Genomic DNA, 144,179 nt, shown 5'->3' with positions numbered 1-144,179 from the left:
CTAGATAACCTGAACAAGTATATGTATAGTACTAACAAAATATGATATCTCTACAAAACTACGCATAATGACAACAATAATACGATGTTTGCAGTAGAAATTAGAAGCAAAAATTTGCAGCGGGACACCACAGTAATAACACAGTAGAGTAAGCTGGACACAGTTTAAATCCGGTGAAAAACAAATAAGGAAAGACAAGTAACAACTTGATAAGAATAACCGCTTTCGCACCAGGTTTAATCAATAATCCCCGCGAGGTACCAAACCTCAAAACTCACATAATTCACGGGTCCCAATTCATGAACCCTAATCACTTGGCATTTTGTGTCCTCATTACAACTGATAACTGCACGGACGACTCACTTGCCACTAGAACAAATCTCACATATAAGACAAGTAGACGGAGTACGTACAAATGATCGGTAGCATCAATGTTCGTCTTCTTAAACCGATGGGGTGATAAAGTACGTGTATGCTTGTGCAAGTGTTCTATCACAGTTCGGGCCAACGAATAAGAGTAGAGAAAATGAACGACATATAAGGAACGATCCCTATAATTTGCACCAACTAAAACTCACACAGGTTAGGCACGCCACTACACAAATTTCAACAACAACAACAATGCCCCCAGGCCATGACAAGTCATCACAAATCAATCTCCGACATAGCCCACCTTCTCTCGCCACGTGCGTAATAATAAAGTAAATGCCCGCCTTGTCTCGCCGCATGCGCATAATAATATTCCCACCTTGTCTCACCATATGCACAAACCCACATATATAGCCCGCCTTGTCACGCTATATGTGCCAATATCAATAGTAACAATAGAATGTCAGAAACCTCGTGCAAACACCCGAACAAAACCTCCTAACAATATCACGTGCCAAAAACACAACATCACAATAAAATGACTTTCACAACATGTGCCCATATTCTACAACATTTCATCTAAACAGTGTCAATACCCCAACCGTGCATAGCCCTCAGCTCAACAAATTGAGTACAACAGAAACAACAACAACAATAGCGCGAGAATACGACAAGTAAATCAACTCAAGAGCTTTGGATCACTAAGAAGCGGTAGAACGAGCTTAAAAAGAGTAAACACAATAGGAATACTAGTCTCAATAAGAATGGCTTAACAAGGGAGAAATAATATGTAAAAAATGATTCCAAATAAGGATGAGGTAATTACGATAAAGGATAACTAAACTTCATTTAGGGTTGAGCAATTACGAAGAGATGCAACAAATTTAATTAAGGATAAGCAACGAAAAAGATAATCATAACCTCAAATACGGATAGACAATTATAAAAGAGATAATAATAATTTCAATTAAGGATAAGAAATTAGGAAAGGATAGCATAGAAATCGAAGAGGCAACAACTTCAATTAAGGCACACAATAGTCAAATAGGCAATAAGGGTTGAACATGAAGCAATTAATTCCAATTAAGACACGTAGAGGTGAAACTAGCAAATGGGGAACTTAACATAACAAAACAACATCATAGCTAATGAACATAAGAACCTAAGATCCCTAAAAGGTCAACTTTCCATGAATAAGCCCGAGCACGTACTCGTCACCTCGCGTACACAGACTTCACATGACACAATTAGCACCAAAGACTCAATTCCCAAGGGGTAGTTCCCCCCCCCTCCCCATAAATTTAGGCAAGATACTTACCTCAAACCACGCTCAATCAATCAATTAGTAGGCCTTAACTATCGATTTCCAACTCCGAACGACTTGAATCTAGCCAAAATAATTTCATACTATAATTATAACTATATAAAACTAATTTAAATAATGAAATAATGATCTTAATTAAGAATTGAAAAATTGTCCCAAAACGTCGACCTCAGTCTCGCGTCTTGAAACTCTACCAAATTTACAAAAATTGAATATTCATTCGATAGCGAGTTCAACCATACCAAAAATATCAATTTCCGACCTCAATTCGCTCTTCAAATCATCATTTTACATTTTGAAAGATTTTATAAATTTTTCCCAAATTTCCAACTTAATTCACTAATTAAATGATGAAAATAGAAATGGATTCATAAAATATAAGAAAATTTGGGTAAAGAACACTTACCCTAATGAGTTGCTTGAAAAACCCACGAACAATCTCTCAAAACCGAGGTCTAGAACTCAAAATATGTTAAAACTATCAAACCCTCGACATATAAGTGTTCTGCCCAATGCCCTTTGCATTTGCGTGCAGGAAAGTCGCACCTGCGGCCTCGCATTTGCGAGCAAACATTCACATCTGCGAACTCAACTTACCAGGCCTAGGTCCGCATCTGCGGACAATATAGCCGCACTAGCGACACCGCAGAAGAGCCAAAAAGTAGCGCCAAAGAGAACCACTTCGCGTGTGCGATCGCTGGACCATTAAAGCGGCCTACGCACCTGCGTGCCAGCCTCCGCAGAAGCAAGCGTGATCCCAGGCCACTATGATCGCAGAAGCGACCAGACTCACACAAAAGCGGAGTCGCACCTGCGCTCCAAAATGTCGCAGGTGCAAAGCACCAGAACCATACCTGATCTCAAGCATGAAAATCATCTGAAACGCGTCCGAAACACACCCGGGGCCCCGTCCAAGCATACCAACAAGTTCCATAACCTAATACGGACCCACTCGAGGTCTCAAATCAAATCAAATAATATTAGAACTACTAATCGCACCATGAATCGAACTTATAAAATTTTGAATATTCCAACTTCTAAAACCCATGCCGAAACACATCAAATCAACCCGGAACGATGTTAAATTTTGCATGCAAGTTCGAAATGACATAACAGAGCTGATCCAACTCTCGGAATCATATTCCGAACCCGATATCACCAAAGTCAACTTTTGGTCAAACTCCTAAACCTTTCAAAAACTTCAATTTTCAAATTTTCGCTGAAATGCTTCAAATTACCCTACATACCTCCAAATCCAAATCCGGACGCATGCCTAAGTCCAAAATCACTATACGAAACTATTGGAACCATAAAAATTCCATTCTAGAGTCATTTACACATAAGTCAAATTTCGGTCAACTCTTATCGCTTAAGCTTCTAAAACACGAATCCTTCATCCACATCAATCCCGAATCATCCGAAGTCCGAACTCCACTACGCACACACTTTATAACACATTATACGGAGCTGCTCCAGACCTTAAGCCACTGAACGAAGCGCTAATACTCAAAACGACCGGTCAGGTCGTTACATTCTCCCTCTCTTAAATAAATGTTCGTCTTCGAACATGCTAAGAACCGTCCAGAAGTCATCAAATCACTAAATGTATTCATCCTACTTACACCAGCGGGTGACCCCACATCACCCCCAATCCACATAAGCCCGACGACGCCACCTCGACTGAAATATACCCCTTTCCACCAATATCAATAAGCCTTAGAACCGAAATTCTCACCATCTGATCATCTCCAAAAGACCAACTCTTACATCCACACCCGGTATCAGCCTCTACCAGCTGCAGCAACTTATGCTTACACCCACAAGGTACAATCAATCGGCATAACACATCACACATATGCCCATAACAACACTGACAACGATGCAAATAAACATGAAGACCTCACAACTATTCACCCGAATCAACAAATTACATCTAACGCCACCTGGGCACACACCTCGCAAGCTGAAACCCAATAAGCATAATGCAAATATGACTGAATTTGCAAAAAGAATCACACGAGAGAACTATCAAACAAGCCCGACAGGCACAACCCCTTATCAGTACTATACTATGAATCAATTCCACATGGGAGAATCAAAGCATATGAATAAATTACAAGGACCTCATCCTAAAATCACTCCACCGCGGACCGCAACCCGGTTCAAACGTATCAAATCACATGGAGACGCGAGGATCCCATCCTCAACTCTGAATCGCAGGTAGCATACATATCATACCACTCGAAACCTTCCACTAATTCAATTCCGCCGATAAAATCACAACACATACTGAACTCTCACACCGGTAGAGCATCTAAATCATAAGTCATAACCCATCACCCATAAATCACATCAAAACTACCGAATGAGGAACAAAAGTCACTCAAAATCTCATAACTCTCAATAATGAATTAAAAAAAATGGTAAACAAGGGCTACCACAATAGAATCTCCCAATAAGGATAAACACACAAGAAAAATACTAAATACTGAAACTCACTCATATGTGAAGCAAAAATAGGACTCATCCCGATAAGCAGAACCGAAACAAAATATGAATGATGCTCCTCTATGGCAAATCAAAACCATACATGTACGACATCATTTGGTGCAGTGGGCTCAGGCCTACTGTAGAAAACACATCAATGGGTCGGGCCTCCCCCTCTTAGGCACCCTCTACTTGCCTGACCTGTACCCCAAGCTGGCGGTGCAGGGAAATCAACAGCTGAAACTGAACTCATAGCCTGAATACCCGCCTGTGACACATCTATCCGGAGTCTGGGACAATCCCTCACCATGTGGCTGGTATCTCCACACTCAAAGCAACCTCTCTACTGATGTGGCTGTAGAAACTGTTGAAAAGTCGTATTCTAAGAGCCATGGGTACCTGAAACACTGTGCGAAGCCTGAAGTACAAATTGAACTGGCTGACCTACAAAATCTCTACCATGCCATACCCTACCTCCAAAATAAGGACCAGTAGATCTTCCCAGCTAGCAAGGCCTCTTAGCCTGCATGTCCTCTCTCTCCTGACCCCGTATGCCCCCTCTCTCCTAGTCCTGCATGCCTCTAATAGGGACCAGTAGATCTCTACCACTTCCAAAAATAGAAAATCAGACTCCAACTCTCGAGCCATGCTGAACCGGATATCATGACTGAACCCCTCAATGAACCTGCGGACTCGCTCTCTAATTATAGAAACCAAAGCAGCTGCATGTCTGGACAAATCACTGAACCTAACGGCATACTCTAACACGGACATAGTGCTCTGGCGCAGCTGCTCAAACTCTGCACGCCATGCATCCCGAAGGGTCTGAGGAATAAACTCTCTCAGGAACATATCTGAAAACTAAACCCATGAAAGTGAAGCTGCATTGGCCGGGCTACCCAACTTATACGCTCGCCACCACTGATATGCTGCTCCCTTAAGCTGGATCTTAGTAAAAGTAACACCACTCGTCACCACAATACCCATAGTGCGAAGAATATATTGGCACTCCTCTAGAAAATCCGGTGCACCCTCTGAAGCCAAACCACTGAAAGTAGGAGGGTCATACTTCTTGAACCTTGCAAGTCTAAGCTGTTCTTCCTCAGATGCTGCGGCCCTAACCATGGGCTGAACTGGGACCACATGCTAAATTGCCATGACTCTTGGAACCTGACCAATATGGACTCGCTGCTCTGGAGTACGGCCGGTGGAAGTTTGAGTCCCTCCCCTGGTCTGTGAAGTAGGTAGTGCAATCGGAATCAACCCCGCCTGAGCCAATGTACCAAACATGCTCAGGAAATATACTAAGGTTATTGAAGTTCGGGGGCAACAAGAGGCGCCTCTGGTGCCCGACCCTCAACATGAGCTACTGGCAGCTCCTTAAATGCTGCTCTGACAGGTGCTCTAGCTGTAGCACGTGCTCTTCCTCGGCCCCTACCTCTGCCTCTGCCCCTAGCAACACCTGCTCCGGGGGTGGCATCATCAGTAACCGCAACTCGTGTCCTCACCATCTGTGAGAGAATAGACTGACAAAAACTCAAACTTCGGGATCAATAAACTCGCACGATAGGAATGAAGAAGTGAAACTGTCCATATAGTTCCGTAGCCTCTCTAAGATAAGTACAAACGTCTCTGTACCGATCAACAAGACTACTAAACTCGCTTATGACTCGTAGCACCTATGAACCTAGAGCTCTGATACTAACTTGTCACGACCCTAGTTTCTCTCCGTAGGATGTTGTGACGGCATCTAGTCTCTAAGACTAAGTAAGCCTAACACTTACTGAATTAATAGAATCATCAAACGAAGAATATGAGATAAAAATCTTATACACAATTTTAAATTCCCAAAACCGGTAGTACAAGTCATAAGCTCTACTGAGTTTGCTACAAAAACCTCTAAATACAACAATTTCAAAATAGATATAAACAGTGCAAGTACAATAACAGAAGGTGACTCCGAGGCCTGTGAACACAACAACAGGTTTTTCTTGAGTCTTCACAGCAAGATCCGTATAGCTAGTTAGCGATCGGCTGACTCCAAATCACCTCGATCTGCACAAAAATATGCAGAAGTATAGTATGAGTACACCACAGTGGTACCCAGTAAGTATCAAGACTAACCTCAGTGGAGTAGTGGCGAGGGACAATCAAGACACCTACTGGACTAGATAACCTGAACAAGTATATGCATAGGACTAACAGAGTATGATATCTCTACAAAACTACGCATAATGACAATAATAATACGGTGCTTGCAGCAGGAATTAGAAGCAAAAATTTGCAGCGGGACACCACAGTAATAACACAGTAGAGTAAGTTGGACACCGTTTAAATCCGGTGAAAAACAAATAAGGAAAGACAAGTTGCAACTTGATAAGAATAACCGCTTTCGCACCAGGTTTAATCAATAATCCCCATGAGGTACCAAACCTCAAAACTCACACAATTCACGAGTCCCAATTCATGAACCCTAATCACTTGGCATCCTGTGCCCTCATTACAACTGATAACTACACAGACGACTCACGTGCCAGTAGAACAAATCTCACATATAAGACAAGTAGACGGAGTACGTACAAATGATCGGTAGCAGCAATGTTCATCTTCTCAAACCGATAGGGTGATAAAGTACGTGTATGCTTGTGCAAGTGTTCTATCACAGTTCGGGCCAACGAATAAGAGTAGAGAAAATGAACGGCACATAAGGAACGATCCCCACAATTTGCACCAAGTAAAATTCATTTAGGTTAGGCACGCCACTACACAAATTTGAACAACAAAAATGCCCCCAGGCCATCACAAATCATCACAAATCAATCTCCGACATAGCCCACTTTGTCTCACCATGTGCGCAATAATAAAGTAAATGCCCACCTTGTCTCACCGCACGCGCATAATAATATTCCCACCTTGTCTCGCCACATGCGCAAACCCACATATATAGCTCGCCTTGTCACGCCGCATGTGCCAATATCAATAGTAATAATAGTACGGCAGAAATCTCATGCAAACACCCAAAAAAAACTCCCAACAATATCAAGTGCCAAAAATATAGCATCACAATAGAATGACTTTCACAACATGTGCTCATATTCACAACATTTCATCTAAACAGTGTCAATACCACAACCGCGCATAGCCCTTGGCTCAATAAATTGAGTACAACAGAAACAACATCAACAATAGCGCGAGAATATGACAAGTACATCAACTCAAGAGCTTTGTATCACAAAGAAGCGGTAGAATGAGCTCACAAAGAATAAACACAATAGGGAATACTAGTCTCAATAAGAATGGATCAACAAGGGAGAAATAATATGTAACAAATGATTCCAAATAAGGATGAGGTAACTACAATAAAGGATAACTGAACTTCATTTAGGGTTGAGCAATTACGAAGAGATGCAACAAATTCAATTAAGGATAAGCAACAGAAAAGATAATCATAACCTTAAATAAGGATAGACAATTACAAAAGAGATAATAATAATTTCAATTAAGGATAAGCAATTAGGAAAGGATAGCATGGCAATCGAAGAGGCAACAACTTCAGTTAAGGCACATAATAGTCAAATAGGCAATAAGGGTTGAACATGAAGCAATTAATTCCAATTAAAACACGTAGAGGTGAAAGTAGTAAATGGGAAACTTAACATAACAAAACAACTTTATAGATAATGAACATAAGAACTTAAGAGCCCTAAAAGGTCAAATTTCCATAAATAAGCCCGAGCACGTACTCGTCACCTCTTGTACACGGACTTCACATGACACAATTAGCACCAAAGACTCAATTCCTAAGGGGTAGTTTCCTCCAAATAAAGTTAGGAAAGATACTTACCTCAAACCACTTTCAATCAATCAATTAGTAGGCCTTAATCCTCGATTTCAAACTCCGAACAACTTAAATCTAGCCAAAACACTTTCATTCTATAATTATAACTATAGGAAACTAATTTAAATAATTAAATAATGATCTTAGCTAAGAATTGAAATATCACCCCAAAATGTCGACCCTGGGCCCGCGTCTCTGAACCTGACCAAATTTGCAAAAACTGAACACTAATTCGATATCGAGTTCAACCATACCAAAATTATCAATTTCCAACCTCAATTCGCCCTTCAAATCATCATTTCACATTTTGAAAGATTTTATAAATTTTTCCCAAATTTCCAACATAATTCACTAATTAAATGATAAAAATAGCAATGGATTCATAAAATATAACAAGCTTCGGGTGGGAAACACTTACCCCAATGAGTTGCATGAAAAACCCAAGAACAATCTCCCAAAACCGAGGTCTAGAACTCAAAATATGTTAAAACTATCAAACCCTCGACATATAAGTGTTCTGCCCAACGCCCTTCGCATTTGCGAGCAGGAAAGTCGCACCTGCGGCCTCACATTTGCGAGCAAACATTCACATCTGCGAACTCAACTTACCAGGCCTAGGTCCGCATCTGCGGACAATATAGCCGCACCAGCGACACCGCAGAAGCGCCAAAAAGGAGCGCCAAAGAGAACCACTTCGTGTGTGCGATCGCTGGACCGTTAAAGCGGCCTACGCACCTGCGTGCCAGCCTCCGCAGAAGCGAGCGAGATCCCAGGCCACTATGATCGCATAAGCGACCAGGCTCACGCAAAAGCGAAGTCGCACCTGCGCTCCAAAACGTCGCAGGTGCAAAGCACCAGAACCATATCCGATCACAAGCATGAAAATCATCTGAAACGCGTCCGAAACACACCCGGGGCCCCCGGGACCCCGTCCAAGCATACCAACAAGTTCCATAACCTAATACGGACCCGCTCGAGGTCTCAAATCACATCAAACAACGTTGGAACTACGAATCGCACCATGAATCGAACTTATGAAATTTCGAATATTCCAACTTCTAAAACCCATGCTTAAACACATCAAATCAAGCCGGAACTAATCCAACTCTTGAAATGGCATTCCGAACCCGTTATCACCAAAGTCAACTTTCGGTCAAACCCCTCAACCTTACAAAAACTTTAACTTTTCATTTTTCGCCGAAATGCTTCAAATTACCCTACGGACCTCCAAATTTAAATCCGGACACACGCCTATGTTCAAAATTACCATACGAAACTACTGGAACCATAAAAATTCCATTTCAGAGTCGTATACATAGAAGTTAGATTCCGGTAAACTCTTACCGCTTAAGCTTCTAAAACACTAATCCTTCTTCCACATCAATTCCGAATCATTCGAAGTCCGAACTCGACTACGCACGCATATCATAACACATAATACGGAGCTGTTCCAGACCTTAAGCCACCGAATGGAGTGCTAATACTCAAAACGACCGGTCGGGTCGTTACAAATTTGTTGTAGGTTATCTGACGCCTCAACCTTTTTGTTCAATCGAGCCTTCATGTCATGGATATCTTAGCCAAATTGGTCTATCTCTTGCCCGAACTCAGTTCTTTCTTCTATGAGCTGTTCTGCCATGTTTGAAAGACCATTACGTAGAAACCCATGAAATTTTATTAGCTGAGCTTGTTCCTCTAGCCAAGATTGGCTCACTATATCTGCTTCTTCAAAGTTATCTTCTTGTAGGAACTCGCTCTCGTCAGCCAATTCTTCTACCTTGGCCTTCATTCTCATGATTTTTGCACTAATAGCTTTTTGATTTTCACCTTGTTGCTCGGCTACTTGCCTCACCATGTCCATAATACGGGCAACACGTTCCACATCCTCCATTGCTCTTCATTGCTCCTATCAAACTCATAAACATTATTAGAAATATCATAATAAGGGCTCAGAGAAGGGTAAAATGAATTAGGACAACTATTCCAATGGCCGCATTCACAACCACACACATTATAAATATTCCACTCATAAGATTGAGATTCACAATTTTGTCACAAGTGTGGTCCTCCACGATATGGACATGGACCATCAAAATAAGAAGAACCAATATTCGACCAAAATTTATTAAAAGATTCCATCTAATACAAGGAACAACATACTAATTAAACTATACTAAAACTAGAAAATTCAAAAATAAAATTAAAACTTGACATGATAGGTAGTAAAATCTTGATCTAGTGAAACAATTAATATCGAAGTCCCCTGCAACGACGCCAAAAACTTGTTGCTCTAAATCGCACACGCAAGTATACGCGGTCAATCAAGTAATAAAGAGTGAGTAGAGTATCGTTCCCAAGATGACTTGTGATCAATTATAAACTAACTCTAGCAAATTCTAATTTATCGAGTCAAGAACAATGTCAAGGTGGTTTTTGTTTGATTAATTCTACTAACTAAAGTTGCGATTAAAAGAAAAACTAATTGAAATAACATACTTAGCACGAAGATTTTTAATTCAATGAGAAATAATATTTCAGGGTTATGGCTGGCTAACAATCCTGTTGAATTCTTCAATCGACTTGGCTTATTAATTTATCTGGGTTATTAACCTGCAAGGAGAATAATACTTATAGAAATTCGATAACTTTTACTCGCTTATTCAATTTATTCTAAACCCTATATTTCTATGAGATTAGAGATAAAAAGAACGCATTAATAATCTCTTACACAATTGGTTAAGCAAGGCAAATAAGTATATTTCTATCTGTATTCGCAAAAAATCAATTCCCTGATGTCTAGGTTCTAGATGGCGCTCTATTCAATCCTATTGCAATCAAGAAACACCTCTTTCAAGTTCAACTCAAGATTCATATACAGTATTTCACTGTTAGCTAGGCAGTAAAATAATTAGGCTCAGGATATGAATAAATAACCCAATATGATAAATTAAATCATCAAATCAATATTCAAATATTAACATTTATCTAAAATCATAATCCTAGAATAAATGAGTTTAGCCACCCATATTCATGGTAGCAATCTCAAATAATTCCAAAGAGTACATAAAAATCAAGAAAAGAAAGGAAAAAGAAGAACTCAAGATGAATTCCACAGTCTCCAAACTCTGTGATGGCTTTTCTCCGCTTCCAAGTGTGTTAGATGACCTAAAAGAGTCATTTTTGGCTTATATATTGCGTACAAAAGTCGTGGGCCAAAATTTTCCTCTTCCTTTTCTGAATCAGCTTCACTGATTGATACTAAGTTGGATGCTTCGCGTCCGCCACAATTTGAACTACTCAACATCGGATGCTGGGGTGGATGCTTCGTGTCCACCCTCTATTCCCTCAACTTGCTGCGCCCATGTGCAAATACTAAGGTGGATGCCTTCTTCCGACTTCACTGCTAAGGGTGCGCCAAGTAGCCTTTTTTTCAAGGTTGGATGTGACACATCCACTCTTTTTTCCTATATCTGGAGCATCTTTTCTTCATAGTTTTGCACTCTAAACATCCTAAATCATCACACACAACTTATTGAGCGTAATTTTCTGTATTTTAAGCTTTCTAGAGCGATGCACCTTTTGGCCAAGAAAATTGAGATCAGAAGCGAACGATAAATGATTTTCCTTATTCCTGTTTCCCCCAATATTCTCTTTCCATTGATATGATGCACCTATTTGTTGATAATCTGTGTTCAAAATCAGAAAATCATGTAAAGTAAAAGAGAAACAGAAATGCATAGGAAGAACAAAATTAAATCCGAGCCCATTGAATTCACAGTGTGTCCTTAACAAATTTAATCCCCTCACTATTGCCCAAGGTATACAGATTAATTCTTCCCAGGATAGAACATATTAACTATTCTGTGATAGCGGCACTTCAAATCACAGAACTTCAGCGAACTCAACAAACGGAGCAAATCACACTTGACACTTATGTTTATTTAGAAAATAATGCAATAATGTAGAAAAGAAGGGAGAAGATTTCAGATTTTCCATCTTTTAAAAATGAGGCTAAGCCTCTAAATTTATAAACAAAGGAAGGGTGATATAGAGAGGTGCAATCCAAAATGTGCCTCTTCCATTTCTCATTCACACCCTTTAAAGAAAAAACCCAACAATCCCCCACATGAATGGGTAATGGACATATGTGTAAAAATATGCATGAAAATACTGTGTGATTCGCAAGTAAGGATTAATCGCATCTGGATAAGTAGGTTTCCCTTTGAACTTTTCGTAGTGAACTTATGTCGGATATACTCGGTCAATCGGTAGATTTGATATCTTTGAACCGTCGAACTTTGGTGTATACCTAGACAACCATAAGTCACACAATCAAACCTTAACCGTCTTTGGTTCTCATTGTTATGTTCGTTTCAGCCATGAACACCACCTGGTTCATAAGTGCGTAGAGTACTGGCCTTACAGAATTCTCCTTGAAGCGGCTTATACTTCACACTTACATAGGTGATTCCTAAACGTGTTATCCCGTAGATACACCATTTGATATACCCCGTATCAACCTTAGAAACCATTAAAAAGCCTTAACGCTTTATCCTTGGTACTGAACATTGTCTCATCACGAGAATGGACCAAAAAGAAGTTTTATGTGATAATGTTGAACCGTCATCAATGACTTTGTTTGAGCTCCTTGAACCTAGATCTTGGAATCTCCAGTCTTCTAGGTAGAGTTACCACCACAATGACTTGTCCTCGGCCATAGTCTCATTCTCCTCGATGATCTCTCAACTACCTCTCTTGTTAGTCTTTTTATAAGTGGATCTGACACATTATCGCTTGACTTCGCGTAGTCAATTATGATAATTCCTCTAGAGAATAGTTGTCTAACGGTTTTATGCTTTCGTCGTATATGATGAGATTTCCCGTTATACATAATGCTCCTAGCCCTTCCTATTGCCGCTTGAATATCGCAATATATGCATATATGTGCCAACGATTTGGGCCAAAATAAAATATCTTTAAGAAAATTTTAGAAGCCATTCAACTTCTTCACCGTCCTTGTCTAAGGCTATAAACTCAGCCTCCATTGTAGAGCGGTCAATGCACGTTTGTTTGGACGATTTCCAAGACATCGCTCCTCCACCGACTATTTAGAATCGATTGAACCGGTGATCTAATTTGTATCACTATACCCCTCTATTATCGCGGGATAATTATTGTAGCACAAAGCATAATTTTGAGTATATTTCAAGACTCGTTTCATTGTCATGAAAGTTCAATGCGAACTTCCTTATGTCGTAGACTTATACGTCTCGACTTTCAATTGCATATCAGAGTATTGACTACACTTAATGTAGCAATAGTGTATTATAGCAACAACTAAAATGATCATCAGTTGTGGCTACAACCTTTTAATATATAACACATTTCGCAATCACTCCGCCATTTTCAAGCATTTGTATGCTATTTATTCATACGTCTATATGATATGCAAATTATAGCACCTTCATTCATGAAACTAATCCAACTTGCAATGGATTTTGGTCATGTTCATCGGTTGGTTCACCTCATTATAGACTAACGTATTAATACATTCGTTCATGAACGGTCATGTTTATACAAAACATACTAACACACCTTTCATGATAAGTTACAGCCTTCCAGGTGACACCTTTTCATAAGAGAGCTTAACATTATAAATGTTCAATAAAGAACAAATCATTTCTGGAAAGGTACGAAAACAACTTTCGAATTTGTAGTTTTATCACTAAGACTGAACAAGTAATGAATTCACTGACTATCATATCAATATCCACTAAGAACTGGTGGGTTTAAAAATTATATCATTTAGACATTACGTCTAACATTGGCTTTTGTCATGTATAAGCTAAAAGCCCCCATATTTTAAATATTTCATCAATATATCATCCACATATAATCAAATAATGACTATATAATTTGAAGTATTTTTAACATAAACATATTTGTTTACACTCATTAATTTTGAAATAATTTGACAATATTATTTGATCAAATCTCGCATGTCATTATTTGGGTGCTTGTTTTAGTCCGTAAAGTGACTTAACAAGTCGACACACCTTCATTTCTTTTCCAGGAGCCACGAACCCTTCAGGTTGTTTCATATAAATTTTTTCCTCCAAATCTCCATTTAAGAATGTTCTCTTCACATCCATCTGATGGATTTCAAGGCCATACACAGTGACTAACGTTATTAACACTCCAATAGATGTAATCCTCGTTACCAGTGAGTAAGTATCAAAGTAATCAATACTTTCTCGTTGTCTAAACCCTTTGATAACTAACATTTTCATATATTTGTCAATAGTACCATCGGCTTCATTTTTATTTTAAAAATCCATTTAGAATCCATAGGTTTATTTTTCGGAGGAAGATCAACCAATTCCTAAGTATGATTACTTATATAGATTCTATCTCACTATTGACTGCCTCTTTTCACAGCTGTGCTTCCGAGGAAGACATAACTTCTTTAAAGTTTGTTGCTCATTTTCTAAAAAGAATATTAGAAAATCTGATCCAATGGAAGTACTTATCCTTTGATATTTATTATGTCTTGAATTCGCCTCATTAGGTATACTTTCCTTTGCTCTTTCCCGAGGTCGCTTAGATATTTCACTAGACGACTCACATTCCTTTTTATACGGATAAATATTCTCAAAGAATTCAACATTATCTTATTGGATTACCGTATTAATATGAATGCCGGGATTTTCTAATTTATGAACCAGAAAATAATATGCCTTACTATTTATTGCATATCCTATGGAAACACAATCAATAATTTTCGGTCCGATCTTTACCCTTTTGAGTTTAGGAACTTGCACTTTAGCTAAGCACCCCCACATTTTAAAATATTTAAATTGGGCTTTCATCCTTCCATTTTTATATGGAATGGATTGCGTTTTGCTATGGGGAACTTGATTGAGTATTCGGTTAGCTGTAAGAATAGCTTCCCCCCACAAGTTCTAGTATAAATCAGAACTTATCAGCAAGGGATTCATCTCCTTTAACATTCTATTCTTTCTTTCTGCAATTTCATTACATTGCAGTGGCTGAGGGGCCGTCATTTGATGAATAATACCATATTCCAAACATATTTCTTCAAAAGGAGGTTCACATTCACCGCCTCTATTACTTTGTAGTGCCAACCACACAAACTCTTGTTTGTATCACGACAGAGCCAGAACAAATGGTGAAGTTTTTAATCTTCAAACCAATCTGACACAATCAAAATCAATAAACGGTAAAGTTTTTTAATCTTTCAACCGAGTAATGTCTGGTTCAACCAAATTTAATACACGGTGAAGTTTTTAATCTTTATATCGAGTAATAAAATTGGAATAGAAAATCACTAAGATTTTAATCTCCACAACGAGTAGAAAGTCGCTTAGACTTTAATTTCCGTCAAATGAATAGAAAGTCACAAAGACGTTAATCTCAATGAACTAATAGAAATCATGCAAATTTTAATCTGAAAGCAGGAGTAGAAAATCACAAAGATTTTATTCTCCATAACGGGTGTAGAAAATCACGAGAATTTTAATTCCCTTTCCAAATGATTTTCCAACTAAACCGTTATAACATTTTAAACAGTTTGATCTCTTTCTCTAATCAAACACATATATGTTCATCTTTACATATATTATATTCATGATCTCAAAAATATTTTCAAGTATTAGTGGAAGCATAATTCATATCTTACAATCTTGAAAATAATGTCACATAATTTCATGCATGCTATCAAATTTTATACCAATTAATATATTTTATGGCATGCAAATAAAATATACTTTGAGATCATCACATAATAAACATCTACCCTAACATTTACAAAATTAAATTTTATAAATTAGAAGGGTAGGAAATTTATAAAATTGAGTAAAGAAAGTAGAACCCGATTTTGAGGCCAACGTATAATGCCACCACGAGTAACAATCTTTACCATAAACTAATTCAGCGATGAATTTCCAAGCCAGCCATTCCCTTGGCCATTAAATATGTACTTATGTAATGACCGGAGAATTAAATCTTCATCCATTTTGCTTTTTACTGCGCTTTCGCAAATATTGATAATGCGCGAATTGTTGTATCACTGGGTGAAACAAAACACTGGCCGAAAATTGTTGGAAATCCACGTAACTGTTTGCAATGGGCAAAGGTTTTTCAAACCTCCCATTTGTTCCACACCAAGCCAACTAATTTCTGTTGAACTCCACGAAAAATTGATTGAAGTTCTGTGGATATTGATTTTATTAACCATGTTTTCCGTATAAATCTTTCAAAAACATCAATGACGGCCACTACAACACCTTTAACTTGTGGTCAAATCATGTCATCAATCAACTGAATGCCACGATTTGATTTAAAAAATGTCGGCTTCTTCATGCTAAATTAGAATGGCTAGTTCAACTTGCCATCTTGTTTGCTAAAATTTCTTTACAGGCAATGACCCATCAGATATTGTGAATGTTGTGGCTGTTCACGCCACCAAAAGATGCAACAATATTGTCACTGCTTTCTTTGTTGTATTCCGATATAATTCTCATATCCACTGCACGAAGAATACGAATCAGAAGAAATCTATAGAATTTCGTAAAACACGACACATAATTATAATTTCCTTTAGAAACAGTCTTCGTAACTTCATGGTACGTAATTTCTGTCCAACAAATGAAAAGATATTTTCGGGTGGAACCGCCGCGGATCCGTATGAGAAACCGGTGAAATCGGTGACTCACAAACATTCCTTTTCTTTCCCGGGGAATAGTTAGAGAAGATTTAAGAATTTCCCTCGTAATTCATACGGTATCGTCGTTGCAATATAAAGGCTTAGAAAAAATTAAATACCAATAAAGGTAGCCTTTTAAACTCAGTAGAGTATCTGAGAACTCCAAACATTGCCTTTACCTCTGTCGATCATCAGATATACTCCTATAATTCTATTAAATTCCTTAAGATTGTTGATAATCTGTGTTCAAAATCAGAAAATCATGTAAAGTAAAAGAGAAACAGAAATGCATAGGAAGAACAAAATTAAATTTGAGTCCACTCAATTCACAGTGTCCTTAAGGAATTTAATCCCCTCACTGTTGGCCAAGGTATACGGATTAATTTCTCCCAAGATAGAACGGAATAACTATTCTGTGATAGCGGCACTTCAAATTACAGAACTTCAGCGAACTCAACAAACGGAGCAAATCACACTTGACACTTATGTTTATTTAGAAAATAATACAACAATGTAGAAAAGAGGGGAGAAGATTTCAGATTTTCCATCTTTTAAAAATGCGGCCAAGCCTCTAAATTTATAGACAAAGGAAGGGTGATATGGAGAGGTGCAATCCAAAAGGTGCCTCTTTCATTTCCCATTCACACCCTTTAAAGAAAAAACGCAACATCTTTCTCCTTGCTCCTAGTTTATAGTAGGGAAAATTTACTTGACACAACAAGCGTATATATGGTATTTATCATTTTAGTATTACTTTCAGAAAATTATTATTTGTAGCTGTATTTGAATTCTATACCGAATTCATATGTAATACTGAAACAAAAGATCAATTGTTTTGAATTGAAACAAAAAAGCAACAAGCTCTCGTAACTCAATTGGTTAGACCACCCGCTTAGTAAGTGGAGGTCTTGAGTTTGACTCTCAACGAGTTTATTCTATTTTTCTATATTTCTGTATTTCGCTTTGGTTGTATTCGTTACGCGAACAAATACAATTGTTACAGGTTGTATCCTTTGTATATACCACTGTATTTCGCATTGGTCGTGTCTAAATATAAGTGATACAAGGTGGTAACAATTGAACAATAACTATAAATTAAATGATAGTTAAACAAACTATAATTATATATAGTAATTAGGCTCTAAACCATAATGTTTTATGAAAATTTCTGTTTATGTTACGTACGACAAGAATAAAAGAAGTCCACTAGCTACAATAATTTATAATGTCAGCATTATTCTCTCTTCCCCAACTTTTCTCCATAAGAGTGATTAAGAGGCGGATCCACGTGGAGGGGCATGGGGCACGTGAACCCATGTTCCCCTCCCTCTAACTATGTATCACAGTAATATTTTTCGGATAAACTACTTAATTTGCCATGTGGGAACCCATGGTCAAAAGAGCATTTGGTGTAGTGGTAGATTTGTACACCATTGGCCCTTACGTCTATAGTTTGATCCTAGTTCCCTATCTTTCATCTCTCAGCTTTTGTGTTCTTTTTTGTTCAAATATCATGTCCTATCTTTTTTTTTCTATTTCTTTTTTTCCTCTTTCATCTCTTAGCCGTTTTTCTATTTCTCTTTTTCTTTCTTTTCTATTTAAATCTCATGCCCTATCTTTCTTTTCTATTTCTTTTATTTCATCTTTCATCTCTCGGCTGTTTTTCTATTTCTCTTTTTCTTTCTTTTCTGTTCAAATCTCATGCCCTATCTTTCTTTTCTATTTTTTTTTTGTATGTATTCTTCTGTTTTTGGGTTCACCCTTTGATATATCCTTAAATTAAAATTTTATCTTTATTGGATTCTTTTCTGTATTTTCTTCATTCTCTTTTTTGGTTCAATCACTGAGTTTCAAAAACTCTAAAAAATGAAATTTAAATTAATTTGAATCTTTTCAATTTTAAGTTTTCTCTTTTTTCATTTACCACTCTTTCTGATTAGTTATTTAATTTTAATATATCGACCTTAGTATTTGTAACTATAAATGACTATGTTATCATTGATAGTTCTCCAAGGTAAGAAAACTATTTATTGATATTTGTCTATGGAATGATAAGTTTTTGTAATAATAATATTGATTGTTCTTTACTTGTCAAGTTGTTGTGAGCTCATGGTAAAATTTTAGAGGACCAAATAAAACAGTGGTCGGGTAGTGGTGCACCCATCTTCCTGAAATCTTGGATTCGCCTCTGCTCATAATTGTTTCTATTTCCTACTGCATATTGCATTGCATACTTGTGCTTAGTGCCTTTATATATATATATATGACCATTCAGAACATTGTAATGATATATATATTAGAATCTTGGACAGAATTTGGCAATGAAGCATACGCCAGATGAGTCGATAACAACCTAGGTGAGGTGAAGGATGAGAAATCAGGGACTTTTCCATCAACATAGAGTTTAAGTTCCAAGAATGGAACAAGATCATGAGGGTTACGTTCTTGACAAGTAAAGGATGATCTTGTCCTGAAAAAGGATATTCCCTTCGGTTCACTAGAGCGAACACGAGTGCTTTTAACCAGGTGGTTCCTGATTTAATTAGGAGTGGTAACAAGGATGATATCACTATCTTGAGCTTGAAATTGTTGCTGAAATGCAAGCACACCTTGGAGTGTCGTTGCTCGTCCTATCCAAAAACCTTGGTAGTTATAGATATGCGATGAAATCCATCCTCTTTCCTTGGGTAGGGTTAACAGCAATTTCTTACACTCTTCACTGAGTTAATTGATCTCCTCATGTAAATATTTGGGAGGAATTGGTTGAAAGGTTTGAGATTCTGACATTGATATGTATTGTGTTTCTTTTAGTTTGTAGGATGCGGCGTGACAAGGCAGGATATATATATATATATATATATATATATATATATATATATATATATATATAAGGGAAGCCTTGGCGTAATTGATAAAGTTACTATCATGTGATCAGGAGGTCACGGGTTCGAGCCGTGACAACAGCTTCTCACAGAAATGTAGTAGATAAATCCTGTGGCGGACTCTTCTCCGAGACCCACGCATAGCGAGAGCTTAGTGCTATATATATATATATATATAAAGTTGAAGAAGATTGTGATCCCATCAAAAAATCCACTAAAATTGTTAAACATTTGTAGATATACTGACCCCTTTAAAAATAAACATTATTAAGGATCATAATACAAAATTCTTGCTTGATTTTCCGTTTTATTTTATAAAGAAGTCCCATTGACAACCTCTAGCTGTCTTCCCAATTAAATTAACAAGGAATAATACAGAGCAGTCCCATTGACAACCTATATATATAGCTGTCTTGGCATATATAGAGTTTATTTAAGAAACAAATAAAAACAAAAATTCGTAAGTTGGATGATCATTTAAAAAATTCGAAAAGTTTAGTAGGTGATGTGGCATGTCACATCATCTTTCTGGAACCAGAAAGTTTATTCTCTGACTGAAATGACTTTCTTGGATAATTAGATTAAGTTGAATGATTTTATTGTTACAAAAGTTCAAAAGAGACTTTACTCAGTTGTTTCTATAACTTAAATGACCATTTGAATATTATCTCGTATTTGTATTGAACAACAAATCTTCTTGCATGACAAAAAAGCAATAAACCAACATCCACTTTGTTGTGAACTCAATAAGTAAATCGGTGAAAGACATATTTGGAGATTTGAAAAATTATGTGTGGGACCCATTTTGAGTAGGCAGGTGCTCATTGCGTGAAGTGCAATGTGAGAAAATTATTTATAAATACAGCAGACAGCGTAGTATATTTTATGCTGAAGTTGTCAAGTGTTAGCTCTGTTGGCCTAAATAAATTTGTTTTGATGATTGACAAAGGAACTCAAGCATGAACCAGGTTCATACACAGCGTACACAGACATAGGCAGATTCGAGCACAAGGCATGCACGTGAAGGAGATGAGCTTAAGTGGTTATATCTGATATCTCCTGAACGAAAATGTTGCATAAGTGATAAGGAGAAAGACTCCTTACTTGAAGAGAACTCTATCCTAGATAAGGGAGGAGTTACAAGTTGAATATAACTAGAACTCTTCCACCATGAAGAGTATAGCATTAGAACTCTAGTTATTTCCTATTCTACTAACTCTATATATTGCAGGATGTTCTTATTTTACAGGCACACACAAATGCTGAAGTTAAACGTGAGTTGAGAGCAAAATAACAAGGCATTTTGTAAGAAATTTCTGTGTGATTCAACTGTGCGAACCTGAAGCTACATGAACCAGATAGAAGAACTAGTTCCAAGTGTCTGTCTTTTATTCTAATTTTAATGTAGTAGGGCTTTTGAGTTGTACCTTTCAGCTTTATCTAGAAGCAATTGTACTAGGTACTTTGAGTGTAGTATTCAAGTTAGAGTTAACTTGAAGTCGTCGCAATAGCTAGAGGCTGGTTGCCACAAAGGGTTAGAGGTAATCTTTAGGTTTACAAAGAGTTTTGTAAATATTATTTTTGACTCAGTGAAGCGTTGTGAAAATCCTACTGGGTAGTAGGTCGTAGTTTTTTCACCTTTTGAGTCAGGTGTTTTCCACATAAAAATACTCGTGTTCTTTACTTTCTGCATTTATTATTCTGCAATAGTAGTATAAGGAACACATAGAAGAACCGAGTCCTTCTATAATCTGTGCACGCGATTAATTGGACATCACATAAATCACCCTCTCCCCCTCCCCCCCCCCCTTCTTGTGTAGCATTGAAGTATAAAACATCAATTGGTATCAGTGCGGGTTATCCTTGAAGAGGCTAGCACCTTAGGAGAAGATCAAGATGAGTGCACCACCTGAAAATTGAGAAGGGTAATCCACTGCTAGGCCACCACTCTTTAATGGCCAGTACTACTCTTGGTGGAAGAACAAAATGAGAGATCACATTCAAAGAGAGGACTATGAGCTATGGAACATTGTCACCGATGGTCCACTGGCTACATTGAAGAAAAATGCTGAAGGAGTAGATGTGCCAAAGACAAGAGCGGATTTCACTACTGAGGACTTTAAGAAGTTGGAGAAGAATGCTAAAGCCAAGAAATGGCTTGTTTGTGGACTTGGTCCAGATGAGTACAGCAGAATCCAAGGCTGTTCCACTGCTAAGCGAATTTGGGACACACTGCAAGTGGCCCATGAAGGAACAACTCAAGTGAAGAGATTTAGAGGAACTCTATTGTACTCTCAGTATGAGAACTTTGCTATGAAGGATGGAGAAACTATTCAAGAGATGTACACAAGGTTCACTACACTGATAAATAAACTAAAATATCTTGGAAGGGTTATTCCTGAAGAAGAGAGGATTGAGAAGATACTTACTAGGGTCTTGCCAATCACTTGGGAAAGCAAGATCACTGCCATCCAGGAGTCAAAGAACATTTTCACTCTCCCACTAGATGAATTGATTGGGAATCTCACTGCCTATGAACTTAGGAGACAAACCATGAAAATGGATGTATCTAAGAAGAAAAGGAGCTTGGCCCTTAGAATCACTGAAGGTTATGATCTGGAAGATGATGAAATGACTATGATCACCAAAGGCTTCAAGAAGTACCTGAGGAGAAGAAATGGTTCTTCAAGAAGTGGAAGCTACAGCAAGGCAAAAGCTCCTAAGAAGCAAACCAATGATGGCTGCTATAAGTATGGAAAGCCTGATCACCACATCAAAAACTATCGTTTGTGAGAAATTAAATGGAAGAAGGAAAAAGCTGAATGAATGAACAGGAACAAGGAACAGGTTCAACCCAAAAAAAGCAACAACAAAAGATCAGCCAAGGCTATGGTCGCTGCTTGGGGATAAATCTCATATGAAAGCTCAGATGATGATGATGATAATGAACGAACATTTATGGCCATTGGAGAATCTGATGAAGAAACTGAGATAAGTGTCTTTCATCTCAAAGACAAAATTAATTTTTTGTCTAAAGAAAGGTAATCTGAGCTGCTACTAGAGCTAATTGATGAATCTGAGGCTGTAAATAATGAAAAAGAACATCTGTCAAAAGAATGTGTGATTTCGAAAGCTAAGTGCAAAACCTGAAACTTAGGGATAGTGAAACTGAAAGTGAAAATACCATGTTGAAGAACCAGGTTCGTGCACTTGACACAACTGTCCTAAAGCTTAGATCTGAAAATCTAAAATTAAAATTAGGAACAGACAAAAAGACAGCTGATCACACACAACTCACTTTAGAAGAAAATATAGGTAAAATGAAAGATGATTTGTACAGGAGAGATTAACAGGTAAGAATCCTAGCGGAGGATCTAAGCAAGGTCAAGCACGAGCTAGACAGAACTTTTAAATGGAACAGGTCCTCTGATGCACTTTCATGGCTACAAGAACACTATAGTAGCAACAGAAGAGGACTTCTCTTTGAGAACAAGATTTTCACACACTGTGGTAACACTGGTCGTTATAAAAAAGAATGCACTGCAAAAGAAAAGTAAAGTCAAAAGAACAAAGATTTTGTTCAAGGGAAAAATAGGCTGCCAAGTTGGGTTAAAAAGAATTTGATTCACCCTTTTGCCTATAGAAAGGGACCCAAACTAGTTTGGGTCCCTAAGACTAACCCCTGATTTTCTTTTGCAGGTCCAAGTAAAGGGGAGCAGCCAAATATGGTACATGGAGAGTGGCTGCCCAAAACATATGACAGGAAGCAAGGACCAGTTTCTTTCACTTGAGGACCTTAAATGAGGTAATGTCTCCTTTGAAAATGGGAAGACATGTGAGATCATTGGGGTTGGAAAGGTAGGTAAGACAGATTCTCACTCTATTGAGAATGTCTAATTGATAGATGGATTGAAGTACAGTCTAATAAGTGTATCACAATTGTATGATAGAGCTAACACGGTTGTATTCACCTCTACAATATGCTTTATGATTAATCATACCACTGACAAGATAGTTTTGCAGGAAAAAAGAGTGAACAACATATATGTTATGGATCTATCCACACTTTCAGATAATGAACTCACTTGCTTAAGTATGTTGGATAATGTTCCTCCCCTTTGGTACAAAAGACTTGGACATGCCAGTCTAAGCCAACTCAACAAACTAGTCTCCAAGGACTTGGTGATAGGGCTGTCTAATATTAAGTTCAAGGAAGATAAAGTTTGTGAGGCTTGTGCAAGGGGGAAGCATGTAAGATCCTCTTTCAAAAGCAAGAAAATGGTAAGCACTACCAGGATGATGGAACTGGTCCATATGAATTTTTGTGGACCAATGAGAACATTGAGCAGAGGTGATAAGAAATATGTTATGGTGCTTGTTGATGATTACTATAGGTTTACTTGGACATTGTTTTTAACATCTAAATATGAAGCATTTGACATGTTCACTTCTTTTGTTAGAAAAACTCATAAACAACTAGGTAATCAACTTGTATCAATTAGGTCTTATCATGGTACTGAATTTGAGAATGCTAAATTTGCTGAATTTTGTTATTAGCATGGCATAAATCATAATTTTCTGCTCCTAGGACTCCACAACAAAATGGATTAGTTAAAAGAAAGAATAGGACAGAAATGGTTAGGACTATGCTTCTTTCTAGTAAACTGCCCTATAGTTTTTGGGCAGAAGCTGTGAACACTGCATGCTACATCATAAATAGGTGCATGACTAGAGCTCTTGTTAAGAAGACTCCCTATGAGTTACTTAAACGGAGAAAACCAAATATATCCCATCTTAGGGCATTTAGATGCAAGTGCGTTATGAATAATAATGGTAAAGACTCCCTAGGTAAGTTTAATCCCAGAAGTGATGAGGGAGTATTAGTAAAGCTTCTAAGATTTATAACAAAATAACTATGTGTGTAGAAGAAAGTGTACATGGGGTTTTTGACGAAACTAACCTTCTTTCTGAGAGGCAGGAACATGATGATGAAGCAATTGGGATGGTAAGAAACTCAAATGAAATCATAGCCCCGACTGAAGCTGCACCAGAGGAAGGAACAGGTCCTTCCATCCAAGGCAACCTGATAGAGGGAACTGAACAAATAGGAACTGATCCTCAAACCTCGAGGGAACCTGTCCATGAACCTGTTCCTCAGCAACAAAACATTGAAGGAACATCTAGGGGAAACCAACTGGTTGTGAAACCTTACAAGTACCAAAGTTCTCATCCCATTGAGAACATAATCACTGATCCAACCTCTGGAATCAAAACCAGATCTTCTTTGAAGAATCTTTGTGCTTTTGATACTTTTTTTATCTATTATTGAACCTAAAAATGTTGCTGAGGCTTTGCAGAATGCAGAACGGATGAATGCAATACAAGATGAACTCAACCAATTTGAGAGAAGTCAAGTTTGGCATCTGGTACCAAGACCCAAAGACAGATCAGTAATTAGCACAAAATGGGTCTTCAGAAACAAACTTGATGAAGATAGAACAGTTACAAGGAATAAGGCAAGATTGATAGTTAAAGGATATGGTCAAGAGGAGGGCATAGACTCTGATGAGACCTTTGCTCTAGTTGCAAGATTGGAAGAAATTGGACTTCTTATAGCCTTTGCTGCTTACATGGAATTCACTCTCCATCAGATGGATTTCAAGAGTGCCTTTCTCAATGGCTATTTAAAGGAAAAAGTGTTTGTCAAGCAACCTCCGGGCTTTGAAAGCAAGGAATGTCCTGATCATATGTACAAGATTGATAAGCTACTTTATAGGCTCAAGCAGGCTCCAAGAGCATGGTATAAAAGATTATCAAAGTTCTTACTTGAGCATGGCTACAAGAGAGGTAAAATTGACAATACCTTGTTCTTGAAAGAAAAAGATAAAGATCTCTTGGTAGTTCAGATATATGTTGATGATATAATCTTCAGAGAAACTACTAATAAGTTAAGTAAAGAATTTGCTAAACTAATGGGGATTGAATTTGAAATGACTATGATGGATGAGCTTCATTTGTTTTTAGGCTTACAAATTAAGCAAAATTCAAATGGAACTATGATCCATTAGGAGAAGTATGTGAAAGAGTTGCTTAAAAGTTTTAAAATGGAAGACTCCAAAGAAATTGACACACCTATAGCAACATCTACAAAATTGGATATAGATGAACCTAGTTCATTTGTTGATCAGAAGTTGTATAGGGGAATGATTGGCTCTTTGTTATATCTCACTGCTAGTAGACCTGACATTGTTTTCAGTGAAGGCCTTTATGCTAGATTTCAGGCGAATCCAAAGGAGTCTCACTTGACTGCTGTCAAGAGAATCTTGAGATACCTAAAAGGCACTACTGACCTTTGTCTAGAATATCCAAATGGTTATAATTTCAACTTAGTGGGATATGCTGATGCTGATTATGCAGGTATTATTATGGATAGAAAGAGCACCTCAGGTATGGCACACTCTCTTGGCTCATGTCTTGTGTCTTGGGCCACCAAAAAGCAAAATTCTCTGGCCTTATCTATTGTTGAAGTTGAGTATGTTGCCTCTGCCTCATGTTGTGCTCAATTGTTGTGGATCAAACATCAATTAATGGACTTTGAAATTGACGTAGGTTGTATCCCCATCTTTTGTAATAACACCAATGCAATTAGTATGACCAAGAACCCGGTTCATCGTAAAAGAACTAAGCACATAGATGTTAGGCATCACTTTTTGAGGGACAATTATGAAAAAGGTTTGATCACTGTGGAATTTTGTGCTACTGACAAGCAAATAGCTGACATCTTCACAAAAGCTCTTAGTAGAGATCACTTTGAAAGGAACAATTTAGAATTAGGGATGATTAATATCACTTAAAAGGAACCGGTTCTATCTCTAAAATTGGTTAGACAATTTGTGAATTTTTTACATAATTAGATTAGAATTTGCTCAGTCTCATACTTTCACTAGTATACTCTTGTGCCATGTGCTAAAATATCTCATTAATCTCTAACGATATTATCTTTATTTTCTTGGAAAATTCAGACTTACAAAAGAGATTTCTTAGTGAAGAACATGGTTCATCAAGATTACATAGTACGTACTCTCCACTCTGCATATTTTAAAATAATTATATTTGGATTATGATCAAAAAGAGAGTTCCATTTAATCCTAATATTCCTTGAGCTTATCCATTACAAAATAAACCAGTTTCACCGAAGGAGAGTCCCAAACGCAGTAAGTGCCTAGATTCTAGGGAGAGTCCATAACGTCTTTTCAAACTGACTCCCAGTTTGATTAGACTCTTGAGCTTCTGAAAAGCTGTCGTTACCCAATTCTAGCCGCCAAATATTTCTCTCAATCTTTTCTCATCCTATAAACACACACATATTTCTTACCATCATCAATGGCTAACCTCTCTGAAAAACCCTCATCACTATCCAAAGAATCCACACCCACACCTTCAACCAACCCTACACCTAGGAAAGGCCGATTAAAGGCTATTGCTCGTAAGACAGTGGCAAGGAGTGAATTATCCAAGAAGTTAGATGAACAATTTAAAGCAAGCAAGGCACAAGAACCCCAAAAATCTGAAGAATCATTTAAGTCTGTTACTGAGGGGGAAGTAAATGTTTCATCTGAAACATAGCATGTAACATCTGGTCCTAAAATTACATCTGAAATAATTTTTGAGGTTGCTAAAAATATGGAAAATAGGTTTGTTCTGGGTGGAACTGTAGCTGGGGTTGAAACCACTGAATCTGGGAAAATTGGTGGTAAAGATAAGAAGAGAAAAGAAAAAAAGAGTGAGGGTGCTCAATGTGATGTGAGGGGAATGGGAAAAGAAGGAGTGGCTGAATCTTCACACACTCTAGTTGGTTTGACTGAAGAAATAGGAGCTATGGTATTGTGGAGTGAGGAATCTGCTGAAGAGGAAGAAAGTTTAAGAGAAAAAGGGGGTAGTGGGTCTGGAGAAGCTGCTGAGGGGTTGGTTAGGTTGATGAAGAGGTTTCACGAACCTGTTCCATCTGTGCAGGAACCCCTCGAAGACCTACTGAAACGCGTGTCTGACAGCTATAATCAAAAAAGGAAGAAGAGTTTAGGAGTTAAAATTTCTGAAACTGCTAGGACAAACAAGAAGAGAAATAATGCCTCTTCTATCCCTGTAGAGACTCCTACCACAAGAGGAAGAGCTACAAGGAGTCAGAAGAAGTAGAGTGAGACTGAACTTGAAAAAGCTTTGGAGGAAAGTAAAAGGAAAGTTGCTGCAAAGGGAAAGAAGAAAGTGAGTGAGCCCGTTGAGGCATTGGAAATTAAGAAGATGGACCTGGTCCTTCATAATGAAGAGAAGGCAGAAGAGGTGGAGGTTGTGACTCCAAAGGCAAAGAAAATAAAGACTTCCAAAAAGAAGTCTCATTCAAAAACAAAGTCTGCAGAGCCTTATACCTTGGCAAAGAGAACCAGGTCTGCCATGAAGTCTAAAAAAGTGAAAGTAGTAGAGGAAGAAGAGAGTGAAGAAGAAGAGGAATCTGATGAAGAGCTAGACAAGACGATTAAGTTTGGAAAAATAACCATCTTGAAGGGTAGACTCCTTAGGGACTTGGAGGAGGAAGGCATGATGTTGCTGCTGGAAAAGCTACAACTGCAGGGTTGGAAGGACATGGTTTTTTAGATGGATGGAAAATTTGCCAGAACTGAGATTGTGGAGTTCATAGAAAATTGTGAGATAAAAAATAGCAGAGTCACCAGTGTGGTAAAGGGGGTGACTATGAGCTTTGATGACAAGAAATTGGGAGAAATTTTGGGAGTACTTGCTGAAGGGTACAATAGTGAGAAAAAGTTTAAATGTCCAAGCCTAGAAAACCTCCCCACCTCACTTGCCATTACAAGGAAGTTTGCTGATAATGAGGAAGAGCTTCATCCCAAGGCTATATATAAAAGTGAGATGAAACCACTCTATAAAGTATTGTTTGAATTTCTTAACAAGGTTGTGCTGCCGAGGCAGGAAAAAAGGCACATTGCCACATTCATGGACCTGGTCCTTATGGAATGCCTGGATAGTGGGAGGCAGATCAATTGGCCTGGGTTTATCATCCAGCTTCTTAATAGGGTTCTAACTAACACTAAAACTCATGCCATACCCTATGGTTTCATTCTCACGGCTGTACTTGCTCACTTCAAGGTACCCCTCAAGAAATGGGATGTTAGTACAAGCAAGGATCATTTTGGAGCAAACACCCTGACTGCTTGTGACTACGAAGTCCATGATCTGCCAAAGAACCTGGTTCATCTAAGAAGGTGCCCGTGAACAGCAAAGTGAGAGCCTTGGTGCAAGAGAGTAGGGTTAAGGATGCTGAGATTGAGAAGCTGAAGAAGAGGCTGACTGAAGTAGAAATTGAGAGGGATGCTCTCAGGGCTGAGCTTGAAAAAGAGAAGGAGAAGAATGAAGGCATTCTTCATGATATGTTAAAGCTACTTCAGGCCAGAAACCAAGAACCCGATCCTTCCCAGCCTTGAAATCTTCCTTGCCTAGTTAGACAAACCAGTGACCCGGATGAGATTTATTTTTGTTCTTTTTGCTCATGATCCAATATCTTTATTTTTCTTTCTGCTTTATGGATGACTAATATCAATGTTATTAAATTGTTTTATGCTCTAACTGTTTGTTTACGCTTCTTAAATAGCTAATACCATTAGATTGATATATGATGCTAGACTCCATGATTGCATTTAAACTACGCCTCAATCCCAAAAGTATTATAAAAGCCATATATACAAGATGTTAACAAAGGCTCAAAAGCATCAACATAACCATTAAGATGCCAACTTAGGCCAACAACAACATACTCAGTTCAATCTCATAGCAGATTTGAAAAGAGATGAAGTAACCACAGCCAGAAAAAATTAGATAATCTATGTTAATAGCACTCTTGGAAAAAATCAATAATTAGTGAATTAATAGTAACAGAAAGACATGAAAATTAAACGTGAAGTAGGGAGCTCACATCGAGTGTATGTGTAGGAATTGGGTCGTGGGTCACTCTAAGTGGACTGACCCAAGCTGACCAGACCCGATAAAAAGAAATAAAAGATTAGGTAATAATTATTTATTTTTTTAAATTTAAAATTTAAAAATATTAAATTATGCACAATTTGTTGTTAATAGTTAGTTACTTCGTTTACTAGTAAATTGAAGTTTAACGTGGGGCCATTTGTTTCGGTGGTGTGTTCAACAATTCTTCCGTTGCGTTAATAGGCATACACTTGTTGTTCTCGCCCCACAATTTGTCTAACACTGTGCTTGATGATGAGGTTAATCAATTTATGAGTGTATTAATGATCGTTTTCATTTACCAAACTTGCAAATTATATATTTACGAGAATTTTCCTCTTTATATTAGTAATTAATAATTATAGTTGTGAAAGAACGGATACTACACTTGATCTTAACCAAAAGGCCGAGAAACCAATAATATAGATACCCTGAATTATGATACTCATGTAAAGCATGCATCTGTCCAACTACATATGTTTTACTACTGTAAGATTTTAAAGTAATGAAGTGTGTAACAAACCAAATATTTCACCCAAACCAACTGATTGTATTAACTCAACATTAATTAGAATTACAATGCAAATGCTAATGATAGTAAGGATAGTGCAACAGAAAACTAAGAAGAAAGATGATGAGAAATAGACTGACTCAGAATTGGGAATGAGAAGTATAGAAGAACAGAGATGAGAAAATAGAGCTAGCACTTGACAACTTTAGCATAAAATGTACTACGCTTTCTGCTGTATTTATAACTAATTCTCTCACATTGAACTTCTCGCAGTGAGCACCTGCCTACGCTCAAAATGTGTCCCACACATAATTTTTCAAATCTCCAAATATGTCCTTCACCGAGTCACTTATTGAGTTCAAAACAATACCTCCAGCCTAAAAAAGAACCTTGTCCTCAAGGTTCGAGTAAAACAGAAATTGCAGCAATATCCGCTCAACATTGTCAATAGCAAACAAGCAATTCACAGCAACACCTTCGCATCTGGTACGAGGCGTAATAATATAGTAACGAAAATCAATATCTGCCATCAATGAAAGCAATCTTATGTCACACCTTAAGGTACCCAAAAAAGCATCAGAAATAAGCTTAACGTAGTGGCTCATTACTCTTGCATCAGTGCAAAGAAAGGCACAGAAATTGGCAACACAAATCAGTCTAATCTCAACGTGAACAACTCCTTTCCCATCCCTAGTGTTAACATTGGGTAAGGCATTTCACGAAATTTTAGCTTCCTCACTGAAATTATAGCCATGGAAAATAGATCTCGTCATCTGACACTAGGGATAAAATGATTGAAGGAATGTTGCACCCTTTTGTCCATGTAACGATGATCTGATGTCATCCAACCAGCATCTTAAGGGCCTCAACAATATTTGCAGCAGCTGCACTTAGTTCTTTGGGTCGAGGTAGAAACTTAACAGAATAATATGTACAAACACCATCAAGCAGAACATTGGCAACAACCTCTTTCCTACATACAGGACCGTAGGTGTTAGGTAGTAGAATCTGGATTCCTGGATCATAGGGGTAAAGGTCAAAGCGTTGGCTCGCAACAACCTGCTCAACTAGTCCTGCGTCCTTACATATTGCAATAGTAAAAACAACACATGATGCTGGCTTCCCCTCACTATAAATCCAATCATCCTATAGTATAGCTATTAGATCATAAGTAGAAAAAATATTACTATTTGTAAACATATTTAGGTTGATAGCATAGGTTATAGTGATATCATACATACCGGGATCAAAGAGAAGACTAGAAAACTTGAGATAAACAACCAAATTTGTTGTGGAAGATGAATAATGTTGCAAAGAATATATGACGGTTTGGAACCCCACCTTGGCAAGCCCTCTAAATGGCTTCATGTTAACCCCAACAACCAGTAAGTTCATATCCATGAATTCTACAACTTCATATATATTGTTTCCAGCATGAACTAATTGACTTGATCGACCGAGCATATACACAATGAGGACATATCGTGCATTTTCATGTTCAAGCTTAACCTCATCCATTAAGCTGAGACAATATAGTCCTTTGTCAAGTTTTAATAAATGTGTTGGCACTTTGCTCTTCCATCCTTCTTTATCAGCAAACAGAGCCACGACCTTACTAGGCAGATGCAACTTTAAAACTTTAGAATTAGGAACTATAACCCAACAGAAAAGCATCATTAAAATTTTGTATACGGGGCTGTAGCGAGTGATGTCTTCTTCATAATTAATGAGCTCCATTAGTAGCCAATACATCACAACAATTAGATAAGCAATCTCATAGTGACACCATATTATTCCACTCCTAAAATACCTCAACTGAGTAATTATGGACTGCTGCCACCCTGGAGAAAGGGCGCGGTGTTGAAATTGTTGATTTATAAAAAAAGTTGGTTTACAACGCTCCTCAAGGTGAGTTGGAGCACCATCAAAGGAATAGAGGAAGGAATGTGCTATAGACTCATCCAGTAGCTTGTATGATTTACAAAAATTTTGAAAATTACAACTGCATTCAACACCCATTTCGACTCCACCCACAGGCACCCAATCATACAACTTTGCAAATAAGCAGCTCATTCTGTTCTAATTTCTTCAAACAATGTATGTGCCTCCTCATTCTCTGTACAACCTGTTAGAGCTATGAACTCGGAACTAAGTTCTGGATCCCATACACAAAGATTCGCTGCAGTTAACGTTATGGTGACACATAAAAAATTAGCACCAGGATCAAATGGAATTGATTCAAAATATGGTGATCATTGAATCCCCCGGTAGATTTCCCATGCCTATCATCACATAGCATTTCATCCGAAGGCATGTAACTTGCTGGAATGTCATCCTCATTCTCCTTAAAAGAATTATCAAGATAGAGATCCTCAATAGTCTCAGGATCCAAGAGAAATTCAGCAATATAAATGTATTCAAAAGCCTCAACTTCAATTCGCCGTGTACTAGGGCCGTGATCAAAAGAAGGTGCAGTAACGTACCTCACTAGCATATCTCTTTGGGACTTTCAGCAAATAGTTGGACTTTGCTGCTTTCAGTACATGTAGCATCTTCATCGATCATTTTAATTGGGGCATCTGATTGCGCCTTCACAAATGCTGGTGCGCAACAACTATATAACATTTGATCGATCACCTCCTCAGATTTTCTATCCTCTAACTCATGTTGTATCTCAGATGGAAGGGCTGGTGCAGCCAAAAGTTTGTTAGATTTAACACATAAATTTTCAGTAAAAGGAAATTGAGCACTCTCACAGGGCACAAGCTGATCTATCCAACAAGAGGAACGAAGAGTGATTCATCATATGTAAAATAGCAGGGCAAATCAGGTTCGTCACGCTGGGAAATTCCGTCGAACACCTTGTCTTCGTCGGGTGCGCATTTCTCCCCATAAGTTAAACTAAAGATGGGAGTACGTATATCAGGTATTTGAAGGTTTGTGAATGAACCGAAGGAAAAAGAAGGACCCATTTTGGAGTTTGCTGCTATAACCGAAGGCCTATCAACCATTGCATTAGGTAAAACTCCACTAGACATTGCAAGAGATGCTTGTTTCGTCTTGTTGTCTGGTCTGGAAGCAGATTCAAGCTCATAGAAGTTGAACTGCGTTGTAAATCAGCAAAGGTTCATTTTGGAAAATGCAGAAGAAATTTCTCCTTGAAATGGTTCCAATCATAAGATTGATTATTGTAAAACAACCAATTGAACCATGCCAGGGCATCACCTGTAGAAGGAGGAAGAGGCAACCAATCCTTCTTGGAGAAGCCAAGGTATGTGATGTACAACTCGGCCCGAAAACTCCAGTTCTCCGAGTTGCCGCCGCCACTAAATTAGGTAAAAACATTATCGTCGTTGGAGTTCGATGGATGAAAGCACCAATGTAACAAACCAAATATTTCACCAAAACCAACTGATTGTATTAACCCAGCATTAATTGGAATTACAATGAAAATGCTAATGATAGTAAGGATAGTGTAACAGAAAACTAAGAAGAAAGGTGATGAGAAAAAGACTGACTCAGAATTGGGGATGAGAAGTATAGAAGAACAGAGATGAGAAAATAAAGCTTGATATTTTATAATTCAGTGCCACACAAGAGGGGGTGATTTGTGTGATGTCTAATTTTTCACGTGCACAGATTATAGAATGACCTGGTTCTTCTATGTGTTCCTTATACTAATGTTGCAGAATAATAAATGCGAAAAGTAAAGAATACGAGTATTTTTACGTGGAAAATACCTGGCTCAAAAGGTAAAAATCCTACGACATACTACCCAGTAGGAGTTTTCCCAATACTTCACTAAATTACTGAGCCAAAAACAACATTTACAAAATTCTTTGTTGCGACAACTTCAAGTTAACTCTAACTTGAATACTACACTCAAAGTACCTAGTACAATTTCTTCTAGATAAAGCTAAAAGGTACAACTCAAAAGCCCTCCTACAATAAAACTAGAATAAAAGACAGACACTTGGAACTGGTTCTTCTATCTGGTTCATGTAGCTTCAGGTTTGCACACGTGAATCACATAGGAACTGCTTGCAAAATGCCTTACTATTTTACTCTCAACTCACGTTTAAATTCAGCATTTATGCGTGCCTGTAAAATGAGGATATCCTGTAATATATAGAGTTAGTATAATAGAAAATAACTAGAGTTCTAATGCTATACTCTTCCATGGTGGAAGAGTTCTAGTTATCTTTAACTTCTAACTCCTCCCTTATCTAGGATAGAGTTCTCTTCGAGTAAGGAGTCCTTCTCCTTAACACTGATGCAACCTTTTCGTTCAAGAGATATCAGATATAACCACTTAATCTTATCACTTTCACGTGCATGTCTTGTGCTCGAATCTGCCCGTGTCTGTGTACACTGTGTATGAACTTGGTTCATGCTTGAGTTCCTTTGTCAATCATCAAAACAAACTTACTTAGGCCAACAAATTTCCCTTTTTTGATGATGACAAACTTTGTGCTTTTAATAAGCATAAGACCTGTTTCAACTCATCTCAATATCAACACAATGTTAGAACACTTTTTATTTTTAAAGTCACAAATCATCAAGGACCAGGTTACCCAAAGTAAAAAGCACAACCTATCTTCCCCCTTTTGGCATCATCCAAAAGTTGCATAATTATGTTAGATAACCAGATTGATAAATGTGTTGGATTTATGCATTTTGCAAATGTCGATATTTGTTTTGTTTCTAGAATAAATTAAGTTCCGTTTTTAAAGCTAAAACAGAAGCTAAAGTTCCATTTTAGAAGCAAAAACAACACTAAACCTGTGCACTAAATAGGGTAAGAAAGGATCTGTATTCTTTTATTTTGCCAAACAAGTAGTAAACACTTTTACAGTATACTGTGACAAACTTCTCACTTTCAAACATAAATTGACTAAAGGCTATTATTATTGGCAAAAAATCAAATGTAGCGAAACAATAATCCAGATCCTTGGAACTTTTGTTCAATGATGTGATCTAGTTTCTCAATTATCTCGGTCGTGAAGTAATTCTTCCAATCTCCAACTTACCATGTAAAGTTCACAGATATGGATCGAGCTCTGTATATCCTCCAATGGAGGATTTAGTAGCTTCTGGAAAGTGAAGCTTGTAGAGAGAGAGGACTGCTGAGAGTCTTTCTATTTGTGAAAAAATAAAAAAGTGCTGATATAATATATTTGGTAAAGATATATACATGTGACTTCCACTAACTAATTAAATTGTAAACTAATACTAACTAATGTCACCTAACTAATGCTGACTCAGCCTATTTACAAGAAAAGATAAATACATTATAGTCTTAATAGAAACCACGACGTTACTGCTACGGCAGAGTCACCAGAGCAGCCGTCGGGCAAGTAGAAGGCGCAGGGGGGTCGATGGAAAACCAAAGCTGCAAGCTGCTGCCCAATGCCAATGTGGTGCAAAGAGATGAGACCTTCCTGAAGCTTGGTACGCACGAAATGGCAATCTACTTAAATGTGCTTAGTTCTTTCGTGGAACACAGGGTTCCTAGCAATATGCAGAGCGGAGAGGCTATCACAGTGCACAGGTATTGGCAAACAAACTAGCACAATGAGTTCTTCAAGTAGTCTTGATAGCCAAACAAGTTCACCAACAACTTTTCTAAGGGCTCTGTATTCTGCTTCTGCTGAGGAGAGGGATATGGTTTTCTGTTTCTTGGACTTCCAGCTGATGGGGCTGCCACCTAAGAACACAACATAACCAGATACTAACCTTCTAGAATCAAGGCAGGCTGCCCAATCAGAGTCATAATAAGAAACCATTGAAAGATTATCTGCATTGCTGAAATATAGACCCAGAGTAGGATCTTTCTTCAGATACCTCAGCATATGATATGCTGCCTGTAAGTGGGGCTCCCTAGGATCTTGCATAAATTGGCTAAGATGTTGGAACCCATATGCTATATCTAGTCTAGTATTAGTAAGGAAATTCAATTTTCCAGTCAATTTTCTGTAGAATGTAGGATCAGACAATGAAGCCCCCTCTTTTACTTTCAGCTTTACTGTAGGATCAAGGGGAGAAGTCAAGGCTGGAGAATGGAGACACTCATATTCCTTCAACAAGTCTAAAATAAATTTTCTTTGTGAAATGATGATAGCATCTGATTTGTAAAGAATTTTCAGTCCCAGGAAGTAATGTAACTGCCCCAAATCCTTAATTTTGAACTTGTAATATAGGAAAGCCTTGAGCTAGTTAATTTCTTCAGAATCAGTCCCTGTGAGCAGCACATCATCTACATATACTGCAATAAAGACAATGGAGGAACCTTGTTTTCTATGGAATAAAGAGTAGTCATACATGGAATGTGTGTACCCCCTTGAGTACATGACTTCAGTCAACTAATCATACCATTGCCTGCTTGCCTGTTTCAGTCCATAAAGGGACTTGTTCAACCTGCAAACCAAACCCGGAGAGTGTATTTCAAGACCCGGAGGAGCTTGCATATACACCTCCTCATGCAAATATCCATGGAGAAATGCATTATTCATATCCAATTGTGAGATTTCCCATTTTTTCTTTGCTGCTATGGTAATGAGGGACCTGACAGTGGTCATCTTGACTACTAGGGAAAAGGTCTCTGTGTAATCTATACCAGCTTGTTGAGTATACCCCTTTACAACTAATCTTGCTTTGTATCTTTCTACACTTCCATCTGCTCTATGTTTTACTTTATACACCCATCTACACCGAATGGTCTGTTTTCCTTTAGGTAAGGGGACTAGATCCCATGTGTTATTAGCATACAAGGCTTCAAACTCCCTTGTCATGGTACTATGCCAAGCAGGATACATAGCTGCTTCTTCATATGAAGTTGGTTCTCTATCATTACAGATGTTCTTTATAGTGTGCTGACTATCAGGATGTAGGGCATCATAAGTAATATGATTATTATGGGAAAACATGGCATGTGGGGAGAAGTTAGAGTTAGATTTTAGGTTTGGTACATTGCAAACATAATCATTCAGATGTGAAGGGAGTTTGTGTTCCCTATGAGATTTTCTGAAACCTACTGGTTCCTCTATTAGTTATTGAGGTGAGGTCATATCCTGAAAATGTTCAACTGGAACCTGTGTCTCATATGAGGAAGATATAGATAAGGAGGTGACATGTGATGCATCAGAATTTGGGAAATTGGTGTTCTCATGATCACTAATGTTGTGAGATATACAAGTATCAGTGTGATCAGGTAGGATTATTAGTAAGTGGTGCATTGTGAAAGATAGGTGGAATGTTGTTTACAATAGGATTGAAAGTGAAAGAAAAAATTGACTCATAGAAGGAAACATCTCTGGAGATATGTATTTTCTTAGTGACCAGACTTAGCACCTTATACCCCTTTGTGCCAAAAGGATATCCTACAAATACATGTAGGGTAGTTCTTAGTTCAAGTTTATCTCTGAGAGGCTTTGGTACAGTGGGGTAACACAAACACCCAAAACTCCTCAAGTGTGAATAGTTGGGCTTCTTTTTATACAAGAGTTCAAAAGGGCATTTGTTCTTTAGAGGAGTAGTTGGGAGTCTATTAATGAGAAAAGTTGCTGTAAGTATACATTCTCCCCAATATATATCAATGGTAACTTAGATTGAAAAAGCAGTGCCTTGGCCACTTCAAGGAGATATTTTTGTTTTCTTTCCACCACTCCATTTTGTTGTGGTGTGTAAGGACATGTCTTATGGTAGTTTATTCCCTTTGATTGAAGAAAGGATGTTGCCTCATTGTTAGTAAATTCTAGACCATTGTCAGACCTTACACATTTAATAGTGGTTTGGAATTGATTTTCTACCATACTTACAAAAGCCTTTATGACTTGTAGGGCATTCCTTTTGCAACTCAAGAGATGTGTCCAAGTAGACCTATTATAATCATCTACCAGGGTAAGAAAATATTTGAAGTTATTATGTGTGACCACATGATAGTGACCCCACGATCCACATGGAGTATTTCAAAAATTTTAGTAGTGTCAGTTGTTCTCTAGGGAAAAGGAAGTCTAGATTGTCTGGCCATAGGGCAAATGTTGCACATAAAAGGTTGTTTGGCAGAAAAAATTACAGGTATAGTAGGAATCCCTTTCATTTTGTTGAAGGGTACATGACCAAGTCTGAAATGACACAACAGATCTACATTATCACTAAGAGATGAACTAGAAGACAACCCAGAAACACTGTCTTTATTATTGCAATTGGAATTATTTACATTAGGAAATGGACTGTAGGAATGGGATAGATAGTGCATAGTATTCACATTATCAGCATGAACAGAAAAACAAGGAAGATCACAATTTTGTTCTGGTGTAAGACTATCTTTCTTCAGGCACTCAGAATAGAGAAAGTACAGCCCATCATACAACTTACCAATCTCCAGAAGCCTCTTCAGTGAAGGGGCCTGCAGTAGACAGGAAGTGTCAGAGAAGGATGCAATACATTTGAGATGTACTGCTAGAGAACTGATAGACACTAGATTAAACTTGAAGGATGGAATGAACAAGACTTTGTATAGAATAATTTTAGGTGTTAGAGATACATCTCCAATTTCAGTTACTTTAACTTTGTAACCATTTGAAAGTTTAACTAACATGGGATATGGTAGGCTTACTATGTTTTGCAGATGAGTTTTGTTAAAAGCCATATGGTGTGATGCCCCAGAATCTAATATCTATAAGTCAGCTTTTGGAATAAAACATTTGCATGATGGATTATCAAAATCAATTAAAGAAGTGCAAGCAATCATACATGCAAAGTTGACAAATGCTCCACTAGACATGTTTGCACTGACTGAATTCTCTCTAGTGTTTCCCATCTGAAAATGCTGTAGTAAGCTGACAATTTGTCCATATTGCTCCTTCGAAAGGCTCATGTTTTGATTTTCTCCTTGGTGTTCTACCTCCTCTCCTCTTTCTATGTTTGTGACTGCATTTGCCATGGCATTTTTCCTTTGTTGAACCTTGTGTTGTTATTGTATCCTTGAGAACTCTGCTTGTACTGTTGTGGCCCTTGATTAAAACCCTGAGGATATCCATATAACTTGTAGCACTTGTCTTTGGTGTGACCTTGTCGTTTGCAGTAGTCACAAAAAGGTCGAGGTCTGCTATTTGCAATTTGATTTCCAGTTCCAGTTGAGTAGTTTGTCTTGAAGGTTCTTCCTCCTAGATTGACATTAAATGCTGTGGAGTCAACATTTAGTTGATTTCTTGGCCTAAACTCCCTCTGCTTTTCCTCCTGTATCAGAAGGGCAAATGCCTGTGCCATGGACGGCAAAGGATTCATCATAAGTATACTTCCTTGAACAACCGTATAGACTTCATTGAGTCCCATTATAAATTGTATCAACCTTCTATCTTGCTCTGCCTTATGCATGCTCTCCTTCGCTCCACAGGTACACACACAACTGCAATGAGTTTTGATGCTGAGAGTGTTCAATTCTTCCCAAAGCTTCTTCATTTTTGTGTAGTAGCCAGTGATATCAAGCACTCCCTGACTCAAATCATTAATTTTTTCTGAATTTGATACAGTTTAGCTCCATTTGTCTGATCATATCGATCCTCCAGTTCCTTCCACAGCTCAACAGAGTCATTTACATATTCAACGCTGTCGGCGATGTCCTTCGACAGAGAATTTAAGATCCACAATGTGACCATATCGTCACACCTTTCCCACTGACGAAAATGTGAAGACGTTACATCGGGTCTCTTACTATTGTTTTTCACTAAAAGGGATCTCAATACGCTTCTTCTCCAGGAACGATATTCAATTCCATCAAATGGAACCAGAACTAGTATGGAACCAGGACTATCAGAAGGATGTATGTAAAGAGGGCTACTTGCGTCGATCACCGTCTGTGTTGTCGCCGTTGTGGTTATCTCTTCAGTCTGTTCTGTGATTGCCATCGAAATTATATGAAGATAGTTGAATCGATCTTCGTGTGACTGAGATTTCTTCTATTTGTCGACAAATCGTCACTGCATATATTCGATTCAAGTTTTTCCCAAACTCTAATTGATGTAGGAAAAACCCTAGATTGTTAGGTGGCTAGAAACAACAGAATAAGAAAGATAGAAACAACAGAATAAGAAAGGGCGTGATCGATGATAGAACCTCCGCTCTGATACCATGTTAAGTTCACAGATATGGATCGAGCTCTGTATCTTCTCCAATGGAGGATTTAGTAGTTTCTGGAAAGTGAAGCTCGTAGAGAGAGAAAGAGGACTGCTGAGAGTCTTTCTATTTGTGAAAAGATGAAAAAGTATTGATACAATGTATTGGGTAAAGATATATACATGTGACTTTCGCTAACTAATTAAATTGTAAACTAATGCTAACTAATGTCACCTAACTAATGCTAACTCAGCCTATTTACAAGAAAAGATAAATACAGTAGTCTTAATATCCCCTCGACAAAAAAATACTTTATTTTCCACTCCAGTCGACAATTTCTCATTCTTGGTCACCTCCAAGTTGCTCAAATTCTCAAAGCTACACAATTTTACGATTTGATCCACCACTCCTGATGTTTCTTCCTTTGTAGAGAATGGACATTCCAAGAATTCAACTAAGCGTTTCAGCTAAATCTCGGGTTTCTCTTTAATTTCTTCATACATCAGAAAAAGTACTCTTGTTGGATTTTTTAAACTTTCTTTCCAGTAATCTAATACGTGATCCCAAAATGGACCCATATGGCTCACCCCCTTACAGAAAAGATCAAACATTTCTTCAACAGAATTGGTTTATATATAACTAAGTCCTAAATTGTTTGGGAAATGATACATAGAAATAAAAGTGTCCCTAGGATTCCTACACAGGTAAATAAGCTTGCTTTTCGAATCTTGGATAGATTTTGGTTATGATGCATATGGCATATGAGTTGACAACAACCTAGGTGAGGTAAAGGATGAGAAATCAGGGACTTTTCCATCAAAATAAAGCCTTAGTTCCAAGGATGGAACAAGATCATGAGGGTTCTTGAAAAGTAAAGGATGATCTTGTCCTGAAAAAGGATAGTGCATACGGTTCACTAGAGCAAACACCGGTGTTTTTAACCAGGTAGTTCCTAATTTAGGAGTTGTAATATGGCCATTATGTTGGCTAATGGAGTCCATATCACATAGCATAAACATCTTTGCAAAGTGTAAACTTTGTTGGCAATATTCTTTGGGACCCAAAAATATTGTATTGTGTGGTGGATATCATTTGCACAAGTTGTATCTCTTCTTTTACACCTAAGATGCCAAGACTTTTTTACCTATAAAAGGAAGGTCATTAGTTTATTTTTGACATACCAACAAGACTTAGAGTCTTCATTTCTTGTTTCTTTCTTTCTTCCTTTATTAAGAGTATTTTGTATGAGAGTTAAGTGTTGGGAAGCACTTGTGTGAACCATTTCTTTGGAGTGATCTTGTGAGGTTATTCTCTTAGGGTATTTGGGATTAATTAGAGTGTTTACTCTAATTTTGTACTCTCTTTTGTACTCTTATTATTATAGTAAATTGTTCCTCTCCGCTTGTGGACGTAGGTCACTTTGACCGAACCACGTTAAATTTGTGTCTTCTTTATCTACTTTAATTGTCGTTGTTATCAACTTTCATTGTCTTTGTTATTGTCATTATACCGTTGTTTGGCTAAATTCTGTACTACCCGGATTTTCGATCCTAACAAATTGGTATCAGAGCCGGATCTAACCGGGTTAGTTTTAATAGCCAAAATGACTCTAACAAAGACCTATGTTGAGTAATTTGACCGAAGTGCAAACTTCGGAATGTGGCAATTAAAGATGGAAGCTATCCTAATTCAGGATGGCTTAGACTTGGCATTGCAAGGAAAGGAGAAGAAGCGGGATAAAATGACGGATGAGGAGTTTACCGTCATAGACAAAAGGGCAAAAGCATGTATCATTTTAAATCTCTCAAATGAGGTTTTACGTGAAGTTTCTGTAGAAACCACAGCTAAAGGCATGTGGGAAAAATTGAAAACCTTATATATGAAGAGGACGGTAGAAAATAGACTTTACCTGAAGCAGAAGCTTTATACAATTCGTATGGGTGAAGGTACCTCTATTCTCTCTCATCTTGACACCTTTGATTCCATTCTTATGGATTTGAGTAATATAGATGCTGAAATTAAAGATGAGGATCAAGCCGTGTTACTGCTTTGTTCTCTACCCCCATCTTTTAAGCATATAAGAGATACTATGCTTTATGCAAAGGATAATATCTCTTATAAGGATATTAAATCTATCTTAAAATCAAAAGAACAGATAGATAGTGATATTACTGGGGAAGCTAGTGGAACTCAAGCGGAAGTTGGCTTGTTTGTTAGGGGCAAATCCGACTCCATATCCAGATACAATAATTTAGAGTGTCGCTATTGTCATAAGAAAGGTCACAATATCTCCGAATGCTATAAGCTGAAAAATAAAGAAAAGCATAAGGAAAGGTAAAATGAGCACAAAAATACTGACACTGCCGAAGCAAGTATAGCTGCTGATGAGACTGAGGGAACTATTTTTTTAGCAACTAATAATAGTTTCAAATCTAATAATGAGTAGATTTTAGATTCGGGTTGTTCTTATCATATGTGTCACAATCGGTATTTATTTACCACATATGAATCTATTGGAGGTGGAGTTGTCTTGATGGGCAACAATGCTGCCTGCAAAGTTTTTGAAAAAGGTACAGTCCGAATCAAAATGTACGATGGTGTGGTGAGAATTCTCACTAATGTTAGACATGTTCCTGACTTGAAGAAAAATCTCATCTCTTTGGGCACTCTAGAATCTCTTGGGTGCAAGTACACAGGTGAAGGTGGAGTTCTGAAAGTTTCTCATGGTGCTCTTGTGATCATGAAAGCACACAGATCTGGTTCGTTGTATACTTTATTGGGATCCACTGTTATAGGCCTTACTACAGTTTCGGTATCAGACAACTTGTCTGATTTTGATGGCATTAAATTTTGACATATGCCCATTGGGGCTTTTGCGGAGAAGGTGGAGAAAATTTACTATATCATCCAAAATTAGGCCAAGGTGGAGATTTATAACATGGTCATTATTTTGGCTAATGGAGTCCATATCACATAGCATAAACATCTTTGCAAAGTGTAAACTTTGTTGCCAATATTCTTTGGGACCCAAAAATATTGCATTGTGTGGTGGACATCATTTGCACAAGTTGTATCTCTTCTTTTACACCTAAGATGCCAAGACTTTTTTGCCTATAAAAGGGAAGGCCATTAGTTCATTTTTGACACACCAACAAGACTTGAGTCTTCATTTCTTGTTTCTTCCTTTCTTCCTTTATTAAGAGTGTTTTGTATGAGAGTTAAGTGTTGGGAAGCACTTGTGTGAACCCTTTCTTTGGAGTGATCTTGTGAGGTTATTTTCTTAGGGTATTTGAGATTAATTAGAGTGTTTACTCTAATTTTGTACTCTCTTTTGTACTCTTATTGTTATAGTAAATTGCTCCTCTCCGCTTGTGGACGTAGGTCACTTTGACCGAACCACGTTAAATTTGTGTCTTCTTTATCTACTTTAATTGTCGTTGTTATCAACTTTCATTGTCTTTGTTATTGGCATCATACCGTTGTTTGGCTAAATTCCGCACTACCCGAGTTCCCGATCCTAACAGGAGTGGTAACAAGAATGATATCACTATCTTGAGCTTGAAATTGTTGCTGAAATGCAAGCACACCTTGGAGTGTCGTCACTATCTCGGTTCATCCTCTCGTAAACATTTGGGACGAATTGGTGGAAAATTTTGAGATTCCGACATTGTATTGTTAGAGGATGAATGCATATGAGGTGTTTCTTTTACCAAGGAAAAATATAGAGAAGTCCCTAGAAATGAATAAACTAGGAGAGATATATGTCCCATATTGACAACCTATGGATATCTTCCAATTAATTTAAGAAGGAATCAAATCTTGCTTTAAGATCTTGTTGGTTGTTAAATTCATAACTCCCTCCGTTTCAAATTAGACGATATATTTTTCTTTTTAGTCTGTTCCAAAATAAATGACACATTTCTAAATTTGAAAATAATTCAACTTTAAACTCTTCATTTTACCCATTTTACCTTTAATGAGAAGCTTTTATAATCACACAAATGTCATGACCCCACAAAACTTTTACTCCTTAAGCTTTTAAGACCACAAGTTTTAAAAGTCTTCTTCTTTTTCTTAAACTCCGTGTCGAGTCAAACTACCTCATCTAAATTGAAACGGAGGAAGTATTTGTTATTAAAAAGTTCTACTTGCAGATATTGGATGCTGCAATCAGTTATTTTTATTGAACAAGGCGTATGTAGGCCAATAAAATCGGGTTCAATTGAACCCATAACTTTTGATACGGAGTACCAATTTATATGCAAAAAATCACTAAAATCGCAATAAATTATCGATATGAACCCATAACTTGAAGGATATAATGAGTTCAGTAATAAGAACCTTAAAGGTTGAACTCATAGAGTTTGAATCGTGGATCCGCCTGTCTTGCATGGCAAAAGGCAATAAACTAACAACAACTTCATTAGTTTAATATACTACTTCCGTTCACTTTTAGTTGTTCACTTTTAACTTTGTACTCCACTTTAAAAAAATAAATGAAGTGTGTATTTTACAGTTTTAGCCATAATAATGATAACATTTCAAAAAGTCTTAAGTAATGATCGAGGAATGAATAGTTAATGATAAAGGTAAAACAGAAAAAAAAAATTATCTTTCACTTGATTTGTTAAAATCGACAAATAAAAATAAAAATATATTTTTAATGTAATAGACAAGTAAAAATAAACGAATGAGTATTACCGTAAAACACGAGTAGTTGGACATATGCATGCTTTAGAGTATCATAATTGTGAGCCTCTATATTGTCTTTCTCAGCCTTTTGTGTAAGATCAAGGGTAGTATCACTAGTATCTGTTATTTGATAGGTATAGTTATATAAAGAGGAAACTCCCTATAAACTTAAAAATTTGCATAAAGATTCGGTCCAAAACCATGCAAGTTACTTGTTACAACAGTCAAAATATAATCCTGTTTGAATCGTAGTGTTATAAGTCCTTATAAAACTTTTTTGTTTTTGTTGTTATTGCTAAACATGGGAAATGGAAGTTTAAATTCATCAAAAAGAGGAAATGGAAGTTTAAATTCATCAAAAATAGGAAATGGAAGTTTAAAACTCCGTAGGCCTCGTAAACGGACACTAATTAGGCAAACATATATTGGAGAGCTTTTGACAAAGTTAGCCGCTTTACAAAAGAGAAAATGACTCTCTATTAACATAGGCGGATCCAGGATTTAAATCTTATGGGTTCAATTTTTAAAGTTTTTAGCCTTGAACCCATTATATTTTTAAAGTTATGGGTTCGTATCTACTATTTTTGTAATTTTAATGAATTTTTACATATAAATTTTTACTCCGAGTTGAAAATTATGGGTTCAGTTGAACCCCCGAGTATATGCTACATCCGCCCCTATTTCTATAGCCCCTCAAAATTTTAATAGCTCATGTTTTTCCCCATTGACACGAAATGTCCTTTCGGCCCAAATATATTTAATAGCCCGAAATGTCTATTTTGTATATGTTTTGTATAGTGATAGTCTATTTTGTATATATTTTGTATAGTGACAATCTATTTTGCATATATTTTGTATAGTGACAGTCTATTGTATATAAATTGTATAGTGACAGTCTATTTTGTATATAAATTGTATAGCGACAATCTATTTTGTATATATTTTGTATAGTGACAGTCTATTTTGTATATATTTTGTATAGTGACAGTCTATTTTATATATATTTTGTATAGTGATAGTCTATTTTGTATATTTTGTATAGTGACAGTCTATTGTATATTTTTTGTGTAGTAGCAGTCTATTTTGTATATATTTTGTATAGTGACAGTCTATTTTGTATCCCGGACACTTTTATCTATCCAACGTGTATAGACTGTTGTATGATGTATAAAAGTGTGTATGTGTGTGTATATATATATATATATATATATATATATATATATATATATATATATATATTATTCTTTTACCTTAATCTTATCTATCCAATGTGTATAGACTATTTTGTATAAAAATTTATAATTAAGAAGATGCTGACATTTCTATTAAAACAAAAATCAAAGAACGGTAATGAACAAAAATAATAGGTCCACCTCACAAAAAGATTAAAGTAATTATGTTGAATCACAACTCATAAAACTCATGTTACTCTAATTAGTTTTTTTATTTATTTAAATTTTTTGCTATTTTTTAGTTTCTATTAAACAAGCATAAATTTCTTTCTGCTAATTGTAAGTGTTAGTAAATTTAAGGAACTCAATATTCATAATATGAAAAACTGGGTAGCATTCTTACGAATATTTAAAGGGTATTTTACACCTTTTAATTTTATCCATAAAACAAGAGACTGATTCAAAATGGTCCAAAATGACCTTAAAAAGCAAAATGTGACACTTATTCAGATTAGAGAAATATAAAGACGAAGCCTTTAAAAGAAAAAAGAAGAGAGAGAGAGAGAGAGAGAGAAATTAAAACTTGCTCATTTCACCGTAAGTTGATCCTTTTGGTTTTAGTTATATGAAATTTTTATTTCATTTCTCCATTTCTTCAATTATTAAAAAAGAAGTGATATCGACTTTGAAATAACTTTCAGTTGTCTACTAAATCCTGCAAATCAAATGGAGTTAAATAAGAAAATTGATTTATTTTTAAAAATTTAACAATTTATTGTGGAGAAATAATGAAGAGTAGTAAATCGAAATAGATTAAAAACTCTACTTTGCAACCTGAAGGGTTGATCAAAGGGGTGAGCGCATTTTTATTTGTGTAGCCAATATAATAAGTTTTTGGCTATAACATACATTCAAATTTAATAGTCTAGCGATTGTCTTAATTTAGTGTCGAACGACCATAAATGAAGTTTGCTCTCTGCAAAAATATAAACAACCGCCTAGCTGCAACGATCCAACCGATCGTTTTGAGTATTTGCATCTCGTTCAGCTATTTGAAGTCTTGTGTAGCATCATATTATGTATTATGACTGGTGTGAATCGTCGGTTTTGGTTTTCAGGTTATTCAGAATCGATTTGGAAGAATGAATTTCATTGTTGAAGCTTTAAATTGGAAGAGTTGACCAAGTTTGACTATTTTGTATTTGATCTCGGATTGGAGTTTTGCCAGTTTTGTTAGGTACGGATGGTGATTTTGGACTCGGACATATGCCCGGATTTATATTTGGATATTCCTAGAAGGATTCGACACTATTGGCTGAAGTTAGAAATTTAAAAGTTTGGAAAGTTCATACGTTTGACTAGGAGTTGAGTCTTTAGATATCGGATTCAGATTGTGTTTCCGGGATTTGGAATAGATTCATTATGTCATTTGGGACTTGTATGCAAAATTTGAGTTCATTCCGGGTTGATTTGATATGTTTCGGAGCGAGTTTTGGAAGTTGAAAGTTCTAGAATTCATTAATTTCGATTTGAGGTGTGATTCATCATTTCGATGTTGTTATATGTAATTTGAGGCCTCGAGTTAGTTCGCGTTATATTATAGTACTTTTTGGTATATTCGGATGGGGTCCTGAATGGCCCGGGTGAGTTTCGAACGAGGTTCGGATCATTTTCGTTTCATGTTGCATTACTGTAGGTATGTTGGTTCTGGTGCTTCCGCATCTGCGGAAGAATGGGCACAGATGCGGACAGTTGGTCGCAGAAGCGCAAACAGTCTTGGTTGGAGAAGATCGTAGAAGCAGAAAAAGGGGCGCATCTACGGCCTCGTAGAAGCGATGGTCTTGGGCGCAGGTGCGAGTTTGAGCGCAGAAGCGCGTTTGTCTTCGCACCTGCGGTTGCGCAGATGCGGATGGAGATCCGCAGGTGCGAGGCATCAACTGACTAGTGGAGTCTGCAGAAACGGCTCATGTGTCCGCAAAAGCAGAAATGGCTGGGTGGAAGCTTTTAAATCGAGATTTTGGTTCTTTTATTATATTTTGAGATATGGGAATCGGATTGAGGCAATATTTTAGGCGAATTTCATCACAAGAATTGGGGTAAGTGTTCTACACTCGATTTTGATTATATTTCGTGATTTTATCTTCATTTTTGGTAATTGGATTATGAGTTTTAAAGAGAAAATTGCGTTTTTTGTCTAAAACGTCATAACTAGAATGTTTTAGTTTTGAACATCGATTCAGAGTTGGATTTGAGTGAAACTAGTATGGTTCGATTCGTAATTGAATGGGTTATCGGATTTTGTAAGTTTAATCGGGTTCCAAAGCGTGGACCCAGGTTTGACCTTTTGGTCGATTTCAGGACTTTGATTAAAGATTCGACCTTTATCGATTGAGTTTTTTCCCTTTGGCATTATTTGATGTATTTGAGTTGCTTTTGGCTAGTTTCGAGCCGTTCGAAGGTCGGTACGCACTGGATGGTATTTTGGAGCATCGTTTGGCTTGCTCAGTGTTAGATTTGGTTTGTTTGAGGTAAGTAACACTTCTAAACTTGGTGTTGAGGGTATGAAACCCTGAATTGCGTATTATGTGATTGATGTTGAGGTGACGCGCATGCTAGGTGACAGGTGTGTGGGCGTGTACCGTGTGAATTATGATTTAGTCGATTTCATGGAACTGTATAGTTACCTAATCTTATCTGTAACCATGAAATCTCTACATACTAGAGCTTTTGAGTTGTGATTCATGCTAGAAACCATATTTAGGCCACATGCTTATTCCGTTGGGACCCATCGAGGTCATTACTGCTTTTGAATTATTTGCTTACATTTTAATTACATACTCAGTCATACGTATTCATTTGCATATCATATCTCAGTCTCTGTCACCATTTATTGATACATCATACCATCATTTTGGGCTGATTTTCATGACATTATGAGACCGAGAAACTAGAGAGATTGATGACTGAGTGAGACCGAGGGCCTGATGGTGATGATATTTATGGGATCGGGTTGCATGCCGCAACATGTTATATTGATTTATGCCATGATTGGCTTGTTATAGCGCTTGGGCAGAATGAGCCCCTCCGGAGTCTGTACACACCCCCAGTGAGCGCAGGTACCTACTGAGTGCGAGTGCCGAGCGATTGGGAGGATTGAGTGACTATGACGACTGAGTGACTGGGAGGACTGAGTGAATTGATACTCTGAGAGTATGCATATGGTTTTATCATTGAGTTGCATCGCATTGACATGCACACTTGACATACATGTATAGAGATGCATTATTCTCATGTTGTATGATATTGCATCATTCATGACTTCAAATACTCATTGACATGTATGCATAGAGATGTATTTTCCTCATGCCATTTGAAAATGAAACATTTACCTGTTGAAAGATTTTGGAAAAAATCACAGTTTTACAAAACATATTGATATTTTGGTAATTTCGGTAAAAGATTTGGGTTTTCACTGATATACTTGAAAAGCAGGCCAATTTTTCTGGAACTGTGAACGAGCTGAACATTTTATCTCTGAGTTACTTCTTTTATTACTTCCATTATGTTGTTATGAACTGTAGTTGGCTATTGGTGTTGGACCCCGACCTATGTTCCAGCTCATCACTACTTTCAACCTAAAGTTAGGTTTGTTACTTATTAAGTACATGGGGTCGGTAGTACTCATACTACACTTTTGCACCTTGCGTGTAGATATTGGATGTTGATATTGTTGTGATCGGCGGGAGCTGGATTTGAAGACATACCTGCGTTCCGGTTGTAGCTGCCTCTTGTTAATGGTAACTTTAGATTTATAAAAATCTGTTTATGTACATTTCGAGCAGATGATGTATTTATTTCATACCAGCTTTGTAAATTCTAATCTTAGAAACTCATGATTTGTACTACCAGTTCTTGAAAAATTCTTGTATAAAAGCAGTTTTATTATTATTATTTTTCTTAATAAATCTTATTTAAATTGAATAGTTATTAATTGGCTTACCTGACGGGTTGGGTTAGGTGCCATCATGACTAGGTGGATTTTGGGTCGTGACACTAGCTCACAATTGCACATTATAACTTGTAGCCAAAAACAAATAAATTATGTTAACCACTGTGCCGCCCCCGAGCCTCGGCTATCTTATACAAAATTATAATTTACTGTTAGGATAATTTCATAGATTGACATCCCTTATACTAGTTTTTAATATTATGTTTACTTTATTTATTTTAATGTTTAGTGTAATAATTCTTTTAACTTATTTTTTTAGTAATGTAGATAAATAGGAGTATAAGATAAATGTACCCTTTTCTATATTAAACTCTTGCAATTGATAAATTCTATCAAACTAATGTATTTAACAAATTCTTTAAGGATAACAATCACACTAATTGTCTAATCTATCAATACTCAATATCTGCCATCTATCTACGACCACCCCGCCACCAAGAAAAGAGGAGAAAACAAAATCCAACAAACAAAAATATAAATTTATGAAACATAAAGATCTGAACTCTTGAATCTTTTTCTAGATAAGGGAGATAATTTATACGTATAATTATACAAAATAGACTGTCATTATATAATTTATATACAATAGATTATCACTATACAAAAATTATACAAAACAGATTGTCACTATATAATTTATATACAATAGACTTTCACTATACAATTTATATACAATAAACTGTCATTATACAAAATATATACAAATAGACTGTTACTATACAAAAAATATACAAAATAGACTGTCACTATATAAAATATATATATAATAGACTGTCACTATACCAAAATATACAAAATAGACTGTCACTATACAAAATATATAAAATAGACAACCACTATACAAAAAATATATAAAATAGATATTTCGAGCTATTAGATGTAATATGTTTGTGCCGGAGGGACATTTCGTGTCAATGGAGAAAAATATGGACTATTAAAATTTTAAGGGGCTATAGAGGGTCATTTTCTCTATATTGGAGTGAATAAATTGGGCTGCAACTTATGAGCCCATTTATACTGGGCCTCCCTAATACACAACTATGATAACCCACATTTGTATACAGAAAATGACCCTGTATAGCGGCTGTATGTGTGTGTGTGTGTGTGTGTGTGTGTGTGTGTGTGTGTGTATATATATATATATATATATATATATATATATATATATATATATATATATATATATATATATATATATATATTTGGTATGTTATATACAAAAATAATACAAATTTTATACACTTTTTCGGCTACCAAATGTAAATAATTTCTGGCGCGGGCTAAAAGTGATAATACCCCCATTTGTATATGGGTCGTTTTACCACACTTTAGGCCTTTAAGAATCGTATATTTTTAGCTATTTAAAAAAATAATATCCGGAAAAATATAATTTTTTAATATATATGTATGATATACATATTTTATATATATTTTGGCTATCGAATGCAGTTAGTTTCGGTCGACCGATCAATTTTATATTTTGCCCCAGGTAGCACTTATAGGGCTGCTAGCTAATTGGAATTGCCAGCATTTGCATAGTAGTTGAAAGATAGTCACAATTGGTTGTTATGTTTTCTGATTATTAAGAGTTAAACAATTGGCATTGACTTACTTTGTCTATTTTATATTTTATTTTCTGGTCTCTAGTTACTATATAACTCAATTTTGTGAGCATAAGAAAGATACTTTAATTAGGAAAATATTGTAAAATGTAAGACGGTGAAACTTTATAAGTATTTTTTGGTGTCATTATGCGACTGACCTAATTAGAAAGTATAGACTCAGCTGATTTGTGCATGTCATGATTAAATATAATCAATAGTAGTACGAAGTAAGACAGAAATTAAATCCCAATTTTGCTATCATTTAATCTTTTTCTCATAGTTTTACGATGAAGATTTACTCATGAGAGTATATCAATAATCAATCTAGATTAGTCATTGGCTCAGAGCTATTTTTGGCTCGGGTCTCAGACTCACGATACTTAATCAATCAAGTTACATGTTTAGTAATCATCAAAACTCAATTTTCGACAATTATTTCTTTGGTGTTTATTCTGGTTAATTGTCGTCATAATTATCACGTGTAGAAGCACAGTATTCGAATAGAACTTCAATTATATTCTCAAACATTAATTTTCCAACATTGATTTTCGAAACAAATAACTGCATGCAATAGACGCATTGTACATTAATGCTAAATTAAGTGTAGTAAAAACTGAATCCAGATCCTAGGAAATTTTGTTCAATAATGTGATCTAGTTTCTCCACCATCTCAGTCGTGAAGTAATTCTTCCAATCTCCAACTTCCCCTCGACGAAAGAACAATTTATGTTCCTCTCCAGTTGGCCATTTCTCATTCTTGTTTACTTCCAAGTTGCTCAAATTTTCAAAGCTACACAGTTTCAAGATTTCATTCACCACTCCTGATGTTTCTTCCTCTTCAGAAAATGGACATTCCAAGAATTCAGCTAAGCGTTTCAGTTGAATCTCGGGTTTCTCTTTAATTTCTTCATACATCAAGAAAAGTACTCTTTTTGGTTTTTCTAAACTTTTTTTCCAGTAATCTAACACGTGATCCCAAAACGGACCAAAAAGGCTCACTCCCTTACAGAAAAGATCAAACATTTCTTCAATCGAATTGGTATCTATGTAATGAGATCTTAACTTGTTTGTGAAATGCCACATTGAAATAAAAGTGTCCCTCGGATTCCTACACAGGTAAATGAGCTTGCTTTCCGAATCTTGGACAGATTTTGGCAATGAAGCAAATGGCAAATGTGTTGCCAATAACCTATGAGTTGTGAAGGATGAGAAATCAGGGACTTGTCCATCAACATAAAGCTTAAGTTCCAAGAACGGAACAAGAGAATGAGGGTTTTTGACCAGCAAAGGATGATTTTGTGCTGAAAGAGGAAAGCGAATTCGGTTCACTAGAGCGAACACGAGCGCTTTTAACCAGGTAGTTCCTGATTTAGGAGTAGTAACAAGAATGATATCACTATCTTGAGCTTGAAATTGTTTTTGGCATGCAATCACACCTTGGATTATTCTTGGTGATACCCAAAAACCTTGGTAGTTGTAGATATATGATCCAATCAATCCTTTTTCTTTGGGTAGGGTTGAGAGCAATTTCTTACACTCTTCACTTAAGCCATCCTCTTGTAAATATTTGGGAGTAAGCGGTTTGGAATTGTGAGATGTTGTCATTGGTTTTGAGGATTGAGTGTTTTCTCTTAGTAGCTTGTGTGATGAACATTTAGTCATGAATGGTATATAGAGAGAGATTACTCACCAATTCCCTAATGATAAATGGTGTAATCAGATTCTCTTATGTTTTTTAAGTTAGTTAATGATTTTTTTTTTTTTGACTTTATCTTTGGAAAGAAACAAAAGAAATGAAAAAGATAAACATATATCAAAAGTTGTCATTTGGCAATATTCATCCTTATCCTTTCCCTAACTAATTACACATAAAACACACACTAACACCTCACCATCCACACAAGGGCTCACGTTTTTTTACACACTCTTAAAAATAAAAAAGGCTTTCACACGAGGTCTACCTGTTTTCTTGAATTTCTACCTCATAGTTTAAAGTCTGTCATAAGGGCTACGAATTGCGAGAATATGGCAATTGCGAGCCCATTATGTTGGGTGTCTCTAATACTAAAAATTGCATAGAGCGCTCTATTTGATCGCTCTTTTTTAATTTGTACCTATTTTATTTTTTCGTTTGCATTTATATCCGTTTTTATGTTAAAAGCATTTTAAAAAGACGATTTTATCCTTCTTTAAAAAATACTATTGAAAAAATTATAGACTGTAGGACAAAACTTCAGCATGTTTTGGTATGAAATTTTAGTCAATGAACTAAGTAACTTTAACATGCATTAACAAAAACTCATTAGAAAATTACATAGTACAGGACAAAAACTTAAGCATGTTTAGTCTGAAATTTTAGCAAATGAACTACTCTAAAAAAACTTCAACTTGTTTAGACTGAAGTTTCGGATAAAACTCATGACAAAACTGTAGACTACAGGACAAAACTTCAGCATGTTTTGGTATGAAAGTTTTAGTAAATGAACTAATAACTTCAGCATATATTAGCAAAAACTCATTTGAAAATTACATACTGCAGGACAAAAACTTATGCATGTTTAGTCTGAAGTTTTAACAAATGAACTAAAAAATTTCAGCATGTTTAGACTAAAGTTTCGGATAAAACTCATGACAAAACTGTAGACTGCATGATAAATATCTTCAGCATGCATTGGCATGAAGTTTTAGCTTCAATGTGAAATTTTTCACGAATGAGGTTGCAGATCACGCGATTAATATGTGATGCATGTTTTATATCTTTTGTCAGGGGTATAATTGTCATATTATTGCGAATTTTTGACAACTGGCTACCAAATCCCCCTGCTCAAGCTACAGTCAATACCCGGTCTCAAGTCCTCCAGACTGGCCCATCATAAGCACACAGAAATCGCGTCTCGCACCTCGTCCATGAAATCGCAAGTCGTCGATGCACAGCTGATACCAACGCTCATGTGCACATGCAAATGCATGGAAGAAATTCAAAGAGTTATGTTTCAAGCTGAATTAATTCCGCACGATAAGGAAAGAAAGATGAAAAATTATCCTAAATGCCTTGTAGCATCTCGAAGATAGGTATGGACGTCAACATACCGATCCGCAAGACTCTACTACACACTTTCTCATGACCTGTAGAACCTATGAACCTAGAGCTCTGATACTACCTTGTCACGACCCAAAATCTAACTAGTCGTGATGGCATCTAACCCAACCCGCTAGGTAAGCTAACTAATAACTATCCAATTCCAATAATATTTAATAAGACAATTAAGTAAAAGAATCTATCTGAATCTTATACATTTTCCAAGGATTGGTAGTGCAAATCATGAGCTTCTAAGATTAGAATTTACAAGCTGGTATGAAATAAATACATCATCTGTTCGAAATGTACATAAATAAATTGTTATGAATCTAAGGCTACCATGAACAAGAGGCAGCTACAACCGGAACACATGTACATCTTCAATTCTAACTCCCGTCGATCACAGCAATATCAGCAACCAATATCTGCATGCAAGGTACAGAAGTGTAGTATGAGTACAACCGACCCCATGTACTCAATAAGTAACAAACCTAACATAAAGTTGAAAGTAGTGACGAGCTGGAACAAAGGTCGGGTCCAACACCAACAGCCAACAATAGTCCATAACAACGTAAAGCAAGAAATAAAAGAAGTAATTCAGAGATAGAATGCTCAGCTTAATCATGATTTCAGAAAATAGTTCTGCCTTTAAAGTATATCAATGAAAACCCAAGTCGTTTATCGAAGTTGCCAAAAATATGAGTAAGTTTGAAAATAATAATTTTTCCCAAAAATCCTTTCAACAATAGATAAGATGTTCCAATTTTCTTTCCAGATAGCAAGTGTAAAATACAACTCTATGCCCATATGTCAACATGTGTGAGAAGTCATGAGTGACGTGATATCGTACAACATAAGAAAAAATACATTTCTATGCTTGTATATCATGTGTGTATGTCAATGCAATTTATCTCAGAGATGAACTCATGTACTCACACTCTCAAAGTACTCAATCTCATTGTTTCACACTTTTCACTCATCATGCTCAATCACTCAGTACTGTATATGGCCAATCCGGCCCAGGGAAGATCCATCCAAGAATATATACATCAACTGACCATCAGTCACTCAGTACCGAGTAGGACCAATCCAGCCCGTGGGGAAGATCTATCCCTAGGTATAAATGCTTCGGACAATATCCATGTCTAGGGAATATTTATCCCTCAATATAAATCAATCGCGCTCACTGGGGGTGTGTGCAGACTTCGGAGGGGCTCCTTCAGCCAAAGCGCTATCATAAATCAGTATAACCGCTACGGCATGCAGCCCGATCCCTTAAATACCACTCATAGTCAGGCCCTCGGCCTCACTCAGTCATCAATCTCTCCAGTCTCTCTCACGGGCTCACCATGTCAATGAAACTAGCCTGAAAACAATGATATGATGCATCAATAAATAACAACAGAGACTGAGATATGATGTGAAATGAATGAATATGACTGAGTATAAAATATCAATAAAATTAATAAGATAACAACAAGAGATGACCACTATGGATCCCAACAGTACCAGCATATAGCCTAGACATGATTTCTAACATGGATCACAACTCAATAGCTCAAGTACGTAGATATTTCATGGTTACAGGTAAGATCATGTAACTACACAGTACTACAAAAATAACGTAGTCACAATTCATACGGTTCACGCCCACACACCCGTCACCTAGCATGTTTGTCACCTCAACACCAATCACATAACACGTAATTCAGAGTTTTATACCCTGAGCACCAAGTTTAGAAGTGTTACTTATATCGAACAAGATAATTTCAATACCGAGCAAGCCAAGCGATGCTTCAAAAATGCCATCTCACGCGTACCGACCTCCGAACGGCTCAAAACTAGCCAAAAATAACTCAAATACATCAAATAATGCCAAAGGGTACAAACCCATCGATAAATGTTGAATCTTTAATCAAAAGTTCAAAATCATCCAAAAATCTAAATCGGACCCGCACATCGGAACCCGACAAAATATAAAATCCGACAACCCATTCAATTACGAATCCAACCATACTAGTTTCACTCAAATCCAACTCCAAATCGATGTTCAAAACTCAAAAATTCACATTATGAAACTTTAGGCTAAAACCCCCAATTTCTCTTTAAAATTCATCAACCAATTGCCAAACAAGAAGATAGATTCATGAAATAAGATCAAAAGCAAGTGTAGAATACTTACCCTAATCCTTGTGACAAAAATTGCTCCAAAAATCGCCTCAATCCGAGTCCCACATCTCAAAATATGAAGAAAGAACCAAAACCTCGATTTTATAGCTTCTGCCCAGCATTTTCGCAGTATGCGGCCCAAATTTCCGCTTCTGTGGACACACACATACGGCCAACTCTTCGCTTCTACGAAGAAACCAACTCAGCAGCCATCGCTTCTGCGGAACATCACTTCGCACCTGCGTGCACGCAGGTGTGGTTCTATCATCGCACCTGCGCCAAACTTCGTTCATGCGCTCCAAGGCACCGCTTCCGCGCTTCCGCAGTTATGCGGTCCATTTCTCCCATTTCCTCTTCCACTCCTGCGACTCTTCTGCTTCTTTTGCGGCTCTGCACCTTCGCCCATAGCTCCGCAGGTGCGGTCACACCAGAACTAACAGCAACCAGCAATGAAATCATGAAGAAAAATGATCTGAAATCAATCTGAAACACACCCGAGCCACTCGGGACCCCGTAAAAATATACCGACAAGTCCCATAACATAACATAACACGGACCTAATTGAGGCCTCAAATCACACCTAACAACATCGAAACGACGAATCGCACCTCAATTCGAACTTAATGAACTTTGAACTTTTCAACTTCCATAACTCGTGCCGAAACATAGCAAACCAATCAGGAATGAACCCAAATTTTGCACACAAGTCCCAAATGACATAACGAAGCTATTACAATTCCCAAAACCACAATCCAAAACCGATATCAAAAAGTTCACTCCCGGTCAAACTTTTCAAAAATTCAACTTTCGCCATTTCAAGCCAAATTCAACTACGGACCTCCAAATCACAATCCGGACACGCTCCTAAGTCCAAAATCACCAAACGGAGCTAAAGGAACCATCAAAACTCCAATCCGAGGTCAAATACTAAAAAGTCAAACTTGGTCAACTCTTCCAATTAAAAGCTTCCTAGTTGAGATTCATTCTCCCAAATCATTTCCGAATAACCTGAAAAACCAAGACCGATAATTCACATAAGTCATTATATACCATACGGAGCTACTCATGCCCATAGACTACCGAGCGAAGTGCAATTGCTCAAAACGATAGGTTGAGTCGTTACATCCTCCCCCACTTAAACATATGTTCGTCCTCGAATGTGCCTAAAGTTGTTCCAAAGCCGCCATATTGCCGTGTAACCTTGCCATGAACATACCCGGGGGTGATCCCACGTCACCCTAATCCATATAAGCCTGACGACACAACATAACTGAAAATCCTTAATTTAACCTTAGCCCATAAACCTTGGAATCCAATTTTTCCAACATCCGGAATTCCCTACAAGACCCAAACCTCACAATCTACATACTGTATAAGTCTAAACAAGTTGTACCAAGCCGAAACCATAGTCCAAGATGCAATCACATGATATGCGACATAACTCAAATACTCATGGCAATAATTCTGACCACAATAACTGCTCGAAGTAAACCCAGTACCGGTAATAAACCTCGTATCAAATAAAACCTCGTTCAAAATCTTAGTACACTGCCGAAGATGAAAGAAACATGCAGAAACTCGCAACCACTTATCAGACCAACAAGTCATGGAACTCTCCCTCCTTGGACAAGAACTATATCCAATTTCTAAGCCGACTTCCGATATTATCCTCTATACATGCTGTGATCAAATCCGATAGTATCCATTCTAGGTTCGATGACCTCCTCTTATCAAATACAAGATACTCTACTGACATGCCACACCAATACTACATAGAGCCACAAACCGTACAATCCGTGCACCCATGCGCAACAATTCAAATGTACTCAAACATGGAAAATGACTCAAACAGGAGAACAGTCCCGCAAGCTCAACAAGTACCGTCACAATGCAATGGTAAAAACCCATCACACACCATAGAATCATAACACACGAACCTAACACAAAGGACCATATCTCAACATAATCCCGCTGTAATGCGTGACCCCATCCAAATACTGGTCCATTTGAAATATCTCAAGTCATCCTGCTCAAAATCAATAACCACGCATAATTCGACATCAAGTACCCAAAGCGCATTACCATAACCTGGGAGAAGCAAATGTTGCAATGCTACATAAGCCCGAAAGAACATAACCAATGCGCAATCAATCATGCAACACCCAAATACCCATCTCGCTCAAATTTCGCTATGAAGCCCAAATAGAACTGCACCATGTGTGCATATAACCAACAGATCACAACCCCTCGTAGCATGGAAGAGTAACTCATAAAACATATTAGAACGCGAATAAGCTCAACACTAACCGAATGGCACATCCCTCACAATGGCAGTACAAAGCCAATCAATCCAACCAGTTGTAGAATACACATCCTCATTAGGCCGACCAATGAGACCCAACTCAACTCTAGTCATCCACAAATAGATAAATAACCCTCCGAAGGTCCACCGTGACCTAACCATGACACATGCCATCATCTGGCTAGCTTTAGCCACATCCTCTCAGCCCACAACCACGAAACAATCTGCTTCTGAGAATTTTCGGTCTCCAAATACATAGAACACATGAATCACCATATCTGATCTCAATTCCACCGCCCGAATGTCTAACACATCTCTCATACACGATCATCCCATGAGGAATACTTTTAAAGTTCTTCCATGCCACATAACAAAATCAGAATATCAGCAGACGATCAACCAGGAAAGTACCACAATACCAATGAAGCATCTGTACGTCAACACTTAGTGCACCTCCTGAAATGTATACTCTCCTCAGGCAATACCAATCATTCATCTAGTCATCTGAAACCGCCTATGTTGTCTAAGAATTCATGCCTTTCTTTCGAAACTAAACTGTGGCCTTGCACACGCAAATCTTATTTCCACACAACATACCGCATCTATTATGAATATGAAAAGTATGAGAATCTCATAATCAACTCTGAGTCACAAGCAAACTATATACTCAATTAGCCAGGAACCTTCTATTTGATCTCATCTAGGAGAAAATACAACACGCAACATGCTCCTCATGCCAGCAGGAAATATGCACCTCGAGCCGTAGTAGAAACCATTGAGAACACTTGGAAATCCAATTACACATAACCAAACCATCAGAACTGAATCTCTCTAACTCCACCAAGCCACGCGGGTCGCCAAAACCCGAGAGCATTACCGCGAAACACCTGTAGAGACTCACCACACCATAAGTACCCAAAGAACCGATCATACCCATTACCATGTTGATCCAACCTACTACCAAACTGTCCTATTTCTCCGAGTTCCTTCCGAATTACCCTCAAGTTGACACTTCTCCTTGCCAGAACACCATGATCCTTAACCAAAACTCACCCCACGAGATCCTAGCATAAAACCACAATGCCCTAAGGCCCATAAGCCGCTGAATTCTCTCTTGCGTACTCCAAAAGTACCAGAACCAAGATACCCACTTTGAAGAAACCCTTTTGTGAACTTAAAACTGTTTCCTTCACCTCCTCGATACTGAAGTGTAAAATCCATAATGATATAGAAATACCGCGAGTCTCGACACTATCCAATGTAAATCTCGGACTCTAGCTATGTACTAATTTGCAAAATTCTCAATTTCCATATATAAGTCTTGAATCTATTAGAACCTTCTCGAGAGTCAACCACCCTGCTCAAATCTCAATTGCGTCGCCTCAATCGAGCCAAATGTCCTGTGCCCCATTAGCACAACAACACCCAAAGAATTAACCCACACCTCTAAACAACCGAGTGAACCCCCTACTCCATGCACACTACATCCGTCACGAATAGTAAACTCAAATCATTCCACGATTTCCATAAACCCATAAAGTGTAATACAACCCGTATCCAGAAATTCCCTTACTCCACTCATCCTCAAAACTGACCTCTGCAAGTCATATCTGATTCACAAGTATGCCTCAAATCGAAACCAGTTCAACACATAACCAAGCAATCCAATCGTCGGTAGCAGACTCCCCCACTTGGCTCAAAGCCATAGAACAAAACACTCGATAACTCATAATACCCATACTATATTACTGCCATAATTCCGCACCGATGTTCAACTAAATCCTTCATAAGATCATGTAATACAAACCATCTAATACCTCAAATCATCTGCAACTCTCGCATTCATCCTCGTGACGGTCAGGTCAACTATTACAACCAATCCAAACTCAAATCGCACAAATATAACCCACTGGTAGATAATAAATCCTCCACAAAACATCATAAAAATCATGCATCCGTAGATTACCTTGCAGGTTGTAACCCACCTGCTTAGCCTCACACTGACACCTCTTTATAGCCTTTCACAGCCACAACTACTACGCAATCACTTAATCTTCCTGATTCTGAACTCACCAACAAGGCATGAGAACCTACTTCGTTCCACAGTTAAACAACATGAAAGAACCTCCAATGCACTCATAACTCGAGACTATACGTCAAATAAAGACAAAATCAAACACCCAATAGTCCTTTCTACACCTCAAGAAAACTCTTCTCATCACATTCAAACCATATGAATACATCTCGCAGTCACATCATACTCATCACGTAGCCATCCAGCACCTCATCGAGTCACGAATTCAACTCATAGGGACACTACCGGACGTATAAGTCCAAAAGCACGTGCTCACACAACCTAAATCCCTGTGCTTAAGCTAAAGTCAATACCCGGCCTCAAGTCCTCCAGACTGGCCCATCATCAGCACACAGAAATCACGTCTCGCACCTCATCCATGGAATCGCAAACCGTCGATGCACAGCTGATACCGAGCACTCATGTACGCATGCGAATGCGTGGAAGAAATTCAAAGAGTTATGTTTCAAGTTGAATCAATTATGCACGATAAGGAAAGAAAGATGTAAAATTATCTTAAATGCCTTGTAGCCTCTCGAAGATAGGTATGGACGTCATCATACTGATCTGCAAGACTTTACTAGACACTTGCTCATGACTTGTAGAACCTATGAACCTAGAGCTCTGATATCACCTTGTCACGACCCAAAATCTAACTAGTCGTGATGGTACCAAACCCAACCCGCTAGGTAAGCCAACTAATAAATATCCAATTCCAATAATATTTAATAAGACAATTAAGTAAAAGAATTTATCTGAATCTTATACATTTCCCAAGGACTGGTAGTAAAAATCATGAGATTCTAAGATTAGAATTTACAAGCTGGTATAAAATAAATACATCATCTGTTCGAAATGTACATAAACCAATTTTTATGAATCTAAGGCTACCATGAACAAGAGGCAGCTATAATAGGAATGTAGGTACGTCTTCAATTCCAGCTCCCGTTGATCACAGCAACATCAGCAACCAACATCTGCACGCAAGGTGCAGAAGTGTAGTATGAGTACAACCGACCCCATATACTTAATACGTAACAAACCTAACCTTAGGTTGAAAGTAGTGATGAGCTGGAACAAAGGTCGGGTACAACACCAACAGCCAACAACAGTCCATAACAACGTAAAGCAAGTAATAAAAGAAGTAACTCAGAGATAGAATGCTCACCTTAATCATAGTTTCTAAAAATAGTTCTGCATTTCAAGTATATCAGTGAAAACCCAAGTCATTTACCGAAGTTGCCAAAAATATGAGTAAGTTTGAAAACAGTAATTTTTCCCAAAAATCCTTTCAACAATAGATAAGATGTTCCATTTTTCATTTTAGATAGCAAGTGTAAAATACATCTCTATGCCCATATGTCAATATGTGTGAGAAGTCATGAATGACGTGATATCGTACAACATGAGAAAAAATATATCTCTATGCCTGTATGTCATGTGTGCATGGCAATGCAATGTATCTCAGAGATGAACTCATGTACTCATACTCTTAGAGTACTCAATCTCACTGTCTCACACATTCCACTCATTATGCTCAATCACTCAGTACTGTATATGGCCAATCCGGCCCAGGAAAGATCTATCCCGGAATATATATATCAACTGACCATCAGTCCCTCAGTACCGAGTAGGACCAATCCAGCCCCCGGGGAAGATCTATCCCCAGGTATAAATGCTTCGGACAAGATCCATGTCCAGGAAATATTTATCCCTCAATATAAATCAATCGCGCTCACTGGGGATGTGTGCAGACTCCAAAGGGGCTCCTTCAGCCAATGCGCTATCATAAATCAGTATAACTGCTGTGGTGTTTAACCTGATCTCATAAATGCCAATCATAGTCAGGCCCTCGACCTCACTCAGTCATCAACTCTCTAATCTCTCTCACGGGCTCACCATGTCAATGAAACTAGCCCGAAAATAATGATATGATGCATCAATAAATAACAACAGAGACTGAGATATGATGTGAAATGAATGAATATGACTGAGTATGAAATATCAATGAAATCAGTAAGATAACAGCAAGAAACGACCACTATGGATCCCAACAGTACCGGCATATAGCCTAGATATGATTTCTAACATGGATCACAACTCAATAGCTCAAGTACGTAGAAATTTCATGGTTACAGGTAAGATCAGGTAACTACACAGTACTAGAAAAATAACAGAGTCATAATTCACACGGTGCACGCCCATACGCCCGTCACCTAGCATATGCGTCATCTCAACACCATTCACATAACACGTAATTCGGGGTTTCATACCCTCAGCACCAAGTTTAGAAGTGTTACTGACCTCGCACAAGCTAATTCCAATACCGAGCAAGCCAAGCTATGCTCCAAAAATACCATCTCGCACATACCGACTTCCGAACGGCTCAAAACTATCCAAAAACAACTCAAATACATCAAATAATGCCAAAGGGTACAAGCCAATCGTTAAATGTTGAATCTTTAATAAAAAGCCCAAAATCATCAAAAAATACAACTCGGGCCCGCATCTCGAAACCCGATAAAACTTATAAAATCTGATAATGCATTCAATTACTAGTGTAACCATACTAGTTTCACTCAAATCCGACTTCAAATCGATGTTCAAAACTCAAAAATTCACATTATGAAGCTTTAGGCTAAAACCCCCAATTTCTCTTTAAAATTCATCAACCAATTGCCAAAAATGAAGATAGATTCATGAAATAAGATCAAAACCAAATGTAGAATACTTACTCCAATCCTTGTGACGAAAATTGCTCCAAAAATCGCCTCAATCCGAGTCCCATATCTCAAAATATGAAGAAAGAACCAAAACCTCGATTTTATAGCTTCTGCCCAGCATTTTCGCATATGCGGCCCAAATTTCCGCTCCTGCGGACACGCACATGCGGCCAACTCTTCGCTTCTACGAAGAAACCAACTCAGCAGTCATCGCTTCTGCGGAACATCACTTCGCACCTGCGCGCACGCAGGTGTAGTTCTACCATCGACCTGCGCCAAACTTCGCTCCTGCGCTCCAAGACACCGCTTCCGTAGGTGCGGTCCATTTCTCGCATCTGCGGAGACCTTCTCCTAGTTCTTCTTCCGCTCCTGCGACTCTTCTGCCGCTTTTACGGCTCCGCACCTGCGCCCATAGCTCTACAGGTGCGGTCACACCAGAACCAGCATCAACCAGCAATGAAATCATGAAGAAAAAGGATCCGAAATCAACCTGAAACACACCCGAGCCATTCGGGACCCCGTCAAAATATACCGACAAGTCCCATAACATAACACGGACCTACTCGAGGCCTCAAATCACACCTAACAACATCAAAACGATGAATCTCACCTAAATTCGAACTTGATGAACTTTAAACTTTTCAACTCTCATAACTCGTGCCGTAACTTAGCAAATCAATCCGGAATGAACCCAAATTTTGCACACAAGTCCCAAATGACATAACGAAGCTATTCCAATTCCCGAAACCACAATTCAAATCCGATATCAAAAAGTCCACTCCTGGTCAAACTTTTCGAAAATCCAACTTTCGCTATTTCAAGCCAAATTCAATTACGTACCTCCAAATCATAATCTGGACACGCTACTAAGTCTAAAATTACCAAACGGAGCTAACGGAACTATCAAAACTCCAATCCGAGGTCAAATACTAAAAAGTCAAACTTGGTCAACTCTTCCAATTAAAGGCTTCCTAGTTGAGAATCATTCTCCCAAATCATTTCCGAATAACCTGAAAAACTAAGACCGACGATTCACATAAGTCATAATACATCATACGGAGCTACTCATGCCCATTGACTACCGAGCGAAGTGCAATTGCTCAAAACGACCGGCCGGGTCATTACATTTGTATTTTACTAGGACTTGAAATAGTTGGAGCACAAGTTACATATTTTATGCTATGAAGACTTTACCGAAAAAAAACCCGAAAACTCGAAAAACCACGAAAAACTCAAGAAAAATCGAGATTGAAAAACCCAACTTTGTTGGTTTGGTTTATAAATTTAAAAATTCGACACCATTGGTTTGGTTTGATAATTGAAAAATACGAACCAACCCGACCTATGTACACCCCTAATTAGGGCTAAATTAAGAAAAGAAGCCGAAAGAGGCTATAAACATGAAGAGAAAAACGATCGTCAAATTTGTTTTGTGCCTCTACATATTATATTTTGAATCCCCTTGACACAACTCAAAAGCATAGCTTAGTAGTCAAAGGGGTTCAAAACCTTTGTGGGACTATTTTTAACTTTTTTTAACCCCCTTAGCGAAAATCCCGCCTCTGTCACTAGATTCAACTACCAACTTGCTAAAAGAATGTTAAGTACGAAAAAGCCCTAATTTTCCAGATTAGTCTAATATAGTATACTTGATGTTTTTCTACGTACGGTTATTACATTATTTACATATGACAATATATTTGGGTCGTGACAATATATATATATATATATATATATATATATATATATATATATATATATATATATATATATAATACATCCTGAATTAAAATGGCACTTGACATATAAAATATATTTGAAATATACATTAAAAATAGATCTTAAAATAAGATGGCACTTTACAAATAAATATGCAAAAATTATATACATAAAAATATATTTTGAATTAAAGTGATATATACTTGATATACAAAGTATAAAAGACATATAAATCAATACATCTTGAATTTAGGTGACATTCACATATGCATCAGATTTTCAAAAATGGAGTGAAGAAGATGAATGTTGGAAAGGTGGAATGGAGATAGACAAAAAAAGTACTTCCCGTGATTAGTGAGTCAGTTAACTTATTAAATATTGAGTTTAATTTTTATAATATGCTAATAATAAAAAATAAAGTGTTCTTTATAGAATAAACAATAAATAATGCTATTTTTTAAAATAATAGTTAAAAAATGAGCGAGCGTGTAAAAAAACTCTTTACAAATCTTGTGTTGTCACGTAGAAAAGAAAATGAAAATAAACGTTTAACATACTATTCTTGAATATATTGGTTATTAAAGTGGCAGGATCTAAATGCTTGCATCAACCGATATGCATGATTTTAGCAAATCAGTGTAATAACCGGAAAAAAAATAAAATAATACATACTTATTAATTTATGAGATTGAAATTTGTTAAATGGTTAGTGAACCTAATTAACTATTGGGATTTTTATCTAACTATATTATAATGGAAACTTATTTACCACCTTTATTTAGATTCCTTATTAATTACTTTGTATATCTATATTTACAAGTTATATACAAAACTATAAAAAGGAAAAAAATTCAAGATCCCTTAAATTTAGCCTATCAGTTACAGGACACTCATCCCTAGTTTCCAATAATCCCTACATTTAAGATTATATTCCTTTTTCAAAGGATTTCAAAAATATTTTCTCTCTCTTAATGACCCAAATCTCTCTTAATTTTTTATACCCACTGTTATCCCCCAAAGTGTCAATTCTTTTCCTTTTTCAAAGCTTTTCAAACCCAATTTTCCTCCTTCTTACTAATCACCTAAAAATTATCTTTCTTATTGATACAATGTTGATGAAATTCAAAATATTGCTCTAGAATCAAGTTGTAGGTAAGTTTTAAATCTTGTTTTCTTTCTTTCTAAAATCTTTATTGTATACGACTTGTATATGATACATCAATACCCAAAACAATACTTGATACAATACTAATATAATTATAATACTATTATATTAGATTTTTAGTGTACAGTTGTGATTGAAACTTAAAGAAGATGAAGATCATAATTGTATCACAAAATTTTCAGAAATGTATCACGATTGTATTATAATTGTATATGTATCATAATTGTTGAAGGAATTATATTACAAATGTATGATAAATGTATATTCATTGTGTATTGTTACGAGCAATTGTGAGTTCGTGACGAATTTCACAGTTTGTATCACAAATATATGATAATTATATATTGATTTATTAGTATTGTATCGAGTATTATTTTGGGTATTAATGTACTATATATAAGTTAGATACAATTGTGATACAAGTATGATACAATTACGTTTTAGGCATTGATGTATCTGATACAATTCAAATACAATTATGATACAGTTATCATACAAATCCTAAATATTTCTTTATATTCAGTATTGTCCAGTCTCCCAGCAAAAGAACGATACAATTGATGATTTTTTAATAATATAAAGTTGTCAAAAACTGTGGAAAGAGAGAAGATGGAGATTCTGGACGTAGATAAAGGGATTTTGATGTAAAAAAAAGAGAGAGAAGAGGAGAGGGGAAAAAAAAAAGAAAGGATGTAATAGAATTCCTTAATTGAATGCACTAATAATGGGGTGAGAGTCTTTTAAGGAGCAATCTACATAATTTATAAGAAAACCTAAGATACTAATTAAAAAGTATAAAATATAGAGAATATAGGTAAATACGTTTCTAATATAGTATAATTAGGTAACAATCCCTTAACTATTATACATATTAAGTTGGATAATAAAATATTTAGAATATTAAATAATGGTGATGAAATGGGCTAGACCCATACAGGGCCCATGTCTAAATACCTAAGGAGTAGGGAAAAAGGAGTAACTTAGGAGTCTGTTTGGATTGGCTTTTAAGTCATTTTTTAGCTTATTGAGGTGTTTGGCAAACTTAAAATATGCTTAAAGGTCAAATGCTTTTAAGTCAAAAGGTCCAAAATAAGTCAAAAGTGATAAGTTGGGTAATCCCAACTTTTTATTTTTTAGCTTAAAAGTCACTCTTCTTTGACCAAATATTTTACATTACTATCCCTGATACTTACGTATAATTCCCAAAATACCCCAATTTTTTCTTTTTCTCCTTTCCTCCGCCATTTCCAATCCTTTCCTTTCAAATTCCATAATCTTTTCTTTTTCTCTTTTCCTCCGCCATTTTCAATCTCTGCCTTCCAAATTCCTATCTCTGCCAAACTGAAGTCCTTGGTGCCTTTTGTTTTTCTTTAAGCAAGTCTTTGGTTGCTTATTTTTTGTCTAACAGATAAATTAATCCTAGTGACTCTTTTGATTTTGGATTCTTGAGAGTGAAAAATGAAAAACATTTTGTTCTTTGTATAGTTATCTATTTCCTTTCTCGTGGTGGGTGGCTTTGGGTGGGAAAGAATGAAACTTTTAATTGAGACAAAAATTAATTTATATTTGAATTAAGTTCAAATTAATTTTAGTTAATAACCTGCGTTTCTTCCGGTAAGTATAAATACCTCTTACTTTCAAGAAAATAGAGCTTAGCAATCAACTTGATTTGAGAATTTACATCTATTCATTTGTTTTGACCCCATGAAAAAAGAAAGAAAGAAAAGACAATACAAATTGATTTAGTCTTGATAGTTTCAGGGCATTTAAGTCATTTTAACAGAAAAAGTATTTATGAGCATATTTTTTTCAAACACATCAACTGCTTATTTTCAGCTCAAGCACCTTTATCCAAACACATAACTGCTTATTTAAAAATTAAGTTCAAGCACATAAAAAGTACTTTTAAGCACTTGATGTTTAAAAACTACTTAAATTAAGCCAATCCAAATCGGCTCTAGGTCTTAATTAAGAGAGAGAGAGAACAAAAAAAAAAAGGAGAAAGAAAGATCAGAAAGCTAAACTAACGTGAAGGAGTCCTGGAAAGACTTACGGCGGCTATCACAATTGGAAAGATTTTGGAGATGAAATAGTTATATAAATCGGGTATTTGTAAGATTGTTCCTACGTAAATGAATTCATGAATTTAAAATGAGAATAGGTGTTGCACTGCATATTGAAAACAATTCTGGCAGACCAATATTCTTATTTTTGGTACTAAACTTATGGCATATTGGAATTTAATCATGATTTCCATGATTAGGACTAATAATATTACGAGAATTTGTGAGAACATAGAAAAATCCATGATGATGTTCTAGAAAATATTGTACACCAGACACAGGCTACAAAATCTTTGAATTCCAGTCTGCATATTGGAGGGTGGGGATCGAATCCTCCCTCAATGCCTTGTGGGTGGAGCTTGTCGCACAGAGTTTGCTTAGTGCCCCTGTGCGGTTTATATTTTCTGTGTGGTTTGCAGTCTATTACACAAGGAGAGTTTATCCAGTGTGCAGAAAATGCTCACCACAGAGTGCTCACCCGAATGACAGAGGTTGTGGTATAAGTTGTAGCGGCTACGGATTCCCCCTATTTATAAAAAAAAAAAAAAGAGGAATAATAATATTCAATGGATGGCAATGTTTGGGAATTGTAAAGATGACGTTGGGAGGATTAAGAATCGTACGTAATGCGTTATGCTGCCGAGAACTGTTTCGGCTATTTTAGCTGATATTGAATTATGTACAGATTTTATTAATTGGATTAGGGGTTGACTTTGATTTTGATTTGTCCTAACATTATGGAAATTATACATATTAGACTAATTAGGATGTATTATTCAATATTTTGAATAGATTGAGGTCATTGGAGGCAGTTTGGTTGGTTTTCTAAACGTTGCAAAGTTGGGAAACTTTCCGTTAGCGAGGTAAGTGAGACTTTAAGCTTTGAGACTTGTTTTTTCAAAATCCATTTTTAAAGTATGTTTTGTCTGCCTGGCCAATGTGTTAGGACGAGCGTGCGCTTGGCAGAATCAGTGGTCTTTGACCGGCCGCAAATATATATTATTTTGTAAAAAGCTGAAATTATTTAATAAGTAATTTGTGGTTTGGTGTGATATGGCATAACCCCGTGCTATGGCGTTGGGGCGTTAGAAATTATTTCTTCGCTGCCGTAACATATTTGGAGCATTATGTGTACCGCGGTGGTAGATTTAGGGCATTGCGTATGCTACCGTGAATTCACTGGCGTGTTTGGTTAATTTTCTACACTGTCGTTTATGACAAGTCCTCAGTGTAGATTGTGTTGAGATATATAATATTGTTATTGAATAATTGTTTGGACCTTATAAAGTAATTATAAGGTAAAAGAATTTATGTGCATATTATTTCTGTACTCAGTGTGTGTTTGTATTGTCACGACCCAAAATTCACGTGACCGGCACCCAGCACACTACCCGACCCAAGTGAACCAAACCATGTGATGCACCCAAATCATTTGCATGAAAACCAATTTAACTGCGGAAGCTCCTTGAAAATCATATACATTTTCAAGTTAAATGATAAAATATTTTCCAATTCAAAATCACACATGATGTCTTTCATGATAATAATAATGAGATTAGGTAAAATAAATATAATTTCATGTATGTCGTGTACAACCCCGTTATTACAACTTTCACAACTATCTATGGAGCCTCTATACCAAAGAATAGAACCAACGGTTGGAGTAGTTCCAACAAAATAAAATAAGGAAGAACATGATAGCTACCACGAAATAAAAGTGGTGCTTCATAATACCTCGGAAAGAGAGTCATCCTGGCCTGACTACATTCCACGTATCATATATCATCCTCAAACATGTAAAGTAAGCAGGGCCCCGGAGGGGGGCCCTAAGGGCTGAGTACACCACAACGGTACTCAATAAGTGTCATAGACTCTCTCTACTTAAGTTCTTGGGACAAACTTAATAAAAATAATGTACCTATATTTGATATAAAACGATAAGAAAATTTATCAATTCACGACCCTTATTATTTTAAATAACAACCAAGTGAGATATAACCCACAATATAAACTTTTAAAACATTTACATCAATCCAAAATTTTGGATAAAATCGTACAAAATCATTCCATTTGCTTTAAGTCATCGAACTTACTTTCGGCTCCTTGGGCCTAAACATAAGGAAATCATCCTTATCTTTCACTGGGAGTACTATACCATCACTGACACAAGAAGGTCAACTAGGTTATGTACCTAGCGGCAAGTATCATATACCCTACTTGCTCAGGTCGTCTCATCGTAATGCCGTACGAATCGACTCAGCCATGCTAATAATAGCACAAAATAGTACTCTCTCAAGGGAGAGCACTCTGCCGTAGTCTATACCATAAAGTTGCCATCTACGCCTACACCGACACGTGTAGTTTCATGACAACGAATACGATATATCCGAAGTCAATCTCGGTGAACACAAGTAACTCCCAAAACATTTGATACTTCAAAATAGATTCATAGCATAGTAACCTCAAATGATCTATATTTATCACATCATAGCATTTATAGAAAATCTAAATCCTTTGAACAAAATTTAAATAAATAACCTTTTACATGCTAAAGCCTTTATCAATTTAGCATAAATCTTTAAAAGATACCACAAGTACTATTCTGTTCGTCAATTTCCAAAAGAAATACTTTCCATGAAAACTTATCTTTAGAAATTAAATATGCATACTCTTGTCAATACGTAAGTTTTGATAAAAACTTATAACATTTACCTTGAGTGTCACTTTGCCAACAAGATTTAAAATAAAATTTTATAAAACGGCATGACACTACATATGCAATATAATATTCTAGTACATGGAGACATCCATACTTGTTTGTCCCCACAAGCACTAAAGAACATTTGCAAACAACTTAAGTATTAACTCGAAACATGATTTTAAAGGAAGTCCCTCAAGAAGAGTAAGTTTTAATCAACTTACCTCGCTTTCGCTTTATTAACATTCACAAGCTTTCAATCCTCCTCCATCATTCCAATGTTGATTAAAATGCTTAACATAACCAACAAGTCGATATCTACAATTAGATATCCTAATTACATCAAAATATGACCTAAGATATTGATCAACATTCATATATGGCTCACAAGTTGGCTACAAGCCTCCAACAACTCAAATCGCCAAATAGTTTTACATGCTAGACCATTCAACTTCATTCTTATGTTTTAATACCTATTCGAAGTCATGAATGATACTACATCAATTGTCCATTGCCACCAAGTTACTATTCATCGTCTTCCATAATCAACACTTGCAAAATATACAATTCGGGTGATTACTTAGTTGATCACTTCCGTCTTTTACTAACAAATAATTCCATAGGTTCATTGTATTCATAAATTTCATCATCAAGATTAACATTCATCTTCTCTCTTATTTTCTCAAAAGTACTATTCATGCCATGAACTAGAGTTTTATAATCCAATCTTTCAACCATTAAAACTTGTAACAAATGCTTCAAATACTTCTAACTACTCATAATAAATGAGTTTGAAGCATTGGAAATTACCTCTAGTAGATCAATCTTGAAAAATCACAACTTTGGTGATTTTTGTGTTCTTGAGGATTTGATGAAGAAATCTAGTATTTGGATGTAAGAATGATGTTAGAACTCATGTATATTGAGTAATAATCAACCCAAAATATCATTAACAACTTACCTTGGTTGATTGGACTTGATTTGAGCTCAAAATCTCCCCTTCACTTCAAGAACCCTAACCCCCTAATACACAAAATACCCTCTTCCCCCAATTTTGTATTTATAAGCCCAGAATTCTGGGTTTCGGATGCGGACCTGGATGCTTCGCATCCTCACTTCACTCCTCTTTGAAGTTTGGATGCGGACCTGGACACTATAGCAGCACTTCACTGCCAGCCTCTCTTTCGGATGTAGCCTCGGATGCTTCGCATCCGCAGGCTCCTCCGCCAGCCTTTGGTAATTCGGTCATAACTTCTTGTAGGAATGTCCAAATGACAAACGGTTTGAAGAGTTAGAAACTAGACTCAATGATATTTCATTTGATAGGTTTTACATCACATAAAGCCTTATATATATATGTATATATACTCATCAAAATTTAGTCTTGTGCGTACTCATTTGGAACTTTAGTCCATCATGTAATTTCCAACTTGACTTAGACTTAGGGCTCTCCTTAGACCCCACATCACTTATAATATGTCTCATACACTTATTGTCATATCCAATTGATATTCATCTTATTAATAATCCTTGTCTGCACACAAATTAATATAATTAGTGCATATCAACTTTCTTAATAGCGCTTAAGTATTTCAAAATTTTTCGGGGTGCTACATGTATTTTCTAACACTTATTCCAGAGATATTCAGAGTGGAGGGTCGAGGATCTTACTGGATTATATTTACGTATAACTCACTCCTTACCTGCATGCCTATGGAGATATTGTTGGTAAAAACGGAGCTCGTAATTGACGAGTTCGCTAGAGTTGATTCAGTTATTAGGGTGAGCCGCGGCATTATTCGTGGAGGCTGCCAAAAGAGTCTTTATTATTTATTCATATGTTGTCTTTTGCAATTTTCTTAGATTCTCCATGATCTAGTGTGGGATTTGGGCTAGAGTTTCAGTATAATATTTCGAAGTAATTAATTGTCAGATTATTTGGATACTCATTTGATTAATCAAATACTGAAAATTAATGGCTAAGGTAAGAAAGGATGGTTCGCCTGGCGGGTGGTATTAGCTGGGTGCCAGTCACATCTATGGATAGTTTGGGACGTGACAATCACTGTGGGACTTGTTTGTGTATTAGAAAATGATCGAGTTGCATTATTAAGTTCCATTAGAGATCATAACCATAATTGATAAGGAAAACAACCCATTAATTAATTAAAGTCTATAAGCATTATTACAATTTGCTGGTAAGCTTTTTCTCTTGTGAATACCTTGCAAAAGTGTATTTGGAGTGGTGCTAACAGAGAAAAACAAATGCCTATAAGCAAACGAATAACTTATTAAGTTGTTCACTAATAATAATTGCGAAGTTTGAAACCTAAAAATTTTCCAAAAAGTTTCCCCTCGATTTAAATAATCCAGAAATATTATTGACAGGCCTGTCAAGGCATTTTTCTTAAAAACAACAATTTGCAAACGAGATCGATTAGAAGGATTTCACCATTTGTCTCGACAAAAAAATAATAAGTGGTTTTATCGCTTATTTTTTTATATTTGATTGGTGAGTGAAAAATATTTTTCGAAAAATATTTTTTAGTGTTTGCTTAATAAGTAAAAAATACTTTTTTGAAAATATATAATTTAGTCAAATACTATGGGAGATGAAATACGTAGGTAAGGATGGGGGAGTGATTATAGGTCGGGTCTAATTAAGGGGGTGGGGGTGGGGGTAGAGGGCTGGGGTGTTGTGGGCTGGTGGGGTGGCAGGATAAGGGGTGAGGATAGGCGGCCGGGGGTGGGGGTGGGGGTGGGGGCGGGGGCGAGTCGGGGGTGGGTGGAGGTGAAAAATAGGGTGGGAAAGTTGAAAAAGAGTTTTGAAAAATATTTTTCCTACTCTTAATTATTTGAAGGCATAGCTTTAAAACTATAACGGATTCAAAGTTAAGAATTTTAAATATTGAACCCATAAAACTTAAATGTTGAATTTAAAACCTGCAGAAAACTAAATCCAGGTCTATTGTGTAGTTTTCTTGATTGTGAACATTTTCCTTAAGTGAAGGAACGAGAGTCTAGAGAATACAATAGTAGTGAGGATGCAGATTATGAATCTCAATAGTTCAATAAGACATGCCTAATATAAACCTGAAACACCTAAACAATAGTAGAAACTTCTGCATTCTTTTCATTTCTCAAAACAACTATCATGGTTTGACACAGTAGTGACAAACTTCTCACTTTCAAGTTTCAAACACAAAATGAGAAAAGTTATTGCATACAATTGGCAGAACATAATGCTAACTTAGATATACAAAAAACTTATTCCAGATCCTTGGAACTTTTGCCCAATGATATAATTGAGTTTTTCTGTCATCTCAGTCGTGAAGTAATTCTTCCAGTCTCCAACTTCCCCTCGACGAAAGAATGCTTTATTTTCCTCTCCAGTTGATAATTTTGTGGGATTAGATATAAGTGTTCGTAACACGCAGCGGAAGATAATAACAATCTTAAGAAGATCTTTTCGTGTTTAAAACTTATTTACATGCTAAAGATCAGATCTAAGACGTACCTGGTAAAGAGAATCTCGTTTCAAAATTTCTTCGATAGTGCGAAGACCCTATGCGTATCTACACCGAGACCGATCCTTGCTATCAACTCTTTGATTAATGAAACCCATGAACAAATTAAATAAAATTGTGTACTAAAAATTTTCAGCCAAGAAGAACAAAGAAAACTATTTTCTTGTCAAGAACGTATTTCTCTTAGAATTTTGTGCGGTGCATACACGTTGTGATTTTTCACACTGACTGCATCTTCACGTTCACAAATATGTGTATATATACATGAAGTGAAAATATTTTTCTCATAGTATCACGACCCAAATTCCATTCACTACTAGAAATTCGATAAAAACCGACCAAAAAAACCGACCAACGTTGGTCGGTAATGGCCAAAAACCGACCAAAACGTGACCATTTACGTGTGGACGGTACTTTTGTGGTCGGAAAGGCATACCGACCAAAGTTGGTCGGAAATTACCGACCAATTTTGGTCGGTCAATTAAATTCAAAAAAAAAATATTGCAAAAAAAACCAACCAAAGTTGGTCGGTATTTTAATTATGTAATAAAAAGATTCACCATCTGAGAATCGAACCGGGGTCTGTACTGTGGCAAGATACTATTCTACCACTAGACCATTGGTACATTTTATTTTAAGACTGTCTTTTATTTGATTTATACTCTTTAATTGTATTTTCGCACGAAAATAATCGACCAAAGTTGGTCGGTTTTATTAAAAAGTAAAATTACCGACCAAAGTTGGTCGGTTTTTTTAATATTAATTTTTATTTATTTTAATTAAAAAACCGACCAAAGTTGATCGATTTCTTGAAAAATAAATTTCGCGGGACTCAAAAATAGTTTTCCGCATTTTTGCGCAAAAGAAAATCGACCAAAGTTGGTCGATTTCGTAAAAATAAATTAAAAAATAAAATATTTAGAAAAACCGACCAACTTTGGTCGGTTTTTTGGTCGGTTCTTTGACCGACCAAAGTTGGTCGGTCGACCTTGGTCGGTTTTTGCAGAATTTCTAGTAGTGATTAGAGATCATGATAGCGTCTAACACCGCTGTCAGTCCAGCTAACAATAATTGATTAACTTAATTACTCATTTCAGTATTTTTAAAATGATAATTTCCTTCAATTAAATAGTAAGAGATAGACTTTACAAAGTAAATGATAGTATTTTCACAACTACAATACTAAACAATCCATAATCACCCCTAAAACCCGGTGTTACAAGTACATGAATATCAACTAGGAAATATATTAGAAATACAACATTTGTCTGAAAGTACAATTAGATATAAGAGGGTAGATAACTTTGATGGAGACTCTGTGTGCTGTGAATTCGCAACATGGGATGCAGATCACCTAAGTCCTCGAAATAGCCGCGCCTCTGCGCCCACAAGTCTGCTAGACATATATGCATCTGCACAAAAATATGTAGCAAGTATAGTATGAGTACGTAAATCAGCGCGTACCCAGTATGTAAACTCAATAACAAGAAGTGAGTGGACAATTCTTTTATTAATAAAAATTTTTTCCAAATTTATTCTCGTCATTTAACAATTTATATCTCAAGCCAAAGAAGCAATATCAATTATAATTGGTTCCAAAGATTTATCATGCGCAAATTATGCAGAGGTCGTACGGCCCGATCCAACATAATATTTAAACTATGCACTGTCGAGGGTCGAACAGCATGAACCATAGATGCATCTATCTACTACCGAGGCGTTCGGCCCGCTCCACAAATAAAAAATATTTTAAGAAAAGATATAAATTCTCAATAATAGTCAAGTGTTTCATTCACAACTTCAAGTAAGTGAAATTTCATTCTTTTATGAGGTTTCAAAAGACTTAAGCAATTAAGTTAACCCCTCATCCACTAATAGAATAAATACTCCGTCATATAGCAACTTTCACTTAACTCATTTTAGGAGAACAATTGCAACACGCGACCGAATTCTCATAACTGCAGAAAATACAACCCCAAGTAGTGATCTAAACCACCATGACCCTTCCGGGATCCATCTACACATAACAGGCCATAATAACTCGAATGCCTCCAAGTAAAATCAATTACGGTGGCCGTTAAGCCTCGCACGTACCGCCACAACCACCTGTAAAAACTTAACATGTTGAAGGAATTGATCATCGCCACATCATGCCGATTCAACCATTACTAATCGATCTGACTTCTTCTAATTTACTCCGGACTTGCCTTAGGAATAATAATAGCTCCATTCAAAAACATGACAAACCCAATTCGCACTCATCCAGAAGGACCCTATTTCACGAGACTACATTGTCTCAAAACCCACAAGCCATCTCATACCCTCCTTATGCGCACATTCGCATCTTCAACTGGTACACCCATTCTGATATTTCCTTTATGAATCTGAAGTTAGTTTCTCCCATTCCTCCAGTGCTACACTGCAGACCGATGATAACATAGAACACTCCTAGCCCCTTTTCGTAATCCGCTGCAATGCTCGATACTTAACCATACTACGGACTCAAAATCCTTAGGCACCACACTTTAAATTTTTTTGAATCTACTAGGACCGTTGTTGAGAGTCACCCAAATATGATAAAACTCCAAGGCTCTGCTAGCACATGAGCGCCCTCTAAAAGAAGCACCCGGCTGAATCACCTTTCTCGTACATCACATCTAGACGAAGCATAAATCCTGAGTCTTCCCAAAGCCTGAATATGAATCGATAAGGCCAATTATAGCACACATTCCTCAAATCCTTTGCTCAAATCACCACTGATGTTCTCTTTCCGTAGTCGTAATAATCCACCGACATGTCGATAACCACAAACCTCATAAGTAGACAACCATACAATCCAATCGTAGGCGGTGGGGCTCTTCCAGTTAGCTTGAAGCTGCCATTACATAACCTTGGAACCTACCAAGATTCCTTCTTCCTCACTGACATGACCTCGCACAATCGACTCGCCAAAATTCTCGAAATCTTCCTATTAACCATTTCATGAACGCTCTGAATCCCTAGCCACATTCACATGTTCGACCTCTTACCGGGTAGCCACTAGAATTCTTCGCAGAAGCTTCGTCAACACCACGCAACCGTTAAACTACTCACCGGAAATAACCCACATGTGGAAATTCCATACCGACATCTTCCAACAACGTTGCACCGAGTACAATTACCACGAAACCAATAAACCATCTTGAGCCTGTGCTCATTCACCAGTTGTACAAGCCCGTTCACTCCTCATGGACATCAACTAAAGGTGCGACAATACGTTCCAATCCAAAGTCATGTTGTATCCTTCTTCATATCAAGAAACTCATTTCCGTCGTATCCAACCTTTCTCCGTATAGCAGCCAATATTCCAAATTAAGTTCGTAGACTTAGTCACTGTCCACCATGAGTTCCAAATCACTCTAAAATTTCCTCAACGCGTGTAGCTATCCTACCAAAGAACACATATGCTACCCGACCACTCTCCCACTTTGGTCAGACCCTCTCTTTTAAGCAACTACTCGACTTCGATTTTCTTACACTTGGCCTTCTAGAAGTTTAACCACCACATGTCCTTCCTCATCCTTCGCTGCCCAGTTGTTTCCTTAAATCAAAATCCATCTCTATAGCACTTGGATTAATAGATCACTACCAACTTTAAACCTCCTCGAAGATCACCTTTCTCGAGCCATCAACACTAGGAACACCGATTCGATTCTGAACCACAACACACTGTGATCTCTGACAGCCGCTTCCCCGGCACCATTCCACCATACCCTGCCCCGAAGGCGAATTGAAGAAAACCATAACACCGGCGAACTTAACACATTCAACAAGGACAACGACACCACATCACAGATGAAAATTTTGCCATGCTCGAAAATACGAAGTCTCGTTACTCCATCAACCCAACCTTGAGCATTCATAGTCTGATTGCCTTTCCTCCGCTGGAAATAAAACGCTGAACCTCTGAATCATGCACTGAGAAAAACCTCCTTTCAAGTCATTCATTGCCCCGACACATAGACAAGCATTTTACCATTACATCAATACTATGCCATAACAAGTCATGAATCATCATAACAACCAGTGCCCAACTTCAAAACCATAGGAATTACTGATACTGAGCTGAAACGACAAGACAGCCTTCTGCAAGGCGACGACCATAGACCAAGCAATTACGCAGGGAGAAACATCCTGCACCATATCTGTAGTACCATTGAAATTCCTCAATTCCCAATTGATAACAAGCGTTTCACGTCGCATAAGATTGAGTAGGAAAGATATAAAGGCACTAGCCTCAAAGGAATAAAATTGCACGATGAGGAATCAAGAAAGGAAGTGCTCCTATCAGCCTTGTAGCCTCTCGAAGATAAGTACAGACGTCTCCGTACCAATCCACAAGACTCTACTAGACTCGCTCATGACTCGTGAGTCCTAAGTGAAACTAGTGCTCTGATACCAAGTTGTCACGACCTAAATTCCATTAGAGGTCGTGATGGCGCCTAACACCGCTGTCAGGCCAACCAACAATAATTGATTAACTTAATTACTCATTTCAGTATTTTTGAAATCATAATTTTCTTTAATTAAATAGTAAGAGATAGACTTTACAAAGTAAATGATAGTTTTTTTACAACTACAATACTGAACAACTCATAATCACCCCTAAAACCCGGTATCACAAGTACATGAGCATCAACTAGGAAATATATTAGAAATACAACATCTGTCTGAAAGTACAATTAGACAGGAGAGGGTAGAAAATTCTGATGGAGACTCTGTGTGCTGCGAATTCGCAACATGGGATGTAACTCACCTAATTCACCAAAATAGCAGCGCCTCTGCGCCCACAAGTCTGCTAGATATATATGCACCTGCATAAAAATGTGCAGCAAATGTAGTACGAGTATGTAAATCAACACGTACCCAGTAAGTATCTAGTCTAACCTCAAAGAAGTAGTGACGAGGGGTGGACTCCGACACTTACTATGGGCTAACAATAAATACCGATATTATACTTAAGCATGGATTATATGAAACAACTGTAAACTCAATAACAAGAAGTGAGTGGACAATTCTTTTATTAATAGGAAAGTTTTCCAAATTTATTCTCATCATTTAACAATTTATATCTCAAGCCAAATAAGCAATATTAATTATAATTGGTTCCAAAGATTTATCATGCGCAAATTATGCCGAGGTCGTACGGCCCGATCCAATATAATATTTAAACTGTGCACTGTCGAGAGTCGAACGACACGAACCATAGATGCATCTATCTGCTACCGAGGCGTTCGGCCCGCTCCACAAATAGAAAATATTTTAAGGAAAAACACAAATTCTCAATAACAGTCAAGTGTTCCATGCACAACTTCAAGTAAGTGAAATTTAATTCTTTTATCAGGTTTCAAAAGACCTAAGCAATTAAGTTAACAAGTAGGGTACAAATATTGTAAGTATAGCATGATATGGGTCCTAGACTACCCAGACAATAGCATAATTAGTAGCTACGTACGGACTCTCATCACCTCGTGTGTACGTAGCCCCCACAAATAGAAGCACATTTTAATTTAATTCACCTATGGGATTAGTTCCCTCTTACAAGGTTAGAAAAGAGACTTACGTCGCCTCAAAGCCTACTTTCTGGTCCAAGATTATGCTCAAACCCTCAATTTAGTGCCGAACAATCCAAAACTAATCAAATAGTATATAAACTAATCAATACATGTTCAAAAGTTCATATTCCAACTATTAAAATGATTACCCAACCCTAAACGTAAGATTCCTAAAATTCACCCCCGGACCCACGTGCCCGGATTCCAAAAATTTTTGAAGAAAGTTGTTACCCATAACCTCACGAACTCAAATATATGATTTTTACTACATTCCATAACCAATTTCCCATTTTTATCCAAAACCTAGGTTTTCATTTAAACCCTTGATTTTACCAATTTTTTACATGTTAATCTACCCATAATCTATGTATTTAACTCATGTTGTGTAGAAATTACTCACCTCAAAGTGCTAGGTGAAAATCCCCCTTCCAAGAGCTCCAAAATCTCCCAAGAGATGAAAGAAAATGAGCTAAATGGCCTAAGTCCCGCATTTAATAGAGCTGTGCACAGGTCTCAGATGTCGCATTTGCGATATCTGGTTCGCAAATGCGAAGGTCGCAAATGCGACAAACTCATCGCAAATGCGAACCTGGGCTCTCACTGCCAAGGTCGCAAATGCAAACACTGCCCAGTTCAGGCTTCTTCGAAATTGCGAAGCCTTCCTCGCAAATGCAAACAAATTCTCGCATTTGCGAGACCTGTAACAGCTGCCAAGAAACACCAGAAAAACTGAAGTTTTTCTCATCCTTCCGAATGTCCGAAACTCACCCGAGCCCTTGGGGATCCACACCACACCCACACTAGTCTAACAACATCATACAAACTCGCTCGAGCGATCGAAACACTGAAATAACATCAAAAACCACGAATCGGACTCCAAAATGCATGGTAACTCATGAACTCAAAAACTTCTAAAAATACTTTTGCGCATCCGATTCCTATCAAATCAACTTGGAATGACTCCAAATTTTGCGTGCAAGTCTTAAATGACATTATGGACCTACTCTAACTTCTGGAATCGGAATCCAAACCCGATATCAAAAAGTCCATCCTCGGTCAAACTTTCCAAAAACTTCAAATTTCCATTTTTCGCCAAATGATCCCGAAATGACCTACGGACCTCCAAATCCACTTTCGGACATTCCCTAAGTCTAGAATCACCATACGGAGCTATTCCCGGGCTTGGAATCCCAAATGGACATCGATAATATTGAAATGCAGTTCAACCCAAATTTATGAAATCCTTCCAAAATGCCAACTTTCCACAATAGGCACTGAAACGCTCCCGGGTCATCCAAAACCCGATCTGGACATACGACTAATTCCAAAATCATCATACGAACTGTTGGAACCTTCAAATCGCGATTCCGAGGTCGTTTACTTGAAATCACACCTTAGTAAATTTTTCCAACTTAAAGCTTCCGAAATAAAAATTTTCTTTCTAAATCAATTCTGGACTTCCCGAAATTTAATTCCGACCTCACATACACGTCATAATACCTGAAGTGAAGCTACGCATGACCTCAAACTGCCCGAATGACGTGCTAGGCCTCAAAAAGACCGGTCGGATCGTTACAAATAGGGCAAGTCAAAGTTGGAGGCTTCAAAGATGGTGGCTTCCTTTTTGTCTTTCAAAATCCATTCCAAATTGGACTTCACAATATCCTCCTTTTTGAAAAAAAAAAATCCAATCCCATATTAATTAGTCCAATTGTGATGGCCGCACGTTAGTTAGTCCAATTGGACTTTCACGTCCCTTGATACAATTCAAATTGGATTTTAAGAATAAATTAATATTATATATAACCTTTATATAGATCAATATAAATTAATTATATATATCACATATATATTTTAAGTGAGCGATATAATTTTAATTTTCTATTCCAAATAAAAAACTTCAACTTGTCTACAATATTAATTATATCCTCTGTGCTAGTAAAAAATATAATAATATTTTATTTGGACTAATAACTAAATTTATTTGACTAATTAAATTATTTAATTTAATTATCAAATAATAGAGTAATTAATCCTTTAGCAAAGATCATAACACTCGTTAGTGTGCGACCCCATAAGTTTAATACTAAGCCGGTAGTTAATTGATCACATCAATATACTAATCAAGGGTGGCGTCTAGCAACACTCCTTAACGACCGAATAGAATGAAGTATACAATTTACTCTTAAGAACCAGTGGAAGAATAATATAGTAATTCCTTCTGTCCTTATAACTCTGGGTCACCCTAGGATATGGTTCAACTGTTAAATCCTAATAGGCGACCAACTATGTGTTTATATCAAATATAATTGACCATTGACTGACCTAAGAAACTCTTTTCTTCTTTCATTCAATCGCCCTGGCCAAGGTCATAATTTGGTCTGTTATAATTCATGACAACATGGAGCTTAAACTCATTACCAAGAGTTGACAGATTCCATCTTAATCAATCACTAATTCTACAAGTATTTAATCGTACCCAATATCCTTTCAACTATTGCCCTAGGGCCATAGGTTTCTAGTATTATGTGATGACCCAAGAAGGTATCTTATGTTTTAGAACTCGAATCTGCACTCTTAAGCCTTAAAAATCTCATTGTTACCCTCCTCGATTTGCGTGCACAGTCAGGGCGTGTTTCCGAAAAACTTTTATGTTAAAAGTTGATGAAAATAAGAATTTTTACCTTAAAAGTTAATTTTGGTTGACTTCGGTTAATATTTTTGGTAAACGGGCCCGGATCCGTGTTTTGATAGTCCTGGTGGGTACGTATCAAATTATGGGACCTGTGCTATGCCCGGAATCGAATTCGGAGGTCCCTAGCTCGAGTTACGAATTTTTGATGAAAATTAAAAGTTTGAAAATTTATTGTTTTTAAGAATTTGGTTAACATTTGATCTTGTTGGTATCAGGCCCGTATTTTAGTTTCGGAGACCGGTACATGTTCATTATGATATTTAAGACTTGTCTATGAAATTTGGTGAGAAACAAAATTGGATTGACGTGATTCGGACGTCCGGTTGTGAAGATAAATATTTTAAAGTGTTTTTGAGAAATACATTTGATTTGGTGCTAAATTCGTAGCTTTAGGTGATATTTTGGAGATTTGATCGCGCGAGCAAGTTCGTTTGATATTTTTAGACTTGGGTGCATGTTTGGTTTGGAGCCCCGAGGGCTCGGGTGAGTTTCGCATAGGCTATGGGAAGTTTTGGACTTGGAAAAATCTGGTATTTTGCTGCAGCAGGTGTTCTGGTATGTCCTTCGCGTTCGCGAAGGCTCTCTCGTGAACACGAAGGGTAAGCTGGTCAGGCTGGAATTTTCTTCTTCGTGAATGCGAATGCTTGGTCACGAACGCGAAGCGATGGGGACATTACCCTTCGCGAACGCGTAGTGTTAGGCACTTGGGGGGGGGGGGGTCAGTCTTTCCTTCATCGCGAACGCGAAGGCCAAGGGGTAGCCTACGCGAACGCGAACAATGTCTCGCGAACGTGAAGGCTTGATAGCTTATACTCTTCGCGAACATGACAGTGCTCTCTTGAACGCGATGAACACTGTCGCCCAACACTTAAAACAGAATCAAAAATGGGAATTGGCCATTTATTTCATTTTCTCAAAAACCAAACGGACTAGAGGCGATTTTCAAGAATCATTTTCTTCCCCAAAGTGTTGGTAAGTGATTCTAAACCATTTTCTTTCAATTATCCATTTCATTTCATAAATTTTCAACCTAAAGTCTAGAGTTTTCATGGCAGAATTAGGGGTCTGGGTAGAAACTAGGGATTTCGAAAATTAGGGGATTTAGACCTCAATTTAAGGTTGGATTCAAAAACCAATTATATACGGGCTCTGGGGTGAATGGGTAAATGGATTTTTGTCCGAACCTCGGGTTTTGACCAAGCGTGCCTGGGGTCGATTTTAAACCTTTTGGAGGAAAATTTGGAAAATATAATTTATGCAATATAATTGATTCCTTTAGCAATATTTGATATTATTAAGTCATTCTTGAATAGATACGAGTGGTTTGGAGGTGAATTCTAGAGGAAACGTTGTCATTGAGAATTGAGTGGCCTTCGGAGCAAGGTAAGTGTTGTGTCTAACCCTGACTTGAGGGAATTTGGAACCTCAGATTATTTGCTATGTGAAATTCATGTGAGCGGCGTATATGTGAGGTGACGAGTACTTATGCATCGCTAATTTACCTATTTTCCATGTTTCCCCCATTTTTCTTATATTGTCTCTTTCCTATGCCTAATTGCTACTTGTTTATACCAATGTTGTTAAATTGATTGTTCTTATCATGTTTACAGATTTTCTGGTAATAATTGAGTATTTATTTTAAAGTTGAGATTGATATATTGGAACCAAATGTTGAAGTAAGGTTTATACTTGTTATTCTATCTCCCTGTTGTTATTTATTCATTGCATTATGGTAAGGGACAGTGTTAATGCACGAAGGGTGATGCCGTGCCATATTGTGAGTGTTAATGCACGAAAGGTGATGCCGTGTCATATTGTGAGTGTTAATGCACAAAGGGTGATGCCGTATCATATTGTGAGTGTAAAAGCACGAAGGGTGATACCGTGCCATGATATGAGAGTTAATACATGAAGGGTGATGTCTTACCGTTTCTATTGATTTTATGGTGAGATTGAGAGTAAAAGCACGAAGGGTGATGCCGTGAATTTTTCTCTGACTGTATTCGTGTTCCTGTTGATTCATAGTATATTGGTTGTTCCGGTTATCATTCTGTTGTAGTTCTTTATCTCGTATCCCCCCCCAGCATGTTTCCTGCTCCCGATATTTCCTGTCTAGCTCTTCATTACTATTATCTGGATATACGCTGTTAAATTGTACAGGTTGATTTGTAGGTGCCTTGCCTTAGCCTCGTCACTACTTTATCGAGGTTAGGCTCGACATTTACCAATATATGGGGTCAGTTGTACTGATACTGGACTCTGCACTTTCTGTGCAGATTTTGGTACCGGCACGGGTTGATCGAGATTTTGCTATTGGACTGCTATCCGGAGACTCAAGGTAGATCTGTCGGCATTCACAGACCTTGAAGTCCCCATCTATCTTTTCCATTCTACTATTTCTTTTATTCAGATGGTTATATTTCTTTCAGACTATTACTTGTAGTAAATTATAGAATGCTTGTGAATTGTGACTCCAGATCCAAGTGGTAGATATTAATGCAAATTTTTTTATATTATTCCGCACTCACTATATTTCATCTTAGCTAATTATTGTTATTTACTTAAGGGAATAAGGATTGGTTTAATGATTCTCTAACGTTGGCTTGCCTAGAAAGTGAAATGTTAGGCGCCATCACGATCCCGACGGTGGGAATTTCGGGTCGTGATAAGTTGGTATCAGAGCACTAGGTTACCTAGATATCACGATTCACGAGCAAGCTTAGTAGAGTCTGGAGGATCAGTACGGAGACGTCTGTGCTTATCTTCCAGAGGCTATGAAGTTTAGGAACAAATTTCACTTTTATTCTCCTCTATCGTGCAATGTTGTTTTCTCAATACTGATTGAACTCTTCTACTCTTATTCTCTCGCAGATGGTGAGAACACGTACCGCTTCCTCAGTTGAGAAGTAGCCAGAGCCCCCAGTGGCAGCTCCTACGAGGGGTAGAGGTCGAGGTCGAGGTCGAGGCCGTTCCAGAGGCCGAGGCAGGGGAAGGGCTCAGCCAGAGCCCGAGCAGCAGACCTAGCAGTGGAGCCTCAGATAGATCTTGACGAGGAGGTTCCATCCCAGACTATTCCTACCGGACCAACTCAGGTTCCGGAGGGGTTCATTGCCACCCCAGTACTTCAGGACGCTTTGGTCCGTTTGGTGGGCCTTATGGAGAGTGTGGCCCAGACTGGCGCATTTCCTATGGCACCAGCCGTCTCTCAGGCAGGAGGTAGAGCCCAGACTCCCACTACTCCCGCTCCGGAGCAGATAGCTCCCCAATATCAGGTTCCAGCAGCTCATCCAGTCGGAGTAGTTCAGTCGGTTGTTGCAGCACAGACCGGTGATGGGTCAGTTATGTCTTTTGAGGCTTTATTTCAGATGACTGGTTCCGCCAAGAAATGATGGAGGGATTATTTGTTGACCAGACGAGCTGGGTCGCCTGCTCTTACTTGGGACCAGTTCTCTCAGCTCTTCCTAGAGAAGTTTCTGCCTATCACATTGAGAGAGGAGCATCACCGTCAGTTCGAGCATCTCCAGTAGGGCAGTATGACTGTTACTCAGTATGAGACCTGTTTTGTGGATTTTGCCCGTCATGTTATTCTTCCTCTTCCCACCCAAAGAGAGAGGGTGAGGAGGCTTATTGATGGACTTGCTCAGCCTATCAGATTGCAGTTGGCTAAGGAGACTGGGAGTGAGATTTCTTTTTAGGCGGCTGCCAATATTGCCAGGCGAGTCGAGATGGTTTTAGCTCAGGGGAGTGGTTAGGGGTCTGACAAGAGGCCTCATCACTACGGTGAATTCATTGGAGCCTCATATGGAGGCCGGGGTACTTAGGAAGAGGCCATCCCCCCAGGCCGTTTCATTCAGCACTCCAGGCATCCCATAGTGCCTCAGGTGGTCGTGGTCCTTATATGCCTTATTCCGACCAGCTAGCCTACGGTGCACCACCAGCTCTTATTAGTGCACCTCCACTCCAAAGTTATCAGGGTGGTTACTCAGGTCGACGGGGTCATTTTCAGGGTCAGCAGTCACATCAACCTAGGTCATGTTATACTTGTGGTGATCCGAGGCATATTGCTAGATTTTGCTCTCGGACAACGGGCAGCTCACAGTATCAGAGTTCTCGTGCTATGGTTCCGGCACCAGTTGTTGCATCACCTGCTCAGCTAGCCAAAGGCAAGGGTCAGACAGCTAGAGGTAGAGGCCAGATTGTTAGAGGTAGGGGTCAGGATGTTAGATGTGGAGACCAGCCATCTAGAGGCTATCCCAGGGAAGTAGTTCAGAGTGGTGGGGCCCAGCCCTGGTATTATGCTTTCCTAGCCAGGCCTGAGGCTGAGTCTTCTGACGCTGTTATCACAGGTACTGTTTCAGTTTGCAGTAGAGATACTTCAGTTCTATTTGATCCGGGATCTACTTACTTCTGTGTGTCATCCTATTTTGCTTCATATTTGGTTGTGTCCCGTGATTCCTTGAGTGCCCCTGTGTATGTTTCCACACTAGTGGGAGATGCTATTATGGTAGATCGTGTTTATCATTCGTGTGTGGTCACCATTGGGAGTCTTGAGACTAGTGTAGACCTTCTATTTATCGATATGGTTGATTTCGATATCATCTTGGATATGGATTGGTTGTCACCTTATCACGCTATATTGGATTGTCACGCCAAGACGGTGACCTTAGCCTTGCCGGGGTTGCCTCGATTAGAGTGGAGAGGGACTCTTGGTCATTCTACCAGCAGGGTTATCTCTTATGTGAAGGCTCGGCATATGGTCGAGAAGGGGTGTCTAGCTTATTTGGCTTATGTCCGCGATTCTAATGCGGAGGTTCCTTCCATGGATTCAGTGTCGGTTGTTCGTGAGTTTCCAGAGGTGTTTCCTGCAGACCTGTCAAGGATGCCACTCGACAGGGATATTGATTTGGCTCCGGGCACTCAGCCTATTTCCATTCCACCATACCGCATGGCCCCACCAGAGTTGAAAGAATTGAAGGAACAATTGCATGATTTGCTTGATAAGGGCTTCATTAGACCTAGTATCTCGCCCTAGGGTGCACCTGTGTTGTTTGTGAAGAAGAAATATGGATCGATGAAGATGTGCATAGAATATCGGCAGTTGAACAAAGTCACCATCAAGAACAAATATCCATTGCCGAGTATTGATGATTTATTTGATCAGCTTCAGGGTGCGCAAGTGTTTTCGAAGATTGATTTGAGATCTGGCTACCATTAGTTGAGGATTAGGTCATCCGATGTCCCTAAGACAGCTTTTCAGACTCGTTACGGGCATTATGAGTTTCTGGTGATGTCCTTTGGGTTGACAAATGCCCCAGCAGTATTCATGGATTTGATGAACTGGGTGTTCAAGCCCTACTTGGATTCCTTTGTGGTTGTGTTTATTGATGATATCTTGATCTACTCCCATAGCCAAGAGGAGCATGAGCAGCACCTTCGGATCGTTCTTCAGACTCTGAAAGGCAGCCAGTTATGTGCTAAGTTCTCAAAATGCGAGTTTTGGTTGAGTTCAGTTTCTTTCTTGGGTCACGTTGTATCAGCCGAGGGAATTTAGGTAGATCCTAAGAAGATTGAGGTAGTTCAGAACTGGCCTAGACCCACTTCAGCTAAGAAAATTAGGCATTTCTTGGGTTTGGCGGGCTATTACCGTCGATTTGTGGAGGGGTTTTCATCTATAGAAGCCCCGTTGACCAGGTTGACCCAGAAAGGTGCCCTGTTCAGATGGTCAGACGAGCTTTCAGAAGCGAGCTTCCAGAAGCTCAAGACAGCTTTGACTACGGCACCGGTATTGGTGGTACCCACAGGTTCAGGATCTTATACAGTATATTGTGACACATCTCGTATTGGTTTGGGTGTGGTATTGATGCAGGATGGCAAGGTTATTGCATACGCTTTGCGGTAGTTGAAGGTTCACGAGAAGAATTACCCTGTTCATGATCTAGAGCTGGCAGGCATTGTGCACGCGCTGAAGATTTGGAGGCACTATCTTTAAGGCGTGCCATGTGAGGTATTCATGGATCATCGGAGCTTGCAGTATTTGTTCAAGCAGAAGGAACTCAATTTGAGGCAGAGGAGGTGGTTGAAGCTATTGAAAGACTATGATATCACTATAATTTATCATCCCGGGAAGGCCAATGTGGTGGACGATGCTTTGAGTAGAAATTCAGCTAGTATGGGTAGCCTTGCATATATTCCAATTGGTGAGAGGCCACTTGCATTGGATGTTCAGGCCTTGGTCAATCATCTCATGAGGTTGGATGTTTCTGAGCCCAGCTGTGTTCTACCTTATACAGTTGCTCGGGGAGCAGTAGTATGATGACCCTCATTTGCTTGTCCTTAGGGACACGGTGCGGCACGCTGTTGCCAAGCAAGTTACGGTCGGAAATGATGGAGGTTTGAGGATGCATGGTCGTGTTTGCGTTCCTAATGTGGATGGACTTCGTGAGTTGATTCTAGAGGAGGCCCACAGTTCCCGGTATTCTATTCATCCGAGCGCCGCCAAGATGTATCAGGACTTGCGGCGGCATTATTGGTGGAGGGGGATGAAGAAGGATATAGTTGCATATGTATCTCGGTGTCTAAATTGTCAGCAAGTCAAGTACGAGCATCAGAGACCTGGTGGTTTGCTTCAGAAGATAGAGATTCCTGAGTTGAAGTGGGAGCGTATCACTATGGATTTCGTTGTTGGACTCCCATGGACTCAGAGGAAGTTCGATGCCGTTTGGGTTATTGTGGACAGGCTGAGTAAGTCAGCGCATTTCATTCTTGTGGCAATTACCTATTCTTCGGAGCGGTTGGCAGAGATTTACATCCACGAGATCGTCCCTCTTCACGGTGTGCCCGTGTCTATCATTTCTTATCGAGGTACGCAATTCACCTCGCACTTTTGGAGAGCAGTACAGCGTGAGTTGGGTACGCGGGTTGAGTTGAGCACAGTATTCCATCCTCAGACGGACGGGCAGTCCAAGCGTACTATTCAGATCTTGTAGGATATGCTTCGCGCATGTGTTATAGACTTCAGAGGATCGTGGGATAAGTTCTTGCCCTTTGCGTAGTTCGCCTACAATAACAGCTACCGGTCGATCATTCAGATGGCTCCCTATGAGGCACTATATGGTAGACGGTGTCGATCGCCGGTCGGATGGTTTGATCCGGGGGAGGCTTGGTTGTTGGGTACAGATTTGGTACAGGATGCCTTGGACAAGGTCAAGATTATTCAGGATGGACTTCACACAGCTCAGTCCAGGTAGAAGAGTTATGCCGACCGCAAGGTTCATGATGTTGCATTCATGACCGGGGAGAGAGTATTGCTTCGGGTATCACCCATGAAGGGTGTGATGAGGTTCGGAAAGAAGGGCAAGTTGAGTCCTAGGTATATCAGACCTTTTGAGATTCTAGAGAGAGTGGGAGAGGTGACTAACAGGCTTACGTTTCCACCTAGTTAATCAACAGTTCATCCGGTGTTCCATGTGTCCATGCTTCGAAAGTATCACGGTGATCCGTCCCATTTGTTATATTTCAGCTCTATCCAGTTGGACAAGGATTTGACTTACGAGGAGGAGCCGGTGGTTATTCTAGCCCGGCAAGTTCGCCAGTTGAGATCAAAGACTTACCCTTCAGTTCGAGTGCAGTAGAGAGGTCATCCTGTTGAGGCAGCTACTTGGGAGTCCGAGTCCGATATGCGGAGTAGATATCCCCACCTTTTCGCCAGCCCGGTTACTTTTCTATGTCCCTTCGAGGACGAATGGTTTTTTTAGAGGTGAAGAATGTGATGACCCAAGAAGGTCATCTTATGTTTTAGAACTCGAATATGCGCTCTTAAGCCTTAAAAATCTCATTTTTATTTTTCTCGATTTGCGTGCACAGTCCGGGCGTGTTTTTGTAAAACTTTTATGTTGAAAATTGATGAAAATAAGAATTTTTACCTTAAAAGTTAATTCTGGTTGACTTTGGTCAATTATGTTTGTAAACGGGCCCGGATCCATATTTTGACGGTCTCGGTGGGTCCGTATCGAATTATGGGACCTGGCGTATTCCCGGAATCGAATTCGGACGTCCCTAACTCAAGTTATAAATTTTTGATGAAAATTAAAAGTATGAAAATTTATTATTTTTAAGAATTTGGTTAACGTTTGATCTTCTTGGTATCGGTCCCGTATTTTGGTTTCGGAGCCCGGTACAGGTCCATTATGATATTTAAGACTTGTCTGTGAAATTTGGTGAGAAACGGAATTGGTTTGACGTGATTCGGACGTCCGGTTGTGAAGATAGAAATTTTAAAGTGTTCTTGAGAATTTCATTTGATTTGGTACTAAATTTGTAGTTCTTGGTGTTATTTTGGCGATTTGATCACACTCGTATGATGTTTTTAGACTTGGGTGCATGTTTGGTGTGGAGTCCCGAGGGATCAGGTGAGTTTCGAATAGACTACGGGATATTTTGGATTTAGAAAAATCTGGTATTTTACTACAGCATGTGTTCTGGTATGTCCTTCTTCGCGTTCGCGAAGGCTCTCTCACGAACGCGAAGGGTAAGCTGGTCAGGCTGGAATTTTCTTCTTCACGAACACGAAGTCTTGGTCATGAACGCGAAGCGATGGGGGCGTTACCCTTCGCGAACTCCACAAGCTCATCGTGAACGCGTAGTGTTAGGCACTGGGGAGGGGGGGAGGGGGGGAGTCAGTCTTTCCTTCATCGCGAACGCGAGCAATGTCTTGCGAACGCGAAGGCCATGGGGTTACGTGCATGAACGCGAACAAGGTCTCGCGAACGCGAAGGCTTGGCAGCTTATACTCTTCGTGAACGCGACAGTGCTCTCGCAAACGCGATGAACACTATCGCCTAGCACTTAAAACAGAATCAAAACGGAAATTGGCCATTTATTTCATTTTCTCAAAACCCAAACGGACTAGAGGCGATTTGCAAAAGTCATTTTCTTCCCTAATGTGTTGGTAAGTGATTCTAAACCATTTTCTTTCAATTACTCATTTCATTTCATAAATTTTAAACCTAAAATCTAGAGTTTTCATGCTAGAATTAGGGGTTTGGGTAGAAACTAGGGATTTCGAAAATTTGGGGATTTAGACCTCAATTTGAGGTCGGATTTCAAAACCAATTATTTATCCGGGCTCAGGGGTAAATGGATTTTGGTCCGAACATCGGGCTTTGACCAAGCGGGCCCGGGGTCGATTTTCGACTTTTTGGAGAAAAATTTGGGAAATTTAATTTATGCAATATAATTGATTCATTTAGCAATATTTGATATTATTGAGTCATTCTTGAATAGATACGAGTGGTTTGAAGGTGAATTCTAGAGGAAAAGCTGTGATTGAAAATTGAGTAGCCTTCGGAACAAGGTAGCAGTTGTGTCTAACCCTAACTTGAGGGAATTAGGAACCTCAGATTATTTGCTATGTGAAATTCATGTGAGCGGCGTATATGTGAGGTGACGAGTACTTATGCGCCACCAATTTATCTATTTTTCCTGTTTCCCCCATTTTTTTATATTGTCTCTTTCATATGCCTAATTGCTACTTGTTTATACTAGTGTTGTTAAATTGATCGTTCTTATCATGTTTACGGATTTTCTGATGATAATTGAGTATTTATTTCAAAGTTGAGATTGATATTGGGGAACCAAATGTTGAAGTAAGGTTTGTACTTGTTATTCTATCTCCCCGTTATTATTTATTCATTGCATTATTGTAAGGGAGAGTGTTAATGCACGAAGGGTGATGTCGTGCCATATTGTGAGTGTTAATGCACGAAGGGTGATGCCGTGCCATACTGTGAGTGTTAATGCACGAAGGGTGATGCCGTGCCATATTGTGAGTATAAAAGCACGAAGGGTGATGCCGTGCCATGATATGAGAGTTAATGCACGAAGGGTGATGCCGTGCCTTTTCTATTGATTTTACGGTGAGATTGAGAGTAAAAGCACGAAGGGTGATGCCATGTATTTTTCTTTGACTGTATTCGTGTTCCTGTTGATTCATAGTATGTTGGTTGTTCCAATTATCATTCTGTTGTAGTTCTTTATCTCGTATTCCCCCCTAGCATGTTTCCCCCTCCTGATATTTCTTGTCTAGCTCTTCATTACTGTTATTTGGATATATGTTGTTAAATTGTACAGGTTGATTTGTAGGTGCCTTGCCTTAGCCTCGTCACTACTTATTCGAGGTTAGGCTCGACACTTACCAGTACATGGGGACGGTTGTACTGATACTGCACTCTGCACTTTCTGTGCAAATTTTGGTACCAACTCGGGTTGATCGAGATTTTGCTATTGGACCGCTATATGGAGACTCAAGGTAGATCTGTCGGCGTTCATAGACCTTGAAGTCCCCGTCTATCTTTTCTGTTCTACCGTTTCTTTCATTCAAGCAGTTGTATTTCTTTCAGACTATTACTTGTAGTAAATTCTAGAATGCTCGTGAATTGTGACTCCAGATCCGGGTAGTAGAAATTAATGCATTTTTTTATATTATTCCGTACTCACTATATTTCATCTTAGCTAATAAGGGAATAAAGATTGGTTTAATGATTCACTAACGTCGGGCGTCATCATGTTCCCAACGGTGGAAATTCCGGGTCGTGACATATCAAAGCACAATAAATAACTTGCCAATTACTATGATGATCTCAGGTCAAAGGAAACTCTTACATCACATCCTTCGAGAGAATATCCTATTGACAGTTTATGGTAATTCTAATCATTAGGAATTATCCAATGAATCGGTTCAATGATATCAACTAATCTTTATCCCATAAAGACGATCACATAAATATTGATCTAACCGGATTACTAATGTCCGAATTAATAATCCTACGATCAAGAACAAAATTTAGATAAGAATTGTAAGAGACTTTACTCTCATTATCATGATCTCCATCATGATGACAAGTCTCAAAATTTAATCAAGGATCTTATTAAATTAATCAAGTAATTAATAATAACTATGATAAACGAATATCAAATGCCATATATTTTTATACCAAATAGCATTCACAAAAATATATTCAAATCATCAAATATGAGACTGGATCTAGGGCATATCTAATATATCCCTAACAATCTCCCACTTGCACTAGAGCGTACTTCATTCCCAATTTCCACTTGTGCTTGTCAAACTCCTTTACTCCAAGAGCTTTAGTGAATGGGCCTGCAGCATTTTCCTTTCCATCAACCTTTTGAATTTCGACGTCTTCACGTTCAATGATCTCTCTTATCAAGTGATACCTTCGCAAAGCGTGTTTGGATATTTAGTGTGATCTTGGTTCTTTTGCTTGAGCAATGGCTCCAGTATTGTCACACAACAATGGAACTGCACCTTCTATTGAAGGAACCACACCAAGTTTAGTTAAGAACCTTTTCATCCATACAGCTTCCTTAGCAGCTTCACTAGCTGCTATATATTCTGCTTCAGTCACTGAATCAGCTATTGTAGCTTGTTTGGAACTTTTCCAACTCACTGCACCACTATTTAAGGTGAATACATAACCAGAAATAGATTTGCTATCATCTCTATCTGAAGAGAAGCTTGCATCAGTATAACCTTCAAGTTTCAACTCAGAATCTCCATAAATGAAGAATTGGTATTTAGTCCTTCTTAAGCACTTAAGAATAGTCTTTACCACCTTCCAATTTTGCTCACCAGGATTTTCCTAATATCGGCTAGTCACTCCTAGTGCATAAGCCACATCAGAACGTGTACATGTCATGGTATACATGATAGCTCCCACCGCACTAAGCGTATGGGACCCTACTCATGCGTTCTCTCTCTTCAGGTGTTTTAGGACAATCATCCCTACTGAGAGTAATTCCAGTGCCTATCGGTAGATAGACTCTTTTAGAATTATCCATGTTATACCTCTTTAAGATGTTATCAATGTACAAGGACTGGCAAAGCCCAAGCAGCTTCCTAGATCTATCTCTATAGATCTTTATTCCCAATATATAAGCTATTTCTCCCAAGTCTTTCATGGAGAACTATTCAAATAGCCAAATCTTGTTACTTTGCAATGCTGGTACATCATTCCCGGTGAGCAATATATCATCAACATATAGTATTAAGAATATAATTGTGCTCCCACTAACCTTTTTGTACACACAAGGCTCTTCTTCGCATCTAACAAAATTGAACTTTTTAATTTTCTTGTTAAATCGAATATTCCAACTTTGAGAAGCTTGCTTTAGTCTATAAATGGATCTATACAGCTTGCAAATTTTATTATGATCATGAGGAGATGTGAAACCTTCAGGTTGTTTCATGTACACATCCTCTTTTAGTTCACCATTAAGAAAAGTTATTTTCACATCTATTTGCCATATTTTATAATCGTAGTATGCTGCTATAGCAAGCAAAATCTGAATTGATTTGAGCATTGCCGCGGGAGAGAAAGTCTCATCATAGTCGACTCCTTCTTTCTGACGATATCCCTTGGTAACAAGACGTACTTTGTAGGTCTCTACCTTTCCGTCTGCTCCAATCTTTTTCTTAAAAATCCATTTACAACCTATAGGTTTTATATCCTTTGAAGGTTTAACTAAAGTCTATACTTTATTTTCCTTCATGGATTCCATTTCGTATTCCATGGACTTTTGCCACCTCTCATAGTCAGAATTAGGGGTGTACTTGGACTGTGTTGGTTCGGTTTTTATCACAACCAAATCAAACCAACTATATCGGTTTAGATTGGTTCGGTTTTGCCGTATTTTTTGGGGTTTTTGGGTTTTTATTGCATAAATATTATTTCAATCTTACTTTGTTAAATTTTTGATTAGTAAATATATATTTAGTAAAAATTGAAAAAATTGACAAACGTATGATCTATTAACATATTCTTATGGGAGAATATTTTTAGTAACATATGATAGTTATTTTTTTAGTCGTCTGACAATATATAATTTTTCGTTGATGTACACTTTCAAGGTTAACTGAATTTAATAATTAAACATAAAATCAATATGATACCTATATAATAATATGTTCTATTTAATTTTAAATTATCAAAATACCACTTCAAATTCGAAAAAGATATAAGAATGTAATAGATATTGACATATGAATATGGAAGAACAAAGAGATTGACACATTTCACTAACACTTGATAAGAAAGTGATCATACAACCCATTATTTAAAGCTAATAAAGATAGAGCACTTCATATTTTACTAAATATTACATCCTATAAGAGAATCTTAAATATTTCTAGACATTTTTTAAAGAAAATTCTATGAAAATTCTTAAAAGTATATATAAAAATTATATATTTATATGTCGGTTTGGTTCGGATTTTTTACTCAATACCAAACCAAATCAAACCAAACCTAGTCGGATTTTTTAATCGATTTGGTTTGACTTTTCGGTTTGGTGCGGTTTTCCGGATCGATTTGTACACTCTTACTTTTTATTTGTATAGCCTCTTCATAGGTCTTAAGTTCATCATCATTATGATCAACTTCATTTGATACATCATCTTGTATCATTAGATTTAATCTAGTTGGTACATGACGTTCTCGTGTAGACCTTCTAAGAGGTGCTTGTACAACTTGCTCACCTTGTGTTGGATTTGATTGTGGTTCAATTTGGTTTGGAACTGGTTCATTAACCTGTTCTTGAACTACATTTAGTTCTTGAACTTCAACCGTTGAAGATGGCAACTTCCTTGTCAACTTCAAAATATCCAATAAAGGTTCTTCACCTGCGGAGCAGATATCCACACTTATTCAGCACTCCAGGTATGATTCTGAACCCGTTCGAGGACGGACGTTTGTTTAAGAGGTGGAGAATGTAACGACCTGATCGGTCGTTTTTCTTTCTAGAACCCCATTCCCCTAAATAAGAATTCTCGTACGTGCTTTTACTGTTTTATGACTTACGAGGATGGTTGATCAGGAGTTTGAAAGGATTCGGGTTGAAATCGGAACACTTGGTCCCTTAAGTTGGCCTTAAAAGGGCTAAGTTTGACTTCAATTAATATTTTGAGTAAACGACTTCGGAATCGAGATTTGATGGTTCCAATAGGTTCGCATGTTTATTTTGAACTTGGGCATATGTTCGGATCAGATTTTGGATGACCCGGGAGCGTTTCAGCGCTTTGAAAATTTGTCCTTGAAGGTTTTAGAAGTTCTTTAAATTTGGTTTGGAATGGATTTTGGTGATATCGAGGTCCAAATAGAATTTCGAGATAGGGAATAGTTCCGTAATGTCATTGAAGACTTGCACGCAAAATTTGGTATCATTTAGAGTCGTTTAAGTACATTTCGGCAAATTGGGAGTAAATTGAAGAACTTGAAGTTCATAAGTTTGATTCAATTGGTTTTGGGGTGCGATTCTTAGATTTTGTGTGGTTTTGGTCATTCCGAGAGTTCGAGCGAGTCCGTTTTATGATTTCAAACTTGTTGGTATATTCGGGCGGGGCCCCGAGAGTCAATCGGACGAGGCTCGAACCAAGTTGGAAATTGGGAGCAATAACTGAAGCTCCCAGCTGCTGTCATAATCGCACCTGCGCTTGGCCGGCTGCAGGTGCGAGCTCACAGAAGCGGCTAAGGATGGGCAGCCTAGGATCCGCAGGTGCACCCTAACCTCCGCAGAAGCGGGACCCCATCCGCAAAGCGGACTTTTGTCTGCAGAAGCGACAACGCAGGTGTGAGATCCCTGGAGGCAGTGAGGTCTCTTTTTAAACGGGACTTAGTCATTTTGGCTCATTTATTTCCATTGTTGGGAGATTTTGGAGCTCTTAGAGAGGGGATTTCACCTAGCACTTTGAGGTAAGTAATTTTTATACAATATGTGTTAAATACATAGTTTATGGGTAGATTATAACATGTAAATTAGTGAAAATTTTGGGTTTAGGTGAAAACCTAGGTTTTTGAAAAACAAAAGAGATTTAATTATGAAATACGTTATGGAACCTAGTAAAAATCATATATTTATGTTCATGAGATTATGGGTAATAACTTTCTTCAAACAATTGCCGGAATCCATGCACGTGGGCCCAGGGGTGAATTTTAGGAATTTTGAAAATAGGCTTGGGAAATCACTTTTATAGTTGGGATATGAACTTTTAAGCATGTATTAATTATTCTAAATAATATTTGACTAGTTGCGAGTCGTTTGGCGCCAACTTGAGGGTTTGGGCACAATCTTGGACCGGAAAGTAGGCCTTGAGACGAGGTAAGTCTCTTTTCTAACGTTGTAAGAGGGAATTAACCCCATAGATAAATTTAATCATTATGTACTTCTATATGTGGGGGCTACGTATGTACGAAGTGACGAGAGTCCGAGCGTAGCTACTATTCATGCTTATGTCCGGATAGATTTAGGCTTACACCATATTTTTTTGTTGATATTGTTGCTTGTTTATGCTTACTATATGTTTAGGATTAAAGCGGAGATTAAGGATTTTAATATTTTAAAGGTTCCTAGATGAATTTCTTATTTTAAAAAAAGAATTGAGAAATATTATGATAACTTGAGAAAATCGATATCCAACCGCTTCGCAAGTATATTCCGCGAGCGGGGTAAATTTCCACTACTCTCATGGGAGCGGGTCGTTCGCCTCGGCATGTTAACTAATGTATTTATGGTTCGGGCCATTCGACCCTCGGCAGTGCACAATATAGTTATATATATATTTGGATCGGGCCATACGTCCTTGGCATAATTCGTGCATAAAGATATTGGATCCCCTTTATATTTAATATTGTTCCATGGACTTGAATGGTGAAAGGATTAGACGAGAGAAATGACTTGGTTCTTACTTGAAATGGAAGGATTGTTTACTTATTTTTCTTGCTCTGAGTTCTATTATCAGTTTATATATCATGTTTAATTATAACTTCATACTATTATATTTTTGGCCCATAGTAAGTGTCAAAGTCGACCCCTCGTCACTACTTCTTCGAGGTTAGACTAGATACTTACTAGGTACATACTGTTTATGTACTCACACTACACTTCTGCACTTGATGTGCAGGATCTGAGGCAGGTGCATCTGGTTATCAATCCGGCAGCATGCTTCACTTCTGGTCCGAGACCACATAGTAAGCTACCCTTCTGAGCTGTTCAGCAGCAGCCGGAGTCTCTCTTTTGATTTATTTTCTATCTATTCTCTTTCAGACAGTAGAGTAGAGATCTTTTGTATATTCTACTAGTCGCCCACACACTTGTGACACCAGATCTTGGCACACACTAGTAGACTTATGATTTTGGTTTTCTTCCTATGATCATAAATACATTCAGCTGCTTTCGTTTTATTTATTTAAATCTGTTTCTTACTAAACCTATTAAATTAAGGAAAGTTATGTACTTGGGAAAAACTTAAAGCAAAGGGAAAATCACTAGATTGTTCAGTGTTGGGTTGCCTAGTAATGGTGCTAGGCGCCATCACGGCCTATAATGGAATTGGGTCGTGACAACATGGTATCAGAGCACTACGTTCACGTAGGTCTCAAAAGTTATGGGCAGGCCTAATAGAGTCTTGTGGATCGGTGCAGAGACGTCCATACTTATCTTCGAGAGGCTATAGGGTATTAGGAAACTACTATTTATTCATCTCCTATCGTGTAGTTGATGGTGTACTATGTTTTTTCTCTTACTCTGTCACAGATGGTGAGAACTCACGTGGCAGATGTTCTGGACCCGGGAGGAGCCGCTCCCCCTGTTTCTAGAGGCCGAGGCAGAGGCCAGAGGCCAAAGGAGGGCACCGACCCAAGGTAGGGGACGATGATGTCCCAGAGTTGCCCCAGTTGCACCACCAGCCTATCCAGTGGAGGATCTCATTGATGAGGAGCAGGACGAGGTGCCCGCAACAGAGCCAGCCCTGGTTGATTTCATGTCTGCACCGGGCTTTCAGGAGGTCATGGGCCGTATGCTGCATTTCATGGATTCTATGACCCAGGCTGGTTTATTTCCAGCAGACACAGCCACATCGTAGGTGGGAGGGGGAGCACAGACCCCTACTGCTCAGGATCCTGGGCATGCAGCTGCAGTGTATCAAACCCCGGGCACACTACCCGTGGGCGGAGCCCAGCCAGTTATAACAGTTGTACCTAAGACCACACCAGCTGCGACCGGCGAGCCGTAGAAGCTACTGGATAGATAGACTAGGCTTTACCCTCCGGTCTTTGGGGGTGAGCAACATGAGGATCCCCAGGACTTCATTGATAGGTGCAGGGACAGACTACACAACATGAGCATATTGGAGTCTCATGGGGTAGATTTCACTATATTTTAGTTAGAGGGCAGAGCACGTAGGTGGTAGAAGTCTTATCTCCTTGGCAGACCAGCAGGTTCTCCTCCCATGACTTGCGACCAGTTTACACGCCTATTCTTGGACAGGTATATTCCACCCTCTTAGAGGGAAGAGTTGCGGCTTCAGTTTGAGCAGCTCCAGCAGGGTCAGCTGTCAGTGACCGATTATGAGGCGAGATTCTCTAAGTTGTCTCGCCATGCACTTATGATACTTCTCACTTAGGCGGAGCGAGTGTAGAGGTTTGTTGCGGGGTTTCACTATAGTATCCAGGCTAGTATGGCTCTAGAGGTTGAGATGGGGACTTTTTATCAGTTGGTAGTGGAGATTGCTCGGAGGATTGAGGGTTACCGACAGAGGGGTAGAGAGCAGATGTAGCGGGACAAGAGGTACCATTTTTCTAGAGAGTTCAGAGGTGCCCCAGCTAGGGGCAGAGGTCATTTTGGGAGGGTTCAGCCCAGCAGGCCCCCATATTCAGCACCACCACCTCCTTGGGGTGTTCCAGCGCGACCATACTTTAGTGCTATGCTGGAGAGTTCTTACCGCCTGCCAGCTATTCAGGGTTCTTCCAGTGGGTGCTCCGGTCATCAGGGTTCTTCCAGTGCCTATTTTAGTGCCATGCCAGAGAGTTCATACCGCCCACCCGCTCTTCAAGGTTCTCCGGGTGGGTATTCGGGTCATCAGGGTCAGACCTCGGGGCAACCGTCCACCGCCCTGAGAGATTGTTATGAGTGCTGGGATCCTAGTCACATGAAGAGACATTGCCCCAGACTTCGGGGCAAGGCAGTGCAGCAGGGCCAGCAGCCCATGATTACAGCACCAGTAGCTGCACCAGTCGCCCGACCACCCAGAGGCGGAGTGTATGGAGGTAGGGTCCATCCCAGAGGTGGAGGTCAGGCAGGCGGGGGCCAGCCAGGTGGCGTTCCGGCCAGATTTAATTCTTTTTCGGCCAGACCAGATGCAGTGGCCTCAGATGTCGTGATCATAGGTATTATTTCTGTCTGCGGTAGGGAAGCTTCAGTACTATTTGATCTAGGGTCTACTGATTCGTATGTGTCATCTCTATTTGCTCAATTTTTGGATATTCCTTGCGAGTCCTTGGGTACTCCTGTTTATCTGTCCACTCTTGTGGGCAATTCTGTTGTTGTGGATCAGATCTATCGGTCCTGTGTGGTCACATTCTATGGATATGAGACTAGAGCGGATCTTCTGTTGCTTGATATGACCGACTTTGAGGTCATCTTGGGCATGGACTGGCTATCCCCATATCACGCCATCCTTAAATTCCATGCCAAGACTGTTACCTTAGCGATACCAGAGTTTCCTAGATTGGAGTGGAAGAGTCCGTCTGTCAGTACATCTAGTCAGATTATCTCTTTTATGAAGGCTCGACACATGGTCGAGAAGGGTTGTTTGGCTTATCTAGCCTATGTTCGAGATACTACTCCAGAGTCTTCGGTGATTGATTCAGTACAAGTAGTCCGGGAGTTCTCTGATGTGTTTCCTTCTAATCTTCCAGGCATGCCACCAGATCGTGATATCGACTTCTGTATTGACTTGGCTCCAGGTACCCAGCCTATATTTATCCCATCGTACCGTATGGCTCCAAAAGAGTTGAATGAGCAGCTTGAGGAGTTGCTAGCAAAGGGGTTCGTCAGGCCAAGTGTCTCACCTTGGGGTGCACCAGTGTTATTTGTAAAGAAGAAAGATGGACTATGTAGATGTGCATTGATTACCGCCAGTTGAACAAAGTTACTGTCAAGAACAAGTACCCGCTGCCGCGTATTGATGATTTGCTTGACTAGTTGCAGGGTGTGTGTTCTCTAAGATCGACTTGAGGTTAGGGTACCATCGGTTGAAGATTCGGGACTCGGATGTTCCAAAGACTGTTTTTCGTACTAAATATGGCCATTATGCATTTCTGGTGATGTCCTTCGGCTTGACCTACGCCCCAGCGACATTAATAGACTTGATGAACAGGGTGTTCAGACCTTATATTGATTCATTTGTCATTGTCTTCATTGATGACATTTTGATTTACTCACGTAGCATGGAGGAGCACGAGCAGCACTTGAGAGTGGTAATTCAGACCTTGCGGGAACAGAAGCTATATGCTAAGTTCTTCAAGTGTGAGTTTTGGTTAGATTCTGTGGCATTCTTGGGGCATGTTGTATCAGGCGAGGGTATTAAGGTGGATCCCAAGAAGATTGAGGCAGTTCAGAGTTGGCCTCGTCCTACTTCGGCGACTGAGATCAGGAGCTTCTTGGGGTTAGCAGGTTATTATCGCCGGTTCGTGGAGGGCATCTCATCTATTGCAGTACCTTTGACTAGATTGACCCAGCAGGGTGCTCAGTTTCGTTGATCCGATGATTGTGAGACGAGCTTCTAGAAGCTTAAGACAGCTTTGACTACAACACCAGTCCTAGTGTTGCCTTCTAGTTCGGTGATGTATACTGTGTATTGCGACACTTCACGCGTTGGCTTAGGTTGTGTATTGATGCAGGAGGGGCGAGTTATTGCATATGCTTCACGTCAGCTGAAGCCTCATGAGAAAAATTATCTTGTGCATGATTTAGAGTTGGCCGCGATTGTTCATGCTCTTAAGATCTGGATGCATTATCTTTATGGGGTGTCCTGTGAGGTTTACACTGATCATCGCAGCTTGTAGCATTTGTTCAAGCAAAGGGATCTCAATTTGAGGCAGTGTAGGTGGCTTGAGTTACTGAAGGACTATGATATCACCATTCTTTATCATCCGGGCAAGGCGAATGTGGTCGCGGATGCCTTGAGTAGGAAGGCAGAGAGTACGGGTAGCTTGGCATTCATTTCAGCGGAGGAGAGACCACTAGCCTTGGACATCCAGTATTTGGCTAACAGATTTGTTAGGTTGGATATTTCAGAGCCCAGCCGAGTTCTTGCATGCGCCATTGCCCAGTCTTCACTATTGGAGTGGATCAAGGCTCGACAGTTTGATGATCCATACTTGACGATTCTCAGAGTACGGTACTACAGGGTAGTTCTAAGGAGGTTTCTATCGGCAAGGATGGTGGTTTGCGACTCCAAGGTAGTCTATATGTTCCAAATGTTGATGGCTTGAGGGAGAGGATTCTAGAGGAGGTGCAAAGTTCTCGATATTCCATTAATCCAGGCGCTACGAAGATGTACCGCGACCTGAGGCAGCATTATTGGTGGCGACGGATGAATAAAGACATAGTTGAGTATGTAGCCAAATGCCTAAATTTACAGCAAGTTAAGTATGAGCACTAGAGGCCAGGAGGCCTACTCCAGCAGATGACTATACCTGAGTGGAAGTGGGAGCGCATTACTATGGACTTCGTAGTTGGGTTGCTGCAGACCTTGCGGAAGTTTGATATAGTTTGGGTCATTGTAGACCGGTTGACCAAGTTGGCACATTTCATTCCTGTGATGACTACATATACTTCAGAGAGATTGGCCTAGATTTATATCCAGGAGATAGTTCGGCTGTATGGTGTGCATGTTTCCATCATATCAGACAGAGGTCCTCAGTTTACTTCGCATTTCTAGAGAGCAGTACATAGTGAGTTGGGGACCCGTGTAGAGCTCAGCACCGCATTTCATCCACAGACTGATGGGCAGTCGGAGCGGACAGTTCAGATCTTGGAGGATATGCTCAGGGCATGTGTGATTGACTTTGGGGGATAGTGTGATCGGTTCTTGCCTTCGGTCGAGTTTGCTTACAACAACAGTTATCAGTCCAGCATCGAGATGGCTCCATTTGAGGCTTTATATGGTCGGCGATGTCGTTCTCCCATCGGGTGGTTTGAGCCCGGAGAGGCTAAGTTATATGGTACTAATTTGGTGAAGGATGCCTTGGAAAAGGTAAAGTTGATTCAGGAGTGACTTCGCACAGCACAGTCCAGACATAAGAGTTATGCGGATCAGAAGGTGCATGATTTATCATTTATGGTGGGCGAGAAGGTTCTCTTGAAAGTCTCGCTGATGAATGGGATTATGACATTAGGGAAGAAGGGCAAGTTGAGCCCAAGGTTTATAGGCCCATTTGAGGTATTGAGACGAGTTGGGGAGGTTTCTTATGAGCTTGCTTTGCCTCCCAGTCTATCAGGAGTTCATCCAATTTTCCATGTGTCTATGCTCCGGAGGTATCATGCCGACTTGGAACATGTGTTAGACTTCAGCACGATTCAGTTAGATGAGAGTCTGGGTTATGAAGATGAGCCAGTTTCCATTGTTGATAGGTAGGATCGTCAGTTCAGGTCCAAGAAGATTTCTGCTGTAAAAGTCCAGTGGAGGGGCCAACCAGTCGAGGATGCAACTTGGGAGTCCGAGGAGGACATGCGGAGCAGATATTCATACTTATTCAGCACTCCAGATATGATTCTAAACCCATTCGAGGATGAACGTTTGTTTAAGAGGTGAAGAATGTAACGACCCGACCGGTCATTTTGGTTTCTAGAACCCCGTTCCCCTAAATAAGACTTCTCATACGTACTTTTACTGCTTTATGACTTGCGGAGATGGTTGGTTCGGGAGTTTGAAAGGGTTCGGGTTGAACTTGGAATACTTGGTCCCTTAAGTTGGCCTTAAAAGGGCTAAGTTTGACTTCAGTCAACATTTTGAGTAAACGACCTCAGAATCAGGATTTGATGATTCTAATAGGTTCGCATGTTGATTTCGGACTTGGGCGTATGTTCCGATTGGGTTTTGGATGACCCGGGAGCATATTAGCGCCTAATAGTGAAAGCTGGTTCTTTGAAGGTTTTAAAAGTTCTTTAAATTTGGTTTGGAGTAGTTCTTGGTGATATCGAGGTACAAATGGAATTTCAAGACCGAGAATAGTTCTGTAATGTCTTTTAAGACTTGCACGCAAAATTTGGTGTCATTCTAAGTAGTTTAAGTATGTTTCGGCGCATTGGGAGTAAATTGAATAACTTGAAGTTTATAAGTAAATTGGGGTGCGATTCTTAGATTTAATGTGGTTTCGGGCGTTCCGAGAGTTTGAGCGAGTCCATTTTATGATTTTAAACTTTTTGGTATGTTCGGGCGGGGCCCCAGGATCCCCAAGTGTCAATCGGACGAGGCTTAGACCAAGTTGGAAATTGGGAGCAACAGCTGAAGCTCCCAGTTGCTGTCATAATCGCACTTGTGCTTGGCCAGCCGCAGGTGCGAGCTCACAGAAGTGGCCAAGGAAGGGCAGCCGAGGATCCTTAGGTGCGCCCCAACCGCCGCAGAAGCAGATCCAGCCAGCCTGGGCACTTTCGCAGAAGCGGACTTTTGTCCGTAGAAGCGACAACGCAGGTGCGACCCTGCGACCGCAGGTGCGAAATCGCTGGAGGCAGTGAGGTCTCTTTTTAAACGGGACTTAGTCATTTTGGCTCATTTATTTCCATTGTTGGGCGATTTTGGAGCTCTTAGAGATGGAATTTCACCTAGCACTTTGAGGTAAGTAATTTCTATACAATGTGTGTTAAATACATAGTTTATGAGTAGATTATAACATGTAAATTAGTGAAAATTTTGGGTTTAGGTGAAAACTTAGGTTTTTGAAAAACAAAATGAGATTTAATCATGAAATTCGTTATGGAACCTAGTAAAAATCATATATTTGAGTTCATGAGGTTATGGACAACAACTTTCTTCAAAAGATTTCTGGAATCCGGGCACGTGGGCCCGGGGAGTGAATTTTAGGAATTTTGCAAATAGGCTTGGGAAATCACTTTGATAGTTGGGATATGAACTTTTAAGCGTGTATTAATTATTCTAAATAACATTTGACTAGTTACGAGTTGTTTGGCGCCAAATTGAGGGTTTGGGCACAATCTTGGATCGGAAAGTAGGCCTTGAGACGAGGTAAGTCTCTTTTCTAACCTTGTAAGAGGGAATTAACCCCATAGGTGAATTTAATAATTATGTACTTCTATTTGTGGGGGCTACGTACATACGAAGTGACGAGAGTCCGTGCGTAGCTACTATTCATGCTTATGTCCGGGTAGATTTAGGCTTACACCATGTTTTTCTGTTGATATCGTTGCTTGTTTATGCTTACTAATTGTTTGGGATTAAAGCGCAGATTGAGGATTTCAATATTTTAAGGGTTCCTAGCTGAATTCCTTATTTTAAAAAAATGAATTGAGAAATATTATGATAACTTGAGAAAATCGATATCCAACTGCTTAGCAAGTATATTCCGCGAGTGGGGTAAATTTCCACTACTCTCATGGGAGCGGGCCGTTCGCCTCGGCAGGTTAACCGATGTATTTATGGTTCGGGCCGTTCGACCCTCGACAGTGCACAGTATATTTATATAGTATTTTTGGATCAGGTCGTACGTCCTCGGCATAATTCGTGCGTAAAGAAATTGGAACCCCTTTATATTTAATATTGTTCCATGGACTTGAATGGTGAAAGGATTAGACAAGAGAAATGACTTGATTCTTACTTGAAATGGAAGGATTGTTTACTTATTTTTCCTGCTCTGAGTTCTATTATCAGTTTATACATCATGTTTAATTAGAAGTTTATATTATTATATTTTTGGCCCATAGTAAGTGTCGAAGTCAACCCCTCATCACTACTTCTTCGAGGTTAGACTAGATACTTACTGGGTACATGTTGTTTATGTATTCACGCTACACTTCTGCACTTGATGTGCAAGATCTGAGGCAGGTGCATCTCGTTATCAGTTCGGCACGCACGCTTGACTTCTGGTCCGAGACCACACGGTGAGCTGCCCTTTTGAGCCGTTCAGTAGAAGCTGGAGTCTCTCTTTTGATTTATTTTCTGTCTATTCTATTTCAGATAGTAGAGGATAGATCTTTTGTATATTCTACTAGTAGCCCACACACTTGTGACACCAGATCTTGGCACACACTAGTAGACTTATGATTTTGGTTTTATTCCTATGGCCATAAATACATTCAACTGCTTTCGTTTTATTTATTTAAATCTGTTTCTTACTAAACCTATTAAATTAAGGAAAGTTATTTACTTGGAAAAAATTTAAAGCAACTAAAAAATCACTAGATTGTTCAGTGTTGGCTTGCCTAGTAATGGTGCTGGGCGCCATCACGGCCTATAATGGAATTGGGTCATGACACTTTGAAATACCTCGTAAAATCTTCACTAAGATATTATCCACCTCTATCAGACCTTAGTACCTTGATACTTTTACTCGTTTATTTCATAAGGTACACAAATTCATATCTTGACATATCATCGGTGAAGGTGATGAAGTAAGAATATCCACCTCTAGCTTGAATTTTCATAGGCCCACAAACATCTGTATGTATTAGTCCCAATAATTTAGTAGCTCTTTCTCCACTTCCAGTAAATGGAAATTTGGTCATTTTTTCTTTGAGACAAGATTCACAAGTTGGATATGATTCACAATTATACTTGTCAAGGTACTCTTCCTTGTACAACTTGTTAATTCTTTTCTCTCCAATATGACCAAGTCTACAATGCCAAAGGTATGTATGATTTACTTGATCATCTCTTTTCCTATTAAGACTTGAAACATGCATAATCGAATTAGCATTCACATTAGGTAAGACATAAATATCATGTTGGAGATAGCCATTCACATATAAATTATCACTATAATAAATAGAGCAAATACCATTGCTTATAATAATGCGAAAACCACGTTTGTATAACATAGAAGCTGAAATTATGTTCGAAACAAATTTAGGAACGTAATAACAATCATCCAATATAAGTACTTTGCCCGTAGGCATTATTAAAGAAATTGATCCTACAGCTACCGCCGCAACTTTTGCACCATTTTCAACTTGTAGATTAATTTTTTTTTTCTTCAACCTTCTACTTATTTGGAACCGCTGCAATATATTGCAGATGTTATAACCACTGCCAGTATCTAATACCTACAATGAAGCATCAGTAGTAGTTAAAGAAACTTTGAAAATATTTTTCATTTGAGTCTTACCTTATTTCTTATCATTTAGAGTTGCAAGATACTCCGTGCAGTTTCTCTTTCAATGTCCTATCTTCTTACAATGGAAACATTCAGCATCGGATTGGTCAGCTTTGCCTCCTTTGCCTTTGGGTTTGGTCACACCACCCTTAAGCACAGTAGGCTTCTTCTTGGGTTTATTTTTACCCTTACCCTTCTTCTTAGAAGAGTTTCCAACCAACATGACAATTCCTTTCTTATTCTCAGATGCAAGTTGATTCTCATAATCAATCAGCATGTTAAGCATCTAATGAAGATCATAATCTATTTTATGCATATTGAAATTAATAACAAATTGTGAAAGGTATTCAAAGAGTGATTGCAAGATCAAATCTTGAGAAAGCTCTTTACCCAGTTTGCACCCCAACTTCTCAAGTTCTTCAATAAGATCAATCATATGATTGACATAGGGTCCAACTGGAGAGTTTCCAACCAATCTGGATCCAAATAAAGCCTTAGATAGCTGGTATCTAGCTGTCATACTTTGTGTACCAACCATCTTCTTAAGATGTTCAATGATTGCGGTTGGATCCATATCATGATATTTCCTCTAGAGCTCAGAATTCATAGAAGCGAGAATGATGCATTTGGTAGTAAGACATGCTTCCAAGTATTTCTGATAAATCTTGGTGGCATCATCATCATCCTCATCTAGGACTTCCTTGGCAGGCTTATCGATCACATCAATAAGCTTTTCATGCATGAGAATAATTCTCAAATTTCTGTACCAATCATCAAAGTTTGGTCCTACCAACTTGTTGGTCTCTAGTATTCCACGCAGTGATATAATAGACATATTGAGAAATCTAAAATTAGAAAAGAAAAGAGAATATTATAAGAACATAATTATACAAATCGTAAAGACATGGACTTTTATCTAAATGATATTTTCAGTAATTATTTTAAACTAGTTACCCTCATTATAATTTAGGAAATATTTATTTCTGTTATTAGAGTAAAGGAATCCTTTAACAATATGTATGGGCCACTTGAAAGTCAAGTCGTTTCTCACATATATTTTAAAGGTAGGTACATTTACCAATTGCATCCCCATATAATTTTCTTAAATAGCTCTATTCAATTAGTCACTTGGTAGTCAGGTCGATCCTATTGGCATAGTTGAGTTCAACCATCGTGATAACAAAGAACTTATTAAATTTTATACTCCCCGGATAGTCCATGTGTCTAGTGTAAAATTAAATAATTCTTTCAATCCATACGTCTAATGCAATAAATAATTTAAACGTGTTCTCGAACTATAAGTCTCTTGGTTGTCCAGCCATTCCTTATAAACAAGAAATAAATAAAATTATTTATTTTGATGGATAGCTTTATAATAAAATATCTTATATTTTATTAGTAAGAACTCAAATTTTAACAAGAGGGAATTGTTACTAAAATAACTTTTAATAACAAGATGATCAAATCTTTTATAGAACATGAATTTTGTTCAAGTTGTCTACACGCTTAGTCCTAAATTAATTTACATCACATATAATAAAAAATTCAAAAATCATATAACGAACAAGCACGTGATATAAAAACGAAATTCAACATACTGCTAACATGTTTATCTTATATATCACATAAAATAATTCATGCCATAACAGTATTATTAATTAATATCTCATAAACTAAAGACAATTAAAATAATTATATAATTTAATAACTTATTATAGATTACCGTCGTATCTTATACGAAATTTCAAGTTCAAGTTACGAACTATCTCAGTAGTTTAACTTATATGAATATATATTTTATTCACAATAAAATAATATCAATTCATATGTATTCAAACAATTTGACTATTGCACAAGACACTTGTATTATGGTTTGAACTTTTCAAATATTATCTTAAAATATTTCGTAAATAAATTTTAGACACAAGAAACCTAGGCTCTGATACCACTGTGGGATTGCATATAGGTGTTCCTAACACGCAGCGGAAGACAATAACAGTCCTAGGAAGATCTTTTTATGTTTAAAATTTATTTACATGTCAAAGATCGGATCCAAATAAAAAACTTGGACTTGTCCACAATATTAATTATATCCTCTGTGCTAGCAAAAAATATAATAATATTTTATTTGGACTAATAACTAAATTTATTTGACTAATTAAATTCTTTAATTTAATTATCAAATAATAAAGTAATTAATCCTTTAGCAAAAATCAGAACACTCGTTAGTGTGCGACCCCATAAGTTCAATACTAAGCCGGTAGTTAATTGATCACATCAATATACTAATCAAGGGTAGCATCTAGCAACACTCCTTAACGACCGGATAGAATGAAGTATACAATTTACTCTTAAGAACCAGTAGAAGAATAATGTAGTAATTCCTTCTGTGCTTATAGCTTTGGATCACCCTAGGATATGATTTAACTGTTAAATCCTAATATGCGACCAACTATGTGTTCATATCAAATATAATCGACCATTGAATGACCTAAGAAACTCTTTTCTTCTTTCATTCAATCGCCCTAGTCAAGGTCTTAATTTGGTCGGTTATAATTCATGACAACATGGAGCTTAAACTCATTACCAAGAGTTGACAGATTTCATCTTGATCAATCATTAATTCTACAAGTATTTAATCGTACCCAATATCCTTTCAACTATCGTCCTAGGGCCATAGGTGTCTAGTATCAAAGCACAATAAATAACTTGTCAGTTACTATGATGATCTCAGGTCAAAGGAAACTCTTACATCACATCCGTCAAGAGAATATCTGTCACGGCCCGGAATTACCAACAACGGGACCGTGATGGCGCCTAACATTTCACTTTCTAGGCAAGCCAACGTTAGAGAATCATTAAACCAATTTCTTATTTCCATTCAGTAAATAATAATAATTAACTATGATGAAATATAATAAGTGCGAAATATTATAAAACAGTTTTAATCACTACCACCCGGAATCACAATTCACGAGCATTCTAGAATTTACTACAAGTAATAGTGTGAAAAAATACAACTGTCTGAATGAAAGAAATAGTAGAACAGAAAAGATAGACGGGGACTTCAGGTCTGTGAACGCCGACAGATCTACCTTGAGTCTCCAGACAGCGGACCAATAGCAAAATCTCGATCAACTCGAGCTGGTATCAAAATCTGCACAAAAAGTGCAAAGTGCAGTATCAGTATAACCGACTCAATGTACTGGTAAGTGTCGAGCCTAACCTCGACGAAGTAGTGACGAGGCTAAGGCAAGGTACCTACGAATCAACCTGTACAATTTAACAGTGTATATACAAATAAGAGAAATGAAGAACTAGTCAGGAAATGTCGGGAGGGGAACATAGTGAGGGGAATACGAGATAAAAAACTAAACCAGAATGATAACCGAAGTAGTCAATATACCATGAATCAACATGAATATTGAATACAGTAAAGGAAAAATATACGGCATCACCCTTCGTGCTTTTACTCTCAATCTTACCATAAAAATCAATAGAAACGGTACGACATCACCCTTCGTACATTAACTCTCATATCATGGTATGGCATCACCCTTCGTGCTTTTACACTCACTATATGGCACGGCATCACCCTTCGTGCATTAACACTCACAATATAGCACGACATCACCCTTCGTGCATTAACACTCACAATATGGCACGACATCACCCTTCGTGCATTAACACTCACAATATGGCACGGCATCACCTTTCGTGCATTAACACCCAAAATATGGCACGGCATCACCCTTCGTGCATTAACACTCTCCCTTACCATAATGCAATGCATAAATAATAACAGGGAGATAGAATAACAAGTACATATCTTACTTCAACATTTGGTTCCACAATATAAATATCAACTTTAAAATAATACTCGATTACCAACAGAAATCTGTAAACATGATAATGACGATCAATTTAAAAACACTAGTATAAACATGTAGCAATTAGGCATATAAAAGAGACAATATAAGAAAAACGGAAGAAATATGGAAAAATAGGTAAATTGGCGGCACATAAGTACTCGTCACCTCATATATATGCCGCTCACATGAATTTCACTTAGCAAATAATCTAAGGTTCCTAATTCCCTCATGTCAGTCAGGGTTAGACACAACACTTACCTTGTTCCGAAGGCCACTTAATTCTCAATCATAGCTTTTCCTTTGGAATTCACTTCTAAACCACTCGTATTTATTCAAAAATGACTCAATAATATCAAATATTGCTAAAGGAATCAATTATATTGCATAAATTAAATTTCCCAAATATTTCCTCCAAAAAGTCAAAAAATCGACCCCGGGCCCGCTTGGTCAAAACCCGAGGTTCAGACCAAAATCTTTTTACCCATTCACCCCTGAGCCTGAATATGCAATTAGTTTTGGAATCCGACCTCAAATTGAGGTCTAAATTCCCAAATTTCCGAAATCCCTAGTTTTCTACCCGAACCCCTAATTCTACCATGAAAACTCTAGATTTTTGGTTGATAATTCAAGAAATGTAATGGGTAATTGAAAGAAAATAGTTTAGAATCACTTACCAATACTTTGGGGAAGAAACTGACTCTTGAATATCGCCTCTACCCTTTTGGTTCTTGAAAAATGTTGAAGAAATGGCTTAAACCCGTGTTAGATTTTGTTTTATGCACTAGGTGACAGTGTGCATCGCGTTCGCGAGGCCACTGTCGCGTTCGCGAAGGGTACTGGCTGCCAAGACTTCATGTTCGCGAGACCCTGCTCGCGTTCATGATGGTTACTCTACCCTGGCCTTCGCGTTCGCGAAACATTGCTCGCGTTCGCAATGAAATCCTCCCCCAGGTCCCCAAGTGCTTCGCATTCGCGATGAGCCGGTCGCGTTCGCGAAGAGTAAATCCCCCATCACTTCGCGTTCATGAAGAAGAAGACTCAGCTTCATCAGTTTACTCTTCGCGTTCGCGAGAAGACCTTCGCGAACGTGAAGAAGGATATGCCAGACACCAGAATCTGCAGAAAACCAGATTTTCAAAGTCCAAAACATCCCGTGGCCTACCCAAAACTCACCCGAGGCCTCGGGGATCCAAACCAAGCATGCACACAAGTCTAAATATATCATACAAACTTGCTCGCATGATCAAATTGCCAAAATAACACCTAGAACTACGAATTTAGCACCAAATCAAATAAAATTTTCAAGAACACTTTAAAATTTCTATCTTCTCAACTGGACGTCCGACTCACGTCAAATCAACTCCGTTTCTCACCAAATTTCACAGACAGGTCTTAAATATCCTAATGAACCTGTACCGGGCTCCGGAACTACAATACAGACCCGGTACTCTCAATGCCAAACATCAATCAATTCTTAAAAATAATTAATTTTCATTAAAAATTCATAACTCAAGCTATGGACCTCCGAATTCGTTTCGGGCATACACCCAGGTCCCATAATTTGATATGGACCCACCGGGACTGTCAAAATACGGAACCGGGCCCGTTTACCAAAAATATTGTCTGAAGTCAACTAAAATCTACTTTTAAGGAATAAATTCTTATTTTCATCAATTTTTAAAATAAAAGCTTTCCAAAAACATGTCCGGACTGTGCACGCAAATCAAGGAGGGTAAAAATGAGATTTTTAAGGCTTAGGAGCGCAGATTCGAGTTCTAAAATATAAGATGACATTTTGGGTCATCACATTCTCCGCCTCTAAAATAACCGTTCGTCCTCGAACGGACATAGAAAAGTACCTGGGCTAGTGAAAAGGTGGGGATATCCACTCCGCATATCGGACTCAGACTCCTAAGTAGCTGCCTCAATAGGCTGACCTCTCCATTACATTCGAACTGAAGGGTAACTCTTTGATCTCAACTGGCAAACATGCCGGGATAAAATAGCCACCGGCTCCTCCTCGTAAGTCAAATCCTTGTCCAACTGGACAGAGCTGAAATCTAACACATGGGACGGATCGTCGTGATACTTTCGAAGCATGGACACATGGAATACTGGATGAACAGCTGCTAAACTAGGTGGCAACGCAAGCCTGTAAGCCACCTCTCCCACTCTCTCCAGAATCTCAAAAGGTCTGATATACCTAGGGCTCAACTTTCCCTTCTTTTCGAACCTCAATACACCCTTCATGGGTGATACTCGAAGTAACACTCTCTCTCCGACCATGAATGCAACATCACGAACTCTACGGTCGGCATAACTCTTCTGCCTAGACTGAGCTGTGCAAAGTCGATCTTGAATAATCTTGGCCTTATCCAAGACATCCTGTACTAAGTCTGTGCCCAACAACCGAGCCTCTCCCGGCTCGAACCACCCAACTGGCGACCGGCACTGCCTACCATTTAATGCCACATAGGGAGCCATCTGAATGCTCGACTGGTCGTTGTTGTTGTAGGCGAACTCTGCAAGGGGCAAGAATTGATCCCATGATCCTCGAAGCCTATAACACATGCGCGAAGCATATCCTCCAAGATCCGAATAGTGCGTTGGACTGCTCGTCTGTCTGAGGATGGAATGTTATGCTCAACTCAACCCGCGTACCCAACTCATGCTGTACTTCCCTCCAGAAGTGCGAGGTGAACTGCATACCTCGATCAGAAATGCTAGACACGGGCACCCCGTGAAGATGGACGAGAATGTAAATCTCTGCCAACCGCTCCGAGGAATAGGTAACTGCCACAGGAATGAAATGCGCTGACTTAGTCAGCCTGTCCACAATTACCCAAACTGCATCGAACTTCCTCTAAGTCCGTGGAAGTCCAACAACAAAATCCATAGTGATACGCTCCCACTTCCACTCAGGAATCTCTATCTTCTGAAGCAAACGACTAGGTCTCTGATTCTCGTACTTTACTTGCTGACAATTTAGATACCGAGCTACATATGCAACTATGTCTTTATTCATCTTCCTCCACCAATAATGCTGCCGCAAGTCTTGATACATCTTGGCGGTGCCCGGATGAATAGAATACCGGGAACTGTGGGCCTCCTCAAGAATCAACTCACGAAGTCCATCCACATTAGGCACAAAAATATGACCCTGCATCCTCAAAACTCCGTCATCTTCAACAGTAACCTGCTTGGCACCACCGTGCCGCACTGTGTCTCTGATGCACTCAAACAAAGAAGACCGAGCAACTGTACAAGCTAGAACACGGCTGGGCTCAGAAACATCTAACCTCACGAACTGGTTGGCCAAGGCCTGAACATCCAATGCAAGCGGTCTCTCACCAATTGGAATATATGCAAGGCTACCCATACTAACTGACTTTCTACTCAAAGTATCTGCCACCACATTGACCTTCCCGAGATGATACAATATGGTGATATTATAGTCTTTCAATAGCTCCAACCACCTTCTCTGCCTCAAATTGAGTTCCTTCTGCTTGAACAAATGCTGCAAGCTCCGATGATCAGTGAATACCTCACATGGAACGTCGTAAAGATAGTGCCTCCAAATCTTCAGCGCGTGAACAATGGATGCCAGCTCTAGATCATGAACATGGTAATTCTTCTCGTGAACCTTCAGCTGCCGCAAAGCATATGCAATAACCTTTCCACCCTGCATCAATACCACACCCAAACCAATACGGGATGCATCATAATATACTGTATAACGTTCCGAACCTGTGGGTAACACCAATACCGGTGCCATAGTCAAAGCTGTCTTGAGCTTCTGAAAGCTCGCTTCACACTCGTCTGACCACCTGAACGGAGCACCCTTCTGGGTCAATCTGGTCAACGGGGCTGCTATGGATGAAAACCCCTCCACAAAATTGATGGTAATAGCCCGCCAAACCTAGGAAACTATGGATCTCTGTAGCTGATGTGGGTCTAGGCCAGTTCTGAACTGCCTCAATTTTCTTAGGATCCACCTGAATACCCTCTGCTGATACAACGTGACCCAAGAAAGCAACTGAACTCAACCAGAACTCGCATTTTGAGAACTTAGCATATAACTGGCTGTCTCTCAGAGTCTGAAGAAGATCTGAAGGTGCTGCTCATGCTCCTCTCGACTGTGGGAGTAGATCAAGATATCATCAATAAAAACAACCACAAAAGAATCCAAGTAGGGTTTGAACACCCGATTCATCAAATCCATGAATGTTGCTGGAGCATTGGTTATCCTAAATGACATCACTAAAAACTCATAATGCCCATACCGAGTCCAAAAAGCTGTCTTAGGGATATCGGATGCCCTAATCCTCAACTGATGGTAGCCAGATCTCAATTCAATCTTTGAAAACACCTTGGCACCCTGAAGCTGATCAAATAAATCATCAATCCTCGGCAATGGATACTTGTTCTTGATGGTGAGTTTGTTCACCTGCCGATAGTCTATGCACATCCTCATCGATCTATATTTCTTCTTCACAAACAACACAGGTGTACCCTAGGGCAAGACACTAGGTCTAATGAAGCCCTTATCAAGCAAATCTTGTAATTGTTCCTTCAATTCTTTCAACTCTGGAGGGGCCATGCGGTATGGCCACTTACCTTGTTTCGAAGGCCACTTAGTTCTCAATCACAACTTTTCCATTGGAATTCACTTCCAAACCACTCGTATCTATTCAAAAATGACTCAATAATATCAAATATTGCTAAAGAAATCAATTATATTGTATAAATTAAATTTCCCAATTTTTTCCTCCAAAAAGTCAAAAAATTGATCTCGGGCCCGCTTGGTCAAAACCCAAGGTTCAAACCAAAATCCTTTTACCCATTCACCCCCGAGCCCGAGTATGTAATTAGTTTTGGAATCTGACCTTAAATTGAGGTCTAAATTCCCAAATTTTCGAAATCCCTAGTTTTCTACCCTTTCCCCTAATTGTACTATGAAAACTCTAGATTTTTGGTTGATAATTCAAGAAATGTAATGGGTAATTGAAAGAAAATGGTTTAGAATCACTTACCAACACTTTGGGGAATAAAATGACTCTTGAAAATCGCCTCTACCTATTTGATTCTTGAAAAATGTTGAAGAAATGGCTTAAACCTATATTTGATTCTATTTTATGCACTTGGCGACAGTGTGCATCGCGTTCACGAAGGGTACTGGCTGCCAAGCCTTCGCGTTCGCGAGAGCCTGCTTACGTTCGAGAGAGCCTGCTCGAGTTCGTGATGGTTACTCCCCCCTGGCCTTCGCGTTCGCAAAACATTGCTCGCGTTCGCGATGAAGGAACGACCAACCCTCCCCCAGGTCCCCAAGTACTTCGCGTTCGCGATGAGCCGGTCGCGTTCGCGAAGGGTAAATCCACCATCACTTCGCATTCGTGAAGAAGAAGTCTCAGCCTCACCACTTTACTCTTCGCGTTCACGAAAGACCTTCGCAAACGTGAAAAAGGATATGCCAGACACCAGAATCTGCAGAAAACCAGATTTTCAAAGTCCAAAACATCCCGTGGCCTACCCGAAACTCACCCGAGCCCTCGGGGCACCAAACCAAAATGGCACACAAGTCTAAAAATATCATACAAACTTGATCGTGTAATCAAATCGCCAAAATAACACCTAGAACTACGAATTTAGCACAAAATCAAATGAAATTCTCAAGAACACTTTAAAATTTCTATCTTCTCAACTGGATGTCTGAATCACATCAAATCAACTCCGTTTCTCACCAAATTTCACAGACTAGTCTTAAATATCATAATGAACCTATACCGGGCTCCGAAACCAAAATACGGACCCGATACTCACAATGCCAAACATCAATCAATTTTTAAAAACAATTAATTTCCAGACTTTTAATTTTTATCAAAAATTCATAAATCAAGCTAGGGACCTCCGAATTTGATTCCGGACATACGCCCAGGTCCCATAATTCGATACGGACCCACCGCGACCGTCAAAACATGGACCCGGGCCCGTTTACCAAAAATATTGATCGAAATCATCTAAAATCAACTTTTAAGGCATAAATTCTTATTTTAATCAATTTTTAACATAAAAGCTTTCCGGAAACATGCCCGGAATGCGCACGTAAATCGAGTTCTAATTCATAAGATGACATTTTGGGTCATCACAATATCCTATTGACAATTTATGGTAATTATAGTCATTAGGAATTATCCAATGACTCGGTTCAATGATCATATCTCTATATGTATCATCTATTTATGTGATTTAGTTAATGAGATCAACTAATCTTTATCTCATAAATACGGTCACATAAATATTGATCTAACCGGATTACTAATGTCCAAATTAGTAATCCTACGATCAAGAACAAAATTTAGATTAAATTGTAAGAGACTTTACTCTCATTATCATGATCTCCATCATGATGACAAGTCTCAAAATTTAATCAAGGACCTTATTAAATTAATCAATCAATTAATAATAACTATGATAAACGAATATCAAATGCCACATATTCTTATATCAAATAACATTTACAAAAATATGTTCAAATTATCAAATATGAGACTGGATATAGGGCATATCTAATATATTCCTAACAATTTCTAATTCTTGTTCACCTCCAAGTTGCTCAAATTCTCAAAGCTACACAATCTTAAGATTTCATCTACCACTCCTCTATTTTCTTCCTCTATAGAGAATGGACATTCCAAGAATTCAGCTAATCGTTTCAATTGAATCTCGGGTTGTTCCTTCATCTCTGCATACATCAAGAAGAGTACTTTTTTAGGATTTTATATGCTTTCTTTACAATAATCTAACACGTGATTCCAAAACGGACCATAAATGTCACGACCCAAACTCCCTCCGTATAACGTCTTGACGGCACCTAGTCTCTATGACTAGATAAGCCTAACAAATTACAGAAAATAATAAAATGAAAGTAAAACTTGGCAACTAACAGTAGTGGATAACTGAATAACTAGAAACAATCCTGCTCGACATGTACAATAACCAATACTCTATAAATACACAGTCTTCCCAAAACCCGAAACATCGTAAGTCACAAGCTACAGAAAGAAAATAGTCTCTATACACCAGAGTCTAATAAAATGAATACAGGAAGTGTTTGACATAGGGGAGAATAGAGGGGGAGTCCTAGATCTGCGGACGCAAGAAGATGTACCTTGAAGTCTCCAGAACAACAGCAAATGCACAACTAATAGCGAGACTGGTATGATGAACCTGGATCTGCACACGAAAATATGTGCAGAAGAGTAGCATGAGTACACCACAATGGTACCCAGTAAGTGCCAAGCCTAACCTCGGTCGAGTAGTGACGAGGTCAGGTCAGGCCCACTGGTAAATAATAAATAAGGTAGGAGAATATACAATATAATAAGAGACTAGAATTAAACAAAAGGAAACACATCAAGGCAACACTACAACACACAGGGATAAACAACAAGGGATCTCCCGAGATACCGTCTCGTAGTCCCAAAATAAATATGCAGGGAGAACTCCCGAGATACCGCCTCGTAGACTCAAAAGTAAATATACATGGAGAACTTCCGAGGTACCGCCTCGTAGTCTCAAAAGTAAATATACAGGGAGAACTCCCGAGGTACCGCCTCATAGTCTCAAAAGTAAATGTGCAGGGAGAACTCCCGAGGAACCGCCTCGTAGTCTCAAAAGTAAACACACGGCTCAAACCGATAAATACAAGAGTTAACAGCAAGATTTCTACAGTTATACTGATAAGGAACAAGGAAAAGCTGGAAATCAACTAGGCATGCTTCATAGAGTTCAAATAAGCAGTTAAAGCACGTAGACATACGATATTACAATAAACAGGATAAATACACATACTGAAATAGCTCAATTAAGAATGAAAATAGACTAATACTTATTTAAACGGTATAACTTAAATAAAAGGAAAAACAGGTTGCTACTCAGTAAAATAAATCGGGTTTTACAACAAATAGCCCGCGTATGTACTCGTCACCTCACGTACACGGCGCTCACATATCACAATAGTACCAAATCCTAAGAGGTTTTCCCCCACACAAGGTTAGGCAAGCCACTTACCTCGAACCAAGCTCAATCAATCGGTAACAATGCCTTTTCCACGAATATCCGACTCTGAATGGCCCAAATCTAACCATTATCAATTACATACCATAAATACAACTATAAGAAACTAATATAATTAACGAAATCAAAGCTAAAGCAAGAAATTAGAAAATCGCCCCAAAAAGTCGACCCGGGCCAACATATCGGAATCGGGTAAAAGTCATAAGATATGAACACCCATTTACTCACGAGTTCACTCGTACCAAAATTATCCAAATCTGATATCAAAATCCGAATCAAAACTCAAAAATATATTTGAAGAACTTATCCCATTTTCCCCAAATGTTTCAACCCAAATCCGAAGTTAAAGGATGGAATTAATGATAGATTAGTGGAATATAACCATAAATGGGTTAAGAATCGTTACCCAAAAACATCCTCCGAAAATATCCCAAATTATCGCCCAAATCCGAGCTCTCAAAGTCCCAAAATTTAAAATGGGATAAAACCCTCGAACTTGGCCTTTTCTGCCCAGCGATTTCGCATCTGCGGGCCTATAATCGCACCTGCGGAAATTCCATCGCATGTGCGGACTTAACTTAAGTCCCCTAGGTCCGCATCTGCGAGAGAAGCGCCGCACCTGTGGATGCGTTCCTGCAACCAAGGAACCACACCTGCGACCCTCACCGCTCCTGCACACAGACCAACCGCAGAAGCGAGGCCGCTTCTGCTCAATTACCTCCGCACCTGCGAACCCAGCTTGGGCTGCCAAATCCCGCATCTGCGCTCCTTCATCCGCACGTGCGAGTCCGCACTTGCGGTCTCCCCTCTGCAGGTGCGAAACACCAGAAACTAGCAAATTCTCAGCAATTGCCTAAGTGCAAATTTCAATCCGTTAAGCATCCGAAACACACCCGAGGCCCCCGGGACTTCAACCAAACATACCAACAAGTCCTAAAATACCATACGAACTTAGTCGAGCCCTCAAATCACATCAAACAACGCTAAAAATACGAATCATCCTCCGCTTCAAACTTAATGAACTTGAAACTTTAAATTTCTACAACCGATGTCGAAACCTATCAAACCACGTCCGATTGACCTCAAATTTTGCACACAATTCATAATTGACATTACGGACCTACTCCAACTTCTGGAATCAGAATCCAACCCTGATATCAAAAGTTCACTTCCGATCAAAATCACCAAAAATTCGACTTTCGCCAATTCCAGCCTAAATCAGCTACAGACCTCCAAAACACAATATGGACATGCCCCTAAGTCCAAAATCACCCAATAGAGCTAACGGAACCGACTAAACTCCATTCCAGAATCATCTTCACACAGTCTCGACTACGATTAAAATTCTAAGACTTAAACTTCCGTTTAGGGACTAAGTGTCCCAAAACACTCGAAAAACACAACCAAAGCCTCCCGGCAAGTCACATAAGCATAAAGAGATATGGGGAAAGCAGTAAATAGGAGATCGGGGCTATAACTCTCAAAATGACCGACCGGGTCATTACATCATCCCCCTCTTAAAACAATCATTCATCCTCGAATGAGTATATAGACATACCTGAAGTGGTGAAAAGATGAGGATAACTGCTGCACATATCATGCTCGGTCTCCCAAGTCGCCTCCTCGACTGGCTGGCCCCTCCACTGAACCTTCACGAAAGCAAAGTTCTTCGACCTCAGCTTTCGAACCTTCTTGTCCAAAATAGACAATGGCTCCTCAACATAAGATTGATCCTTGTCCAACTGGACTGAGCTGAAATCCAGCACATGAGACAGATCACCGTGATACTTCCGTAGCATAGAAACATAGAATACCGGATGAACTCCTGCTAGACTGGGAGGTAAGGCAAGCTCACAAGCAACCTCCCCAATATACCGCAACACCTCAAAGGCACAAATGAACCTTGGGCTCAGCTTGCCCTTCTTCCCGAACCTCATAACGCCCTTCATAGGAAAAACCTAGAGCAAGACCCGCTCTCTAACCATGAATGCAACATCGCGAACCTTCTGATCCGAAAAACTCTTCTGTATGGACTGTACCCAATAATCTAGCCTCTCCCGGCTCGAACCAACCCACTTGAGACCGACACCGCATACCATACAGAGCCTCATACGGTGCCATCTGAATGCTCGATTGATAACTGTTGTTGTAGGCAAACTTCGCAAATGGCAAGAACTGATCCCAAGAACCTCCAAAATCTATCACACACGCACAGAGCATATCCTCTAATATCTGAATAGTGCGCTCGGATTGCCCTTCCATCTGAGGGTGAAATGATGTGCTCAGCTCCACTCGAGTACCCAATTTATGCTATACGGTCCTCCAGAACCGTGATGTAAACTGCGTACCTCGGTCAGAGATGATGAATACCGGTACGCCATAAAGCCTGATGATCTCGCGGATATAAACGCGAGCCAGCTGCTCGGAAGAATAGCTAGTCATCACAGGAATGAAATGAGTTGACGTGCTCAGCCTATCCATAATCACCCAAACTGCATCAAATCTCCGCTGAGTCCTTGGGAGTCAAACAACGAAATCCATAGTGATCCGCTCCCATTTACACTCCGAAATCTCTAACTTCTGAAGCAATCCACCTGGCCGCCGATGCTCATACTTCACCTGTGGGCAATTTAGACACCGAGCTACATACTCCACTATGTCCTTTTTTATCCTCCTCCACGAGTAATGTTGCCTCAAGTCCTGGTACATCTTCGCGGCACCCGGATGAATGGAGTACCGTGAGCTATGAGCCTCCTGGAGAATCAACTCATGCAAACCATCTACATTGGGTACACATAGCCTGCCCTGCATCCTCAATGCCCCATCATCCCCAATAGTGACCTCTTTAGCATCATCGTGTTGGACCGTGGCCTTAAGGACAAGCATATGGGCGTCATCATACTGACGATCCCTGATACGATCATAAAAAGAAGACCGAGAAACCACACAAGCCAATACTCGACTCGGCTCAGAAATATCCAATCTAACAAACTGGCTGGATAAGGCCTGAGCATCTAACGCCAATGGCCTCTCTGTTGCTGGTAGATATGCTAAACTCCCCAAACTCTCTGCCCGGCGACTCAAAGCATCGGCCACCACATTGGCCTTCCCTATATGGTTCAAAATGGTGATATCATAGTCCTTAAGTAGCTCCAACTACCTCTGCCGACGCAAGTTAAGATCCTTCTGTTTAAACAGATGTTGCAAACTCCGGTGATCGGTGTAGATCTCACAAGGGACACCGTACAAATAGTTTTGCCAAATCTTCAAGGCATGAACAATAGCTGCTAACTCAAGGTCGTGGACATGATAGTTCTTTTCATACACCTTCAGCTATCTGGACGCATAGGCAATCACCCTACCATCCTGCATCAACACTGCACCGAGACCAATTCGCGATATATCACAATATCGACCCCGAACCTGTAGGCAATACCAATACTGTGTTTTAGTCAAAGTTGTCTTGAGCTTCTGAAAGCTCTCCTCACACTCCTCTGTCCACCTGAACGGAGCACCCTTATGGGTTTACCTGGTCATAGGTGCTGCAATAGATGAGAATCCTTCTACAAAACAATGGTAATACCCCACAAAACCAAGAAAACTCCGGATCTTCGTAGCTGATGACAGTCTAGGCCAACTCCTTTACTGTTTCCACCTTCTTCGGATCCACCTTGATCCCATCACTCGATACTACATGGCCCAAGAATGCCACTGAGTCTAGCCAAAACTCACACTTTGAAAATCTTGCATATAACTTCTTTTCTCTTAAGGTCTGAAGCATAGTCCTCAGGTGCTGCTCATGATCCTCCCGAGTCTGGGAGTACACCAGATGTCGTCAATAAACACAATGACGAATGAGTCAAGATAGGGCCGGAACACACTGTACATCAAGTGCATAAAAGATGTTGGGGCATTGGTCAACCCAAAGGACATCACAACAAACTCGTAGTGACCATATCGAGTCCTGAAAGCAGTCTTCGGGATATCTGGCTCCCGAATCTTCAGCTGATGATAGCCGAAACATAAATCAATCTCGGAAAATGCCCTAGCACCATGTAGCCGATCAAATAAATCGTCAATACGAGGCAATGGATACCTGTTCTTCACTGTAACTTTGTTCAGCTGGCGATAATCAATACACATGCGCATAGAACCATCCTTTATCTTCACAAAAAAGATAGGAGCACCCCAAGGTGACACACTAGGCCGAATGAAGCCCTTATCAAGCAACTCCTGTAATTGCTCCTTCAACTCCTTCAACTCAGGAGGAGCCATAAGATATAGAGAAATAGAGATGGGCTGAGTGCCCGGCAACAAATCAATGCCAAAATCAATATCTCTGTCGGGCGGTATGCCTGGAAGATCAGCTGGAAAAACATCTGGAAAATCCCTCACTACTGGGACTGACTTAACTGTAGGGGTATCAATACTGATATCTCTCACATAAGTTAGATACGCATCACACCCCTTCTCAACCATTCGTTGAGCCTTAAGAAATGAAATAACTCTGCTGGGAGTATACTCTAAGGTACCTCTCCACTCTAATCGCAGTAATCCTGGCATAGCCAGCGTCACAGTCTTAGCGTGACAATCAAGAATAACATAATGGGGCGACAACCAGTCCATGCCCAAGATAACATCAAAGTCTACCATACTGAGCAATAATAAATCGGCCCTGCTCTCAAAACCACTAAGAGCAATCAAACACGACCAATACAAGCGGTGCACAACAAGAGAATCTCCCACAGGAGTAGACACATAAATAGGGGAACTCAAGGAATCCTGAGATACGCCCAAATATGGGGCAAAATAAGAGGACACATAGGAATATTTAGAGCCTGGATCAAATAAGACCGGCGTGTCTCTATGACAAACTGGAACAATACCTATAATGACAGAGTCGGAAGAAACTACCTCTATACGAGCAGGAAGAGCATAATATCTGGCCTGGCCTTCCCCTCTAGGGCAACCTCGACCTCCCCGACCTCCACCTCGAGCTGGCTGAGCAGGTGGGGCGGTAGCTGGTGCTGGAATCATAGCCTGAGGACCCGGTGGAGCACGCGGTGTATAAGAAGTCTGTGGATGTGTACCCCTCCTAAGTCTGGGGCAATCCCTCACCATATGGCGAGTGTCGCCACACTCAAAACAAGCTCTCGGAGAACATGGCTAGTGTGACTGGCTCGGGCCAGGTCTGCTGGACTAGCCGCTAAAAGCACCCCGTGCAGGAGGCACACTAGACATTGGCGATGCATAATAATGCTCCTGAGGCCTAGAAGGGGTCGGAATACCACTGGTGGTCGGAAGAGCTGAGCGAATGGGGTGACTCCCATAACCCCTACCATGACGAGCTGCAGCTGGGGCATGAGTACCACTGTAAGTGCCAGACTCTCGACACCTCTTGGCCTTTCTCTCCTCTCGATCCCGAGCGAGCATGCCCTATAATCTCCTAGCAATACTCAAAACTTTCTGGTAAGAAATATCCATCTCCAGCTCCCTGACCATACTAATCCTGATACTGGGGGGAGTCCCTCAATAAACCGTCAAACCCTCTCTCGAACTGTGGCAACCAAGGCCAGTGCATGTCGGGCCAAATCACTTAAACAAATTGCATACTCCGACACAGTCATAGGACCCTAGCGCAGCTGCTCAAACTCCGCACGCCATGCGTCCCTGAGGCTCTGAGGGACATACTCTCTCAAAAACATGTCCGAGAACTAAGTCCATATAAGTGAAGCTGCCTCAGCCGGACTATTCAACTCATAAGCACGCCACCACTAATAGGCTACTCCTCTAAGATAGAATGCAGTAAAGAAAACCCCGATCGACACCGCTACACCCATAGTACGAAGAATACGGTGACACTCCTCCAGAAAACCTTGGGCATCCTCTGACGCCAATCCAATAAACGTAGGAGGGTGGTACTTCTTTTACCTCTCAAGTTTGAGCTGCTCCGCCTCAGAAACTGCTACCCTAACCTCGGGAAGAGATGGAGCTACTGCTGCATCAAAAAAATCTCCGAAACCTGGTCGACCTGAACCCACTGCTCAGGGGTACGGGCTACGGGAGTCTGTGCCCCTCCCCCGGCCTGAGATGTGGCAGGAGCAAGTGGATTCAATCCAGCCTGAGCTAAGGTGTTGAACATGCTCAGAAACTGGGCTAGAGTCTCCCGGAGGGCTGGTGCAGCAGCAGGTACCTCAGGTGCCTGCCCTCCAGCTGGAGCTACTAGGGATTCCTTTGTAGAAACTCGTGCAGGTGCTCTGGCTACACCATGTGGACGTCCTCGGCCTCTACCCCGGCCCTGGCCTCTCGTGGCTCTAGCAGGGGGCGCGGGTGCCTAGACATCAGATCCGCCTGTACGTGTCTCACCATCTATGAGAGAATAGAATACATAAGTTTGGAATTTTGAAGTCAACAATTTCGCACGACAAGGAATCAAAGAAGTGTAATTTTTCCTAATAGTTCCATAGCCTCCCGAAGATAAGTACAGACGTCTCCATACCAATCTGCGAGACTCTAATAAATCGGCTTGTGACTCACGACACCTATGAACCTAGAGCTCTGATACCAACTTGTCACGACCCAAACTCCCTTTGTATAATGTCGTGACGGCACCTACTCTCTACGACTAGGTAAGCCAAACAAATTGTGAAAAATAACAAATTGAAAGTAAAACTTGGCAACTAACGGTAGTGGATAACTGAATAACTAGTAACAATGCTGCTCGACATGTACAATAACCAATACTCTGTCATGACCCAATTCCATTTTAGGCCGTGATGGCGCCCAGGGCCATTGCTAGGCAAGCCAACAGTGAACAATCAAGTGATTTTCCCATTTCAAAAGGTTTTTCCCAAGTAAATAACTTTCCTTAATTTAATAGGTTTAGTAAGAAACAGATTTAAATAAATAAAACGAAAGCAGTTGAATGTATTTATGGCCATAGGAATAAAACCAAAATCATAAGTCTACTAGTGTGTGCCAAGATCTGGTGTCACAAGTGTGTGGGCTACTAGTAGAATATACAAATGATCTCTAATCTACTGTCTGAAAAAGAATAGAGAGAAAACAAATCAAAAGAGAGACTCTGACTGTTGTTGAACAGCTCGAAAGAGCAGCTCACCGTGTGGTCTCGGACCAGAAGTCAAGCATGCGCGCCGGACTGATAACCAGATGCACCTGCCTCAGGTCCTGCACATCAAGTACAGAAGTGTAGCGTTAGTACATAAACAACATGTACCCAATAAGTATCTAGTCTAGCCTCAAAGAAGTAGTGACGAGGGGTCGACTTTGACACTTACTATGGGCCAAAAATATAATAGTATGAAGTTCTAATTATACATGATATATAAACTGATAATAGAACTCAGAGCAGGAAAAATAAGCAAACAATCCTTCCATTTCAAGTAAGAACCAAATCATTTCTCTCGTCTAATCCTTTCACCTTTCATGTCCATGGAACAATATTAAATATAAAGGGGTTCCAATATCTTTACGCAGGAATTATGCCGAGGACGTACGGCCCGATCCAAATATACATATAAATATATTGTGCATTGCCGAGGGTCAAACGACCCGAACCATAAATACATCAATTAACCTGCCAAGGCGAACGGCCCGCTCCCATGAGAGTAGTAGAAATTTACCCCGCTCGCGGAATATACTTGCGAAGCGGTTGAATATAGATTTTCTCAAGTTATCATAATATTTCTCAATTCTTTTTCTAAATAAGAAATTCAGCTAGGAACCTTTAAAATAGTGAAATCCTCAACCTCCGCTTTAATCCAAATAATTAGTAAGCATAAACAAGCAACGGTATCAACAAAAACATGGTGTAAGCCTAAATCTACCCGGACATAAGCATGAATAGTAGCTACTCACAAACTCTCGTCACTTCCTATGTATGTAGCCCCCTCAAATATAAGTACATAATGATTAAATTCACTTATGGGTTTAATTCCCTCTTGCAATGTTAGAAAAGAGACTTACCTCGTCTCAAGGCCTACTTTCCGGTCCAAGATTGCGCCCAGACCCTCCATTTGGCGCCAAACGACTCGTAACTAGTCAAATATTATTTAAAATAATTAATACACGCTTAAAAGTTCATATCCCAACTATCAAAGTGATTTCTCCAACCTATTTGCAAAATTCCTAAAATTCACCCCCGGGCCCCCAGGCCCACGTGCCCGGATTCCGAAAATATTTGAAGAAAGTTGTTACACATAACCTCATGAACTCATATATATGATTTTCACTAAATCCCAAAACCATTTTCGTGGTTAAATCCCATGTTTTATCAAAAAGCTAGGTTTTCACCTAAACCCAAAATTTTCACTAATTTACATGTTATAAACTACCCATAAACTATGTATTTAACACACATTGTATAGAAATTACTTACCTCAAAGTGCTAGGTGAAATCCCCTCTCTAAGAGCTCCTAAATCGCCCAACAATGGAATCAAATGAGCCAAAATGACTAAGTCCCATTTTAAAAGAGACCTCACTGCCTCCAGCGATCTCGCACCTGCGGTCGCAGGGCCGCACCTGCGTTGTCGCTTCTGCGGACAAAAGTCCGCTTCTGCGGAAGTGCCCAGGCAGGCTGGCTAAACTTCGGTGGACGGGGTCCCGCTTCTACGGTCCCACTTCTGCGGAGGTTGGGGCACACCTGCAGATCCTGGGCTGCCCTTCCTTGGCCGCTTCTGCGAGCTTTGTCTCGCTTTTGCAAGCTCACACATGTGGCTGGCCAAGCGCAGGTGCAATTATGACATCAGCTGGGAGCTTCAGTTGTTGCTCCCAATTTCCAACTCGGTCCGAGCCTCGTCCGATTGACACTCGGGGCCCCCGGGGCCTAGCTCGAACTCTCGGAACACCCAAAACAACATTAAAACTAAGAATCACTCCCCAAAACCAATTGAATCAAACTTATGAACTTCAAGTTCTTCAATTTACTCCCAATGCGCCGAAATGTACTTAAACTATTCAGAATGACACCAAATTTTACGTACAAGTCTTAAATGACATTACGGAACTATTTCCTATCTCAGAATACCATTTGGACCTCGATTTCACCGAAACCCGCTCCAAACCAAATTTAAAGAACTTCTTAAACCTTTAAGGACAAACTTTCACTATTAAGCGCCGAAATGCTTCCGGGTCATCCAAAAACCGATCCGAATACACGCCCAAGTCTGAAATCATCATACGAACCTATTGGAACCGTCAAATCTAGATTCTAAGGTCATTTACTCAAACGTTGACCGAAATCAAACTTAGCCTTTTTTGCCAACCTTAAGGAACCAAGAGTTTCGATTTCAACCCGAACTCTTCCAAATCCCGAACTAACCAACCCCGCAAGTCATAAAACAGTAAAAGCACGTACGAAAAGTCTTATTTAGGGGAATGGGGTTCTAGAAAGTAAAATAATTAGTCGGGTCGTTACATTCTCCACCTCTTAAACAAACGTTCGTCCTCGAACGGGTTCAGAATTATACCTGGAGTGCTAAATAAGTGTGGATATTTGCTCCGCATATCCTCCTCGGACTCCCAAGTCGCCTCCTCAACTGGTTGGACCCTCCACTGGACTTTTACCGCAGAAATCTTCTTGGACCTCAACTGGCGAACCTGCCTATCCACAATGGAAACTGGCTCCTCCTCATAACCCAGGCTCTAATCTAACTAAATCGTGCTGAAGTTTAGCATATGTGACAAATCGGCATGATACCTTCGGAGCATAGACACATGGAAAACAGGATGAACTCCCAATAGACTGGGAGGAAAATAAAGCTCATAAGCAACCTCCCCAACTCGTCTCAACACCTCAAATGGGCCTATAAACCTTGGGCTCAACTTGCCCTTCTTCTCGAATCTCATAATCCCCTTCATCGGCGAGACTTTCAAGAGAACCTTCTCAACCACCATAAATGATAAATCACGCGCCTTCTGATCTGCATAACTCTTTTGTCTAGATTGTGCTGTGCGAAGTCGCTCCTGAATCAGCTTTACCTTTCCCAAGGCATCCTTCACCAAATCAGTACCATATAACTTAGCCTCGTCGGGCTCAAACCATCTGATGGGAGAACGACATCACCGACCATATAAAGCCTTAAATGGAGCTATCTCGATACTGGACTAATAACTGTTGTTGTAAGCAAACTCAGCCAAAGGCAAGAACTGATCCCACTATCCCCCAAAATCAATCACACATGCCCTGAGCATGTCCTTCAAGATCTGAACTGTCCGCTCCGACTACCCGTCGGTCTGTGGATGAAATGCGGTGTTGAGCTCTACATGGGTCCCCAACTCACTATGTACTGCTCTCCAGAAATGCAAAGTAAACTTAGGGCCTATGTCTGATATGATGGAAACAGGCACACCATGCACCCGAACTATCTCCTGGATATAAATCTAGGCCAATCTCTCTGAAGTATGCGTAGTCATCACAGGAATGAAATGTGCCGACTTGGTCAATCGGTCTACAATGATCCAAACTGCATCAAACTTCCGCAAGGTCCGCGGCAACCCAACTACGAAGTCCATAGTAATGCGCTCCCACTTTTACTAAGGTATAGTCATCTGCTGGAGTAGGCCTCCTGGCCTCTGGTGCTCATACTTAACCTGCTGGCAATTTAGGCACCTGGCTACATACTCAACTATGTCTTTCTTCATCCGCCGCCACCAATAATGCCGCCTCAGGTCGCGGTACATCTTCGTAGCACCTGGATAAATGGAATATCGAGAACTGTGCGCCTTCTCTAGAATACTCTCCCTCAAGCCATCAACATTTGGAACACATAGACGACCCTGGAGTCGTAGAACACCATCCTCGCCGATAGAAACCTCCTTGGCACTACCCTGCAGTACCATCTCTGTGAGAATTGTCAATTGCGGATCATCAAACTGTCGAGCCTTGATCTGCTCTAATAGTGAATATTGGGCAACGACGCATGCAAGAACTCAGCTGGGCTCTGAAATATGCAACCTCACAAGTCTGTTAGCCAAAGACTGGATGTCCAAGGCTAGTGGTCTCTCCTCCGCTAAAATGAATGCCAAGCTACCCATACTCTATGCCTTCCTGCTCAAGGCATCTGCGACCATATTCTCCTTGCCCGGATGATAAAGAATGGTGATGTCATAGTCCTTCAGTAACTCAAGACACCTACGCTGCCTCAAATTGAGATCCCTTTTCTTGAACAAATGCTACAAGATGCGATGATTAGTGTAAACCTCACAAGACACCCCATAAAGATAATGCCTCTAGATCTTAAGAGCATGAACAATAGCAGCCAACTCTAAATCGTTCACAAGATAATTCTTCTCATTGGGCTTCAGTTGACGTGAAGCATATGCAATAATTCTCCTCTCCTGCATCAATACATAACCCAAGCCAACGCGTGAAGCGTCGCAATACACAGTATACATCCCCGAACCAGAAGGCAACACTAGGACTGGTGTTGTGGTCAAAGCTGTCTTAAGCTTCTGGAAGCTCGTCTCACAATCATCGGACCAACGAAACTAAGCACCCTTCTGGGTCAATCTAGTCAAACATGCTGCAATAGATGAGAAGCCCTCCACGAACCGGCGATAATAACCTGCTAACCCCAAGAAGCTCCTGACCTCAATCGCCATAGTAGGACGAGGCCAACTCTAAACTGCCTCAATCTTCTTGGGATCCACCTTAATACCCTAGCCTGATACAACATGCTCCAAGAATGCCACATAATCTAACCAAAATTCACACTTGGAGAACTTAGCATATAGCTTCTATTCCCGCAAGGTCTGAAGCACCACTCTCAAGTGTTGATCGTGCTCCTTCATGTTATGTGAGTAAATCAAAATGTCATCAGTGAAGACAATGACAAATGAATCAATATAAGGCCTGAACACCCTGTTCATCAAGTCCATAAACGCCATTGGGGCGTTAGTCAAGCCGAAGGACATCACCAGAAACTCATAATGGCCATATCTAGTACGGAAAGCAGTCTTCGGAACATCCGAGTCCCGAATCTTTAGGTGATGGTACCCCGACCTCAAATCGATCTTAGAGAACACCCTAGCACCCTGCAACTGGTCAAACAAATCATCAATACGCAGCAGCGGGTACTTGTTCTTGATGGTAACTTTGTTCAACTAGCGGTAATCAATGCACATCCACATAGTCCCATCTCTCTTCTTCACAAATAGCACTGGGTACCCCAAGGTGATACACTTGGCCTGACGAACCCCTTTGCTAGCAACTCCTCAAGCTGCTCATTCAACTCACTCAACTCTTTCAGAGCCATACTGTATGGTGGGATAGATATAGGTTGGGTACCTGGAGCCAAGTCAATATAGAAGTCAATATCACGATCTGGTGGTATGCCTAGAAGATCAGAAGGAAACACAACGGAGAACTCCCGGACTACTAGTACTGAATCAATCACCGGAAACTCTGCAATAGTATCTCGAACATAGGCTAGATAAGCCAAACAACCCTTCTCGACCATGTGTCGAGCCTTCATAAAAGAGATAACCTGACTAGATGTACTGACGAACGAACCCTTCCACTCCAATCTAGGCAACTCTGGCATCGCTAAGGTATCAGACTTGGCATAGCAATCAAGGATGGCGTGACATGGGGGTATCCAGTCCATGCCCAGGATGACCTCAAAGTCGGTCATATCAAGCAACAGCAGATCCGCTCTAGTCTCGTTTCCACAGGATATGACCACACAGGATCGATAGATCTGATCCACAACAATAGAATCGTCTACAGGAGTGGACACACAAACAGGAGTACCCAAGGACTCACGAGGAATATCTAGAAAATGAGCAAGTAGAGATTACACATACGAATAGGTAGACCCTGTTCAAATAGTACTGAAGCTCCCCTACCGCAGACAGAAATAATACCTGTGATCACAGCATCTGAGGCCACTGCATCTGGTCTAGCCGAAAAAGTATAGAATCTGGCTGGAGCGCTACCTAGCTGGCCCCCGCCTGCCTGACCTCTACCTCTAGGATGGCCCCTACCCACCTGCCCTCCTTCTCTAGATGGCCGGATGGCTGGTACGACTACTGGTGCTGTAATCATGGGTTGCTGACCCTGTTGCACTGCCTTGCACCGAAGTCTGGGGCAATGTCTCTTCATATGACTAGGATCCCCACACTCATAACAACCTCTCAAAGCGGTGAACTGCTGACCTGAAGTCTGACCCTGATGGCCCGAATACCCACTGGGAGAACCCTGAAGAGTGGGTGGGCGGTATGAACTCTCTGGCATGGAACTGAAATAGGCACTGGAAGAACCCTGATGACCGGAGTACCCACTGGAAGAACCCTGAATAGCAGGCGGACGATAAGAACTCTCCGGCATAGCGCTGAAGTAGGGTCGCGTTAGAATACCCCGAGGAGGTGGTGGTGCTTAATGTGGGGGCCTGCAGGGCTGACCCCTCCCAAAATGACCTATGCCCCCAACTAGGGCACCTCTGAACTCTCCAGAAAAACGGGATCTCTTGTCCCGCTGCATCTGCTCTCTACCTCTCTGACGGTAACCCTCAATCCTTCGAACAATCTCCACTACCAACTGATAAGAAGTCCCCATCTCGACCTCCCGAGCCATACTAGCCTGAATACTAGAGTGCAACCCCGCAACAAACCTCTGCACTCGCTCCGTCTCAATGGGAAGTATCATAAGTGCATCGCGATACAACTCAGAGAATCTCACCATATAATCGGTCACTGACAGCTGCCCCTGCTGGAGCTGCTCAAACTAAAGCCGCAACTCTTCCCTCTGAAAGGGTGGAATATACATGTCCAAGAATAGGCATGTAAACTGGTCCCAAGTCATGGGAGGAGAACCTGCTGGTCTGCCAAGGAGATAAGACTTCCACCATCTACGTGCTCTGCCCTCTAACTGAAAGGTAGTGAAATCCACCCCGTAAGACTCCAATATGCTCATGTTGTGTAGTCTGTCCCTGCACCTATCAATGAAGTCCTGGGGATCCTCATGTTGCTCACCCCCAAAGACCGGAGGGTAAAGCCTTCCACCATCTACGTGCTCTACCCTCTAACTGAAAGGTAGTGAAATCTACCCCATGAGACTCCAATATGCTCATGCTGTGCAGTCTGTCCCTGCACCTATCAATGAAGTCCTGGGGATCCTCATGTTGCTCACCCCCAAAGACCGGAGGGTGAAGCCTGGTCCATTTATCCAATAGCTACTGCGGCTCGCCGGTCGTAGCTGGTCTAGGCTCAGGTACAACTGCTGCAACTGGCTGGGCTCCGCCCACGGGTTGTGTGCCCAGGGTCTGATATACTGCATCTGCATGCCCAGGAGCCTGATCAGTAGGGGTGTGTGCTCCCCCTCCCACCTGAGATGTGGCTGGGTCTGCTGAAAATAAACCAGCCTGGGTCATAGAATCCACAAGCCGCAGCATACGGCCCATGACCTCCTGAAAGCTCAGTGCTGACATGAAATCAACTGGGGTTGGCTCTTCTGTGGGCACCTCGCCCTGCTCCTCATCAATGAGATCCTCCACTGGATCGGTCGGTGGTGCAATTGGGGAAACTCTGGGACGTCCTCATCCCCTACCTCGGGCCGGTGCCCTTCCCCATCCTCTACCTCGGCCTCTAGCAACAGGGGGAGCAGCTCATCTGGGGTCCGAAACATCTGCCGCACGCGTTCTCACCATCTGTGACAGAGTAAGAGAAGAAACTTAGTAAACCATCAACTGCACGATAGGAGATGAATAAAGAGTAGTTTCCTAATACTCTATAGCCTCTCGAAGATAAGTACGGACGTCTCCGCACCGATCCGCAAGACTCTATTAGGCTTGCCCATAATTTGTAAGACCTACGTGAACCTAGTGCTCTGATACCATGTTGTCACTACCCAATTCCATTTTAGGCCGTGATGGCGCCCAGCACCATTGCTAGGCAAGCCAACGGTGAACAAACTAGTGATTTTCCCATTTCAATAAGTTTTTTCCAAGTAAATAACTTTCCTTAATTTAATAGGTTTAGTAAGAAACAGATTTAAATAAATAACATGAAAGCAGCTGAATGTATTTATGGCCATAGGAATAAAACAAAAATCATAAGTCTACTAGTGTGTGCCAAGATCTGGTGTCACAAGTGTGTGGGCTACTAGTAGAATATACAAAAGATCTGTACTCTACTGTCTGAAATAGAATAGACAGAAAATAAATCAAAAGAGAGACTTCGGTTGCTGCTGAACGGCTCGGAAGGGCAGCTCACCATTTGGTCTCGGACAGAAGTTAAGCGTGCGCGCCAGACTAATAACCAGATGCACCTGCCTCAGGTCCTGCACATCAAGTGCAGAAGTGTAACGTGAGTACATAAATAATATATACCCAGTAAGTATGTAGTTTAACCTCGAAGAAGTAGTGACGAGGGGTCGACTTCGACACTTACTATGGGCCAAAAATATAATAGTATGAAATTCTAATTAAACATGATATATAAACTAAAAATAGAACTCAGAGAAGGAAAAATAAGTAAACAATCCTTCCATTTCAAGTAAGAACCAAGTCATTTCTCTCGTCTAATCCTTTCACCTTTCAAGTCCATGGAACAATATTAAATATAAAAGGGTTCCAATATCTTTATGCACGGATTATGCCGAGGACGTACGACCCGATCCAAATATACATATAAATATAATGTGCACTGCTGAGGGTCGAATAGCGCGAACCATAAATACATCAATTAACCTGCCGAGGCGAACGGCCCACTCCCATGAGAGTAGTGGAAATTTACCCTCGCTCGCGAAATATACTTGCGAGTCAGTTGAATATAGATTTTCTCAAGTTATCATAATATTTCTCAATTCTTTTTCAAAATAAGAAATTCAGCTAGAAACCTTTAAAATATTGAAATCCTCAACCTCCTTTTTAATCCAAACAATTAGTAAGCATAAACAAGCAATGGTATCAACAAAAATATGGTGTAAGCCTAAATCTACCCGGACATAAGCATGAATAGTAGCTACGCACGGACTCTCGTCATTTCGTACGTACGTAGCCCCCACAAATAGAAGTACATAATGATTAAATTCATCTATGGGGATAATTCCCTCTTACAAGGTTAGAAAAGAGACTAACCTCGTCTCAAGGCCTACTTTCCGGTCCAAGATTGTGCCCAAACCCTCAATTTGGTGCCAAACGACTCGCAACTATTCAAATGTTATTTAAAATAATTAATACACACTTAAAAGTTCATATCCCAACTATCAAAGTGATTTTCCCAGCCTATTTGCAAAATTCCTAAAATTCACTCATAGGCCCACGGGCCCGGATTCCCGAAAATTTTGAAGAAAGTTATTACCCATAACCTCATGAACTCAAATATATGATTTTTACAAAGTTCCATAACGAATTTCATGATTAAATCTTATTTTTATTAAAAACCTAGGTTTTCACCTAAATCCAAAATTTTTACTAATTTACATGTTATAATCTACCCATAAACTACATATTTAACACACATTGTATAGAAATTACTTACCTCAAAGTGCTAGGTGAAATCCCCTCTCTAAGAGCTCCAAAATCGCCCAACGATGAAAATAAATGAACCAAAATGACTAAGTCACGTTTTAAAAGAGACCTCACTGCCTCTAGCGATCTCACACCTACGGTCATAGGGACGCACCTGCGTTGTCGCTTCAGTGGACAAAAGTCCGCTTCTGCGTAAGTGCCCAGGCAGGCTGGCTCCACTTTTGCGGATGGGGTCCCGCTTCTGCGGTCCCGCTTTTGCGGAGGTTGGGGCACACCTGCGGATCTTGGGCTGCCCTTCCTTGGCCGCTTCTGCGAGCTCACACCTGCGGCTGGCCAAGCACATGTGCGATTATGACAGCAGCTGGGAGCTTCAGCTGTTGCTCCCAATTTCCAACTTGGTCCGAGCCTCGTCCGATTGACACTTGGGGCCCCCGAGGCCCCGCCCGAACATACCAACAAGTTTGGCATCATAAAATGGACTCGCTCGAACTCTCGGAATGCCCGAAACAACATTAAAATTAAGAATCACACCCCAAAACTAATTGAATCAAACTTATGAACTTCAAGTTCTTCAATTTACTCCCAATGCGCCGAAACATACTTAAACTACTCGGAATAACACCAAATTTTGCGTGCAAGTCTTAAATGGCATTACGGAACTATTCCCGATCTCAGAATTCCATTTGGACCTCGATATCACCAAAACCCGCTCCAAACAAAATTTAAAGAACTTCTAAAACCTTCAAGGATAAACTTTCACTATTAAGCACTGAAACGCTCCCGGGTCATCCAAAACCAGATCTAAACATACACCTAAGTCCAAAATCATTATACAAACCTATTGGAACTGTCAATTCTTAATTCTGAGGTCATTTACTCAAAACGTTGATCGAAGTCAAACTTAGCCTTTTTAGCTAACCTTAAGGAACCAAGTGTTCTAATTTCAACCCGAACTCTTCCAAATCCCGAACTAACCATCCCCGCAAATTATAAAATATAAAAGCACGTACGAGAAGTCTTACTTAGGGAAACGGGTTTCTATAAAGTAAAACGACCAGTCGAGTCGTTACATACTATATAAATACATAGTCTTCCCAAAATCCGGAACATCGTAAGTCACAAGCTACAGAAGAAAAATAGCGTCTCTATACACCAGAGTCTAATAAAAGGAATACAGGATGTGTTTGACATAGGGGAGAATAGAGGGGGACTCCTAGGTCTGCAGACGCGAGCAGATATACCTTGAAGTCTCCGGAACAGCAGCAAATGCACAACTAATAGCGAGGCTAGTATGATGAACCTGGATCTGCACACGAAAATATGTGTAGAAGAGTAGCATGAGTACACCACAATGGTACCCAGTAAGTGCCAAGCCTAACCTCGGTCAAGTAGTGACGAGGTCAGGTCAGACCCACTGGTAAATAATAAATAAAGCAGGAGAATATACAGTATAATAAGAGACTAGAATTTAACAAAAGGAAACACAGCAAGGCAACAGAACAACACATAGGGGTAAACAATAGGGGATCTCCTGAGTTATCTTCTCGTAGTCCCAAAATAAATGTGCAGGGAGAACTCCCGAGTTACCGCCTCGTAGTCTCAAAAGTAAATATATAGGGAGAACTCCTGAGGTACCACCTCATAGTCTCAAAAGTAAATATAGAGGGAGAACTTCCGAGGTACCGCCTCGTAGTCTCAAAAGTAAATATACAGGGAGAACTCCCGAGGAACCGCCTCATAGTCTTAAAAGTAAATGTGTAGGGAGAACTCCCGAGGAACCACCTCGTAGTCTCAAAAGTAAATATGCAGGGAGAACTTCCGAGGAACTACCTCGTAGTCTCAAAAGTAAACACACGACTCAAACCAATAAATACAACATTTAACAGCAAGATTTCTACAGTTATACTGATAAGGAACAAGGAAAAGCAGAAAATCAACTAGGCATGCTTCACAGAGTTCAAATAAGCAATTAAAGCATGTAGACATGCGATATTAGACTAAACAGGATAGCTACACATATTGGAATAGCCCAACTAAGAACGAAAACAAACTAATACTCATTTAAACGGTATAACTCAAATTAAAGGGAACACAGGTTGCTACTCAGTAAAATAAATCGGGTTTTACAATAAATAGCCCGTGTACGTACTCGTCACCTCACGCACACTGTGCTCACATATCACAACAGTACCAAATCCTAAGGGGATTTCTCCCACACAAGGTTAGGCAAGCCACTTACCTCGAACCAAGCTCAATCAATCGGTAACAATGACTTTTCCACGAATATCCGATTCTGAATGGCCCAAATCTAGCCAAAATAAATTACATACCATAAATACAACTATAAGAAACTAATCTAATTAACGAAATCAAAGCTAAAGCAAGAAATTAGAAAATCGCCCCAAAAGGTTGACTCGGGCCCACATCTCAGAATCGGGTAAAAGTCACAAAATATGAACATACATTCACTCACGATTTCACTCGTACCAAAATTATCCAAATCCGATATCAAAACTCAAAAATTTATTTGAAGAACTTCTCCCATTTTTCTCAAATTTTTCAACCCAAATTCGAAATTAAATGATGGAATAGATTAGTAGAATATAACCATAAATGGGTTAAGAATCGTTACCCAAAAGCTTCCTCTAAAAATCTCCCAAATTATCGCCCAGATTCGAGCTCTCAAAGTCCCAAAATTGAAAATGGGATAAAACCCTCGAACTTGGCCTTTTCTGCCCAGCGATTTAGCATCTGCGGGCCTATAATCGCACCAGCGATGCCGCACCTGTGGAAATTCCATCACAGGTGCGGACTTAACTTAAGTCCCCTAGGTTCGCATCTGCAAGAGAAGCGCCGCACCTGCGGATGCGCTCCTGCGACCAAGGAACCGCACCTGCGACCCTCACCGCTCCTGTGCACAGACCAACCGCAGAAGCGAGGCCGCTTCTGCGCAATTACCTCTGCACCTGCGAACCCGACTTGGGCTGTCAAATCCCGCATTTGTGCTCCTTCATCCGCACGTGTGAGTTTGCACCTGCGGTCTCCCCTCCGCAGGTGCGAAACACCAGAAACCAACAAATTCTCACCAATTGCCTAACTGCAAATTTCAATCCGTTAAGTATCCGAAACACACCCGAGGCCCCCAGGACCTCAACCAAATATACCAACAAGTCCTAAAACACCATATGAACTTAGTCGAGCCCTCAAATCACATCAAACAATGCTAAAAATATGAATTACCCTCTAATTCAAACTTAAAGAACTTGAAACTTTAAATTTCTACAACCGATGTCGAAACCTATCAAACCACGTCCGACTGACCTCAAATTTTGCACACAATTCATAATTGACATTACGGACCTACTCCAACTTCCGGAATCGGAATCCAACCCCGATATCAAAAGTCCTCTTCCGATCAAAATCTCCAAAAATTCGACTTTCGCCAATTCCTGCCTAAATCAGCTACAGACCTCCAAAACACAATCCGGACATGCCCCTAAGTCCAAAATCACCCAACAGAGCTAACGAAACCGACGAAACTCCATTCCAGAGTCATCTTCACACAGTCTCGACTACGATCAAAATCCTAAGACTTAAACTTTCCTTTAGGGACTAAGTGTCTCAAAACACTCGGAAAACACAACTAAAGCCTCCCGACAAGTCACATAAGTAGAAAGAGATACGGAAAAGGCAGTAAACAGGAGATCGGTACTATAACTCTCAAAACGACCGGCCGGATCGTTACAATAAATGCTCACTCCCTTGCAGAAAAGATCAAGCATTTCTTCTATGGAATTGATTCCCATGTTTTCGGTTTTTAAATCTATTTCCGAAATGAAATAAGGAAATAAAGGTGTCCCTAGGATTCCTACACAAGTAAACAAGTTTGTTTTTGGAATCTAGGACGGATTTTGGTAATGAACCATAGGGTAAATGAGTGGACAACAATCTAGGTGAAGTGTAGGATGAAAAATCAGGGACTTGTCCATCAACGTAAAGATTAAGTTCCAAGAATGGAACAAGATCATGAGGATTCTTGAAAAGTAAAGGATAATTTTTTGCCGAAAAAGGATAGTCCCTTCGATCGGTTCATTAGAGGGAACACGAGTGCTTTCAATCAAGTGGTTCCTGATTTAGGAGTTGTAACAAGGATGATATCATTATCTTGAGCTTGAAATTGTTGTTGGCAAGCAAGATAGTTGTAGGTATGTGATAAAAGCCATCCTCTTTCTTTTGGTAAAGTTAAGAGCAATTTCTTACGCTCTTCATTGTTGTTTTAAAGAGGATGTTTGAGTGTTTCTTTTAGTTTGTAGGATGAAAATTTACTCATGGGGTGTATATATATATATATATATATATACATAGAGAGAGTACTCAACAAATCTTTATTGACAATGGTGAAATGGGATTCTCTTGTATTGACACCTTTGCCCTCTATGTTTTCGTTTTTCAAATCATTAAACCAAGAGAAAATCTTCATTTTGGTTAAAAAGGAGGTTAAAGAAAGATGGAGAGAGGGGAATAAGAAATTCGTGGGAGGCAATATGATGACAAATGCTTCATTTGTCATTGTCAAAGTAAAAAAAGAAAGCACCTAATGGCATTATTATTAAATCATGAGTGCTTGTTATGGCTAAAGTTGACGTTGAATTAACAACTCACAATGTCCAGCTGTGTCAAATTTTGACCTTATAGTAAGTTTGTCACTATTATTAGGATGTATTAGTAATACTGGAACAAGTAATGTTGGACTAGTTATACTGGAATTATTTTTCAATCACCGTAGTATATTAAAAATAACATACATTGTAATTAAAAATTATGGTATTACCAATGACATGATTTGTTATGTATTAGTTATACATAGGATAATATCAAATAAGGTGTATAACTAATATAAGTATTAGTTATACATAGGTTAAAAAATACTACCAAATAAGAATTACTACTACTAAAACTAATACATATACTATTTTTTCTTATACATCCTACCAAATTACATTGTTTGATTCTAAATTGTCCAATTGTAAAACTTAAGGTGACAAGTTGAGTAACCCAAGACCATTTAAACCTCATTGAAAACTCTAAAAACAATGGATGAAAACGAGTGTAGTATTCATAAGAGTTGATTACTCATAAGATCTCAACTAGGGATAATAGTCTATAAAGGTTACTTTTTTGGTCTTGTATAAGAAAAGCCACTCTGTTTTTGCCATCCTACTCACAAGGTTACTCACTATGCTTTTTGACTTTTTTTAAAATCAAACATTTAAAAAAATAATAAGGCACCCATTAAAACTATTTTTTGCCCGCTCTGAAATTCGATCCGCTAATAATTATACCATTTTAATTTTTTTTAGGTCTCACTGAATTTGTACGTATCTCTGATTCATTTTTCTTTTTAATTCATACTTCTTTTTTCCAAATGGTTGCAAAAGGCATATCTCGAAGGATTAGAGTAACAAAAATGTTTTTGAGAGACAAAAAGTTAACATTGTGTATGAAATTGACCCAAAGAGATTTAAGATTTTGAGTAAGACATCCAGACTGGTTATATCTAATTGTGTCACGGCCCAAAATCTAAATAGTCGTGATTGCACCTAACCCGACTTGCTAGGTAAGTCAATTTAACAATAATCCAATTCAAATGAGATTTACTGAGAGAAATAATGATAATATAACTGAACTTTTATACAAATAATTTCAAAGGACTGGTAGTACAAATCATGAGTTTATAAGATTTAGAATTTACAAAGCTGGTATGAAATAAAGTACATCATATGTTTGAAATATACATGAACAGATTAAAATTCTAAAGCTACCAAGATCAAGAGGCAGTTATGACCGGAACGCAGGTACATCTTCAAATCCAGCTCCCGCTGCATACAGCAACATCAGCATCCAACATCTGCACGCAAGGTGCAGAAGTGTAGTATGAATACAACCGACACCATGTACTCAATAAGTAACAAACCTAACTTTAGGTTGAAATTAGTGACGAGCTTGGACAAAGGTCAGAGTCCAACATCAACAGCTAGTAACAACTTATAACAATATAACTAAAGCAGTACAAGTAATAACTCAAAAATAAAATACTTAGCTCGTTCATAGTTCCGGAAAATAGGCATACTTTTCAAGTATATCAGTGAGAACCCCATATCTTTTACTGAAATCACCAAAATATGAGTAAGTTTGTAAAAGTATGATTTTTTCCAAAGCTTTCAACAGGTAAATATTTCATTTTCAAATGGCATGAGAAAAAATACATTTCTTTGCCTTCATGTCAATGTGTATGTGAAGTCATGAATGACGCAATACCGTACAACATGAGAAAAAAATGCATCTTTATGCATGTATGTCAAGTATGCATGTCGAATACAATGCAACTCAGTGATAAAACCATATGCATACTCTCAGAGTATTAATTTACTCAGTCCTCCCAATCACTCAGACCTCCCAATCACTCAGTCCTCACGGTCACTCAGTCCTCATAGTCACACAGTCCTCGCAGTCACTCAGTCGTCCCAATCACTCGGCACTCGCACTCGCACTCGCACTCAATAGGTATATGCGCTCACTGTGGGTGTGCAGACGTCGGAGGGGCAGATCCAACCCAAGCGCTACAATAAGCCAATCATGGCATGAATCAATAATACATGTTGCGGCATGCAACCCGATCCTATCATGAATCAATAATACCTGCTGCGACGTGCAGCCCAATTCCATCAATATCCTCACAATCAGGCCCCCAGCTTCACTCGGTATCTCTCCAGTCTCTCGGGCTCACAATGTCATGAAAATCAACCCAAAGATAATAATGTAACGTATCACTTAAATGGTAACAGAGACTGAGATATGATATGCAAATGAATGCATATGACTAAGTATGTAATTAATGTAAGCAAATAACTCAACAGCAGAATTGACCTCAGTGGGTCCAAACAGAATAAGCATACAGTCTAGACATGATTTCTAACATGGATTCCAGCT

The 144,179-nt window shown here is 39.2% G+C and overlaps 1 protein-coding gene and 3 pseudogenes across 1 annotated transcript; all 4 read right to left on the bottom strand.

Annotated features, from left to right (window-relative positions):
* Positions 1-29,980: 29,980 nt before the first annotated feature.
* On the bottom strand, positions 29,981-30,072 carry LOC142178733 (U2 spliceosomal RNA; annotated as a pseudogene).
* Positions 30,073-34,273: 4,201 nt separating this feature from the next.
* LOC107802435 (cytosolic sulfotransferase 5-like) lies at positions 34,274-49,461 on the bottom strand (annotated as a pseudogene).
* A 2,894-nt stretch (positions 49,462-52,355) lies between these two features.
* LOC107807084 (cytosolic sulfotransferase 12-like) lies at positions 52,356-53,363 on the bottom strand. Its single transcript, XM_016631373.1, has one exon. The coding sequence runs from the start codon at positions 53,361-53,363 to the stop codon at positions 52,356-52,358; it is 1,008 nt and encodes a 335-aa protein (XP_016486859.1).
* Positions 53,364-75,000: 21,637 nt separating this feature from the next.
* Positions 75,001-141,462, bottom strand: LOC142178032 (cytosolic sulfotransferase 12-like; annotated as a pseudogene).
* Positions 141,463-144,179: the final 2,717 nt, after the last annotated feature.

Source organism: Nicotiana tabacum, chromosome 24 (assembly GCF_000715075.1).
Source record: "Nicotiana tabacum cultivar K326 chromosome 24, ASM71507v2, whole genome shotgun sequence".
Classification (NCBI taxonomy): Eukaryota; Viridiplantae; Streptophyta; class Magnoliopsida; order Solanales; family Solanaceae; genus Nicotiana; species Nicotiana tabacum.
The sequence above is the reverse complement of the archived record's forward strand: the minus strand, read 5'-3'. Positions and strand labels throughout refer to the sequence as shown.

Coding starts and splice junctions, on each gene's coding strand:
- LOC107807084 (XM_016631373.1), bottom strand. CDS start 53,363: ATGACAACATCTCACAATTCCAAACCGCTTACTCCCAAATATTTACAA.